At 36.1% G+C, this 144,179-nt stretch overlaps 2 protein-coding genes, 4 long non-coding RNA genes and 4 pseudogenes across 11 annotated transcripts in view; all 10 read right to left on the minus strand.

Moving 5' to 3' along the window:
- LOC132182325 (disease resistance protein RGA2-like) overlaps positions 1-380 on the minus strand; it is a 21,460-nt gene extending 21,080 nt beyond the window's left edge. For both annotated transcript variants that reach the window (XM_088516187.1, XM_088516186.1), the window contains exon 1: positions 8-380. In XM_088516187.1, the coding sequence (XP_088372313.1) occupies positions 8-313 (306 nt within the window). In that variant the 5' untranslated portion in view covers positions 314-380. The remainder of the gene's footprint in view (positions 1-7) is intronic.
- Positions 381-9,511: 9,131 nt separating this feature from the next.
- Positions 9,512-20,646, minus strand: LOC148585229 (putative disease resistance protein RGA1; annotated as a pseudogene).
- Positions 20,647-26,759: 6,113 nt separating this feature from the next.
- On the minus strand, positions 26,760-28,236 carry LOC132181639 (uncharacterized). Its single transcript, XR_015912135.1, has 3 exons — positions 28,186-28,236; positions 27,574-27,670; positions 26,760-27,039 (listed from the first exon to the last, which is right to left on the minus strand). It is a non-coding gene; the product is annotated as an uncharacterized LOC132181639 (long non-coding RNA).
- A 3,537-nt stretch (positions 28,237-31,773) lies between these two features.
- Positions 31,774-33,140, minus strand: LOC148585230 (uncharacterized). Its single transcript, XR_015912064.1, has 3 exons — positions 32,998-33,140; positions 32,106-32,161; positions 31,774-31,912 (listed from the first exon to the last, which is right to left on the minus strand). It is a non-coding gene; the product is annotated as an uncharacterized LOC148585230 (long non-coding RNA).
- A 5,090-nt stretch (positions 33,141-38,230) lies between these two features.
- Positions 38,231-45,998, minus strand: LOC132181630 (putative disease resistance protein RGA3; annotated as a pseudogene).
- An 8,097-nt stretch (positions 45,999-54,095) lies between these two features.
- Positions 54,096-55,494, minus strand: LOC132182994 (uncharacterized). 2 transcript variants are annotated; one of them, XR_015912209.1, is made up of 2 exons: positions 55,406-55,494; positions 54,096-54,284 (listed from the first exon to the last, which is right to left on the minus strand). It is a non-coding gene; the product is annotated as an uncharacterized LOC132182994 (long non-coding RNA). The 2 variants fall into 2 exon arrangements; XR_015912210.1 differs by having other exon boundaries at positions 54,096-54,287; positions 55,406-55,488.
- Positions 55,495-61,979: 6,485 nt separating this feature from the next.
- Positions 61,980-74,556, minus strand: LOC132181614 (disease resistance protein RGA2-like; annotated as a pseudogene).
- A 5,903-nt stretch (positions 74,557-80,459) lies between these two features.
- LOC132181610 (putative disease resistance protein RGA3) lies at positions 80,460-93,301 on the minus strand. The gene is made up of 3 exons (XM_088516669.1): positions 92,999-93,301; positions 80,601-83,642; positions 80,460-80,495 (listed from the first exon to the last, which is right to left on the minus strand). Exons 1-3 carry the CDS (start codon positions 93,299-93,301, stop codon positions 80,460-80,462), a joined length of 3,381 nt encoding a protein of 1,126 aa, XP_088372795.1.
- Positions 93,302-100,638: 7,337 nt separating this feature from the next.
- On the minus strand, positions 100,639-115,977 carry LOC132182452 (uncharacterized). Of its 4 annotated transcripts, none has more exons than XR_015912043.1 (7): positions 104,734-104,975; positions 104,040-104,175; positions 103,642-103,786; positions 103,393-103,466; positions 102,414-102,720; positions 101,598-101,693; positions 100,639-101,197 (listed from the first exon to the last, which is right to left on the minus strand). It is a non-coding gene; the product is annotated as an uncharacterized LOC132182452 (long non-coding RNA). The 4 variants fall into 4 exon arrangements; XR_015912044.1 differs by lacking the exons at positions 104,040-104,175; positions 104,734-104,975 and adding an exon at positions 115,898-115,977 and having other exon boundaries at positions 100,640-101,197; positions 102,414-102,523; positions 102,596-102,720; XR_015912045.1 differs by lacking the exon at positions 104,734-104,975 and having other exon boundaries at positions 103,956-104,044.
- A 924-nt stretch (positions 115,978-116,901) lies between these two features.
- LOC132181604 (putative disease resistance protein RGA1) lies at positions 116,902-126,847 on the minus strand (annotated as a pseudogene).
- Between the last annotated feature and the right edge of the window lie 17,332 nt (positions 126,848-144,179).

Raw genomic sequence — 144,179 nt, forward strand, 5'->3', positions numbered from 1 at the left:
AATTTACCTGTTTTGCCATCTTCTTATCCCGTGTCATCAGTTGTCGGCGTAGAAGTTGAGTGGAGTAGTCATCCAGCAAGTCGTCGGCGTCGTACATGGCATCCTTGAGCTTCCGAAGCCAATCTTTGATCGCATGGTTAAGGGCCTGCTTCTCCTCCGAGTCCAAAAGCACAGCTTGGATGGTGGAAACGGTGTCCCCGAGCTTTCGAAGCTCATTTTTGAAACCCCATAACACTCCAATCTCTTGGAGAGAAAGAGAGCTCAAACTCCTAATGATGCTCCCAGCAGTGTCGTAGAGAACTATTTCAGCCATTTGTGGGTTGTGGGTGGTGAGTCAAGTAAACCGATCTTGAGGGAATTATTGATGATGCAGAGGTGTATGGGATATATTATTGATGATTCAGAGGTGCATTATGGACTTGACGTTTAAACTTTAAAGGGAGTCCACTAGATATGATGTGGCCATGCATGTGTGGCTCATATTTCACTTCTTAAATCTTCTTATCGTCTCGCCGAATCAATTTCCAAAGGTCATGATCAGTAATGGGTGGCTCATAGCCGTGTGGTCTTATATGCATGAATAAGAAAGTATTTCATTAAAAAAAAAAAAAAAAACAAAGTATTTCATTAACAAAGAAATTTTGATATATTATAATTAAGTTATTACGGAATTAACAATGTCTCTTTTAAACTTTTAATTCAAATAATATCTTCTCTAAAATACCAAAAAAAAAAAAAAAAAAACTCTAGAAATTTTTTAATAAGATAAAAATATTCTTATAAATTCAAAATTAAAAAAAAAAAATTAAAAAAAAAAACAAATTCTTTTTATTGTTTTTTCTTTCATATTTTAAAATTTGGCTACCCCTTTTTTTTTTTCTTAAAAAAAAAATGGTTTTATTTTATTAAGGGCAATTTCATCACCGGGAAACATTATCGATGGGTTTCTATTTATAAGGACGGTGAACTTAGGTATCTTTATGTTTTTTCATTATCCAAATTAAATTTTTTGTAAAATTTATTCACCGACACCTATGCTATGCGTGTCAAATGTAATTCTTCCTTTTTTTTTTTTTTTTTCTTGGCAAGAAAGAAATTATTGTTCTTTCAATTGAGTGCATTTTATTATTATAATTTCTCACTTTCTTGGAAAATAAGAAGCTGTACGTGAGATCAACACGGTTAAAGCCTGTGGCCGTGTCGGATCCAAAGGTGTTTAATATGGACTGTGAACTGGGTATCTTATAAATCTTCTAACAAAAAAAAGTAAACACTTTCTAAAATTGGTTCGTTCTTTGTGAAGTGGAATTTCGTATTATTTGAAGACTGAATTCAATCAGACATGCATTTTCAGAAATTCCAGTTGGGTCTTCCAAGTAAATCCCATTTCTACTTTGCTTGACGTTTAAGCCACGCCACTGAAATTGGTGTGAATGGTTCAAGGAGTGCCGTGTTAAAGATAATGTAGAGATATTTAGTTGGAAAATGGAACTTGCGCGAGTGGGCCGGGACATCACTATTAGTTGAATGGGAAATGTTGAAAAAAATGCGGGAGTGGGCCAGAAGGGTTGAGTGGAAATAAAAAGAAAACCAAGTCTCATCAAAGACAATATTTTTCAAAATTATCAAAATATTGTTAATATTCCCCTCAAGGACAATGATGAAACAATCCTTAATTAGTAAAATAAAAACAAAAAATACTAAAACTTCTAAAAAAAACTTTTTTTTTTTTAAATAAAAAATTTTTGTTTAAAAAAATTTGTTTTTTTTTTCAATTAAAATTTTTTATTTAAAAAAAAAATTAAAAATTCATTTTTTATTTTTTTTCTTGAATTTATAGGGGTATTTTTGTCTTATTGAGAAATTTATAAGCACATTTTTATCTTTTTGCTAGCTTTGGGGTGACATTGACAATGTTTTAGTAGTTTGGAGGCACATTATCAAAATTTGAGAAGATATTGTTAATTGAGTAGTAGTTTGAGGGGATACGTGAACTTTACCCTTTTATTTTTTATTTTTTCCAATGGCTTACTAGTTTCCCTGTAATTACTTAATTCCTCTATTTGCTTACTCTCCTCAATTTTCTCTAATTCATTATTTTTTGAAATCGGTGAACATAATTCATGAGTAGGTGAAATAATTGTGGGGGTAGAAAACAACAACCAATTTTTTAAAAATTTGCTTCTTTTTATTGATAATTCTTAAAAGATGGAAATGAATAAAAAGGAGTGTGTATAATTAAATTTTTCTTTCACAATTTCTTGCAAATTTGATTCTACTTTAATTGCTTTTTGTTCTACCAATTTTTTTTTTTTTTGACAATGTCAGGGTCTTAGCCTAGTCCTAATCGGGTCTTGGTGATATTCCAGCGAAGTCTTGGCAATGGCTCAATCGGGTCTTGTGGTTACAATCAAATCATTACAATTGCGTATCAACTCTTTGTGATTTGATTACCTTATTTGTAGTGTATTCACCTATCCTATTTTTCGTGTAAGTAGGGATATTGATTGATCTTTGTAAAAAATCAATCAAGTGAAATAAGAGCAAAATGTACCCTATGTGGTTTTATCATGTAGACGTAGGTCATAAACCGAACTATTTAAAATCTTGTTTATTTATTTTTATTCCGTCTTGTCTTTATTTTTCTATTTGATTATCATTTCTTTTAGCTAATTTCAGAATGAGAAGCTCAAACTCAAATAATAGTTTACAGTTTTAAAAAGAAAAATTATTTTGCGAAAATTAAATAAGTTTTTTTATCAAACTAAAAATATTTTCTAAAAATTATTTTACGCCAAAACAAACGCAGCTTACCTAAAATGATATATATATATATATATTGTAAGTAAAATGATATATATTTGTTGTGGCTTGTTTTGTGATAAATATTTGTATAGAGATCTGGGGATGCTTTAGTCACAGACAACATCATCATATATATATGCAAATTTATATATGAATTTACCTCTTTTGCCATCTTCTTATCCCGTATCATCACTTGTCACCGTAGAAGTTGAGTGGAGAAGTCATCCAGCAAGTCGTCGGCGTCGTACATGGCATCCTTCAGCTTTCCAAGCCAATCTTTGATAGCATGATTCTTGGCCTGCTGCTCCTAAGCTTGGATAGTGGAAACCGTGTCCCTAAGCTTTTGAAGCTCAAATTTTTTAATTTTAATTAAATATTTAATATAGTAGATAAGTGCTTATTCAAATAAAAATATCACCAGAGTGTGTGACCAAGTTTCTAATTCAAGGCCAATTAATGCCACAATGTTGGTTCAATATGATAAATTGCAAAGCCTTTGTAATCAAGCATGTTCTGTTTCTGCTCTATAAGCCAATATGATAACAAAAGCCTAAGCTTTTGGTTCATCTGCTTTGATATCACAATTAATATATATATATATATTATCTCTTTAATTATCTCATTATTACAATAATCTATATATATAAAGCATGTTTCGATCCCCTTTAAATGAACATCCTAGTTTCGTCGCTACACCCACACCATATATATAGTTACAAACATAAAGGTTTCCATTAAAAAACTTACATTAAAAATAAATGGAATACAAAATGCAAAATCTCATTAATTTTGGTAGAAAACTTTGGACAAGGAAACAAAGGGGAACTAAGATATATATGAACTTGAAGAACCTAACCTTTTTCATAGATCCTAAATATAATTTTGACTCTACACAGTTGGGACCCCTTCCTTGTGAGATTTGTACAAGCTCCACAATACATCAACAACGTGGCCTAGTGTAATTTGCACGATTTAGAGAAGATAGAGTCATTTACAGGTCATGAACATAGAATCAATCACATTGAGAGCTCAGCACCAATAATTGTAGACAAGCTACGTTGATGGCTCCGTATGTTATAGACTTGATCAAAGACGAGCCACCCATATGCACTGCAATAATCGAGTCTGTTGGGTTATGCCATTATGACATTGGTCACGTTTGTCATTTAAGCAAGTTTTTGAGGTGGTCGTTACTGATATCACAGGCTAATTGCTGCAAAAGAGAGAGCAGTACTCCTTTGCTCAAAAGGAGAGGAACCATTGACAAGATTCCCCATAGATGAACCTCAAAGGAGCAAAAAGGAGCAGAGACATTTGTTAGTAAGAGTTTCCAATTAGTACCTGTCAAAAATTCATTTTAAAAGGTTTACTTGACAAACAAGCTTGATCCAGTTCTGCTTTTCTACTAAAGATTACCTTAGAAAAAGAAGCTAGATATATCTCATCATTGCAACATGTAGATATAAAAGTTTCAATGTTTCTGAAATGAGGGAATAAGTATTTACTAAAATTTGGTTTATGAACTGTGTGAAATGAATTTGCTTTAACCACACCATCTGGGTTTTTTTTTTTTTTTTTTTTTCATCTCGGCTTCTCTATTTTTTTTCTTCGAGCTCTTTCTTGCATTATGAAACTCCACTAATATTTTAGCGCTTTTGACAATTTGAAACGGATGGCCGAAACCACTCCAAAATCAATGTTTGGATATAGATTCAAACACTTTTCAGTTTGGTGGTGGCCGAACCACCCCCGCCTCCATTTGGCCAAAGGAGTGGCTTGACCCCACTCACAATTTTATTTTTTTTAATACTTATAATTTTTGTTATTATAGATAATACATTTCATAATTTGATTGGTGCTGACTTTTGATTACCGATTTTTGTAATAATAATAAAAAAAAATTAGACAAAAGTTGAATACAAAAAAGTAAATACTTAAAAATATGTATAGCATTTCTCAAAAATACATGCATACATGGAAACAGTCATAAGTTTGGATACTTGAATCCATCCGCATTAACTAATAATATGGTAATAACCATTTCCTAAGAAATAATCGACCAAAAATACAAGAAAACTAGTTGAACTTGAGGTAGCAAACGGACGCAATATTATTAAAATCCCTGAGAAGACCTGTCATTTGCCATATCTTCATTATACTTAAACCAAACTCCAAGGACCAAACAATAAAAACATTTCAAGTACTGAGCATTCACTTGAAAGAAAAGCACATGTAAGGTTTCCAATTACCAATGTTCAATGTTGTTTTCACCTGCTTATTTGTCTATTTGTTTATTTGGAACAATTATAATATTTTTCTTTCCTATTTATTATTTAGTCTCTTCGTGAATTCACTTTTCGTCAAAACAATCTTAGTTCAATCTAGAGTAAGTAAGAGGGCCCAAACTCTTGATCATAGTCGGAGCAATGTTGGAGAGAACTGCCTGGCCATTTGTAGGTGAAGTAGTGATCAATTGAGAGGTCTTGGAGCATTGAAGGAAGATGCGTTCATTTCTTAAAACTTCAATAATTCAAGGACTGGTTTAGCCCAAAAAGAAAAAGTGGGATCACAACATAGCTTTTCCACCATTTGGGTTTGTCTCATATTTTTGTTGTTAAAACTTTTAACTTTAGGGAAACTTCACTTTTGCCCCTGAACTACTAGCTTTTTTGACTTACTCCCCTCGAACTTCAAACTCTTTCACTTTGTCCACCTGAACTTTCAAAAACTCTCACTAAGTCACTTTGCCCCCCTCCGTTAGTTTTAAATGTTAAACTCAAACGGTTTGTATTTTTATGCCCATTATACTCTGACCCAAAAACTACACCGTTTTGAGCTCTAAAACTACAACACCCACCCAGCCCAAAACAACGTCGTTTTGGGCATTAAAATTATAATTTAAAAAAAAAACAAAAGAAAAGAAAAAGCAAAATATTTTTAAAAAATAATAAAAAAAAAACTAAAAAAAAAATCGGGGTGACTGGAGCCACCCCCATGGCCGGTATGGGGGTGGACCAACAACCCCATGGCCAAGGGGGTGGTCCGGCCACCCCCAAAAGGCGGGGCCAAAAAAAAAAAAAAAGGAATGGATTTGGGATGGCTTTCAGGCTTTTGGGGGTGGCCGAACCACCCCCTACCACTCCCATACCTGCTGTAGGGGGTGGTTCGGCCACCACATACCTGCTATAAGGGGTGGTTCAACTAGAAAAAAAAATCATGAGACCATTATGCAATTGGACTTGTTCAGATATAACAGTTTTATGAGAAAGGAATACCGTAGAATAATTGAATAAGACTGCTAATTAGTTTGCATGCAAGAAAAATCTTTCAATGGAAAGCCTGCTGTGCAAATGAGCACACCATTATGCAATTGGAATTCCTTTCAGGTTGTAATTAAAAAAAAAATTAAAAAAAAATTGTAATTGGGTTTAATTGTGTTACATTAACCATTCATACTTGTCTGATCTTTTTAATATGAAACTTAAATTCTTTTCCACCCATAAACACATGTTGCATTTAGTGCCCTCAAAGAATCCAGTTGTGGTATAATTGAACTATTAAACATGCATATTAATGTGAAATCAATATTTACTTTCAATTCTTAAAAAGCAAGATGAAGAGGAACACAGGACAATATAAGATCTATTTCCCGACTTGTCAACTTATTGCAGAGTGTTTCAAATCTTAAATCCATGTATGTCAGTGCTTTAACTGTTTCAGCATATGATTGAAAATCAGAACTTCTCCAAAATATCAAAACCCTTAAGAGTGAAAATCAGAAATTCTCCAAAATATCATTGGCATTTTAACACTGGTATAGGTGTTTCTATATTCTATGCCTAAAGAAGTCAAAGATGCAGCATATTTTGAAATAAATTCCACTATCAGAAAAAAGAGAGAAAGAAAACAATACTGGAAATCCCAATGAAGTGAAAGATTGGAAACAATACTGGAAATGTTAGAGCTTCGCACAAATCTGATTGTCAGAAAGGTCTGAAGAAGTATATATACTTCAAATCTAATATTGTTCCTGCATATGAAATCAAATATAATATATATAAAAAGCTTGATAAAGTAAAATGAAAGATTAACAACAAGAAGAAGAAAATGATTGTCTAATTGGTGACTTAAAAACCTGAGAAATTTGGAGATACTTCAAATCCCACTTTCAATTCTTTAATCTTCATTTTCAAATCCTCATTTGATTCATTTAGCTTCTGGGCTTCACTTTGTAACTGGGTCACCACTCACATAGCATCACACAAAATGGCAGCCTTGTCTGTTTTGGCCGGCGTTCCAGGCTCCAGGATAGAACCCAATTCTTAAACCTTGAAATTATGCCAAAGTTGATGTTAGAATTAGGATATAGAGAATAATGAATGAGAGAAGACAACTACCCAAGCTGGAAAGTTGAATCCTCCTTCTCTTACTATGGTATGAATGATAACCTTGCATCTTCATTTTCTGAAGTTAAAATCTTCATTAAAAACACAATACAAGAGAAAGCAATATACCAATCGTAAAATATAACGGTGCATATACCAATCGTTGCAAGAAGGAAAGAGATTAAACTAAACATACTTGCATTTAACATTCTGGAATACCAAAAGGGAGGCCCATCTTTCTGCCATCTTCTTCTTGTTGTTGTTCCTACTTCAAATAAGTCAGTAACAAGGCAACAGGCACAGGAGAGCAGAGAACCAATATCATATGGATCACATGGGTAAAGTCCAGGTCACCTACCACAAAATGGACTCAAGTAGACAGTTGCACAACTTAAAAAAAAAAAGTAAAAGATGGTTTTGGACTCAAATATTTCAGTTGGCTTATAGATCTGATAATTTGCACTCTATTAAACTCTGAAAACGTAAAAAATAAAGTCATCAACAAATTATTAGGGAGGAAAAATTAATTAAACAAAAAAAAAGTATGTGCCTTTTATCATATAAAATTTGAAAAATACTGCAATAGTACTCTGCTATCGATAGTCCACCACAGGAAGGAATTGAGCAAACTGGTCCAACAGGCTTTATTTTCAAGCACTGCATACACAATATTTCAGCCGTAGCATTCCAGCAAATAAATATTGATACTAAAAACATTATCTATGGAAGTCCACTGTTAATCAAGCAAACAATATAAGGGCAAACTTACATATGCATTAATTTCACTGACTTTATCAGGGAAGAATCTGCATGTAAAAAACTTGCCACAGCAATCAGCAGAGTTTGCAATTTCTTTCGTAATTCCTACACCCAAATACTTGTTTCATTGAACCATAATTTGAAATTTCACCAGTTGTTGCTCCAACATTCAAGTATATCATTCCATCCAACCTTGAAAGTGAGATCATTATGATCCAGACTTTCATAGGCATCAGTGTCTAATATTTTAAATTTGTAACACATAAAAAATTAATACTAACAATTTGAATCTTCAACATACTAAATTTTATAAAAGTCTATTTAGATATAACAGAACCATGAATATAAATTGCAAAGAATATATACAAAGGTAGCACTAACAAAAGACAAATAAACAGAGTGGTTGGCAAACATGATCTTCGATTCCAGTCAGTACCCTTGGAGCACAACAGCCAATTTCACTTGAGGACAACCAAGCAAGTGGAAGGACCTGCAAATGCAAAAGACTAGTTAGATGGCTTTTAAGGACAGCTAGGGCTCTTGATAATGTCTTTCAAGTTCTAAATGCTGATAAAAAGTGTTCAACAAATTGTAGGCAGAATACTAATTAAAAATGAAAAATATGGTTAACTAAATGTCCCCTTTCCACGGACCTGGATCCTCTCCATTTCATTTGAAATGGAGGGGATCTATTTAGTTACGTCTAGGGGGGTTACGTTTAGGGGGCATCAAATGAAATGTAAAATGACAAAATTGCTCCCCTAAAAATAACTAAATGGATCCCCTCCATTTCATTTGAAATGGAGAGGATCCTGCTCCCCTTTCCACAGGCTCATCTCATTCTCATTCTTGCAACATTTACTCAGCCGATCTTCCTCAGCATGGCATATTGTCTACAACTGAGGCTGACATATCTGAGCAAATTGCATAAACCCCCCCAAAAGAATCTCACACCCATTTCATGAATTGATGCTTTTTTAATGCTTGTTTCTGCTGACCATCAAAAAACCAAATAATAAACTCAACAAAAACTCAAAAATTTCCAATGAAAATAGTAAAAAGGTAAAATCAATCCATGAACAGAGTGAGTTGCAGTTAGACTCCAGTAACAATAATAATGAAAATAATCTGTCTAAATTTGTGTTTGATTATGAGAAAACCCAAAGTTACGCAATTTTTTATTGTGTTTTTGTGAAATCTTGGGATGGAAAAGACTTTCCTGGTCTATCATAATTCTTTTACCCAATATTTGATGCTACCATTTGTAAAATATAAATTTCAAATGGAAATGCAAGAAGCATTTAAAAAACAAAAAACAGAAACGAGATATTAGGCACGTAGGAATGGCATTGAAGTGAAAGACAGGAAACAATACAGAAAATTTGAGACCTTTGTTCAAATCTGATTGTCGGCAAGGTCTGAAAATGTGTGTATTCTTAAATCTTTTTTTTGTTCCATGCTACAGTTGGTTCCACAAATGAAAATGAAATCAAATAATATATATCAAAACCATAACAGAGTAAAACGAAGATGAACAAGAAGAAGAAGAAGAAAATTACCGTCTAATAGGTTACCCAAAACGTATTATTCGAAAAGTCTATGACGTGAGCAATCTTTGGCCAATCCTCTCCTGTTTCTCGTTCACATCTTTTCTCCAAGTGAGGACACTCCACAATTCTCAAAACACTTAAAGAGGTGAGGCGGCGAATACCTTCAGGCAGTGATATTAAATTGGGACAATTGCTGATCCGAAGTCTCTTAAGTGAATTGAGGTCACCTATCCACTCCGGTAAAGACACCAAAAAAGGGCAGCCCGTAATGGAAAGAGATTGCAAAGTGGTAACATGTCTAAGCTCCATTGGGAGAGACACCAAGATTCTAACTCCTGCTATATATAGTACACGAAGTGCTGTGGGTCCAAGGCACTGTGCACCCTCATCATCCTCATTGCCGATAAGTTCCATGACGTCATAAATCCACAGATATTGAAGCGCAGTGAGATGTTGAAAGAGTGGAGACAGTTTTACTCGCAGTTTACAGCAGCGCCAAATAGTCAGATCTTCAAGAGAAGTGAGGTTTTGCAGCCACCTCTGGAAGATATTCAAGTTCATCGAAATCCAATAGACGAAGAACCTTCAATTTGGAGAGATCGGAAAAGACATAGGAAGTGGAGGGTGTTGTTTGGCTCCCTGGTGGTAGTAAAGACATTAATATAGGGCATTCACTAATATGTAAATAAGAAAGGAAAGGAAATGATGGGAATAATGGAAGACCATGATGTCGTCCATCCTCTGCTATTACTGTTTCCCTCCTCCTCCACCATCCCTTCAACTTAGGCAAATTCTCACGAGTGAGATTTGTGAGGGGAAGAGAGGACACGTCACTACCATCATCGATTATGTACTCCAGCGCAATCAAGTTTTGTAGACAAAGTGTCTTGAGAGGGAATCGGTCCAATGGTGGGATGTGTTGGCACCATTTACAATTGCTTATGGTAATAGAAACCAATTTCGAGAGGGAGGACACCCAACTAGATAACCTCACACCTGCATACCCATTTATTTCAAACCGTTTCAAATATTGGGTTGGCCGAAGGTTTTCGAACTACACGGAAAAAAAGGAGAACATTTGATCAATAAACAGAGGACTAATCAATGGAGCCAAACTTGAAACATCCTCTGAAGAAGATGGGAAAAAATGATCAAACAGTTGCTGCTCAAGCCTCAAGATGACAGACCTGCAATTTTTGTAAGTTTTTATCAAAACTATGTAACTATCACATACTCCAATCAAAACCACAAAGCCGTTCCCCCTTTTCTTGTTCATCAAACAACAGAGGAAGGCATAAAAATATAAATGGATTTCCAATACATATAACATATTATCTCATCAAGGGACATAAGGTACCATTCAGAGTATAAGAATAAATCTAAAATCACCCCATAATTATAAGATACCCAAATATTCTACATTAATTTTACATAATCATAATATTCTGCAATAATCGAATTTCTACACCAAACCCGGTGTAAAAACCTTGTCGTCGACAATTGTGGATGAGAATATTTCAAATTTTGTAATTTGTCACAAGTACTTTTTCGCCACTGATATTAAATCCTTGTGTGCCATTAGCAACGACAACAATTTGTCGTTGCTAATAAGTGATTATCAGAGATGACTTTTGTGCTGTTGCTGATAATATGGTCACTAAAGACCATTTTTCTTGTAGTAATAATGTAACCGTTACCATACATTCAAGCTTTGATGTATGTAACCGTTACTGTTGCCGCTTGACATTTTTCTGAACAGTGAGAAAGAAAAGCACAATAAGGTTTTCAATTACCAATTATGTTCAACGTAGTTTTCACTTGCAAAAATGTAACTCAAGTAAGCATTCATTGTAAAATATTTTCAAGACTTTTTTATTATAAAATATTTTATTTTCCCCCTTCTGACTTTTCTCACTTACCATATCGATAACAAATCCAAGTATTCAATCACTAATTGTGCATGTCTAAATTTAAATATCAAGATCGTGGTTCTAATCCAAACAAACCTATCAAACACATTTTAAAAAACGTATAGAAATTCGGATAAATACCCAAACAACTCTTAAGGAGGTTCCACTTTCCAGCTCTACCTCTTTCCCAGGGTTTCCTTCAAAAGGGCAAAAAAGAAAAGCTCCATTTTAGAGCTCCCTTCTTGGACTCTGTTTTGAAATGAGACTTTTTCCATCGAGCAAAAAGACACAATTCCAAGGCAAGAGGAAGTGGAACATGGGACCAAGGGCAAAGAGAAATAAAAGTCACAAGCCATCACTTGAAAGCAAGATGAAGATGAATTGAGTCTTTTTCAGCAAGAGACATGGAGCACCCTTTTCACTAAAGTCTCGCATCTACTGCTTCAACTTTCAGCACCTTGTGATACTTGAGAAGATAATTGAAAGACTAATCCTTCATATGATATTCAATGGATCATATAGATTTTGCGTATTTTTTCCATCTCAAATTCCTGACTTGTCAACTTAATGCATAGTTGCGGAGTGAAGAACTTTGAAATTGGCTCCAAATCTTAAATCCATGTATGTCAGTGCTTCAATTGTTTCTGCATATGAAATCGTATAAATCAGAAATTCTTCAATTGCTTCAGTTGTTTCTGCATGTGAAATAAGGAAGAAGGAATAGCATTGACAATTTAACATTAATGGATATACATATCACTAATTCAACTCTCTTGTTTCTCTGCCTTCTTAGAAATAAGTGGGTATAACCAGTCAAATCCAGTCGCTTTGAATAAGTGAGTTTGTCATATCCAAACATATTGCAGAAATATCCACAAGATTCCTACAACCCATTTCATGAATTTCTGCCCCCGATCAAAAAACCAAATAATAAATTCAGCAATCACTCAAAAATTTCCAATGAAAATAATAAAAATGTAAATTTCATCCATGAACGGAGCTACTTCCAGTAGGGCTGGCAATTTTGACACGACCCGACAACCCGAGACGAAATTAGCGGGTTTGGGTCATAAACGGGTCGACCCGTTTATGACCCATTTATGAGTGCTTGGTGGGTCGTGTCGCGGGTGACCCGCCAGACCCGTTTGTAATTTTTTTTTTTTTTTTTTACCTAAAGGCTAAAAGAAATTAAAGAATTAAAGAAAATTAGAAAAGACTCCAGAAGACTAGAAGAGTCCAGGCGCGCCATTCCTCCATTCCAGAAAACGGAAACCCATTCGGCCATTTCGGCCCATTCCTCCCACGAGCTCACCGGACCTCATGCCGCACCACCGCCCATGGCCACGCCACTGCCGGTCTCTCTCTCGCCGCTCCTCCACTTGTCAGCATCAGACTCCTCACGCAGCTTGCAGCCACGTCCCACTGAAACGGAAACCCATTCAACCCATTCGGCCCATTCCTCCCTCGAGCTCACCGGACCTCACGCCGCGCCACCGCCCACGGCCACGCCACTGCCGGTCTCTCTCTCGCCGCTCCTCCACTTGTCAGCATCAGACTCCTCACGCAGCCTGCAGCCACGTCCCAACTCCCACGGACCCACGGACCCACGCCACACCACCGCCACTCCTCGCCTCCTCTACCGCCGCTCTCTCTCTTCCGCTGATGTCGCATCCGGTATGTATCTCTCTCTTCAGTCTCTTGCTCTCTCAAATCTGAATATTGATGCTCTGATTTTGTGGATTGTTGGGTTTTGCTTCATTTTAGGCTTTTGTGTTTGTTGTGGAAATTTTGAAGTGATTTTGTGTTTGTTTGTGAAAATTTTGAAGTGATTTTGTGTTTGATGTGGAAATTTTGAAGTGAGCTGCTTTTGACCAAAGCTCATGAACTGAATTGAACCAATTTCGGAATTTCCCATAAATATTATTCAAACTTCAAAGTAACATGAGCAGATGAGCTTCACCCTTCTAGCCTTCTTCTTCGTTCAAGCTTGTTTGCCCATTCATTGAAAAAAAAAAAAATACTTTTGATAATGGATTAATCAATCAGGACTTAGGAGCCAAACTTGTGTATGTATTGAAAGATGGATGTGGCTTAACTGATCAATTTGGTTGGGGTAGAAAAATATATTTTTGGTCTCATATAGGCTTAACTGATCAATTTGGATGTGGCTTTTGTGTTTGTTGTGGAAATATTTAACAATATGTTATACCTAGAGTTGAGCACTTAAAGTTGTTACTCTTTTGAGACTCAATATCTTATCCTAGAATACTTATAAAAAAAAAAAAAAATCTCATCCTAGAACATGCTAGGAGGCCTCCAATTTATATATATATATATATATATATATATATATATATATATATATATATATATAAAATTGCTAAACACAATTTGACAACAAACAATGTGTTTGATGAATGACAAAGAATTAATGCCTACTTAATTCTAGTTTTGTGATAGCATTACTAAATTTGGTTTGATTCTTACTTTTGAACTTATCTTTAACTAACTTACTAACGATTATGTGTGTAGGTGATTAACGAAGATTCGGTTATATTTGATGATAATGTGGTTGAAATAAATACAATAGGAGATGAAGATCCTTCTATTCATACGAATCCGATGACGAACAAAAGGGTCCAGAAGAAGCTTAAGAAGACCTCAGTAGTTTGGACCCATTTTGATGAAATTCGTTCTAAAGATCCAAATGACTCAAGGATATGGGCAAAATGCAAGTTTTGTGATCATAAATATATAGCTAACAGTTCACATGGAACTGGAAATCTGCAGAAGCATATGAAGGTTTGTGGGGGGGAAAAATGATCATGATATTCAGCAATTGCTCCTACCTAGAGATCAAGGAACTCTGTCAGTAAGTACCTCAAAATTTGATCCAAAAAGATATAGAGAATTGTTGGTTGCTACGATTATTAAGCATGACTTGCCATTTTCATATGTTGAATATGATGGTGTAAGAGAGTTGCATAGATACTTGCGTAGTGATGTACCATTAATCTCTAGAAATACTGCTAAGGCAGAATTGGTTAAGATGCATATGTTGGAGAAACAAAAGGTTAAGTCTTTGTTAACTGTTTGCCCTGGAAGGATTAGTTTTACATCTGATTTGTGGACTTCTTTGAAAACTGATGGATATATTTGTCTCACTGCTCATTTTATTGACAAAAATTGGGTATTATCTAAAAGGGTGATAAGTTTTTCATTTATGCCCCCACCACATAATGGTGATTCTTAGGCTGACAAGATAGATAGTTTGCTAGAAGAGTGGGGGATTGATAAAAAGGTTTTCTCTATAACATTAGATAATGCTTCTGCAAATGATGGTTGTGTTGAGAAACTGAAACAAAAATCAAACATGAGGAAAGCCCTTCTTTGTGAAGGTGAGTTGTTTCATATGCGTTGTTGTGCCCATATTCTTAATTTGATTGTGCAAGATGGATTGAAAGAGATTGCTGATGCTATCCAAAATATTCGAGATAGTGTTAAGTATTTTAGAGGATCACAAGTAAGAAAACAAAGTTTTCTTCATGCTGTCAATCAAATGTCATTGGACAGTAACAAGGGGTTAAGACAAGATGTGCCAACCAGATGGAATTCGACATATCTTATGCTTGAGAGTGCTATTCACTATAGGCGTGCTTTTGCTTATTTGGAGATGACTGATAAAAATTATAAATTTTGTCCTAGTTCACTTGAGTGGGAAAGGGTGACTGATATCAGTACTTTTTTGGGCTGCTTCTATCGTGCTACATGTGCTTTTTCTGGTACCAAATATCCCACAGCCAATTTATACTTTCCTGTAGTTGCATTGATTTATGTGAACTTGAGGCAAGAAGTGGGCGAAGATGGGTATAAGAAATTAATGGCAAATCAAATGCTCGCCAAATTTGAGAAATATTGGTCAGAATTTAATGTAGCGTTAGCCATTGCGGTTGTCTTGGATCCTCGTTACAAGCTTCGCCTTGTAAAGTACTACTATACGAAGATTTATGGAGCTGATTCTGAAGAGTATAATAATGTTTTTAACAAGTTAATCAAACTTTTTATGGAGTATAGTACTCCTACAACTTCAAGCTCCACAGTCGTTCGGCCACAAGAAGACCCAGATTGGGAAAAGGTGAATAATATCATAAGTTTCTTAGCTCGTTAGTAACTTACTTAGTATATTATATATATACTCATAACTATTTACTAATTTTATGTTTATATTCTCTCTGTTCATGTAGGAATTTCTAGCATTTGATGGAGTCGATTCTGATGCAAACAAGACTCAATTAGAACTTTATTTGGATGAGCCCAAGTATGTGGAAAAGAATGCGACATTTGATATCCTTTCATTTTGGAAAGGAAATGAATTTCGTTATCCTGAAGTAGCTGCCATGGCTCGTGATATTTTGAGTATTCCTATTTCGACTGTTGCTTCAGAATCCACTTTTAGTGTTGGTGAACGTGTGATTGATCAGTATAGGAGTTCACTTAAACCTGATATTGTTGAGGCATTAATTTGTACTAGAAATTGGTTATATGGAGAGCAAGGTAATATTAGTTATTTGCATATTTAATTTTTTTCATTTACTTGTAATTTTTTTATCTTACTTTAATGACATTAATTTCTCCTCTTATTTTTTGATATAGAACAAGCTTTAATGACGGTGGATTACGAAGAAGAGGATGTTCTGACATTGGATAGTATCAGTTCCTGTGAGATTCCAAGTTCATTTGGAGCATGTTAAAATGAGCATATTTGTTGATCATTCAACTATTCAAGAGTGGACAACAAGTGGCAAAAATGAGAACTCATTTTGTATTTGTAAATTTGTAATGATGTAGTTTTTTTTTTTTTTTTTTTTTTGGGTTATTTGATTGGACAATTAAGCATATTAACTTATAACTATTAAGTGATTTGGTGTGGCTAGCCTGCTAGGAGTTTAATTTTAAGAGATAATTGCTAAAAATATTATTATTTTATTTAAAAACAAAAAAAAAAAAATCATTTTTTAAGTTAAACGGGTAAACGGGTCTCACGGGTCGTGTCGTGCGACCCGTGAAAAACCCGGGTTCGAGTCGTGTCGGGGGGTCCGACCCGTTTAATAAACGGGTCGTGTTTGGGTCTTTGTTAAACGGGTCGCGGGTCCCCGCAGGTCGTAACGGGTCGACCCACGGACCCATTTTGATAGCCCTAACTTCCAGTTAGGCTTCAAACCAATAATATTGAAAAGAGTGACCAAATAGTTCAACAGAAACATTGGATATTGAGAAAATCCTAACACAGTAATGCAAAATTTGTATTAAATTTTTGGGAAAATTTGGGATGGGATCGACTTCCCTAATCTATTATAAGTCTTTTTACCTAATACATAATGCTAACATTTGTAGAATATAAATTTCAAATGGAAACACTAGAAATATCTAAAACACAAAAGAGAAAACAATACTGGAAATGCCATTGAAGTGAAAGATAGGAAACAATACTGTAAATGTTAGAGCTTTGCACAAATCTGATTGTTGGCAAGGTTTGAAGAAGTGTCCATATGTAAAACCTTACTTTGTTCCTGCATATGAAATCAAATAAGACATATATCAAAGCCTGACAGAGTAAAATAAAGAGGAACAACAAGAAGAAAAAAATTATTGTCTAATTGGTGACTTAAAAACCTGATGAAATTGGCGACTTTGGTTTGCTATCCATTCTTTATGATGACCATCTCCACCAATTCGAAAGTTTAGGACGTGAGCAATCTTTGGCCAATCCACTCCCCTTCCTTGTTCACATCTTTCCTCCAACCAAGGACACTCCGCAATTGTCAAACGACTTAAAGAGGTGAGGCGGCACATACCTTCGGCAGTGATATTAAATTGGGACAATTTACGACTCCAAGCTCCTGAAGTGAAGTGAGATCACCTATCCACTCCGGAAAAGATACCAAACTAGGGCAATCCATAATTTGAAGCCCTTGCAGAGTGGTAACATCTCTAAGCTCTCTAGGGAGAGAAACCAAATTTGGAACGCCTACAATAGATAGAAGACCAAATCTTGTAGATCCAAGGCAATGTGCACTATCTTCATTCTCATTGCTGATAAGTTCTTTGCAGCGAAAAATACACAGATTTTTAAGTGAGGTGAGATGTTGAAATAGTGGAGACATGGATAGTCGCATTTTACAACCATTCCAAATCTTCAAGGTCTTAAGAGAAGTGAGGTTTTGCAGCCACTCTAGTGGCAGATATTCAACTTCCTCTAATCCCAAAAGATAAAGATGCTTCAATTTGGAGAGATTGGAAAGGGGAAAGGAAGAGGAGGGTGTTGTTAGGGACATCATAGGGCAATTCCTGATAAATAAATAAGAAAGGGAAGGAAATGAAGGGAATAATGGAAGATGATGCTCTATTGTTACTGTTTCCATCGTCTTTCGCCATCCCCTCAACTTTGGCAAATTATTAACTCTCAGCATTTTGAGGGGAGAAGAGGACACGTCGCTACCGTCATTACTTATGTACTCCAGCTCACTCAAGTTTTCAAGAATAAGACGCTTCAGAAATGGAATCGGTCCAATGGTGGGATATGTTAATCCATTTACAGTATGATATTTTAATAGATGAAAAAATTTGAGAGCGATGACACCCAACTAGATAACGTCACACCTGCATACCCTATAATATATAATGATTTCAAATTTAGGTGTGGCCGAAGGTTTTGCAACTGTTGTTCATCATTTGCAATTACCTTATCACTTCCATCACCAGATTCTGGGTTCCACTCTAATATCAGATGTTGAAGCTGTTGCTTCCTGTCCAAGTTTGCATCCTTTGCTTCTGATGGAGAAGATCTCGAGTGCTCTAAACCTTTGATCCATAAGTATCCTCTCAACTCATCTAAACCATCCAGGTCCCCTAGCCTACCCTTTGGCTTAGAGAGACAACTTTTTTTCTTCCCTAAAATGTATAGTGACAATGTTTGGAGAGCGATCAATTTTCCCAGTCCATGAGGCATATGAGTCAAGCTATTACACATATCTAGCCCAAGATGCCTAAGATTGATTAAGTTTCTAGAGTCTTCTAGTAATTCTTTAAGTTTAAGACAACAGTCAAGTCTTAGTATTTGCAAATTCTGCAATTTAGTTATAGAAGTGAGGAGTAGTTTGATATCTTCATTCCTAGACAGATCTAAAAATCTTAAATGCTCTAACTTGCCAATGGAATTTGGCACTTTTTGAATACTCAACCGACTCAAATTCAAAGCACACAAGCATTTAAAACTTGAAATAAGTGTATTAGAGACTGGCTTATTCGACTCAAGCACCGCAATGTTCACGTTAAACAGATCAACAAATCCTGGAAGTCTTGGAATTCGTAGAAGAAGAAGTGTTCTCATTTTTTTAGCCTTGGGTAAAAGAGTGGGAATATCCGGTAAAAAATCTGGAGAATGAAATGTCACATGACGAGTTCTTCCAACTACATTTTCTCCATCTAGATATAAAATTGTGCACTCCTCACCTTTTATTGACCGTGCAAGATCGTGAATAAGGTCATGCATTTTGCACGTTACTATTTTACCAAATCCATCTCTTTGTATGTCTTGGAAAATGACCTCAAAAGCAAATCCATAAAATACTCGCGACCAATATCTTCAAGATGTATGTTTCCAAATGATGAATGAAGAAAGCCTTGAGCCGCCCATAGATGAATCAACACCTCCACGTGAATGCCATAATTTTTTGGAAACAACGAACAAAAGGAAAAACATTGCTCCAAGTGTGACGGGAGATGATCATAACTCAACTTAAGTATTGGAAAAATATCATTTTCTTGTTGAGTTATTTTGTAAAGTTCATGGTTTTTAAAGTACAACCAATCATCTTCTGAATTTTTGAAATATAATAGATTCCCAATGCTCCTTATAGCAAGAGGAACTTCTGCACACTTTTGTACGATATCCCTTCCAATTTCTACCAGCTTTGGATTTTTTGGCTCTTCCCCGTCTTTAAATGCCATTTTCTTAAATAAATTCAAAGAATTGCTTTCAGATAGACCTCCCAAAAGATACGGTGACACTGTGCCTGTAACCTCTGCAACTCTTTTGCTATGTGTAGTAATCAAAACTTTGCTTCCCTTCAGGCCACCCGATAAAAGTGTTTCCAAGTTCAACGATGTACCGCGATTCTCGCTCCATACATCATCTAAAACAAGTAAATATAGCTTCCCATCAATTTCTGCTCGAAGCTGACTTTGTAACAAATCCATCTCGAGGCTTTCAGGGCTCCTTTTAGTTGCAAATTCTATGAGCTGTGCAACAATAGTTTTCACATCAAAAGGATGAGAGACGCACACCCAGAGTCTTAGCTCAAAATGTCTTTTGACTTCATCGTCATTGAACACATACTGAGCAAGTGTGGTCTTACCTAGTCCACCAATCCCAACTATGGGAATGACGGAAACGTTTTCACCTACATTGGAATCCCATAACAACTCTTTAACTGCCTTCTTTTCACCCTCTCTCCCAATGACTAGTTCCTCGGGAACAAAAGAGTGTCTTCTCTTTTCCTATGCTCAAACTCATGTATCACTATAAGGCGCTCAGTGAAGGCAAATTTGATCTTATCATCTGCAATTTCATTCAGTCTCGCCCTAACTGCCTTGATCCTATGACCCATTTTAAGGCCATATACAAGTTGGTTCGATTTGGAAAAGAAGATGTGCACCTGTAAATTGTGATATTTTTAGAATTTATGTACCGTTGAATAGTTGGGTTTAACATTATAATGAACAAATTGTTGTTGATGAATTTTAAACTACGTAAAATGATATATATTTTCTCTGGCTTCTGTTGTGATAAATATTTTTATCCAGGTCTGGGAATGCTTTAGTCAAGGACAACATCATATATATATATATATATGCACATTTATATACGAATTTACCTCTTTTGCCATCTTCTTGTCTCCTGTCATCACTTGCCTTTGAGTGGAGAAGTCATCCAACAAGTCGTCGGTGTCGTATATGGCATCCTTCAGCTTCCCAAGCCAATCTTTGACCCCATGGTTGTGGGTCTGCTTCTCCTCCACATCCAAAAGCACAGCTTGCATGGATAGTGGAAACTATGTTCTCGAGCTTTTGAAGGTCATCTTTGAAACCCCATAGAAGTCCAATCTATTGGAGAGCAAGAGATTTCAAACTCCTAATGATACTCGCAGCAATGTGGAACAGAGCTGGTTCGGCCATTTGTTGTTGGTAAATCGAGTGAATGCCCATAAAAAATCCAAAAAGAAAAAATCATAACAAAAAATATTATTATATATGGAGAGAGCCATCGAGTTTGAATACAAGATTATTAATGTATTATAAAGTTTGAAATATTGCGCGAATGCAAATTAAATATATATGGTGTACATGTCCTGATCAATTTCTAAGATTAAAGACAAGATGTAGGCGTCGATCGTGAGGCATAAGTAAGAATCCACAGCAAAAGTTGGTGTAATGTCAAGTGTCGGGGAGTTGCTTCCTTCACCCACCCAATTTACCTTCTTTTTTATTTCCCTCGCCGGCCTTCACCCACCCATCCACTTACAATATTCATACTACGTCGTTAACTTCAAATTAAATTTGAAAAGAGTCTATCACATCTAACGTGGCCATGTGCGTTAATTTCTCTCATATTTTACTTCTTAAATCTTATAATCTTCTTACCATTGATTTTGTACCGTTTAGGGTATGATTCAGTGGGTCCAAAGAAATTTTCAAAGTGTCCTAATACACATTAGAGGGTTCGAATTCTGTAATGAGAATTTCTATGCCTGATTAGTGTAAACCATTATAAATTTAACCAATGTCTTGATGGGGTTCTGCTAAAAACAAAACAATTTGCCAATATATCGCTTTCAAATATCAACCGAATTGACCAAAGAAATTCATCAACCCAAAATTTTTTTCATAATTTTATAAACTACCAAACTTATTCTAAATCAATAATTAGTTTTGTTTACTATGTATATGAAATAATTACTTTCTAAAAAATATTTTGACAAAGCCCTTACTAATAAAACAATCTTACGTACATATTCATCAACTTTTGCTTATATATCATCTCTAACAAATAATATGATGATGCATTTAATTATTTGTGTGATATAAAAAAACTTAAACTAATAATCATTTAATTAATACTTTTAAGAGTATAAAGAAAATGTAATAGACTGGTAGTAGAGCAAAGAGTGAGATGAGAGATCAATAGATTATAAAGAGCAGGAGTTGTTAAGGAAAAGAGGAGAAGGAGGAATTATGAAAAGAATAAAGTTAGTTTTACTATGATTACTTTTAGAAATAAAGGTTTTTTTTGGAAATTAATTTATATAATTTATTCACATCAAATAAGTTAAATAATCTTTATAGAGAAAGTAAGAGGTTGACCATGATCCTGATTTTTTGGGCTTTCTTGACACAGTGTCTAAGCAAAAACAGGTACCCTTTTCACCTTTTGATTTGAGTAACTCTGTTTGGTCATGGGCAGCAGCAGGGGCCTTGGTAACATCCAAAGGTATATATTCAAATATTTTTTGTTTCTTCACGTTCAAGTTAAGAGAACAGCCAAAGAAGAAGCAATTAATTTCTATCAAACTAAAATCCGGTAGAGTTAAACTGAGCTATAATCTCATCCAACTCCATCAATGCATTAACAAAAATCAAGGTGATTTACACTAAAACAAGCGCATCCTAAAAAGGGGTTGTTGAATTTAGAGGGGTGTTTGAGCAATTTCAAAAATTTCTGGGTGTTCACATCTGTTATTTTACATGTTTGTATGGCTTAATTAAAATGATTCATGTCTTGACTTTTGCTTGTATTGTGGCCAGTTTCACTATTAATGTGTGCATCTCCACATTTAAATATCAAGATCGTGCTTCTAAACCAAACAAACCTATCAAACACATTTTAAAAAACATATAGAAATTCCAATACCCAAACGACTCTTGAGGGGGGCACCACTTTCAGCTTATGATCTACCCCTTCCCCAAGGTTTCCTTTAAGAGGAAAAAAAAACTTCACTTAATTTAGAGTGACTGGAGGCATGGAAAATAACAGAAAATAACATGATGATCATGAGCACCCTCTTCACAAGAACCACAAGATCCTCCTCCTGTCAAGCATCTTACCACTTCAACTTTCAGATCCTTATGATCTTCGAGAAGATCATTACAAGTCAATGCTTAAGATTCTATTCCGGCCAAGAGTACCATAGTTGCCAAATTTGGTACAGAAATCCCCACATGATTCCCATAACCCATGTCATGAATTAATTGCTGCTTCCTAAGCATGCGTCCATAAAAAAATCCGACAATAAACTCAACAATAACTCGAAAGTACCAATGAAATTAAATACTAAAAGTGTAAGTTCCATCCTTGAACGAACGAGCTAGCAATTAGGCCCCAATAGCAATAATAATGAAAGTAGTTCGTCCAAATCGTTTAACATGATCTGCATTTGACACTAGAAAATCCTAACAGACTAATGCAAAATTGTATTGATTTTTTTTTTCTTTTTTTTTTTTTTTTTTTTTATTTATGAAAATTAAGGATTGGATTGACTTCCTGGTCTATCATAAGTCTATTACCTAATAATACCAATTGTGGAATATAGATTTCTAATGGAAACACAGGGAATTATTTTTTATTTTTTAGTTTTTTAAAAAAACAATTTATTTGAGGAGTGTAGATACTATATGAAGTGAAAGGTAGGAAACACACTTGAGATATGGGAGCTTTGTGCAAGGTTTATTGTCGTCACGGTATGAAGAAGTGTCTATTACTTGCGGTAACATGAAGCTCTGTTAAAAAATTAGATGATATTTGGACGAAAGTACCAAATGGATATTTCGGGTTATTAGAGGTACTACGTACTTAATTATGACACTTTCTTAAACCTAAGTAGCCAATTGATTTTAGCCTAAGCCATAAATACCAAAAAGGTATTTAACCCTTTCAAATATCCATTGAATTGACCAGATGCGATCACATAGTGGCTGCTTTCAAGGGCCAACATTTAATTTTGGCCCTTATCATCCAATATACACAAAAGATTTTCATTTAATTTCTTACACCTCTATTATAATATTTCAACTGAAAATTAGTAGGAATCAGAAAACCAAATAACTTCTTCAACTCAAACCACTCCCTTTCCCAACTTTTTCCACCCTCAGAACATGTTTATTAGTCTTCTCACCGTGAAACTCTAGTGTAAAATATATCCAATTCAAACGTTTGGGGGTGCTGAGCCACCCCCAACTCCCAAGGGAGCACCACCACTGGTCCACTGCTGAGGTGGCCAAGGAAGGAATGCCCCTTTTGTGAATTTTTTTTTTTTTTTAAAAAAAAAAGATTTTATCTAGAAAATTTGATTTTAAAATTTTAATTTCTAAAAAATATTAATTAAAGGTGATGTGGCACTAACCGTCTACAGAAAATTTGGACAACAAACTCAAAGAGGAATCTTTCTCGAATTAACAAAAAGTGAAGCAATGAAAGTTAGAATTATAAACTACATCGATCTATAGTTCATTTTGTTTTAAACTACATCGATCTATGGGAACAAATATTTAACAAGTTCCAATTATAAAGATTAAACTTTATGAATTTCTAAATTTATTTGATATGTGGGTTCATGCTATTGAGTAAAGTAATATGGTTCAAAATGATTTTACGAACATTTTTCATTTTTGACACTTAATTAGTAAATTAAGTGAGGGGAAGGAAATTGGTTATGTGAACAACTGCCAATTTGAGCCTTATACGAGTTGTTCACGAGCCTAACCGAGTTAAGCCGAGCTTGCTTCGTTTAATATTCGAGCCAGTATTTGTGTTCACAAAACACCTAATTTAATAATCGAGTTGAGCACGAACCGAACTTATACAAGCCGAGTCCGAGCTCACTTGCGAGGGCTTCGCTTACTTAACACCCCTAAATTTATTAATAATACGAGAGTGGAGAGAGCCACCGGTTTTGAATACAAGATGATTAATGTATGGGAAAAATTCACTTCACCTCGCCTGAAATTTCAGGAGTTTTTTCAATTTGAACCCCAAAGTTTAAAAATTGACAATGCACCCCCCTAATGTTTCAAAAATTTTCAATTTAAACCTTCTGTTACTAATTTATGTCAAATTTGACGAAAATTTGTAAAATTACCTAATTACCCTCAGACTTTTTTTTAAAAAATTTCCATCCAATTTAACGGAAATTAGTAACCGAAGGTTTAAATTGAAAATTTTTAAAACATTAAGGGGGGTTATATTGCCAATTTTTAAATTTTGGGGTTCAAATTAAAAAACTTCTGAAACTTCAGAGGAGTAAAATGAATTTTCCCCTTAATATATTATAAAGTTTGAATTATTGTGCGAATGCAAATTAAATATGGTGTCCTCATCAATTTCTAAGAATACAGACAAGATGTAGGCGTCGTGATGCATAAGAATCCAAATTAAAGTTGGTGTAACGTCAAGTGTCGAGGAGATGCTTCCTTCACCCACCCAATTTACTTTCTTTTTATTTCACTTGCCGGCCTTCACCCACCCACTTACAATATTCATTTGGTTTCTATCAATCTATGGTTGTCTAGGGTGTGCTTTATTTTCTCTAAAGAAATTCTCAAAGTGTCCTAGTGGTACACGCTAGAGCATATGTGTTTGACTTTCATAATAAGAATTTCTATATCTAATTAGTGTAAACCATCATACATTTCACCATATCTTGAGATGAGGCAGTTTCATGTATTTTTTGCCTTTTTTGCTCAAAAAAACTCTAACCAATAGTCCTCAAATATCTACCGGATTGACGAGACATGGTCACCTAGTTGAAATAAGATAGTATTTCATCAACTAAACAAATTTTCATAATATTATAAACTACAAACTTATTCTAAATCATGATTTAGTGTTTTTTTTTTTTTAATTTGTATATGAAATAAGTATTTTTTATAAGATTTTGACAAAACCCTTACTAATTAAACAATTTTACGTATTCAACTTTTGCTTATATATCATCTCTAACAAATAATATGATGATGCATTTAATTTTTTGTGTGATATAAAAAACTTAAACTAATAATCATTTAATTATGTAATAGAGTGGCAGTAGAACAAAGAGTGAGATGAGACATCAACAGATTATAAAGAGTACGTAGGAGTTGTTAATGAAAAGAGGAGAAGGAGGAATTATGAAAAGAATAAAGTTAGTTTTACTATGATCACTTGTAGAAATAAAGGTATATCTTTTTTTTGAAAATTAATTTATATAATTTATTCACATCAAATAAGTTAAATAATCTTTATAGAGAAAGTAAGAGGTTGACTATGATCCCAAATTTTTGGGCTTTCTTGACACAGTTTCTAAGCAAAAACAGGTACCCTTTTCACCTTTTGATTTGAGTGACTCTGTTTGGTCATGGGTAGCAGCAGAGGCCTTGGTAACATCCAAAGGTATTCAAATATTTTTTGTTTATTCACGTCCAAGTTCCGAGAACAGCCAAAGAAGAAGCAATTAATTTCTATCAAACTAAAATCTGGTAGAGTTAAATTGAGTTCTATCCGGATTCAACTCCATCAAGACATCAATAAAAATCATGGTGATTTACACTAAAACAAGCTCATCCTAAAAAAGGGTAGTTGAATTTTGGAGGTGTGTCTGAGCAATTGTATGGATGAAAGTAACGATATCTAGTTCCTAGCTTCTCAATTTATTGAATTGTGGCAGAGTGAAGAAGTTTAGAATTGGCTCCAAATCTTAAATAGTGCTTCAATTGGTTCTGCACATGAAATCAGAAGCTCTTCCAGATATCAAAACCCTCCGAAGTGAATGAGGAAGAAGGAATAGTTTAAACGGCATCATTTGTAATTGTGTATTGTCTTCTTTGTGACTGACTTAATTTTTGAAACAATCTGAAACAGTAAAATTGAAATTTTGAAAGTTTGAGAATCATTTGCCACTTACAGATGCAAATAATGTCGATGCCCTCATGCTACTGATGAGTAGTTGAGGGTGGGCATTTAGGATATTCAAAAAAAACAAATTACTGAAAGTTAGGGAAAATAACCTGATGCTCAAAAAGCTCAACCACAGCGAAGGTTGCCACTAATTCTGTTAAAGACATGTACCCACTTCCTTTCAACAACTTAAATTTCAAAGCACTTGCTTATTTAATTGTACACAAGATGAGCAGAAATCCCCAATAAGTTCTAGTCACTATACATAGATGTTGCACCTATTTACATCTCTGACCCTAAGATACCAACATAGAAATATTTGAAAACAATCACATAAAAAACATAACAAAAGAAACACCCTTGCCTTACAAGTAACATGAACCAAAACCCTGGGTGTGTTCAATTTTAAGCAACTGGAGGGCGTAATACATGATCCTGTGATGTGTCAACTACAGCAGGTGCCATGAATTGCCATGTTGGGACAACCAATGAAAGGCATCAGCTTGAGCTGAAAATGTACCCAACATTGCAGAGGGATGAGGCAGGGAGCCTGGTTGAGCACTCATTGCTTTCACTTGCTCCTCCAACTTCTCTTTGCCAGCCTTGAGCCTCTGCTTCTCATCACGAAGCTCATTCTTCTCGGCCTGCACAAGAAAAGGGAAAGCTAATATTATACCTTGGCATCCTTTTAAATGTTGAGTAAGCAATATTGTGCAAATTTTTAAGGATAGACTATCAAGCGGTTCAATTTGCTTTTGCTCATCTCCACTATTAAGCCTATTGATGATGCAAGGCCATGTGTCAAGTCTCACCTATTAAGGAAAAATTTAAGTCTACACGTAAAAGGGAAGTGTTACATCAATCAGGAAATGCAACAACTAGGGCCATGTGTCAACAGAACAATTGAAGGGGTACAAAGTAATGCTGAAAGTTCAAATGTACAACCGTTGTCTTTTGACTCTTTGGTCAAGTGTTAATTAATATCATGGAAAATTTTAGAAAAAAAGAAGTTGCCATACTGTCATAAATCATAATGTTCAAGATATATACCAATTATATATTTAGAAAGATAAAAAGTAATTGCATGCAATTTTATAGGTTTCTTTTTGCTGAATTGAAAAGTTCAGAATTCACATATATGGAGAAGATGATATAATGAGGAAAACAAGACAACTTACAGAAAAATGAAATTAGTGGGTGATATGCATATCTGAAAGTATCTCTATGTTAGTATTCAAAGCTCTGTTTTAATATATTCAAAGCTCTTGTTGCTTCCTGCATAATCAGATAAAATAAAATGAACATCGTGCTTCTACTCCAAACAAAGCTATCAAACACATTTTTAAATAAAATATAGAAATCTGGATAAATGCCCAAATGTTATTGTGGTTTTCCAACCACAATATCAAGATGCCTTTTAAGAGATCAACAAAGCAGAAGAGGCGTCACATTGATCCTCAACGTAGTTTGGAGTGAAAAATCCAGTTCTAGTAGATTTTGCTTATTGTTTTTCATCTCTATGTAAATTTCATCCGTTCATTCAACAGAATCTACGTTTGACACTGAGAAAATCCTAACACAGTAATGCAAAATTTGTATTAAAGTTTTATCAAAATTTGGGATGGGATTGACTTCCCTGATCTATTATAAGTCTTTTACCGAAAACATGATGCTACTTGAAACACAAATGGAAACGCAATAAATATTTTAAAAAGGAAAAGAAAACAATACTAGAAATGCCATTGAAGTGACAGTTAGGAAACAATACTGTAAAAGTTAGAGCTTCGTACAAATCTGATTGTCGGCAAGGTTTGAAGAAGTGTCTAATCGTAAAACCTTCAATTGTTCCTGCATATGAAATCAAATATGATATATATCAAAAGCCTCATAGAGTAAAATGAAGAAGAAAATTACTGTCTAATTGATGACTTAAAAACCTGATAAATTTGGCAAGTTTGGCTTGCGTTCCACTCTATACGATTACCATCTCCGCCATTTCGAAAGTTAATTTGGGACGTGAGCAATCTTTGGCCAATCCATTCTCTGTTCACATCTTTCCTCCAAGCGAGGACACTCATCAATTGTCAAACGACGTAAAGAGGCACACCTCTTACGTCATAGGGCAATTATCGATGCATAAATGAGAAAGGCAAGGAAATGATGGGAATAATGGAAGAGGATGCTCTACTGTTACTGTTTTCCTCGTCCTCCACCATCCCTTCAACTTTGGCAAATTAACAAGTGTGAGAATTTTGAGGGGAGAAGAGGACACATCACTACCATCATTACTTATGTACTCCAGCTCACTCAAGTTTTTAAGAGAAAGACGCTTCAGAAAAGGAAATCGGCCCAATGGTGGGATATGTTGAAACCATTTACAAACCAATAAGAAAATAGATTTCAAATTCGAGAGCGAGGACACCCAATTAGATAACCTGACACCTGCATACCCAAATATAGATAATAATTTCAAATTTAGGTCTGGCTGAAGGTTTTGCAGCAATTGTTCATCATTTGCAATAGCCTTATCACTTTCATTACCACATTCTGGGTCCCAAAATTTTGGTCGAAGTTTCACTAGGGGGTTGAAAAATGAAACAGAACCAAAAAAAAAAAACTCAATCTTGGGATGGGAAGCAGCACCATTTGTTGTTGGATCCATAGGATCGGCTTTTGTTGATTCCTCAGCTTTGTCAACCTTTTTACCTGCAACACACAAATAATCCCAACAAATAAGAATTCCATTACATAACTGAGGATAATATAGTTCTAGTTTACCAATTATCATGTTTCAGCTTACCTTTCTTCTTTTTCATGGTGCCCAACAACTAAGCAAAACCACCAGCTTCTTCAGTGACACCGCTGGCTCTGGTTCCTACTCCAACTCCTGAAAGTACTTTTGCTTCCTACCAACACAAGCGCCAGAATCCACTCCCACAGATACAATGCTCCCTCCATCGTCATCCGACTCTCCTTTGGATGGTCCTGCATCATCCTCAATTATTCCTTTAACCAAATAAGTGACTGGATCTTCAACTGAACCACCATCCTCATTGACTCACAAACGTAGTTCTCTTGTCAGCATCCTTTTAAAACACAATTTCTCTCAAAAGCTTAAGTTGATAGGAATAAGTAAATTTAATCATTTAATTATATTTTAACACTCTTTCTCATATGTGGGCTCAAACTTCTTTTTAATAGATGAGAATCTACACATGAAATTTTTAATTGAAATGTAAGGTAAATGACAGAGTCAAATTTCGAACTCAGGACCTTTGACTCTAATACCATGTTAAATTATTGATTATCTGATGTAGATCGCAAGTCCTCTGGAATTACGATCGATCGCACATGTACCTGTGATCAAGCGCAAATCCAAACACTTGTGCATTAGGTCCCTGGAACTGAGATCGATCGCACTTGTACCAGCGATCAATTGCACATGGAGCATTATGTTAATTTTCTACGTTTTTTTATTATCTTAAACCGACTTTATGTTATTACTTTATTAGGGTTAGGGTTTGGGGAGTCTTTATTTCGTTATTTTATTAGGTTTAAGGTTTGGGGGGTATTTATGTCATATTTTATTATGTTTAGGGTTTCGGGCTATAAATATATGCTTATAGCCTCCAGAGAAAACAATTGTTGATTATTATTGATTTTAATTAATGAGAATACTCATAGTTGAGTTTATTCCTCTTTTCCTTAAAACTTTAGAGAGTATCTATTGTTTTTAGAAGAATTCTTAGATCATTGATAGACTCAAGATCTGGAATTAGTTATTCGCTGCTTTATTGTTGTTTTTCGCTGCAGCCTACTAAATCACGCTACATCATTATCTCAAAGTTTAAGTTGATAAGAACAGATAAATTTAATCATTTAATCATGTTCTAACACATCCTAATATGGGTTTCAGCTTCATAATGATGATGCTTTAGGCATAACATAACAATAATTAGATAAATTCTTTGTGAGGAATGTTGTTGAGTGATTTCTGTTACAAAGTTTTTATTTTACCTGATGTATTTGGGAGACAAGTTCATAACAAAAGTGTTCAATATTAAATTATTGATTAAATTTCAAATTCAAAATAGAACCAACGACCTTCGAAAAAATGACAAACAAATCATAAAAAATCAACCATGCATGCATATTTATTTGGGCGCTGCTTGAGATTAGATTCGAAAGAAGTCCAACACATCTAACGTGTCCATTTTCATTTCCCCGTGGCATCCAATTCTAGCCCTATTTAACTCCAATGACTAAAATTATTCTTTTGGCATGTCCCAGAAATTTATGATGAGTTCACTTTCATTTCGGCAAAAAACTTTAGACAAGATAACAAAGCGAAACTAAGATATGAACCCGAAGAACCTCGCCTTTTTTCACATATCCTAAATGATTACGGTTGGGACCCTTCCCTATGAGATTTGTACAAGCTCCACAATACATCAACAACATGGCTCAATGTAATTTGCACGATTTTGAGAAGACAGTCATTTACCGGTGATGAGCATGAAATTTGTATTGTATTTATTCCTATTGTGTAGACTAACATAGTCATTTGTTTAGTCATGGGAATATTGGAGGTATGTCATTGTTAGATTTTATTTATGCATGCTATGGAGAAAGAATAAATCTATTATTGAAATATTCTAACAATTTGATCACATGCATCAGAAGATGGATACTTGAAATCTCAACACCAATCATTGCAGGCAAGCTGTGTTGATGGTTGAGTATATTATAGACTTGATCAAAGATGGGCCACAGATGCACTACAATCATCGGGTCTATTGGGATTATGGCATTAGCCATGACTGTTATCCAAACAAGTTGTTAAGGTGGGTTGTTACTGATATCACACGCTAATTACTCCTTAGCTCAGAGAGATAGAAACCAGTGACAGGATCTTCCCGTACATTAACTTGAATAAAACAAAAAGGAGCACGGACATTTGTTAACAGTTTCATAGTACCTATCAAGAATTCATTTAAGAAGTTGGGCAGCATATCATATATGAAAACAAGATATGCACAAGGAAACTACATTATACTGAAAATGCACAACCATATGCTCTTATGTGTTGCCAAGATTACCATGTCACAAAACAGCAATGGGAAATATATGCTCATTTTAAAAATTTAAAAATACATTGCATAGGAGAAGGTTTACTTAACAAACAAGCTTGATCTAGTTTTGCTTTTTTACTAAACATTATTGATAACTAGTCGTTTTCAAGGTAGCTAGAAGGGATCGAGTCACTAGCATCTGTTCCAAAAGCCTCACAAAATGCAACTACGAACCATAAATCAAATCTTGAAGCACACAATTTAAATAGGGGATTTTTATAGCTCAAGGATGATTTGGTACAATTTAAACACAGAGAGAGAGAGAGAGAGAGAGCATACTTCTGCGTTAATCTCTGTTGATTCCACATCAACGTTGATATCAGCAATAATTTTGATGATTTCTACCAGTAATCCAGGCCTATCTGCTGTCTCTATACAAAGTAAGCTGCAAATTGGAGAGAACAATACGTAATAAGATGATAGATCAATGCAACAATTCTTTGCAAACAAGTATCAAACTTCATTCAGAATATGACAACCCAACAGGTTGGATCCTGCGAAGGTAGAACCACAAGAGAAACATAAAAATGAACAACAAATTACAATGCTAAAAGACAACTTAATCACAAGTAGCGAACCTCCTCTTATGTCCATCTTCCTTCACTTGTATCTGAGTTTCAATATCAACATCAAGCTGCACGACAAAATCACAAACTTCAGTTCAAACCTGTATAGTTACAGAAAACACATGAAATTGAAGTTGGTTGAGCTAACCAGATCATAGCCATGAAAACTCTGATTCCCAATGTATTACAAATTATACTTTCTACTGAATAAGCCTCAGCCATGGCACAACAAGGAAAATGAGAAAGACATACAGTAGAATAATTGAGTAAGACTGCCAATTAGTTTGCATGCAAGAAAAATCTTTCAATGCAAAGCCTGCTGTGCAGATGAGCACACCATTATGCAATTGGAATTCCTTTCAAGTTGCAATTAAAAACAAAAAAAAACAAATTTATTGTAATTGGGTTTAATTGTGTTACATTAACCATTCAAACTTGTCTAATCTTTTTAATATGAAACTTAAATTCTTTTCCACCCATGTGTTTAAACTCAACAAAATCCAATAAACACATGTTGCATTTAGTGCCCTCAAAGAATCCAGTTGTGGTAGAATTGAACTTGCATATTAATGTGAAATCAATATTTACTTTCAATTCTTAAAAAGCAAGATGAAGAGGAACACAGGACAATATAAGATCTATTTCCCGACTTGTCAACTTATTGCAGAGTGCTTCAAATCTTAAATCCATGTATGTCAGTGCTTTAACTGTTTCAGCATATGATTGAAAATCAGAAATTCTCCAAAATATCAAAACCCTTAGAGTGAAAATCAGAAATTCCCCAAAATATCATTGACATTTTAACACTGGTATAGGTAATTCTATATTCTATGCCTGAAGAACTCAAAGATGCAGCATATTCTGAAATAAATTCCACTATTAGAAAAAAGAGAGAAAGTTATACCAAGTCTCTTGTTTGTCTCTTCCTTCTTAGAAATAAGTGGGTATAACCAGTCAAAATTAGTCACTTGGAAGAAGTGAGATTGTCATATCCAAACAGATTGTAGAAATCTCCACCTGATTCCCATAACCAATTTCATGAATTGCTGCTTTCAATCAAAAAGACCAAATAATAAATTCAACAATAACTCAAAATTTCCAATGAAAATAATAAAAGTGTAAATTCCATCCATTGATGGAACTACTTGCAGTTAGGCTCCAACAGCAATTATAATGAAAAGAGCATTCCCAAATTGTGCAATATGATGTACATTTGACATTGACAAAATCGTAACAGAGTAGTGCAAAATTTATATTGAAGTTTTGTAAAAATTTTGGATGGGATTGACTTCCCTGATCTATTATAAGTCTTTTACATAATGCTACCGTTTACAGAATTTATATTTCAAACAGAAATGCAAGAAAAAATTTAAAAAAGAAAACAATACCGGAAATCCCAATAAAGTGAAAGATTGGAAACAATACTGAAAATGTTAGAGCTTTGCACATATTTGATTGTCGTAAGGGTCTGAAGAAGCATCTATACTTCAAATCAAACTTCTCTGTGTCTGCCTTGAGCCTCTGCTTCTCATCACAAAGCTTATTCTTCTTAGCCTGCACAAGAAAGGGAAATGCAGATGAAGCAGCAATTTCTAAATGAACTACATCCTCCAAACATATAAAAGAAAGTTGTTACTCTGAAAAAAATCCCACCTTCAATTATTTAATCTTCATTTTGAAATCCTCATTTGATTCATTTAGCTTCTGGGCTTCACTTTGTAACTGGGTCACCACTCACATAGCATCACTCAAAATGGCAGCCTTCTCAATTTTGGCCGGCCTTCTAGGCTCCAAGATAGAATCCTCCTTCTCTTACTATGGTATGCATGATAACCCTGCATCTTCATTTTCTGAAGTTAAAATCTTCATTAAAAACACAATACAAGAGAAAGCAATACAGTCCAAACACCCACTAGTAAAATATAATTGTGCATATACCAATCGTTGCAAGAAGGAAAGTGTTGTTATCGTGCACAACAATGATGAATAATATGGAATTAAAATGAGAGATCAAGAGAGAGTCAAGACACAGATTTACGTGGTTCAGCAATGTGCTTACGTCCACAGGAGAGAGTGCGGCTATATTTTACTATTTAATGATTTAAGATTACAACCTAACATATTTATAGGAAAACCCTAATTGTAAGGATTTTGGAAAACCCTAAAATACCCCCCACAACTTATTTTTCTCCAGGCCCACATAAACTAATTACATCCAATGGGCCAGTAGTAGAATATGAGCCACTTGTTCCAACAATCTCCACCTTGGCGAGTATTCACCTCTTTGAAAATAATTAAGTATTGGGCCTCCACCTGGAACTGATAAGTTTGGGGATGTAGCCTCCTCTCCTCTTCTTTCTAGCACTTGGAGACATTTGTCAACCATCAGCGTTCGCCTTCGTTTGGATGCTGATGGTTGCTTTATTTTCTTAATTTTTGGGATTATTAGCGTCCACTTAATAGTGCAACCATCATCATCCACTTTCGTTTGGACGCTAATGGTTGCTTTTTTTTTTTAGTTTTTGGGACCATTAACGTCTACTAAAACCATCAGCATCCACTTTCATATGGGTGCTGCTGGTTGCTTTATTTTTTATTTTTTTAAGACTATCAGCCTCCACTTCACCATTAGCGTCCACTTTAGTTTCGACGCTGATGGTGCACCATTTGCATATCAGCGTCCACTTTAATTTCGACGCTAATAGTGCAACTATTAGCACCATCAGTGTCCACTTTAATTTGAACGCTAATAGTGCAACTATTAGCATCCACTTTGAGTGGACACTGATAGTGGAGAACTAGCGTCCAGTCCAGCTTCCGTCCTAGCTTGATATGGCGGACAAAATACAAGACTTTTAGCGTCGACATAGTGGAGTCGACACTAATGACCAATAGTTGATCATCAGTGCCGGACCATCAATGTCTAACCCTTTAGTGTCCAACAATCGATGCTATTGATCAACATCATCCACTTTGGGACTTTTAGTGTCCAAATGAGGTCACCCCTAAGAGCATCTCCAACAGCTTAGCTAAAAGACTAATATTAGCTATATTTAGCTATTATTGCTTCTTCTGTTTTTAGCTCCAACAGAGTAGCTTGCCATTAGCTAGAATAGCTACATTGATACAGTGAATAGCAATTTGGAGCTATTCACTGTAGCACACTAGATGAATAAAATATTATTTATTTTTATTTTGTTTATTGTTTCTTTATTTTTTTTTTTTTTCACCCAACATCTTTTATTTCTTCTGAACACCTCTTCACATTTGTTACGTCTCTCTTTCAAACACAAAATTTATCTCTCTCGGTCATAAAATTTCATCACACAGTTAGATGAAAAAATTGAATGCGGAAAAAATTTATTTCATGGAAACACATAGATGAAAACAAATCAATTGCAGTTGGATGAAAAAATTTATTTATGTTATTAATTTTAAGAATTAGTACCTGCATGTGAGATGAATGTTCCTCATATGTATTTATTTTTGTTTTTATGAATGATTTCTATATACATGTTTGTTTTTCTCTTTAATTAAGTATTAGCAATAATATAATAAAAAAAAGAATGAGAAATAATATTTTAAAGCAAGTAGAGAATGAAATAGATAATCAATCGGAGTGTGTAGTGAAAAAACAATAGCTAAAGTAAAGAATTGTATTTTTTTCACTAGGTAAAATACTTAATGCTGCTGGAGATGCTCTAAAGATCTGATTTCTTGTAGTGACCATCTAAAATATATCAATTTAGGTCATCTAATGTTTCTTTTAAACTTTAGACAATGTCTTTTTCAAACTACTAAAAAATTATCAATGTCTTCTCAAGACTAGGAAAAATATAAAAATTAACCTACAAATTTTTCAACAAGACAAAAATATTCTTATAAATTCAAAAAAAATAATTAATTAAAAAAAATAATTTTTTAGTTGTTATTTTCTTTTATATTTTTAAATTTAGCCACCTTGTTTTTTTTTTTTTTTTTTTTTTTTTTTAAATATAATTTTTAGTTTTAATTTTTTCTAAAATTTTTTGTTTTTATTTTACTAAAGATATTTTTACCGTTGAGAAAATAAATTTTAATAATTTAAGAGGTAGCTTGATACTTTGGGAGAATATTGAAGAGAACTCGTTGGTAGCACATCTCAATCAAAGGTGTAGGAGCGCTGAAGCCCGTAGGAAGACGTGTTTGCTTTAATTATTGATAGGTGTGGCATGTGCGTTTGTCTCCGTTTTTTAATTTTTTAAACTTTTAAGTTTTTTAAGTAAAAGTTAAATAATTAAAACCTATATATTGGTGCCTATTATCATATCTCTTTTTAGAAAGGAAGTATCTTTATACCATCTCAAATATAACAATTTAGATTGATATACGAAAGTCAACTCAATTTTCTCAAATAATTAAAGCATCCATAATCAAAATTAAAACTTCAATATTCAAATTTCCTGGTTAAATATTTGTCAAAATTTCATACAAAATATTTAGTTATAATTCATGTGCGAGAAATACTACGGTTCCATTGGTTCTTTTAATCTTACGTGAATATTATTATTTTTAAATATATATATATATATATATATATGAGGGACTGATGGAGTTAATTTTTTTCCTTACTTTTTTAAAAAACAATATCCACGTATGATTAGGAGAACATCAAAAGAATACCCAAAAAAACTGTATCATTTCTCATTAAAGTGCTAACAACGTCTTCTTTATGTGTGGCCAATCTCAAATCCTTCTAAAATATAATGTGATCTTCAATTTTTTCCAATTGCTAACTAGTTTCCCTGTCTCCGAATTACTTAATTCCCTGTAGCTACTAGTTGCTTACTCTCTTCAATTTTCTCTAAATCCTCATTCTCCTCAATTTTCTCTAAATTAATTTCTGAAATCGGTGAACATAATTCATGAGTAGGTGAAATAATTGTGGGGGTAGAAACAACACCCAAATTTTTTAAATTTGCTTCTTTTTATTGATAATTCTTAAAGATGGGAATGAATAAAAAGGAGTGTGTATAATTAAATTTTTCTTTGACAATTTCTTGCAAATTTGATTCTACTTTAATTGCTTTTTGTTCTACCAATTATTTTTTTCTTATCAGACTTCAATTTGTCTAATTTTATTCTATTAGCAATTTTAACTTTCGCCAACCATTCAAAAAAAATTAACATTCTCATTAATTTCATTCATATATTTTATAATAATCATTTCTAATTTTATTTCTTTTTAATTTCGAAAATTTCCTAAAAAACCATTCCCTTTGTTCATCAATTTCTTTTGATATAAATTCATTTTCTATAACATAATCTCCTGTAAAACCAACAACCCATTGTTGCAAAATTAGCAAAACTAACATCAACTGTGTGCATGTGTGTGAATCTGACCAGGGTTCTGCTTTTAACCCAGATACAAGTTTCCTACCGGCCGGCTTCTCATGAAGAACACATTCACCAAAAGACAATGTTTTAAAAAATGCAGTGAAGGCACAACACACCTAGCTGTTAATGGAATGGGAGGAAATTACTGATTTGCAGCAACCTTCTGAATTGCATCACTTACATCTTTGTTCTGCCAAAGAACCAAGGTTGAGGGAGAAAATTGATAAAAGGAGAAGAAGGTAGGAATTCACTTTTCCTAGTAAAACCACAGTAAAAATAATCACTAAATTTAGATTATAGAAATTAGAGAGAAAAGACAAGAAGAATGGCAACCATCTATAGCACTCTGTTTCCATCAGTTATTATGGACCTTAAAACTCCTGTGTACACACATTGAGTACTATATCTAACCAATCATACATCGATTGAACACAAAATGTGCACCTAACTCTGTTACAAAAAATAAAAGTGTAACTATCCATCCAAGTGCTTATAAAAGCATCGAAGTTTAACAAGCCTGTAAGTTAGAGATGTATGAATGTACAGGCAATAAACAAGTCAGTAACAAGAATCAATAGCTTAGCCAGTTCTAAGCAACAGGCAAAGGAGAGAACCAATATCATATTGATCACATGGGGTAAACTTGCTTATTGTCCAGGTCACCTACCACAAAATGGACTCACAGTAAAAAAAAAAAAAAAAAAAAAAAAAAAAAAAAAAAAAAGGAGACACATAAACAGAGTGGTTGGCTAACATGATCTTCAATTCCAGTCAGCACAACAACCGATTTCACTTGAAGACAAGCATGCATTCTCACTGCCTTTTGGGATTAAACTGCTTTCAAGCAAGTGAAAGAAACCTGAAAATGCAAAATTCTTGTTAGGTGGCATTTAATGACAGCTAGGATTTTTGATCATGTCTTTTAAGTTCTGAATGCTGATAAAAGTTGCTCAACAAATTGTAGGCAGAATAGTATTTAAAAATTCAAAATAATATGGTTAATTGAATGTCCCATTTCACAGGCTTAGCATGCTTGCACAATTTACTCACCCAATCTTCCTCATCATGAAAGTGCTCTGTATAGTTTCTATTGTTTTGAGTACAAGTGAGGCTGACATATCCCAGAATATTGTAGAAATCCCCCAATGATTCTCACATCCACTTCATCAATTGATGATTTTTTATGCAAGTCCCTGCTGACCATTAAAAAACCAAATAATAAACTCAACAATAACTCAAAATTTTCCAATGAAAACAGTAAAAAGGTAAAATCAATTGATCAACAATGACTCCAGTAACAATAATAATAAAAAGAATCTCTCTAAATATACATTTGATTATGAGAATACTAAGAGTTATGTAAAAATTTATTTGAGTTTCTATGAAAATTTGGGTTGGGTTTGACTTCCTTGGTCTATCATAAGTCTTTTATCCAATACCGATCACTGGCATTTAAACGGAGGATTTTTAAACATAGAGAGAGAGAGAGAGAGAGAGCATACTTGAAACATCCTCTGACGAAGATGGGAAAACATGATCAAACAGTTGTTGCTCAAGCTGACAGACCTGCAATTTATGTCAGTTTTTATCAAAATTATGTAACTATCACATACTCCATTCAAAATCACAAAGCTGTTCCCATTTTTCTTGTTCATCAAATAACAGAGGAAGGCATAAAAATATAAATGGATTTCAAATACATATTATCTCATCAAGGGACATAAGGTATCATGCATTCAGAGTACAAAAATAAATCTTAAATCTACCCCATAATCATGAGATACCCAAATATTCTACATTAACAAAATGGATAATAACTCCTAATATTCAAACACTAGTTGTGCATGTCCAGATTTAAATATCAAGATCGTGCTTCTAATCCAAACAAAGCCATCAAACACATTTTAAAAATCATATAGAAGTCCGGGAAATTACCCAAACAACTCTTGAGCCCAACTCCCAGCTCCCCACCTCTTTCCCAGGGTTTCCTTCAAAAGGGAAAAAAAGAAGAGCTTCATTTTAAAGCTCCCTTCTTGGCCTCTGTTGTGAAATGATAGTTTTTCGATCAAGGAAGGAGTGAGTTAAGTGAAAAGGACACAATTCCAAGGCAGGAGGAAATGGAACAAGGGACCAGGGGCAAAGACAAATAAAAGTTACAAGCCAGCACGTATAAAAGGAATTGTCTCTTTTTTGGCAATTGACATGTAGCACCCTTTTCACAAACGCCTCCTGATCCACTCCAAGTCTAATATCTACTGCTTCAGCTTTCAGCACCTTATGATCTTTGAGAAGATAATTAAAAGACCAATCCTTAAGATGATATTCCAGGAATAATATAGATTTTTCTTAATTTTTCCATCTCAAATTCCCAACTTCTCAACTTAATTCTTTGCTGCAGATTGAAAAAGTTTTGAGTTGGCTCCAAATCTTAAATCCATGTATGTCTGTACTTCACTCGTTTCTGCATATGAAATCCGATAAATTAGAAATTCTCTAAAATCATAAGTAAAAAATGCTTCAATTGCTTCAATTGCTTCTGCAAGTGAAATAAGGAAGAAGGAATAGCATTTGACATTTTAACATTGGTATACGTATCACTAATACAATTCCATCATCAGATAAAAGAGAGAAACTCAATTATACCAAGTCTCTTTGAAGAAATGAATTTGTCTTATCCAAACAGATTGTAGAAATATCCACATGATTCCCACAACCCATTTCATGAATTGCTGCTTTCGATCAAAAAACAAAATAATAAATTCAACAATAACCCAAAAATTTTCAATGAAAATAATAAAAATGTAAATTTTATTCATTCGTTAAACAGAATCTAAATTTTACACTGAGAAAATCCTAACACAGTAATGCAAATTTATAATAAATTTTTGTGAAAATTTAGGATGGGATTGAATTCCCTCATCTATTACGTGATGCTATCGTTTGTAGAATTTAAATTTCAAATGGAAACGAAAGAAGTAATTAAAAAATAAAAGAGAAAACAATACTAGAAATGCCATTGAAGTGAAGGATAGGAAAAAATACTTTAAATTGTCGGCGAGGTTTGAAGAAGCGTCTTTATAACCTTACTTTGTTCCTGCATATGAAATCAAATAAGATATATTTCAAAAGCTTGATAGAGTAAAATAAAGAGGAACAATAAGAAGAAAAAAATTATTGTCTAATTGGTGACTTAAAAACCTCAAGAGCTTGGCGAATTATGCTTGCTAACCATTCTTTACGATTACCATCGCCGCCATTTTGAAAGTTTGGGACATGAGCAATCTTTGGCCAATCCTCTCCAGTTCCTTGTTCACATCTTTCCTCCAAGCAAGGACACTCCGCAATTGTCAAACGACGTAAAGAGGTGAGGCGCCGCATACCTTCGGGCAATGACATTAAATTCGGACAATTTACAACTCCAAGCTCCTGAAGTGAAGTGAGATTGCCTATCCACTCTGGTAAAGACACCAAAGTAGGGCAATCCATAATTTGAATCCCTTGCAGAGTGGTAACATCTCTAAGCTCGCTTGGGAGAGAAACCAAATTTGGAATGTCTACGATAGATATATTACCAAATCTTGTAGGTCCAAGGCCATGTGCGCCATCTTCATTCTCATTGCTGATAAGTTCTTTGCAGCTATGAATACACAAATTTTCAACTGAGGTGAGATGTTGAAAGAGTGGAGAAATTGATATTCTCATTTTATGACAATCAAAAATCCCCAGGGTCTCAAGAGAAGTGAGGTTTTGAAGCCACTCTAGTGGCAGATATTCAAGTTCCTCTAATCCCATAAGATAAAGATACTTCAATTTAGAAAGAACGAAAAGGGGAGAGGAAGAGGAGGGTGTTGTTAGGGACCTCATAGGGCAATTCTTGATAGATAAATGAAAAAGGGAAGGAAATGAAGGGAATGATGGAAGATGATCTGTTTCCCTCGTCTTTCGCCATCCCCTGAACTTTGGCAAATCAATAAGTGTGAGACTTTTGAGGGGATAAGAGGACACGTCACTACCATCATTGCTTATGTACTCTAGCTCACTCAAGTTTTTAAGATAAAGACGTTGCATAAAAGGGAATCGGTCCAGTGGTGGGATATGTTGAAGCCACTTACAATTCATTATTTCAATATTAGTCAAATTTGAGAGCGAGGACACCCAACTAGATAACGTCACACCTGCATACCGAAATATAGATAATGATTTCAAATTTAGGTGCGGCCGAAGGTTTTGCAACAGTTGTTCATCTTTTGCAATTGCCTTATCACATTCATCACTAGATTCTGGGTCCCACTCTAATATCAGCCATTGAAGATGTCGCTTCCTCTTCATGTTTGCATCCTTTGCTTCTAATGGAGAAGATCTCGAGTGCTCTAAACCCTTGATCCATAAGTCTCCTCTCAACTCATCTAAACCATCCAGGTCTCCTAGCCCACCCATTGGCTTGGAGAGAGAACTTTTTTTCTTCCCTAAAATGTATAGGGACAGTGTTTGGAGAGCGGTCAACTTTCCAAGTCCATGAGGCATATGCATCAAGCTATTACACCCATCTAGCCCAAGATGCCTAAGGCTGATTAAGTTTCTAGTCTCTTCTGGCAATTCTTTAAGTTTAAGACAATAGTCAAGTCTTAGTGTTTGCAAATTCTGCAATTTAGTTATAGAAGCAGGGAGCAGTTTGATATCTTTATTCCTAGACAAATCTAGAAATCTTAAATGCTTTAACTTGCCAATGGAATTTGGCACTTTTTGAATACTTGACTGACTCAAATTCAAAGCACGCAAGCATTTAAAACTTGAAATAAGTGTATTAGAGACTGGCTTATTCAACTCAAGTACTGCATTGGTCAAGTTAAGCACATCATCAAGTCTTGGAAGTGTTGGAATGCGTAGAAGAAGTGTTCTCATTTTGTTAGGCTTAGGCAAAAGAGCAGGAATATCTAGTAATGAATCTGAAGAATGAAATGCCACATGAAGAGTTCTTCCAACTACTTTTTCTCTATCTGGATATAAAATTGTGCACTCCTCACCTGCTACTGACTGTGCAAGATCGTGAATAAGGTCATGCATTTTGTACTTTTCTATTTCACCAACTATATCTCTTTGTACGTCTTGGAAAAACGACCTCCAAAGCAAATCCATAAAATATTCGCGACCAATATCTTGAAGATGTCTATTTCCTTATGATGAATGAAGAAAGCCTTGAGCTATCCATAACTGAATCAACACCTCCATTTCAATTTCATAATCTTTTGGAAACAACGAACAAAAGGCAAAACATTGCTTCAAGTGTGATGGGAGATGATCATAACTCAACTTAAGTATTGGAAAAATATCATTTTCTTCTTGAGTTATTTTGTAAAGTTCATGGTTTTTAAAGTACAACCAATCATCTTCTGAATTTTTGAAATATAATAGACTCCCAATGCTTTTTATAGCAAGAGGAACTTGTGCACACTTTTGAATGATCTCCCTTCCAATCTCTACTAGCTTTGGATTATTTGGCTCTTCCCCATCTTTAAATGCCATTGTCTTAAATAAATTCCAAGAATTATTTTCAGATAAACCTCTCAAAGGATATGGTGAAACTGTACCTGTAATCTCTGCAACCTTTTCGCTACGTGTAGTAATCAAAACTTTGCTTCCTCTTAGGCCACCCACTAACAGCTTTTCCAAGTTGGACCATGTACCACGATTCTCATTTCACACATCGTCTAAAACAAGTAAATATCGCTTCCCATCAATTTTTGCTCGAAGCTCACTTTGCAATGAATCCATCTCAAGGCTTTTAGGTCTCTCCTTAGTCGCAGATTCTATGAGCTTTACAATGATAGTTTTCACGTCAAAAGGATCAGAGATACATGCCCACATCCTCAGGTCAAAATGTGTTTGAACCTCCTCGTCGTTGTACACATACTGCGCAAGCGTGGTCTTTCCTTGTCCACCAATCCCAACTATGGGAATTATGGAAACATTATTCTCAACCATATTGGGATCGAATAACAGCTTTTTAACAGACTCCTTATCATCCTCTCTCCCAATGACATCTTCCCCACGTACAAATGAGTGTGTATCTTGTCTTTTCATATGCTCAAACTGTGTCGCTGTGGTGTGCTCATTGAAGCCAAATTTGATCCTATCAGTTGCGATTTCATCCAGTCTCGTCCTAACTGCCTTGATCCTATGACCCATTTTAAAGCCATAGACAAGTTGGTTCGATTTGGAAAAGAAGATGCGTACCTGTAATACTCCCAAATATTTAGTATGGTCCATTTCAAAAAGTTAAACATTTTTTGGGCTATATGTGTAACTAAGGAAAATATGAAGGTCATGTTTGTAATTGTTGTAAGTTTAAGTCATAGCTTTTTTTTTTTTTTTTTTTTTTTTTGGTTTTTGGTTGCTTTATTTACAACCACCCATTTCAATCCATTCACTGTGATAGTTTTAGGATTTCCCTACCATTGAATAGTTGGGTTTATAATGGGGGCCGATAATTTATGTGACTTCTTCCAGACGCCATTTGCTCCTTGGAAAGATGTCGCAACTTAATTAACCGTACATTTTTTGCATATGGTTAGTACTCTTACAAATGAGACTGTTTTAGGTAAGACTCTATTTATAGCAGCTGTAAGGATAAAGAAAACAGACAAAAGAATGGAATATAAAAGCATCTATATATGTCAAAATGATACATGAAAACGTTGTTACTGTAACACCCCATATTTGATATAAGTTGGTACGAGTTTTGGCCCAATGTCTTGGGCTTTAGACAATATATAAACCAATGTTATTGACCCTAGTGAACTTAATAAAAATTGGATCAAAAACCCTAAAAGAGATTATAAGAGATAATTAATTTCTTAGCCTAATGGACTAATCCATAGCATAGTCTTATCCCTAATGATGGGCATAATTTAATATTTCATTCATAATTTTGTAAGATGATAGTTTATAACCAGAAAGCTATTTAAGTCTATGTGTACAAGATGTGTTGATCTTTTTGGAAGAAAATATTGTCCTTTAAAAATGACGTTTATAATTCATGAAATAGACATAGGCTCGATCTAATACCTAAAGCCTAAAACCAGAAACTTTTATAGCAAAAAACCTCTTTTCAATGAATCATTTGAGTGTTAAAAAACTCTAAACATACGTAACCCTCAAGCGGTGTTAAGACTATATCAAGAAAATAAGTAATTTCTCATATATGGCATCAAGAAGAGCCATATATATGTGTTGTTGCTTTGGGTTAAATCTGGAAATTAAACTTTCAGTCCATGGCATGTTTAGGTGGTATTTCATCCAAATTTCGTCAAGTTAAAAACCTTAGATATATGTGTTGTGGGCCAATGGGCCAAGTGACCAAAGCGTAGTGTTCTAATTTAGGTCCATTTAGTGAGTTGTGGGCCTTATCTGGTTTACCTAGTTAGGAGGAGGTTCAAATGAGCCATTTCTTTCCCAAGCCCCAATAAAAACAATTTTGAGATTTTTGGAAGAAAACTAAACCACTTTTTTAGTGAAATTTCAAGATTAACCCTACTTTCGTTTATTTATTCAAAAGTTATGAAAATATTAATAGAATGAGCTCCTAGAATATGATACATTTTAAGGAAAAAGAATACTTTATGTTCGGACCAAGGTACAAAAAAGAAATAAACATTAAAAATATTTTTTTATAAAGAGAAGAGAAAAGAAACTTTCGGGTTAAGCTTTTAACTTATTTCCAAGAATAAAACATCTCTAATAATAGAGGGAAGGTTGGAAAGGTCAAGTAACTTAGGAACGAATTTTAATCATGATTTACGTGCCTAGTATAGGGATAATTTAACTAACCCTTACTGTTTAGGTTTTAATAGTTGTCGCCTAACTTTTAGTTCAATATTGACTACCGAGATAACTTGTACTCTTTGCCACTTCAAAATGCATGTCAATTTAAGTGAATATATATATATATATATATATATATATATGCACTTTATGATGAAATTATATTGAGATTAGAATTTCCGTACTGTTGAATAGTTGGGTTTTACATTATAATGAACAAATTGTTGTTGTTGTTGATTTGTTCTTTGGAAATGTTGTTGAGAACTTTAAACTACGTAAAATAATATATATTTGCTTTGGCTTGTGTTGTGATAAATTTTTGTATGCAGGTCTGGGAATGCTTTAGTCACAGACAATATCATATGCACATTAATGAAGAATTTACCTGTTTTGCCATCTTATCCTGTGTCATCACTTGTCGGCGTAAAAGTTGAGTGGAGTAGTCATCCAGCAAGTCGTCGGCGTCGTACATGGCATCCTTCAGCTTTCGAAGCCAATCTTTGATCGCATGGTTATGGGCCTGCTTCTCCTCCGAGTCCAAAAGCACAGCTTGGATGGTGGAAACAGTGTCCCCGAGCTTTCGAAGCTCATCTTTGAAACCCCATAACACTCCAATCTCTTGGAGGGCAAGAGAGCCCAAACTCCTAATGATGCTCCCAGCAGTGTCGTAGAGAACTATTTCAGCCATTTGTGGGTTGTGGGTGGTGAGTCAAGTAAACCGACCTTGAGGGAATTATTGATGATGCAAAGGTGTATGAGATATATTATTGATGATTCAGAGGTGCATGGTTCACTTGACGTTCAAACTTTATAGGGAGTCCATTAGATATGATGTGGCCATGCATTTATGTGATGAGACTATAAGCCAGTCAAATAAATATCCAATATTTGCCATTTGACAAATTGGACTTGGTACAATAAATGTATGGGAAATTTGTGCCTTGGTGGATAAGATTTGGCAAAGCATAGAGAAGGATAATAGTAAAGCTAGGGTTGAGTAGGGTCGCCATGTTCGTTTGTCTCTTAAAACGTTTTGCTTCGTCTCTTAATTTCTTCTTCACCTCCTAAACAAGGAATTATATATTACATATTATGCACTTTCGGTTATTGACCACCAATATTATAAAAAGTTTTACTGCATACCAAAAGAAGCCACTAATCTTCAAGTTATATATCTAATTAATTACCTTCCTATGCGAAGAATAATAGGGATCCCTCATCCAAGGGACATTATGATTAAGTAATTTATAGGACCAAATGTCCAAGTGACACTTTAATTGACATGACTCGCGAATTTGATACGTATTTAACACAAAATTAAGAGGTTAATGTTAGGATTGAGGAATTTAATCCGTTTAATTAAATGAATCGGGTTAAAATTAACTTACGTAATCTTATATACATATTTCGTCACGATTTGAACTTGACGCGCAAATATGAATTGTCACCCCTACTCTAAACTCATCAATTCTTACATGAAATGGAAATTCTCCAAAATTTTGTCCGAATTTCTTGAAATTTAAGCACAATAGTTAAGAAATTCCAATCTATGCTATATTGGGTAGGTCATTGCTCATCAAATCAGCCAGGCCGTATTGGTATTGACGTATAAGTATTCCAACGATTATCGATGGGTTTATATTTATAAGGACGGTGAACTTAGGTATCTTTATGTTTTTTCATTATCCAAATTAAAGTTTTTGCAAAATTTATTCACCGACACCTATGCTATGCGTGTCAAATGTAATTCTTCCTTTTTTTTTTTCTTGGCAAGAAAGAAATTATTTTTCTTTCAATTGAGTGCATTTTATTATTATAATTTCTCACTTCCTTGGAAAATAAGAAGCAGTACGTGACATCAACCCGGTTAAAGCCGAGTGGCCGTGTCGGATCCAAAGGTGTTTAATATGGACGGTGAGCTGGTATCTTATAAATCTGCTAACAAAAAAGAGTCAACACTTTTTAAAATTGGTTCGATCTTTGTGAAGTGGAATTTCGTATTATTTGAAGATTGAATTCAATCAGACAAGTGTTTCCAGAAATTCCATTTGGATCTTCCAAGTAAATCCCATTTCTACTTTGCTTGACGTTTAAGCCACGCCACTGAAATTGGTGTGAATGGTTCAAGGAGTGCGTTCATTTCTTAAAACTTCAATAATTCAAGGACAGGTTAAGCCTAAAATGAAAAAATGGGATCACAGCATAGCTTTTCCACCATTTGCGTTTGTCTCAAATTTTTGTTCTTAAAACTTTTAACTTTAGGGAAACTTCACTTTTGCTCCTGAACTACCAGCCTTTTTGACTTACTCCCCTCAAACTTCAAATTCTCTCACTTTGCTCCTCTGAACTTTCAAAAACTTTCACTTTGCCCCCCTCCATTAGTTTTAAATGTTAAACTCAAACGGTTTGTATTTTTATGCCCATTATACCCTCATCCTAAAACTACACCGTTTTAGACTCTAAAAAGACATCACCCATGCAGCCCAAAACAACGTCGTTTTAGGCATTAAAATTATAATTTTTTTTTTTAAAAAAAAAAACAAAAGAAAGAAAAAGCAAAATATTTAAAAAAATAAAAAAATAAAAACTAAAAAAAAATTGGGTAACTGGAGCCACCCCTATGGCCGGTATGGGGGTGACGAACAACCCCATGGCCAAGGGGGTGGTCCGGCCAGGCCCAAAAGGCCAAAAAAAAAAAAAGAAAAAAAAAATAAGAAATGGGTTTTGGATGGCTTTCAGGCATTTGGGGGTGGCCGAACCACCCCTACCACTCCCATACCTGCCATAGGGGGTGGTTCAGCCACCCCATACCTGCTGTAGGGGGTGGTTCAACTAAAAAAAAAAAAAAAAAAAAATCATGAGACCATTATGTAATGGGACTTGTTCTGATATAACAGTTTTATGAGAAAGGAATACTGTAGAATAATTGAATAAGACTGCTAATTAGTTTGCATGCAAGAAAAATCTTTCAATGGAAAGCCTGCTGTGCAAATGAGCACACCATTATGCAATTGGAATTCCTTTCAAGTTGTAATTAAAAAAAAATTAAAAAAAAAATAAATTGTAATTGTGTTTAATTGTGTTACATTAACCATTCATACTTGTCTAATCTTTTTAATATGAAACTTAAATTCTTTTCCACCCATAAACACATGTTGCATTTAGTGCCCTCATAGAATCCAGTTGTGGTATAATTGAACTATTAAACTTGCATATTAATGTGAAATCAATATTTACTTTCAATTCTTAAAAAGCAAGATGAAGAGGAACACATGACAATATAAGATCTATTTCCCGACTTGTCAACTTATTGCAGAGTGTTTCAAATCTCAAATCCATGTATGTCAGTGCTTTAACTGTTTCGGCATATGATTGAAAATTAGAATTTATATTGAAGTTTTGTAAAAATTTGGGATGGGATTGACTTCCATGATCTATTATAAGTCTTTTACCAAATATGTAATGCTACCATTTGCAGAATTTATATTTCAAATGGAAAAGCAAGAAAAATTTAAAAAGAAAACAATAGTGGAAATCCCTATGAAGTGAAAGATTGGAAACAATACTGGAAATGTTAGAGCTTTGCACAAATCTGATTGCCAGAAAGGTCAGAAGAAGTATATATACTTCAAATCTAATATTGTTCTTGCATGTGAAATCAAATATAATATATATAAAAAGCCACCTAGTAATGCCACCTCGTAATGTCAGGTCATGTGGTACTGGAGCACTACATGACGTGGCTCTGACGAGGACGTCAGGAATTTAAGAGGGGGAGTTTGTAAAACCCTAGTCCCATATTGGGAAGATGAGAAGAAGCCCCACATAGAGTGGGTGGTTTATAAAGATAGTCATGGGTGCTAAGTCTCACATTGCCTAGATTTTAGGTGAAACTGAGCTTTATAATGAATTCTAGGGATGCTTCAAATTGACTAGTCATTTTCGGGTAATAGCACAGATGTGGCTAGCGTTTTTTCCTGAGTTGTTACAAACTGAATGTCCCTTTTTTTTTCGTCTTATTGAGAAATTTATAAGCACATTTTTATCTTTTTGCTAGCTTTGGGGAGACATTAACAATGTTTTAGTAGTTTAGAGCGACATTATCAAAATTTGAGGAGATATTGTCAATTGAGTAGTAATTTGAGGTGGTAGGTGAACTTTACCTTTTTATTTTTTATTTTCTCCAATTGCTTACTAGTTTCCCTGTAATTACTTAATTCCTCTATTTGCTTACTCTCCTCAATTTTCTGTAATTCATTATTTTTTGAAATCGGTGAACATAATTCATGAGTAAGTGAAATAATTGTGGGGTAGAAACAACAACCAATTTTTTTAAAAAAAATTTGCTTCTTTTTATTGATAATTCTTAAAAGATGGGAATGAATAAAAAGGAGTGTGTATAATTAAATTTTTCTTTCACAATTTCTTGCAAATTTGATTCTACTTTAATTGCTTTTTGTTCTACCAATTATGTTTTCTTTGACAATCTCGGGGTCTTAGCCGAGTCCTAAACGGGTCTTGGCGATATTCCGGCGACGTCTTAGCATTGGCTCAATCGGGTCTTGTGATTACAGTCAAATCATTGCAACTGCATATCAACTCTTTGTGATTTGATTACCTTATTTGTAGTGTATTCACTATCCTATTTTTCCTGTAAGTAGGGATATTGATTGATCTTTGTAAACAATCAATCAAGTGAAATAAGAGCAAAATGTAGCCTATGTGGCTTTATCATGTAGACGTAAGTCATAAACCGAACTACATAAAGTCTTGTTTATTTATTTTTATTCCGTCTTGTCTTTATTTTTTTATTTGACTATCATTTCTTTTAGCTAATTTCAGAATGAGAAGCTCAAACTCAAATAATAGTTTACAGTTTTAAAAAGAAAAATTATTTTATGCCGAAACAAATACAATTTACCTAAAATGATATATATATATATATATATATATACTGTAAGTAAAATGATATATATTTGTTGTGGCTTGTTTTGTGATAAATATTTGTATGCAGATCTGGGGATACTTTAGTCACACATAGCATCATCATATATATGAATTTACCTCTTTTGCCATCTTCTTATCCCGTGTCATGACTTGTCGCCATAGAAGTTGGGTGGAGAAGTCATCCAACAAGTTGTCGGCGTCGTACATAGCATCCTTCAGCTTTCAAAGCCAATCTTTGATAGCATGAGTCTTGGCCTGCTGCTCCTAAGTTTGGATAGTGGAAACCATGTCCCTAAGCTTTTGAAGCTCAAAATTTCCAATTTTAATTAAATATTTAATATAGTAGATAAGTGCTTATTCAAATAAAAATATCATAAGGGTGTGTGACCAAGTTTCTAATTCAAGGCGAATTAATGCCACAATGTTGGTTCAATATGATAAATTGCAAAGCCTTTGTAATCAAGCATGTTCTGTTTCTGCTCTACAAGCCAATATGATAACAAAAGCCTAAGCTTTTGGTTCATCTGCTTTGATATCACAGTTAATATATATATATATATATATATATATATATATATATATATATATATATATATATATATATTATATCTCTTTAATTATCTCATTATTACAATAATAATCTATATATATAAAGCATGTTTCGATCCCCTTTAAATAAACATCCTAGTTTCGTCGCTACACCCACACCATATATAGTTACAAACATAAAGGTTTCCATTAAAAAATAAATGGAGTACAAAATGCAAAATCTCATTAATTTTGGTAGAAAACTTTGGACAAGGAAACAAGGGGGAACTAAGATATATATGAACTTGAAGAACCTAACATCTTTCATAGATCCTAAATATAATTTTGACTCTACATAGTTGAGACCCCTTCGCTGTGAGATTTGTACAAGCTCCACAATATATCAACAATGTGGCCTAGTGTAATTTGCACGATTTAGAGAAGATAAGAGTCATTTACAGGTCATGAACATGGAATTGATCACATTGAGAGCTCAGCACCAATAATTGTAGACAAGCTACGTTTATGGCTGTGTATGTTATAGACTTGATCAAAGACGAGCCACCCATATGCACTGCAATAATCGAGTCTGTTGGGTTATGCCATTTTGACATTGGTCACGTTTTTCATTTAAGCAAGTTTTTGAGGTGGGTCGTTACATATATCACAGGCTAATTGCTACAAAAGAGAGAGCAGTACTCCTTTGCTCAAAAGGAGAGGAGCCATTGACAGGATTCCCCATAGATCAACCTCAAAGGAACAAAAAGGAGCAAAGACATTTGTTAGTAATAGTTTCCAATTAGTACCTGTCAAGAATTCATTTTAAAAGGTTTACTTGACAAACAAACTTGATCCAGTTCTGCTTTTCTACTAAAGATTACCTTCGAAAAAGAAGCTAGATATATCTGATCATTGCAACATGTAGATATAAAAGTTTCAATTTTTCTGAAATGAGGGAATAAGTATTTACTAAAATTTGGTTTATGAACTGTGTGAGATGAATTTGCTTTAACTACTCCATCTAGGGTTTTTTTTTTTTGTTTCATCTTGGCTTCTCTATTTTTTTTTTCTTTGAGCTTTTTATTGCATTATGAAACTCTACTAATTTTCTAGTGCTTTTCACAATTTGAAAGGGATGGCCGAAACCACTCCAAAATCAATGTTTGGATATAGATTCAAACACTCTTCAGCCTGGTGGTGGCCAAACCATCCCCGCCTCCATTTGGCCAAAGGGGTGGCTTGACCCCACTCACAATTTTATTTTTTTTAATACTTATAATTTTTATTTTTTTTTATAGATAATACATGTCATAATTTGATTGGTGCTGACTTTTGATTACATATTTTTGTAATAATAATAAAAAAAAAAATTAGACCAAAGTTGAATACAAAAAAATAAATACTTAAAAATATGTATAGCATTTCTCAATAAAACATACGTGCATACATGGAAACAGTCATAAGTTTGGATACTTGAATCCATCCGCAATAACTAATAAAATGGTAACAACCATTTCCTAAGAAATAATCGACCAAAAATACAAGAAAACTAGTTGAACTTGAGGTAGCAAACGGACGCAATATTATTAAAATCCCTGAGAAGACCTGTCATTTGCCATATCTTCATTATACTTGAACCAAACTCCAAGGACCAAACCATAAAAACATTTCAAGTACTGAGCATTCACTTGAAAGAAAAGCACATGCAAGGTTTCCAATTACCAATGTTCAATGTTGTTTTCACGTGCTTATTTGTCTATTTGTTTATTTGGAACAATTATAATATTTTTCTTTCCTATTTATTATTTACTCTCTTCGTGAATTCACTTTTCGTCAAAACAATCTTAGTTCAATCTAGCGTAAGCAAGAGAGCCCAAACTCTTGATCATACTCGGAGCAATGTCGGAGAGAACTGCCTGGCCGTTTGTAGGTGGAGTAGTGATCAATTGAGAGGTCTTGGAGCGTTGAAGGAAGATGCGTTCATTTCTTAAAACTTCAATAATTCAAGGACAGGTTAAGCCTAAAATGAAAAAGTGGGATCACAACATTGCTTTTCCACCATTTGCCTTTGTCTCAAATTTTTGTTCTTAAAACTTTTAACTTTAGGGAAATTTCACTTTTGCCCCTGAACTACTAGCATTTTTGACTTACTCCCCTCAAACTTCAAATTCTCTCACTTTGCTCCCCTGAACTTTCAAAAGCTTTCACTTTGCCTCCCTCCATTAGTTTTAAATGTTAAACTCAAACAGTTTGTATTTTTATGCCCATTATACCCTCACCCTAAAACTACACCGTTTTAGACTCTAAAACTACATTACCCACGCAGCCCAAAACAACGTCGTTTTGGGCATTAAGATTATAATTTTTTTTTAAAAAAAATACAAAAGAAAGAAAAAGCAAAATATTTTAAAATTTTTTTAAAAAAAACTAAAAAAAAAAAATCGGGGTGACTGGAGCCACCCCAATGGCCGGTAAGGGGGTGACGAACAACCCCATGGCCAAGGGGGTGGTCCGGCCACGCCCAAAAGGCCAAAAAAAGAAGAAAAAAAGAAAAAGAAATGGGTTTTGGATGGCTTTCAGGCATTTGGGGGTGGCCGAACCACCCCTACCACTCCCATACCTGACGTAGGGGGTGGTTCTGCCACCCCATACCTGCTGTAGGGGGTGGTTCAACTATTAAAAAAAAAAAACAATCATGAGACGATTATGCAATTGGACTTGTTCAGATATAACAGTTTTATGAGAAAGGAATACTGTAGAATAATTGAATAAGATTGCTAATTAGTTTGCATGCAAGAAAAATCTTTCAATGGAAAGCCTGCTGTGCAAATGAGCACACCATTATGCAATTGGAATTCCTTTCAAGTTGTAATTAAAAAAAAAAATTGTAATTGGGTTTAATTGTGTTACATTAACCATTCATACTTGTCTAATCTTTTTAATATGAAACTTAAATTCTTTTCCACCCATAAACACATGTTGCATTTAGTGCCCTCATAGAATCCAGTTGTGGTATAATTGAACTATTAAACTTGCATATTAATGTGAAATCAATATTTACTTTCAATTCTTAAAAAGCAAGATAAAGAGGAACACATGACAATATAAGATCTATTTCCCGACTTGTCAACTTATTGCAGAGTGTTTCAAATCTTAAATCCAAGTATGTCAGTGCTTTAACTGTTTCGGCATATGATTGAAAATCAGAAGTTCTCCAAAATATCAAAACCTTTAGAGTGAAAATCAGAAATTCTCCAAAATATCATTGACATTTTAACACTGGTATAGGTGTTTCTATATTCTATGCCTAAAGAAGTCAAAGATGCAGCATATTCTGAAATAAATTCCACTATCAAAAAAAAGAGAGAAAGTTATTACAAGTCTCTTGTTTGTCTATTCCTTCTTAGAGATAAGTGGGTATAACCAGTCAAAATTAGTCACTTGGAAGAAGTGAGATTGTCATATCCAAACAGATTGTAGAAATCTCCACCTGATTCCCATAACCAATTTCATGAATTGCTGCTTTCAATCAAAAGACCAAATAATAAATTCAACAATAACTCAAAAATTTCCAATGAAAATAATAAAAGTTTAAATTTCATCCATTGATGGAACTACTTGCAGTTAGGCTCCAACAGCAATAATAATGAAAAGAGCGTTCCCAAAGTGTGCAATATGATCTACATTTAATATTGAGAAAATCGTAACAGAGTAGTGCAACATTTATATTGAAGTTTTGTAAAAATTTGGGATGGGATTGACTTCCATGATCTATTATAAGTCTTTTACCAAATATGTAATGCTACCATTTGCAGAATTTATATTTCAAATGGAAACGCAAGAAAAATTTAAAAGAAAACAATAGTGGAAATCCCTATGAAGTGAAAGATTGGAAACAATACTAGAAATGTTAGAGCTTTGCACAAATCTGATTGCCAGAAAGGTCAGAAGAAGTATATATACTTCAAATCTAATATTGTTCTTGCATGTGAAATCAAATATAATATATATAAAAAGCCACCTAGTAATGCCACCTCGTAATGTCAGGTCATGTGGTACTGGAGCACTACATGACGTGGCTTTGACGAGGACGTCAGGAATTTAAGAGGGGGAGTTTGTAAAACCCTAGTCCCATATTGGGAAGATGAGAAGAAGCCCCACATAGAGTGAGTGGTTTATAAAGATAGTCATGGGTGCTAAGTCTCACATTGCCTAGATTTTAGGTGAAACTGAGCTTTATAATGAATTCTAGGGATGCTTCAAATTGACTAGTCATTTTCGGGTAATAGCACAGATGTGGCTAGCGTTTTTTCCTGAGTTGTTACAAACTGAATGTCCCTTTTCCACGGACCTCGATCCTCTCCATTTCAAATGAAAATAATCTGTCTAAATTTGTGTTTGATTATGAGAAAAACCAGAGTTACGCAATTTTTTATTGTGTTTTTGTGAAATCTTGGGATGGAAAAGACTTTCTTGGTCTATCATAATTCTTTTACCCAATACGTGATGCTACCATTTGTAAAATATAAATTTCAAATTGAAATGCAAGAAACATTTAAAAAACAAAAAAGAAACGGATATTAGGCACGTAGGAATGGCATTGAAGTGAAAGATAGGAAACAATACAGAAAATTTGAGACCTTTGTTCAAATCTGATTGTCGGCAAGGTCTGAAAATGTGTGTATTCTTAAATCCTTTTTTTGTTCCATGCTACAGTTGGTTCCGCAAATGAAAATGAAATCAAATAATATATATGAAAACCATAACAGAGTAAACGAAGATGAACAAGAAGAAGAAGAAAATTACCGTCTAATAGGTTACCCAAAATGTATTATTTGAAAAGTCTGGGACGTGAGCAATCTTTGGCCAATCCTCTCCTGTTCCTTGTTCACATCTTTTCTCCAACAAGTGACGACACTCCACAATTCTCAAAACACTTAAAGAGGTGAGGCGGCGAATACCTTCAAGCAGTGATACTAAATTGGGTCTTCCAAGTAAATCCCATTTCTACTTTGCTTGACCTTTAAGCCACGCCACTAAAATTGGTGTGAATGCATGTGGTTGAAGGAGTGCCGTGTTAAAGATAATGTAGAGATATTTAGTTGGAAAATGGAACCAGCGTGAGTTGGTGGGACATCACTATTAGTTGAATGGGAAATGTGGAAAAAAATGCAGGAGTGGGCCGGAAGAGTTGAATGGAAATAAAAAGAAAACCACGTCTCATCAAAGACAATATTTTAAAAAATTATCAAAATATTGTTAATATTTCCCTCAATGACAATGATAAAACAAGACTTAGTAAAATAAAAACAAAAAATACTAAAACTTAAAAAAAAAACTTAATTTTTTTTAAATCTTTTTTTTTTTAAATAAAAAATTTCTGTTTTTAAAAAAAATAAAATTTTCTTTTTAAAAAATTTGTTTTTGTTTTTGTTTTTTTTGTTTTTTTTTTTAAATTAAAAATTTTCATTTAAAAAAAAATTAAAAATTCATTTTTTTTTCTCGAATTTTTAGGGGTATTTTCGTCTTATTGAGAAATTTATAAGCACATTTTTATCTTTTTGCTAGCTTTGGGGAGACATTAACAATGTTTTAGTAGTTTAGAGCGACATTATCAAAATTTGAGGAGATATTGTCAATTGAGTGGTAATTTGAAGGGGTACGTGAACTTTACACTTTCATTTTTTATTTTCTCCAATTGCTTACTAGTTTTCCTGTAATTACTTAATTCCTCTATTTGCTTACTCTCCTCAATTTTCTGTAATTCATTATTTTTTTTAAATCGGTGAACTTAATTCATGAGTAAGTGAAATAATTGTGGGGTAGAAACAACAACCAATTTTTTTTAAAAAAATTTGCTTCTATTTATTGATAATTCTTGAAAGATGGGAATGAATAAAAAGTAGTGTGTATAATTAAATTTTTCTTTCAAAATTTCTTGCAAATTTGATTCTACTTTAATTGCTTTTTGTTCTACCAATTATGTTTTCTTTGACAATGTCAGGATATTCCGGCGACGTCTTGGCAATGGCTCAATCGGGTCTTGTGATTACAATCAAATCATTGCAACTGCGTATCAACTCTCTGTGATTTGATTACCTTATTTGTAGTGTATTCACTATCCTATTTTTCCTGTAAGTAGGGATATTGATTGATCTTTGTAAAAAATCAATCAAGTGAAATAAGAGCAAAATGTAGCTTATGTAGCTTTATCATGTAGACGTAAGTCATAAACCGAACTACATAAAATCTTATTTATTTATTTTTATTCCGTCTTGTCTTTATTTTTCTATTTGACTATCATTTCTTTTAGCTAATTTCAGAATGAGAAGCTCAAACTCAAAATAGTTTACTGTTTTAAAAAGAAAAATTATTTTACGGAAATTAAATAAGCTTTTTTATCAAACTAAAAATATTTTCTAAAAATTATTTTCTGCCGAAAGAAACGCAGTTTACCTAAAATGATATATATATATATATATATATATATATATATATATATTATATCTCTTTAATTATCTCATTATTACAATAATAATCTATATATATAAAGCATGTTTCGATCCCCTTTAAATAAACATCCTAGTTTTGTCGCTACACCCACACCATATACAGTTACAAACATAAAGGTTTCCATTAAAAAATAAATGGAGTACAAAATGCAAAATCTCATTAATTTTGGTAGAAAACTTTGGACAAGGAAACAAGGGGGAACTAAGATATATATGAACTTGAAGAACCTAACATTTTTCGTAGATCCTAAATATAATTTTGACTCTACATAGTTGAGACCCCTTCGCTGTGAGATTTGTACAAGCTCCACAATATATCAACAACGTGGCCTAGTGTAATTTGCACGATTTGGAGAAGATAAGAGTCATTTACAGGTCATGAACATGGAATTGATCACATTGAGAGCTCTGTACCAATAATTGTAGACAAGCTACGTTGATGGCTGTGTATGTTATAGACTTGATCAAAGACGAGCCACCCATATGCACTGCAATAATCGAGTCTGTTGGTGGGTTATGCCATTATGACATTGGTCACGTTTTTCATTTAAGCAAGTTTTTGAGGTGGGTCGTTACTGATATCACAGGCTAATTGCTACAAAAGAGAGAGCAGTACTCCTTTGCTCAAAAGGAGAGGAACCATTGACAACATTCCCCATAGATCAACCTCAAAGGAACAAAAAGGAGTAAAGATATTGGTTAGTAACAGTTTCCAATTAGTACCTGTCAAGATTCATTTTAAAAGGTTTACTTGACAAACAAACTTGATCCAGTTCTGCTTTTCTACTAAAGATTACCTTAGAAAAAGAAGCTAGATATATCTGATCATTGCAACATGTAGATATAAAAGTTTCAATTTTTCTGAAATGAGGGATTAAGTATTTACTAAAATTTGGTTTATTAACTGTGTGAGATGAATTTGCTTTAACTACTCCATCTAGGGTTTTTTTTTTTTTTCATCTCGGCTTCTCTATTTTTTTTTTCTTTGAGCTCTTTATTGCATTATGAAACTCTACTAATGTTTTAGCGCCTTTGACAATTTGAAAGGGATGGCCGAAACCACTCCAAAATCAATGTTTGGATATAGATTCAAACACTCTTCAGCCTGGTGGCCATGGTGGCCGAACCACCCTCGCCTCCATTTGGCCAAAGGGGTGGCTTGACCCCACTCACAATTTTATTTTTTTTAATACTTATAATTTTTTTTACTATAGATAATACATGTCATAATTTGATTAGTGCTGACTTTTGATTACATATTTTTGTAATAATAATAAAAAAAAAATTAGACCAAAGTTGAATACAAAAAAGTAATTAAATACTTAAAAATATGTATAGCATTTCTAATTAAAACATACATGCATACATGGAAACAGTCATAAGTTTGGATACTTGAATCCATCCGCAATAACTAATAATATGGTAATAACCATTTCCTAAGAAATAATCGACGAAAAATACAAGAAAACTAGTTGAACTTGAGGTAGCAAACGGACGCAATATTATTAAAATCCCTGAGAAGACCTGTCATTCGCCATATCTTCATTATACTTGAACCAAACTCCATGGACCAAACAATAAAAACATTTCAAGTACTGAGCATTCACTTGAAAGAAAAGCACATGCAAGGTTTCCAATTACCAATGTTCAATGTTGTTTTCACGTGCTTATTTGTCTATTTGTTTATTTGGATCAATTATAATATTCTTCTCTCGTATTTATTATTTACTCTCTTCGTGAATTCACTTTTCGTCAAAACAATTTTAGTTCAATCTAGCGTAAGCAAGAGAGCCCAAACTCTTGATCATACTCGGAGCAATGTCGGAGAGAACTGCCTGGCCATTTGCAGGTGGAGTAGTGATCAATTGAGAGGTCTTGGAGCGTTGAAGGAAGATGCGTTCATTTCTTAAAATTTCAATAATTCAAGGACAGGTTAAGCCTAAAATGAAAAAGTGGGATCACAACATAGCTTTTCCACCATTTGCGTTTGTCTCAAATTTTTGTTCTTTAAACTTTTAACTTTAGGGAAACTTCACTTTTGCCCCTGAACTACTAGCCTTTTTGACATACTCCCCTCAAACTTCAAATTCTCTCACTTTGCTCACCTGAACTTTAAAAAACTTTCACTTTGCCCCCCTCCATTAGTTTTAAATGTTAAACTCAAACGGTTTCTATTTTTATGCCCATTATACCCTCACCCTAAAACTACACCGTTTTAGACTCTAAAAATACATCACCCACGCAGCCCAAAACAACGTCGTTTTGGGCATTAAAATTATAATTTTTTTTAAAAAAAAAAACAAAAGAAAGAAAAAGCAAAATATTCAAAAAATTAAAAAAAAAATAAAAAAAAAAAAAATTGGGGTGACTGGAGCCACCCCTATGGCCGGTATGGGGGTGACGAACAACCCCATGGCCAAGGGGGTGGTCCGGCCACACCCAAAAAGCCAAAAAAAAAAAAAGAAATGGGTTTTGGATGGCTTTCAGGCATTTGGGGGTGGCCGAACCACCCCTACCACTCCCATACTTGCCGTAGGGGGTGGTTCGGCCACCCCATACCTACTGTAGGGGGTGGTTCAACTATTAAAAAAAAAAAAGAAAAAAAAAATCATGAGACCATTTTGCAATTGGACTTGTTTAGATATAACAGTTTTATGAGAAAGGAATACTGTAGAATAATTGAATAAGACTTCTAATTAGTTTGCATGCAAGAAAAATCTTTCAATGGAAAGCCTGCTGTGCAAATGAGCACACCATTATGCAATTGGAATTCCTTTCAAGTTGTAATTAAAAAAAAAATTAAAAAAAAAATTGTAATTGGGTTTAATTGTGTTACATTAACCATTCATACTTGTCTAATCTTTTTAATATGAAACTTAAATTCTTTTCCACCCATAAACACATGTTGCATTTAGTGCCCTCATAGAATCCAGTTGTGGTATAATTGAACTATTAAACTTGCATATTAATGTGAAATCAATATTTACTTTCAATTCTTAAAAAGCAAGATGAAGAGGAACACATGACAATATAAGATCTATTTCCCGACTTGTCAACTTATTGCCGAGTGTTTCAAATCTTAAATCCATGTATGTCAGTGCTTTAACTGTTTCGGCATATGATTGAAAATCAGAAGTTCTCCAAAATATCAAAACCTTTAGACTGAAAATCAGAAATTCTCCAAAATATCATTGACATTTTAACACTAGTATAGGTGTTTCTATATTCTATGCCTAAAGAAGTCAAAGATGCAGCATATTCTGATATAAATTCCACTATCAGAAAAAAGAGAGAGTTATTACAAGTCTCTTGTTTGTCTATTCCTTCTTAGAGATAAGTGGGTATAACCAGTCAAAATTAGTCACTTGGAAGAAATGAGATTGTCATATCCAAACAGATTGTAGAAATTTCCACCTGATTCCCATAACCAATTTCATGAATTGCTGCTTTCAATCAAAAAACCAAATAATAAATTCAACAATAACTCAAAAATTTCCAATGAAAATAATAAAAGTTTAAATTTCATCCATTGATGGAACTACTTGCAGTTAGGCTCCAACAGCAATAATAATGAAAAGAGCGTTCCCAAAGTGTGCAATATGATCTACATTTAATATTGAGAAAATCGTAACAGAGTAGTGCAACATTTATATTGAAGTTTTGTAAAAATTTGGGATGGGATTGACTTCCATGATCTATTATAAGTCTTTTACCAAATATGTAATGCTACCATTTGCAGAATTTATATTTCAAATGGAAACGCAAGAAAAATTTAAAAAGAAAACAATAGTGGAAATGCCTATGAAGTGAAAGATTGGAAACAATACTGGAAATGTTAGAGCTTTGCACAAATCTGATTGCCAGAAAGGTCAGAAGAAGTACATATACTTCAAATCTAATATTGTTCCTGCATATGAAATCAAATATAATATATATAAAAAGCCACCTATTAATGCCACCTAGTAATGCCAGGTCATGTGGTACTGGAGCACTACATGACGTGGCTTTGACGAGGACGTCAGAAATTTAAAAGGGGGAGTTTGTAAAACCCTAGTCCCGTATTGGGAAGATGAGAAGAAGCCCCACATAGAGTGGGTGGTTTATAAAGATAGTTATGGGTGCTAAGTCTCACATTGCCTAGATACTAGGTGAAACTGAGCTTTATAATGAATTCTAAGGATGCTTCAAATTGACTTGTCCTTTTCGGGTAATAGCGCAGATGTGGCTAGCGCTTTTCCCTGAGTTGTTACAAACTGAATGTCCCCTTTCCACGGACCTGGATCCTCTCTATTTCAAATGAAAATGATCTGTTTAAATTTGTGTCTGATTATGAGAAAACCCAGAATTACGCAATTTTTTTTTGTGTTTTTGTGAAATCTTGGGATGGTAGACCTTCCAGGTCTACCATTTGTAAAATATAAATTTCAAATTGAAATGCAAGAAACATTTAAAAAACGAAAAAGAAACGAGATATTAGGTACGTAGGAATGGCATTGAAGTGAAAGATAGGAAACAATACAGAAAATTTGAGACCTTTGTTCAAATCTGATTGTCGGCAAGGTCTGAAAATGTGTGTATTCTTAAATCCTTTTTTTTTTCCATGCTATAGTTGGTTCCGCAAACGAAAATGAAATCAAATAATATATATCAAAACCATAACTGAGTAAACGAAGATGAACAAGAAAAAGAAGAAAATTACCGTCTAATAGGTTACCCAAAACGTATTATTTGAAAAGTCTGGGACGTGAGCAATCTTTGGCCAATCCTCTCCTGTTCCTTGTTCACATCTTTTCTCCGGGTGACGACACTCCACAATTCTCAAAACACTTAAAGAGGTGAGGCGGCGAATACCTTCAGGCAGTGATATTAAATTGGGACAATTGCTAATCCGAAGTCTCTTAAGTGAATTGAGGTCACCTATCTACTCCGGTAAAGACACCAAAAAAGGGCAGCCCGTAATGGAAAGAGATTGCAAAGTGGTAAGCAACGACAACAATTTGTCTTTGCTAATAAGTGATTATCAGAGATGACTTTTGTGCTGTTGCTGATAATATGGTCACTAAAGACCATTTTTCTTGTAGTAATAATGTAACCGTTAACATACATTCAAGCTTTGATGTATGTAACTGTTCCTGTTGCCGCTTGACATTTTTCTGAACAGTGAGAAAGAAAAGCACAATAAGGTTTTCAATTACCAATTATGTTCAATGTAGTTTTCACTTGCAAAAATTTACGTCAAGTAAGCATTCATTGTAAAATATTTTCAAGACTTTTTTATTATAAAATATTTTATTTTCCCCCTTCTGACTTTTCTCACTAACCAAATCGATAACAAATCCAAGTATTCAATCACTAATTGTGCATGTCTAAATTTAAATATCAAGATCGTGGGTCTAATCCAAACAAACCAATCAAACACATTTTAAAAAACGTATAGAAAGTCGGATAAATACCCAAACAACTATTAAGGGGGTTCCACTTTCCAGCTCTACCTCTTTCCCAGGATTTCCTTCAAAAGGGCAAAATAGAAAAGCTCCATTTTAGAGCTCCTTTCTTGGGCTCTGTTTTGAAATGAGACTTTTTCCATCGAGCAAAAAGACACAATTCCAAGGCAAGAGGAAGTGAAACATGGGACCAAGGGCAAAGAGCAATAAAAGTCACAAGCCATCACTTGAAAGCAAGATGAAGATGAATTGAGTCTTTTTCAGCAAGAGACATGGAGCACCCTTTTCACAAAAGTCTCGCATCTACTGCTTCAACTTTTAGCACCTTGTGATACTTGAGAAGATCATTAAAAGACCAATCCTTCATATGATATTCCTTGGTTCATATAGATTTTGCGTATTTTTTCCATCTCAAATTCTTGACTTGTCAACTTAATGCATAGTTGCAGAGTGAAGAACTTTGAAATTGGCTCCAAATCTTAAATCCATGTATGTCAGTGCTTCAATTGTTTCTGCATATGAAATCGTATAAATCAGAAATTCTCCAAAATCAGAAATCAGAAATTCTTCAATCAGTTGTTTCTGCATGTGAAATAAGGAAGAAGGAATAGCATTGACAATTTAACATTAATGGGTATGCATATCAATAATTCAACTCTCTTGTTTTTCACTGCCTTCCTAGAAATAAGTGGGTATAACCAGTCAAATCAAGCCGCTTTGAATTAGTGAGTTTGTCATATCCAAACATATTGCAGAAATATCCACAAGATTCCTACAACCCATTTCATGAATCGTTGCTCCCAATCAAAAAACCAAATAATAAATTCAGCAATCACTAAAAAATTTCCAATGAAAATAATAAAAATGTAAATTTCATCCATGAACGGAGCTACTTCCAGTTAGGCTTCAATACCAATAATAATGAAAAGTGACCAAATAGTTCAACAGAAACAACATTGGATATTGAGAAAATCCTAACACAGCAATGCAAAATTTGTATTAAATTTTTGTGAAACTTTGGGATGGGATTGACTTCCCTGATCTATTATAAGTCTTTTTACTTAATACATGATGCTACCGTCTGTAGACTTTAAATTTCAAATGCATACGCTAGAAATATTTAAAACACAAAAGAGAAAACAAAACTAGAAATGCCATTGAAGTGAAAGATAGGAAACAATACTGTAAATGTTAGAGCTTTGCACAAATCTGATTGTTGGCAAGGTTTGAAGAAGCGTCCATACGTAAAATCTTACTTTGTTCCTGCATATGAAATCAAATAAGACATATATCAAAAGCTTGACAGAGTAAAATAAAGAGGAACAACAAGAAGAAAAAAATTATTGTCTAATTGGTGACTTAAAAACCTCTAGAAATTGGCGACTTTGGTTTGCTGTCCATTCTTTACCGTACAAAAAGACAACAGAAAGATAATTGTAGAGAAGAAATTTGTATTTCTGATGTGTGTTCAATTGTACAATGGAATGGCCTATTTAAAGTTGAATGAGGCCATAAAAGAAAGGAAATACAATAATTACAAAATAATATAAAATCAGCATATTTACAATAATGAATACGATATCAAATATTTCCGTAATATATTGAGAATATTACGGGAATATAATATTGCGAAAATATAATATTCTAACATCTCCCCTCAAACTCTAGGGGGCGAAGCCAACTTGAGTTTGGAGATAAGATCATTGAGTCGTCCCGGTGGATGAGATTTTGTAAAGATGTCAGCCAATTGATTTGCAGAGGTGATAGAATGAAGATGTAAAACACCTTGCTGAAGATGTAAAACACCTTGCTGAAGATGATGGCGGATGAAATGACAATCAATCTTGATATGTTTTGTGCGCTCATGGAAAACATCATTATGAGCAATCTGTATGGCACTCCGATTGTCACAATAAATAGGAGAACTAGTAGATTGAGAAACACCCATGTTGGACAAAAGCCATCGTAACCAGAGAAGTTCAGATGTAGTATCAGCAAGAGCACGATACTCAGCTTCAGTACTAGATCGAGCAACAACAGATTGTTTCTTACTGCGCCATGAAATTAGAAAAGTTCCAAGTAGGAAACAATATCCAGTGGTAGAGCGACGATCAATAGGATCACCAGCCCAATCAGAGTAGGCTTGGAGCTCAAGAGATGAATGAGAAGAGAAATGAATACCATGAAACATAGTGTCCTTGACATAGCGCAAAATGCAAAGAACAGCAGCATAATGAGTAGATCGAGGTGCACTCATAAATTGACTCACCAAATGAACAGCATAGGCAATATCAGGCCGTGTAACAGTAAGATAAATAAGACTACCTACTAGCTGCCTGTAGAGAGTAGCATCTGATAAAGGCTCACCATCTGTGGCTAGAAGTTTGACATTGGTCTCAAGGGGGCTGCTCGTTGTTTTGCTATCTGTCAGACTTGCTCGGGAAAGTAGATCAGATGCATATTTGGCTTGAGAGAGAAAATAACCATCATTACTCGAGGTAACCTCAAAACCAAGGAAGTAACTGAGTGTCCCCAAGTCCTTCATTTCAAAATTTTGGCTAAGGAAGGATTGAAGAGCACGGATGCCTGAAATGTTATCACCAATAATACTCATATCATCTACATAAAGAAGGATAAGGATAGTACCATTATCAGTAGTCCAAAGAAAGAGAGCTGAGTCATAAGAACTAGAAACAAAGCCTTGTTGAGCAACCATAGAACTGAACTTGGCAAACCAAGCACGAGGAGCCTGCTTGAGACCATAAGGTGCCCGACGGAGTTTACAAATTTTGTGTGGCGGATGGTGATAGCCAGGTGGAGGGTGCATATAGACTTTTTCTGTAAGATAATCATTGAGGAATACATTTTCAACATCCATCTGAAATAATTGCCAATGACGAACAACAGCAACTGCAAGTAAGGATCTAACAGAGGTCAGTATAGCAACAGGAGCAAAAGTGTCCTCATAGTCAATACCATACTCCTGAGCAAATCCTTTCGCAACAAGACGAGCCTTATAGCATTCCACAGATCCATCTGTACGAGTTTTAATTTTATAAACCCACTTACATCCCACTGCAAACTTTCCAAGAGGCAAATCCACCAAGTCTCATGTATGGGTTTTAGAAAGGGCATCTAGTTCATTAGACATAGCTTTCTGCCAAAGAGGATCAGTACTAGCCTCAAGATAAGAGTGAGGTTCGTGAAGAGTAGCAAGAACAGAAAAACAATGATAATCATAGAGATGGGCAGGCGGTGCTCTTACCTTATCGGAGTGACGAAGTTCATGAGAAGGCTCGGGAGTGTGTAATGTAGCAAGAGGATCCATAGTTCAATCAGGCAAATTAGAAGCAACCGTAAAAGGTTCGTCCAATGAGCTTGAGTTATCTGCAGATGATCCAAGAAATAAGACAATAGAGGGGTCAGTGAAGACAGGAGAATATGTGGAGGAGGAATGCAGAAAAGGCATTTGACTAGTGAACATTTTATGTTCCTAGAACTCCACATGGCGAGAGATCCTAAGTCGTCAGGCAATGGGGTCATAGCAGCGATAACCGTTTTGAGTGATGCCATAACCAAGGAAGCAACACAAGCGAGAGCAGGGTTCAAGTTTAGTACGCTCATATGGAGGAAGAGTGGCAAAACAGATACAACCAAAGATGCGAAGCAAAGAAAAGTTAGGTGTGTTACCATACAAGCGCTCATAAAGAGTTTGGTTGTGAATAGTCGGGGAAGGCACACGATTAATCGTGTAAATAGCAGTGAGAGCAGCCTCACCCCAAAAGCGTTCAGGAAATAAGGCAGAGATGAGAAGAGCTCTTACAGTGTCTAAGATGTGACGATGTTTGCGTTCTGCACGCCTATTTTGCTGAGAAGTGTAAGGACAAGAACAATGAGAGAGGGTCCCATTTTGTTTTAAAAAATTTTGAAAAGATTTCTCATTATACTCCATAGTATTATCTGAACGAAAAATTTTGATGGTATGAGAAAATTGGGTTTGTACCATCTGATGAAAATTTTGATAAACTTGAGTGAGTTCAGAGCGATGTCGTAATAAATATATCCAAGTATAACGAGAATAATCATCAAGAAAAATAACAAAATAGTGAGATCCCCCCTCAGTGGGAACAGGGGCAGGTCCCCAAATATCAGAATGAACCAAATCAAATGGTGCAGAAGATGAAGACTCACTTTTATTAAAAGATAAATGTGTTTGTTTTCCAAGATGACAAGAAACACAATCAAAAGATTTTACATCTATGGATCCTATATGACCTTGAGATGCAAGAAGTTGGACACGTGGTAGAGAGGCATGACTCAAACGTGAATGCCATAAGTTGGAAGAGGCAGTGAGTGTTGTGACAGCAACTGCTAAGTGAGTAGGAGTTTGCAAGAATGAAAGCTCAAAAAGACGTCCAATCTTATGGCCGGTCCCAATTAGTTGACCCGTCTGTGGATCCTGCACATCAACACCCCTGTTAGAAAATGTCAACTCCAAACCTAATTCACAAAGTTGGCCAACTGAAAGAAGATTTAATGACAATTGAGAAACAAGATATGTGTTATCAATAGACAAATTAGGTGAAGAAATAGATCCACTATGACTAACAGGTAATCTAGAACCATCAGCAGTATAAATGACAGGATTGGGAGAAAGGTCAGACTTTTGGGAAAATAAAGTGGGGTCAGGGGTCAGATGATTACAACAAGCAGAGTCCATGAACCATGAATTTTTACCTAATGTGACGGACAAGGCAGTAAAGGAACGAGATAGAACCAGATGGATTAATGCCACAACGTCAGATGCAGTGAGAGCAGAGGATTGAGATGGGTTCTCAGTGTAAGATGCAGGTGCAGAGGAACCAGATGAAACAACTGCGGCAGTTTGTTGGAAAGGAGCTCGTGATTGACGTTTGTTTTGGAGCTTGTAGCAATTAGCAATAGAGTGACCAGGTTACTTGCAATAGTTGCAAATTATCTTCATGGAGGAAGACTGTGGTGTGGATCGTTTAGGAGGAAATTTAGCAACACTCTGAGGTGTAGCAGCAACAGCCATATCTAGAGATTGCAAGTGCATAGTGGACCGTCGAGTCTCTTCAGAAATAAGTTCTGTTACAGCAACTTCCAATGTGGGAAGAGGATTGTGGTGTAAGAGAAAAGCCCAACTGGGTTCAAAATCCGCACGAAGAGCCATCATGAAATGCATAAACTTCTGACAATCCCGATACTTTTCAAATATTTTCACATCTTCTGGATGCTTCAGTTGAGGATCTGCAACGGATAATTGCTCCCAAATACTATTAGTTTGAGAATAAAAATTTGCAATAGACTGACCTGGCTCCTGACGTGTCTAATAGAGTTTAGTTTCAATCTGAAACTCTAGGGAGGCATCGTAAGTACAATTGTATCGTTTTGCCAAAAACTCCCAGGTAGCCTTTGCATTCCCAAGCTTGGGGAGCAAACTGTGGATGGAAGGAACTGAAGTATTGATAAACCAAAAAATAATCCTATAATTTGCACTGTCCCAATCTTCAAATTGACTGGCAAATTTGTCGGCTGACTCACCGTCTTTTTGTGTGGGTGCAACAGTTTTTCCACAAACATAACGCCATAATCTCCTCACTCTAAAAAAAACTTCCATATTTTGGGCCCACAACATATAATTGGAACCATTTAAAATATTGTCAATGGGACAGATGATATTATCAAGACTGGTAGACATTTTTTTTTTTCGGGAAAATAAAAAAAAATTAAATAAATAAACCTAGGGACAGTAATCCAGTGTGGTGGAGGTGCTGGTACAGCCTCAGGGAGCGATCTGGTGTGGCGCGCGCATAGCAGCTATGGTGCACCCGCAATCAATGATCCAGTGCGACGCGGTACACAGCAACAACTATAGACCTGCGGGCAAGGATCTAGTGTGACGCGGGAATATGGGGCAGAGTGGATTTGGCTCATGAAGGAGCGTGGAGAGAGTGGGGAGCGTGTGGCGTGTGAATCTCACATGTAGAGAGAATATCCGGCGCGTGGCGGTGCGTGCAAGGCGGTGGAGGCGCGTGACGGCTTCGTTTCTTCACAGACTTTCTAATTTTGCACAATACAACCTCTAAAATTTCCTTCACGTACAAAAACAACCGCAACAAGTGTTTGGTGTATTGTTGAAACAAAAAGAAACGCCAAAAAGAATGCTCAAACGGAAAAAGAAAATTGTACGGATGGGGAAGAGAGGCTTACAAGAGGCACCAAGAAAAAGGTGGCTCTGATACCATGTAGAAAAAGACAACAGAAAGATAATTGTAGAGAAGAAATTTGTATTTCTGATGTGTATTCAATTGTACCATGGAATGGCCTATTTATAATTGAATGAGGCCCTAAAAGAAAGGAAATACAATAATTACAAAATAATATAAAATTAGCATATTTACAATAATGAATACAATATCAAATATTTCTGTAATATATTAAGAATATTACGGGAATATAATATTGCGGAAATATAATATTCTAACATTTACGATGACCATCTCCACCAATTCGAAAGTTTAGGATGTGAGCAATCTTTGGCCAATCCGCTCCCCTTCCTTGTTCACATCTTTCCTCTCCACAATTGTCAAACAACGTAAAGAGGTGAGGTGGCACATACCTTCGGGCAGTGATATTAAATTGAGACAATTTACGACTCCAAGCTTCTGAAGTGAAGTGAGATAGCCTATCCACCCCGGAAAAGACACCAAACTAGGGCAATCCATAATTTGAAGCCCTTGCAGAGTGGTAACATCTCTAAGCTCTCTTGGGAGAGAAACCAAATTTGGAACGCCTACAATAGATAGATGACCAAATCTTGTAGGTCTAAGGCAATGTGTGCCATCTTCATTCTCATTGCTGATAAGTTCTTTGCAGCAAAAAATACACAGATTTTTAAGTGAGGTGAGATGATGAAATAGTGGAGACATGGATATTCGCATTTTACAACAATTCTAAATCTTCAAGGTCTCAAGAGAAGTGAGGTTTTGCAGCCACTCTAGTGGCAGATATTCAAGTTGCTCTAATTCCATAAGATAAAGATACTTCAATTTGGAGAGATCAGAAATGGGAGAGGAAGAGGAGGGTGCTGTTGGGGACATCATCGGGCAATTCCTGATAAATAAATAAGAAAGGGAAGGAAATGAAGGGAATAATGGAAGATGATGCTCTACTGTTACTGTTTCCACCGTCTTTCGCCATTCCCTCAACTTTGGCAAATTATTAAGTCTCAAAATTTTGAGGGGAGAAGAGGACACGTCGCTATTATCATTGCTTATGTACTCCGGCTCACTCAAGTTTTCAAGAATAAGACGCTTCAGAAAAGGGAATCAGCCCAATGGTGGGATATGTTGTAGCCATTTACAATCCGATATTTTAATAGAAGTCAAATTTGAGAGCGATGACACCCAACTAGATAATGTCACACCTGCATACCCTATAATATATAATGATTTCAAATTTAGGTGTGGCCGAAGGTTTTGCAACAGTTGTTCATCATTTGCAATTGCTTTATCACTTCCATCCCCAGATTCTGGGTTCCACTCTAATATTAGATGTTGAAGCTGTCGCTTCCTCTCTAAGTTTGCATCCTTTGCTTCTAATGGAGAAGATCTCGAGTGCTTTAAACCCTTGATCCATAAGTATCCTCTCAACTCATCTAAACCATCTAGGTCCCTTAGCCCACCCTTTGGCTTGGAGAGACAACTTTTTTTCTTCCCTAAAATGTATAGCGACAATGTTTGGAGAGCGATCAATTTTCCCAATCCACGAGGCATATGAGTGAAGTTATTACACATATCTAGCCTAAGATGCCTAAGGTTGATTAAGTTTCTAGTGTCTTCTGGCAATTCTTTTAGTTTAAGACAACAGTCAAGTCTTAGTGTTTGCAAATTCTGCAATTTAGTTATAGAAGCGGGGAGTAGTTTGATATCTTCATTCCTAGACAGATCTAAAAATCTTAAATGCTCTAATTTGCCAATGAAATTTGGCACTTTTTGAATACTCAACCGAATCAAATTCAAAGCACGCAAGCATTTAAAACTTGAAATAAGTGTATTAGAGACGAGCTTATTTGACTCAAGTACCGCAATGTTCACGTTAAGCAGATCAACAAATCCTGGAAGTATTGGAATTCGTAGAAGAAGTGTTCTCATTTTTTTAGCCTTGGGCAAAAGAGTGGGAATATCCGGTAATGAATCTGAAGAATGAAATGTCACATGACGAGTTCTCCGAACTATGTTTTCTCCATCTGGATATAAAATTGTGCACTCCTTACCTGTTATTGACTGTGCAAGATCGTGAATAAGGTCATGCATTTTGCACGTTACTATTTTACCAAATCCATCTCTTTGTACGTCTTGGAAAAATGACCTCAAAAGCAAATCCATAAAATACTCGTAACCAATATCTTCAAGATGTCTGTTTCCATATGATGAATGAAGAAAGCCTTGAGCCGCCCATAGATGAATCAACACCTCCACGTGAATTCCATAATTTTTTGGAAACAACGAACAAAAGGAAAAACATTACTTCAAGTGTGACGGGAGATGATCATAACTTAACTTAAGTATTAAAAAAATATCATTTTCTCATTGAGTTATTTTGTAAAGTTCATGGTTTTTAAAGTACAACCAATCATCTTTTGAATTTTTGAAACATAATAGATTCCCAATGCTCCTTATAGCAAGAGGAACTTCTACACACTTTTGTACGATATCCTTTCCAATTTCTACTAGCTTTGGATTTTTTGGCTCTTCCCCGTCTTTAAATGCCATTTTCATAAATAAATTCCAAGAATTGCTTTCAGATAGACCTCCCAAAAGATACGGCGGCATTGCGCCTGTAACATCCCACCCCAATGACACACAATATTGTCCGCTTTTGGCTCCCCTCGAACCAGACTTCCCAGGAGGTGACCCATCTTAGTACTACTCCAGCAGAAGCACGCTTAACTGCAGAGTTTTGATGGAATCATGACCATCATACCTTTAAAACGCGTTGTTATCATTAAGGGTGTAGTATATATTTAAGCACATCCCCATCTCCATACCCAGGCTATGTGGGACGTCACAATCACCCCCTCTTAGGACCCAGCGTCCCCGCTAGCGACCCTCATGGGATTAGCCCATTCGTGGTATCCGCCCCAGCAAGTGCCCACTAGCGACCTTCATGGGCTTGTGCATGCTCCCTCCATTTCAGGCTGGGCTATGGCTTTGATACCATATGTAACATACCTGCTCTAAATGGTATGATATTATCCGCTTTGGGTCAAGCCCGCACGATTTTATTATTGGGTTGACCTCTAAAATGCCTCATACCATTTAAAGAAGTATATTCCACATAAACACATCATCTTTTTCATGCCCAAGCAATGTGAGACGTCACAATCACCCCCTCTTAGAACCCAACGTCCTCGCTGGCAACCCTCATGGGCTTATGCACACTCCCCCCATCTTAGGTTGGGTTATGGCTCTGATACCATATGTAACACCCCACCTTAATGACACACAATATTGTCTGCTTTTGGCTCCCCAAAACTAGACTTCCCAGGAGGTCACCCACCCTGGTACTACTCCAGCAGAAGCACGCTTAACTGCAGAGTTGGGATGAGATCATGACCATCACGGCTTTAAAATGCGTTGTTGTCATTAAGGGTGTAGATACATTTAAGCACATCCTCATCTCCATACCCAGGCGATGTGGGACGTCACAATGATGTTACATATGGTATCGAAGCCATTGCCTAGCCTGAGATGTGGAGAGCGTGCACAAGCCCATGAAGATCGCTAGCGGGCACTTGCTAGGACGGATGCAAAGAATGGGCTAATCCCATGAGGGTCGCCAGCGGGGATGCTGGGTCTTAAGAGGGGGTGATTGTGACGTCCCACATCGCCTGGGTATGGAGATAAGGATGTGTTTAAATGTATACTACACCCTTAATGACAACAACGCGTTTTAAAGCTGTGATGGTCATGATCCTATCAGAACTCCGTAGTTAAGCGTGCTTCTGTTAGAGTAGTACCAGGATGGGTGACCTTCTGGGAAGTTTTATTTGGGGAAGCCAAAAGCGGACAATATTGTATGTCATTGAGGTGGGGTGTTACAATGCGTGTAATCTCTGCAACTCTTTTGCTACGTGTAGTAATCAAAACTTTGCTTCCCTTCAGGCCACCCGATAAAAGTGTTTCCAAGTTCAACCATGTACTGCGATTCTCGCTCCATACATCATCTAAAACAAGTAAATATAGCTTCTCATCAATTTCTACTCGAAGCTGACTTTGTAACAAATCCATCTCGAGGCTTTCAGGGCTCCTTTTAGTTGCAGATCTATGAGCTGTGCAACAATAGTTTTCACATCAAAAGGATCAGAGACGCACACCCAGAGTCTTAGCTCAAAATGTCTTTTGACTTCATCATCATTGAACACATACTGAGTAAGTGTGGTCTTACCTAGTCCACCAATCCCAACTATGGGAATGATGGAAACATTCTCTTCTACATTGGAATCCAATAACAACTCTTTAACTGCCTTCTTTTCACCCTCTCTCTCCCAATGACTTGTTCCTCAGGAACAAAAGAGTGTGTATCTTCTCTCTTCCTATGCTCAAACTCATGTGTCATTATAAGGCACTCAGTGAAGCCAAATTGATCTTATCATCTGCAATTTCATTTAGTCTTGCCCTAACTACCTTGATCCTATGACCCATTTTAAGGCCATATACAAGTTGGTTCGATTTGGAAAAGAATATGCGCACCTGCAAAATGTGATATTTTTAGAATTTATGTACCGTTGAATAGTTGGGTTTAACATTATAATGAACAAATTGTTGTTGTGAATTTATTCCTCGAAATGTTGTTGAGGACTTTTAAACTACGTAAAATGATATATATTTTCTTTGGCTTGTGTTGTGATAAATATTTTTATCCAGGTCTGGGAATGCTTTAGTCATGGACAACATCATATATATATATATATATATATATATATATATATATATATATATATATATACCAATAACAACTCTTTAACTGCCTTCTATTCACCCTCTCTCTCCCAATGACTTGTTCCTTAGGAACAAAAGAGTGTGTATCTTCTCTCTTCCTATGCTCAAACTCATGTGTCATTATAAGGCACTCAGTGAAGCCAAATTGATCTTATCATCTGCAATTTCATTCAGTCTTGCCCTAACTACCTTGATCCTATGACCCATTTTCAGGCCATATACAAGTTGGTTCGATTTGGAAAAGAATATGCGCACCTGCAAAATGTGATATTTTTAGAATTTATGTACCGTTGAATAGTTGGGTTTAACATTATAATGAACAAATTGTTGTTGTGAATTTATTCCTCGAAATGTTGTTGAGGACTTTTAAACTACGTAAAATGATATATATTTTCTTTGGCTTGTGTTGTGATAAATATTTTTATCCAGGTTTGGGAATGCTTTAGTCATGGACAACATCATATATATATATATATATATGCACATTTATATATGAATTTACCTCTTTTGCCACCTTCTTGTCCCGTGTCATCACTTGCCTTCGTAGAAGTTGAGTGGAGAAGTCATCCAGCAAGTCGTCAGCATCGTACATGGCATCCTTCAACTTCCTAAGCCAATCTTTGACCCCATGGTTGTGGGTCTGCTTCTCCTTCGCATCCAAAAGCACAACTTGGATAGTGGAAACCATGTTCTCGTGCTTTTGAAGCTCATCTTTGAAACCCCATAGAAGTCCAATCTCTTGGAGAGCAAGAGATCCCAAACTCCTAATGATACTCGCAGCAATGTGGAACAGAGTTGGTTCGGCCATTTGTTGTTGGTAAATTGAGTGAAAGCTAAAAGCTGCTGTGGATTCAGCGAGAGAAGTGTTGGAGCGTAGAATTAAGGAAGATGTGTTTGCTGTGAAGCAGATGGACGTACATGGTCAATTGCCATAAAAAATCCAAAAAGAAAAAATCATAACAAAAAAATATTATTATATATGGAGAGAGCCATCAAGTTTGAATACAAGATGATTAATGTATTATAAAGTTTGAATTATTGTGCGAATGCAAATTGAATATGTTGTCCTCATCAATTTCTAAGAATACAGACAAGATGTAGGCGTCGTGATGCATAAGAATCCAAATTAAAGTTAGTGTAACATCAAGTGTCAGGGAGATGCTTCCTTCACCAACCCAATTTACTTTCTTTTTATTTCACTTGCCGGCCTTCACCCACCCACTTACAATATTCATTTGGTTTCTATCAATCTATGGCTGTCTAGGGTGTGCTTTATTTTCTCTAAAGAAATTATCATAGTGTCCTACTAGTACACACTAGAGCATATGTGTTTGACTTTTACAATAAGAATTTCTGTATCCAATTAGTGTAAACCATCATACATTTCACCATATCTTGAGATGATCGCAGTTTCCGGCCTTCTTTGCCTTTTTTGCTCAAAAAAACTCTAACCAATAGTTTTCAATTATCCACCGGATTCACGAGAGGTCACTTAGTTGAAATAAGATAGTATTTCATCAACCAAACAAATTTTCATAATATTATAAACTACCAAACTTATTCTAAATCAAGATTTACTTTTGTTTAATGTGTATATGAATTAATTATTTTTTATAAGATTTTGACAAAACCCTTACTAATTAAACAATTTTACGTACTCAACTTTTGCTTATATATATATATCATCTCTAACATATAATATGATGGTGCATTTAATTTTTTGCGTGATATAAAAAACTTAAACTAATAATCATTTAATTAATACTTTAAGAGTAGGTACATATAGAAAGAAAATGTAATAGAGTGGTAGTAGAGCAAAGAGTGAGATGAGAGATCAATAGATTATAAAGAGTAGGAGTTGTGAAGGAAAAAAGGAGAAGGAGGAATTATGAAAAGAATAAAATTAGTTTTACTATGTTTACTTGTAGAAATAAAGGTACATATTTTTTTTGAAAATTAATTTATATAATTTATTCACATCAATTAAGTTAAATACTCTTCATAAAGAAAGTAAGAGGTTGACCATGATCCTGAATTTTTGGGCTTTCTTGACACAGTTTCTAAGCAAAAACAGTTACCCTTTTCACCTTTTGATTTGAGTAACTCTGTTTGGTCATGGGTAGCAGCAGAGGCCTTGGTAACATCCAAAGGTATTCAAATATTTTTTGTTTATTCACGTCCAAGTTCAGAGAACAGCCACAGAAGAAGCAATTAATTTCTATCAAACTAAAATCTGGTAGAGTTAAATTGAGTTCTATCTGGATTCAGCTCCATCAAGACATCAATAAAAATCATGGTGATTTACACTAAAACAAGCTCATCCTAAAAAAGGGTAGTTGAATTTTGGAGGTGTGTCTGAGCAATTGTACTGATGAAAGTAACGATATCTAATTCCCAGCTTCTCAACTTATTGCATTGTTGCAGAGTGAAGAAGTTAATTTAGAATTAGCTCCAAATCTTAAATAGTGCTTCAATTGGTTCTGCACAAGAAATCAGAAGTTCTTCCCAATATCAAAACCCTCCGAAGTGAATGAGGAAGAAGGAATAGCATTGGCATATACTATTGGCCATACTCGGTCTCCTCGAAGAATTAAGGCTGTCTTATCCAAACAGATTGCAGAAATCCCCACATGATTCCCACAACCCATTTCATGAATTGCTGCTTCGATCCTAAGCATGCATCCATCAAGAAAATCAAATAATAAACTGAACAATAACTCAAAATTACCAATGAAATTAAATACTACAAGTGTAAGTTCCATCCTTTGACGAACCTGCTAGCACTTAGGCCCCTAATAGCAATAATAATGAAAATAGTTCATCCAAAACGTTTAACACGATCTACATTTGACACTAGAAAATTCATACAAAGTAATGCAAATTTCGTATTGATTTTTTTTTAATGAAAATTAATGATTGGATTGACTTCCTAGTTTATCATAAGTCTGTCATTTGCCATACCTTCATTATACCAAAACCAACTCCAAAGACCAAACAATAAAACATTTCAAGTGAGCATTCACTTGAAAGAAAAGCACTTGTAAGGTTTCCAATTACCAATGTTCAATGTCGTTTTCACTTACGAAATCCCACTCACCAACACAAGCGCAGGAATCTCCTACAAATACAATATAATGCTCCCTCCATCACCATCTGACTCGCCTTTGGATGGTCCTACATCATCCTCTATTATTCCTTCAATCAAATCCACTCAAATCTCTTCGACTCAATCTTCAATAGAAATGTAACGAGTACTAATGAATAAGCTATATATCAGTTTAGTAACTCTCTGTTAATAAAAGACTTAGTATCTCTAGTATTTCTCTAATATTTAATTAACATAAAATGTGGAATAGAGAATTTATTGGATTGAGTATAGAAAAAGCAATGGTTAAAAAGAAAATTTGTAATTTTTCACAAGTCATTTTAGCTATTCGTGCTGGAAATGATTTGACGCAACTCAACTGTTAGGTACGGATTACGAAGCATTTTGTCATTAAAAAATAAAACGCAACTCATGGGGTTTAATTGAAACAGAGTGTTTTTTATATATAATTAAAGACTTGTTTAAACGGCATCGTTTGTAATTGTGTATTGTCTTCTTCGTGATTGACCTAATTTTTGAAATAATTTGAAATAGTAAAACTGAAATTTTAAAAGTTCGAAAATCATTTGCCATTTACAGATGCAGGTAATTTCAATGCCCTCATGCTTCTGGTGAGTAGTTGAGGCCTGAGGGTGGGCATTTAGGATATTCAAAAAAACAAATTACTGGAAGTTAGGGAAAATAACCTGACGCTCAAAAAGCTTAACCACAGCAAAGGTTGCCACTAATTCTGTTAAAGACATGTACCCACTTCCGTTCAACAACTTAAATTTCAAAGCATTTGATTATATAATTGTACACGAGATGAGAAGAAATCCACAAGAAGTTCCAGTCACTATACTGTCTAGACATAGATGTTGCACCTATTTACATCTCTGACCCTAAGGTACCAACAAAGAAATAGTTGAAAACAATCAAATAAAAAACATAACAAAAGAAACACCCTTGCCTTACAAGTAACATGAACCAAAACCCTGGGTGTGTTCAATTTTAAGCAACTGGAGGGCGTCATACATGATCCTGTGAAGTGTCAACTACAGCAGATGTCATGAATTGCCATGTTGGGACAACCAATTAAAGGCATCAGCTTGAGCAGAAAATGTACCCAACATTGCAGAGGGATGAGGCAGGGAGCCTGGTTGAGCACTCATTGCTTTCACTTGCTCCTCCAACTTCTCTTTGCCCGCCTTGAGCCTCTGCTTCTCATCACGAAGCTCATTCCTCTCAGCCTGCACAAGAAAAGGGAAAGCTAATATTATATCTTCTCATCCTTTTAAATGTTGAATAAGCAATATTGTGCAAATTTTTGAGGATAGACTATCAAGCGGTTCAATTTGCTTTTGCTCATCTCCACTATTAAGCCTATTGATGATGCAAGGCCATGTGTGAAGTCTCACCTATTATGGAAAAATTTAAGTCTACACGTGAAGAGAAGTGTTACATCAATTAGGAAATGCAACAACTAAGGCCATGTGTTTACAGAACAATTGAAGGGGTAAAAAGTAATGCTGAAAGTAAAACTGTACAAGCGTTGTCTTTTGACTCTTTGGTCAAGTGTTAATTAATATCATGGAAAATTTTAGAAAAAAAGAAGTTGACATACTGTCATAAATCATAATGTTCAAGATATATACCTATTATTTATTTATAAAGATAAAAAGCAATTGCATGCAATTGTATAGGTTTCTTTTTACTGAATTGAAAAGTTCAGAATTCACATATATGGAGAAGATGATATAATGAGGAAAACAAGACAACTTACAGAAAAATGAAATTAATGGGTGATATGCATATCTGAAAGTATCTCTGATGCAGGAGGAATTTTAGAAAATTGTTATTTTTAATTATGCATGTGTGTTTTAGTTTTCATTTGTCAATAAGGATTGGGTTTTTCCTTTTCTATTAGGATTTGTTTTCCTTTTCCTATTAGGATTTGTTTTCCTTTTCCAATTAGGTTTGCTTTTCCTTTTCCTTGTTAGTTTAGGAGGTGCCTAGCCTATATAAAGGCATCTAGTCTTTGTTGTTTTTCAATCCAGTTTATACTATCAATTAAATTTAAGTCTTTCAGAGTTATTTCTCTGTTTGCTTATTTGGGGCACTTAGGGATTTTCTCTTCCCTACTTGTTATTTTCTCTCTTCCTGAATTCCCTTTTCTATCTTCAAATCTTAGTTTCTGCTGCTTTTATACGCTGTCAGAACAATCCTAGTTCTGCCCGGCGTCAGTTGAGCAACTCCGAGAATATTCCCCAATGAATTGATGATTTTTTATACACGTCTTTGCTGACCATCAAAAAACCAAATAATAAACTCAACAATAACTCAAAATTTTCCAATGAGAACAGTAAAAAGATAAAATCAATCCACCAACAATGACTCCAGTAACAATAATAATAAAAAGAATCTCTCTGAATATGCATTTTTTATGCACAATAAGGTTTCCAATTACCAATTACCAATTATGTTCACTTGCAAAAATTTAACTCATCATTTCAAGTTGGCATACACTATAGTTGTAGGTTCCAAATTTTAAAAATTTCAAGTACTTTTTGTTATAAAATATTTTCTTTTTCGGTCCTAACTTTTCTCACTAACCAAATGGATAATAACTCTTAATATTCAAACAGTACTAATTGTGCATGTCTAGATTTAAATATCAAGATTGTGCGTCTAATCCAAACAAAGCTATCGAACACATTTTAAAAATCATATAGAAATCCAGAAAAATACCCAAACGACTCTCGAGGGGGCACCACTTCCAGCTCTACCTCTTTCTGGGGTTTCCTTCAAAGGAGAAAGAACTGAAGAGCTTCATTTTAAAGCTCCCTTTTTGGCCTTTGATGTGAAAAGAGACTTTTTCGATTGAGGAAGGAGCGAGTTAATTAAGTGAAAAGGACACAATTCCAAGGCAAGAGGAAATCCAAAAAATCAGAAATTCTCCAAAATCATAAATCAGAAATGCTTCAATTGCTTTAATTGTTTATGCATTTGAAATAAGGAAGAACAAGTAGCATTTGAAATCTTAACATTGATATACGTATCACTAATACAATTCCACCATCAGATAAAAGAGAGAAACTCAATTATACCAAGTCTCTTGTTTGTCTTTGTTTTCTTAGAAATAAGTGGGTATAACCAGTCAAATCAAGTCGCTTTGAAGAATGAGTTTGTCTTATCCAAACAGATTGTAGAAATATCCACATGATTCCCACAACCCACTTCGTGAAATGCTGCTTTCAATCAAGAAACCAAATAATAAATTCAACAATAACTCAAAAATTTCCAATGAAAATAATGAAAATGTAAATTTGATCCGTTCGTTCAACAGAATCTACATTTGACACTAAGAAAATCCTAACACAGTAATGCAAGTTTGTATTAATTTTTTCCAAAATTTGGGATGGGATTGAATTCCCTCATCTATTATAAGTCTTTTACCTAAAACATGATGCTACCGTTTGTAGAATTTGAATTTCAAATGGAAACAAAAGAAATATTTAAAAAATAAATAAAAGAGAAAACAATACTAGAAATGCCATTGAAGTGAAAGATAGGAAAAAATACTGTAAATGTTAGAGGTTTGCACAAATCTGATTGTCGACAAGGTCTCAAGAAGCGTCTATTCGAAAAACCTTATATTCTTCCTGCATATGAAATCAAATAAGACATATATCAAAATCCTAACAGAGTAACATAAAGAGGAACAAGAAGAAGAAGAAAAATTATTATCTAATTGGTGACTTAAAAACCTGTAATAATTGGCGAGTTTCACTTGCAATCCATTCTTCATGATAACCATCACCGCCATTACGAAAGTTTGGGACGTGAGCAATCTTTGGCCAATCCTCTCCCGTTCCTTGCTCACATCTTTCCTCCAAGCAAGGACACGCCGCAATTGTCAAACGACGTAAAGAGGTGAGGCAGCGCATACCTTCGGGCAGTGATATTAAATTCGGACAATTTACGACTCCAAGCTCTTGAAGTGATGTGAGATCGCCTATCCACTCCGGAAAAGACACCAAACTAGGGCAATCCATAATTTGAAGCCCTTGTAGAGTGGTAACCTCTCTAAGCTCTCTTGGGAGAGAAACCAAATTTGGAATGCCTACGATAGATAGATGACCAAATCTTGTAGACCCAAAGCCATGTACACCATCTTCGTTCTCATTGCTGATAAGTTCTTTGCAACAATGAATAGACAGATTTTCAAGTGAGCTGAGATGTTGAAAGAGTGGAGACATGGATACTCGAATTTTACAACAATCCCAAATCCCTAGGGTCTCAAGAGAAGTGAGGTTTTGCAGCGACTCTAGTGGCAGATATTCAAGTTGCTCTAATTCCATAAGATAAAGATACTTTAATTTGGAGAGAGCAGAAAGGGGAGAAGAAGAGGAGGGTGTTGTTTTACTCCCTGGTGCTAGGGACATCATAGGGCAATTATCAATACGTAAATAAGAAAGGGAAGGAAATGAAGGGAGTACTGTCACTGTTTCCCTTGTCTTTCGCCATCCCCTCAACTTTGGCAAATGAAGAAGTCTGAGAATTTTGAGGGGAGAAGAGGACACGTCACTACCATCATTGCTTATGTACTCCAAATCACTCAAGTTTTCAAGAAAAAGACTCTTTAGAAAAAGGAATCTGTCCAATGGTGGGATATGTTGAAGCCATTTACAATCCGTTATTCGAATAGAAGTCAAATTTGAGAGCGAGGACACACAACTAGATAATCTCACACCTCCATATCCAGTAATAGTTAATAATTTCAAATTTAGGTGTGGCTGAAGGTTTTGCAGCAGTTGTTCATCGTTTGCAACTGCCTTATCACTTTCTTCACTAGATTTTGGGTCCCACTCTAACATGAGATGTCGAAGTTGTTTCCTCTCCAAGTTTGCAGTCTTTGCTTCCGATGGAGAAGATCTCGAGTGCTCTAAACCCTTGATCCATAATAATCCCCTCAACTCATCTAAACCATCCAGATCCTTTAGCTCACCCTTTGGCTTGGAGAGACGACTTTTTTTCTTCCCTAAAATGTATAGCGCCAATGTTTGGAGAGCAATCAATTTTCCCAGTCCATAAGGCATATGAGTCAAGCTATTACACCCATTTAACCCAAGATGCCTAAGGCTGATTAAGTTTCTAGTGTCTTCTGGCAATTCTTTAAGCCCACGACAAAAGTCAAGTCTTAGTGTTTGCAAATTCTGCAATTTAGTTATAGAAGCGGGAAGTAGTTTGATATCTGCATTCCTAGACAAATCTAGAAATCTTAAATGCTCTAACTTGCCAATGCAACTCGGCACTTTTTGAATACTCGACCGACTCAAATTCAAAGCACGCAAGCATTTAAAACTTGAAATTAGTGTATTAGAGACTGGCTTATTCGACTCATGTATTGCAATGTTCTCATTGATATAATCATCAATTCCTGGAAGTATTGGAATTCCTAGAAGAAGTGTTCTCATTTTGTTAGCCTTGGGCAAAAGAGCAGGAATATTCGATAATGAATCTGAAGAATGAAATGCCACATGATGAGTTCTTCCAACTACTTTTTCTCCGTCTGGATATAAAATTATACACTCCTCACCTGCTACTGACTGTGCAAGATCGTGAATAAGGTCATGTATTTTGCACTTTATTATTTCACCAAGTCCATCTCTTTGTACGTCTTGGAAAAATGACCTCCAAAGCAAATCCATAAAATACTCGCGACCAATATCTTCAAGATGCCTGTTTCCATATGATGAATGAAGAAAGCCTTGAGCCGCCCATAGATGAATCAACACCTCCACTTCAATTCCATAATCTTTTGGAAACAACGAACAAAAGGCAAAACATTGCTTCAAGTGTGACGGGAGATGATCATAACTCAACTTAAGTATTGAAAAAATATCATTCTCTTGTTGAGTTATTTTGTAAAGTTCATGGTTTTTAAAGTACAACCAATCAGTTTCTAAATTTTTGAAGTATAATAGACTCCCAATGCTCCTTATAGCAAGAGGAACTTGTGCACACTTTTGTACGATAACCCTTCCGATTTCTACTAGCTTTGGATTCTTTGGCTCTTCCCCATCTTTAAATGCCATTTTCTTAAATAAATTCCAAGAATTGCTTTCAGATAGACCACCCAAAAGGTACGGTGACATTGTGCCTGTAATCTCTGCAACTCTTTTGCTACGTGTAGTAATCAAAACTTTGCTTCCCTTCCGGCCACCCGATAAAAGTATTTCCAACTTCAACCATGTACCGCGATTCTCACTCCATACATCATCTAAAACAAGTAAATATAGCTTCCCATCAATTTCTGCTCGAAGCTGACTTTGTAACAAATCCATCTCAAGGCTTTCAGGTCTCTTTTTAGTTGCAGATTCTATGAGCTTTGCAACAATAGTTTTCACATCAAAAGGATCAGAGACGCACACCCAGAGTCTTAGCTCAAAATGTCTTTTGACTTCATCATCATTGAACACATACTGAGCAAGTGTGGTCTTACCTATTCCACCAATCCCAACTATGGGAATGACGGAAATGATCTCTTCTACATTATAATCAAATAACAACTCTTTAACTGCCTTCTTTTCACCCTCTCTCCCAATGACTTGTCCCTCACGAACAAAAGAGTGTGTGTCTTCTCTTTTCCTATGCTCAAACTCATGTTTCACTATAAGGCGCTCAGTGAAGCCAAATTTGATCTGATCATTTCCAATTTCATCCAATCTTGCCCTAACTGCCTTGATCCTGTGACCCATTTTAAGGCCATATACAAGCTGGTTCGATTTGGAAAAGAAGATGCGTACCTGTAATACCCTCAAATATTTAGTACGGTCCAATCCAAAAAGTTAAAACATTTTTTGGACTTATGTGTATAATTAAGGAAAATATGAACGTCACGTTTGTAATTGTTGTAAGTTTAAGTTAGGTTTTGTTTTTTTTTTTTTTTTTGTTGTTTCATTTACAACTACCCATTTGAATCCATTCATTGTGCTAGTTTTAGAATTCTCCCACCATTGAATAGTTAGGTTTAACATTATAATTGGGGCGGGTAATTTATGTGACCTTTTCATACTCCATTTGCTCCTAGGAAAGATGTCACAACTTAATTAAACGTACATTTTAGCATATGATTTTTTTTTTTTTTTTTTTGGTAGCAACATATGGTTAGTGCTCTTACAAATGAGATTGTTTTAGGTAAGACTCCATTTATAGCAGCGGTAAGGATAAAGAAAACAGACAAAGGAAGAGAATATAAAAGCATCTATATATATCAAAATGATACATGAAAACATGGTTGCTGTAACATCCCCATATCTGATATAAGTTAGTATGAGTTTTGGCCCAATGTCTTGAGCTTAGATATGTGAACCAATGTCATTGGCCCTAGTGAACTTAATATAAATTGGATCAAAGCCCCTAAAAGAGATTATAATTGATAATTAATTTCTTAACCTAATGGTCTAATCCATGGCATAGTCTTATCCCTAATGATGAGCATAATTTAATGTTTCATTCATAATTTTGTAAGATGATAGTTTTTAACCAAAAACTTATTTAAGTCTATTGTACAAGATGTGTTGATCTTTTGGGAACAAAATATTGTCCAATGACGTTTATCATGATGTGCATTCATGAAAAAGACAAAGGACCTAAATGCCTGAATGAACAAGACATAGGACTTAATACCTAAAGCCCGTGGTGATTATTGGTGTGAATAGTGTCTTTTAAAATGAGTCATGAACATAGATTTTTAGGCTAAATCAGAAACTTTTATAGCCAAAAATCTCTTTTAAATGGCTCCTTTGAGTGGTAAAACACTTATAAACAATAACCGTTAAAGTGGTGTTAAAACTATATCAAGAAAATAAGTAATTTCTCATATGGCATCAAGAAGGGCTTTGGGTTAAATCTGGAAACTTTCAGTCCATGGCATGTTTTGGTGGGTATTTGATCCAAATTTCATTAAGTGAAATACCTTATATGTGTTTTGGGCCAATGGGCCAAGTGTAGTGCTATAGTTTAGGTCCATTTAGTGAGGTATGGGCCTTATTTGGTTAGCCTAGTCAGGAAGAGGTTCAAATGAGTATTTTTGAGTTAAGCCCACATAAAGACAATTTTTAGCTTTTGGGAAAAAAACTAAACCACCTTTTTAGGGAAATTCCAAGATTAACCCTACTTTGATTTATTTATTCAAAAGTTATGAAAATATTAATAGAATGAGCTAGACTAGAATATGATACATTTAAAGGAAAAATAAAGCTTGATGCTCGGACCATGGTTAAAAAAAAAAGAAAAAAAAAAAGAAAGTAGTTCTAGGGTTAACCTCTAAACTTATTTCTAGAAAGAAAACATCTTTAATAATATAGGAAAGGCCAGAAGAGTCAAGTAAGTTAGGAACAACTTCTAGTCAGGATTTATGTGCTTAGTAAGGGCCAGCTTTGAGCCTTAGGCAGATTGTTCGGCCGCCTAAAGCCCTCAATTTAATAAGGCCCTCAATTAATAAATATTAATGAAGATTTTCTTCATAAAAAAATATTTAAAAACTTAATTACCATCAATATTCTTTAATTAAGGCCCCAAATTATGGTAAATAAGTAATTGAGAAAGACATTAATATCGTTTGTTTCTCTGAAAATCTCCAACATTCAATTCCATTCTTGAAACAAGTATTACAATAATTGATAGCACAAAGGGTTAAATATTTTTTTGCCTCTAAAAACTTGACACATGTTCATATACCTAATTAAAAATAATAAAAAATTAAAATTAAAATAATTAAAAATCCTTTAATTTTTTTTTAAAAAAAAAAAAAAGAAAAAGAAAATGGTGGGCGGCCACCTCGGCTAGTTTAGGGTTGGCCGAACCACCCCTAAGCTGCAAAATGGGGGTGGCCAAAACAAAGCCCAAGTCTATTGGGGGTAGCTCAACCACCCCCGTTTGGCCTGGGGTGGTTTCGGCCACCCCAGACCGGCCGATCTAGGGTGGCTCCATTTGTCCAAAAGGGGTAGCTCGAGCCACCTTTTCTCTCTTTGTTTTTTTTCTTTTTTTTTTTTTTTTTTAAAAAAAAGGTTCTTTAATCATTTTAATTTTTTTAATTTTTAATTACACATATGGACACTTGTTGCGTTTTTAGGAGCGCTAATGTGGATTTCCGTCAAATTTTGGACGGAAGTTAAACGGAGGTACCATCTCCGTCTTTATTCATAACCGAGGTACTAGCTATAATAAAAACGAAAACCGAAGGGGCAAAAAATAAAGTTGTTAAAACACAGGGGGACAAAAAAGTATTTAACCTTAATATTAAAATCATTCTTAAATAAAATTCTCATGTTGAACGTAGAGATATTTTGGGCCTTGTGATGAACTGCCAAAGATTCTCATCATAATTTACAATGACACTTAATCAGCAATAAATTATGATCACAAGTCCCAACTAAAAATTGAATAGTCATTGCATGGGATATGAGTTTGTTTTTTCTTTTTATTCTTTTCTTTCTCTTTCTAACGTGGGACATAGGTTGCTTTTGTCCACAAAATATAAATTTATTATTGGATTCCAACCTTTAAAAAACTTAAATGTTAAGAAGATGGAAAGTATTTAAATATTTTATTCAATTACAAACTCATATTTATAAGTTTCTATTTTTTTTTTCTCTCTATTTTCTATTCAAGTCTTATTCAAATTGAAATTCTTCTTTTTTGCTCAAATTTTATTATTTTCCAACAACTAATTGTTCAAGTCCTTAAAATCATTTCATATCTGGTAAGTGATTAAAAAAAGAAAAGAGATGTTAGAAAAACTTTAATATAAAACCTTAATAAATAATTTTGCATTCCAAAAAGTGAGAAGAATAATTTTTAAATAAAAATATAATATTAAATTAAATATTATTTAATTAATATTTAAATTTAAAGAAAATACCCCGCTTAAATTTTTCACCTTGGGTCCCAAAATGCATCGAGCCAGCTCTGCTTAATATAGGTCTAACTTAGCTAAACCTTATTGTTTAGGTTTTAATAGTTGTTACTGAGGTAACTTGTACTCTTTGCCACTTCTAAATGCATTTCAATTAAAAAACACTTGTTAAAAAAATAGAAAATCTGGTCAAATGTTTTCTCTCTAGCAAAGCACTAGAGGAACAGGAACCGTTTTTCATGATTTTCTAAAATCGTGGAAGGATACACTATACTTTTTCTTTCGTATCTACAATGGCGGATGAGCTTTCAAAACTTTGGGACTCTTTCTCTTTGTCGGAGGGAGAAGGAACGGAGGTTGATATTCAGGCAAATGACATCAAAGGAGCGTTGGTAAGAGGAAACTCTTGTATAGTGGGAAAACTGGTGACAGATCGGCTAGTGAGCAAGGAAACAATCAAAACGACACTTATGCGTTGGTGGCGATTGTCCGGATCCTTATCTTTCAAAGTTCTTGGCGATAATCTTTTTCTGATCGAATTCGAATTGATTAGTGATAAAGTCAGAGAAAATCTTCTAAAATAGGTGATGGAGGGAAATCCGGCAAATATGACGAGAATAATGGGAAGGATTTCCATGCAGAGAACTGGACCAATAAGGAAAAGAAAGCTGGAAATATTAATAGTGAGCAACGGGCAAAAACTTTTGAAGATTCGTGGACTAGTTCTAAAGAAACACTAGCGCTGCGTGGAATTGAGAAATTAATACAAGATCTATTCCCAAAGGGGCAGAATCATTTATCACCCTCCAGTGTGTGGTCTGGTAGGACCATTGATGACAAGGAAAGCCCAAGCCCAAGGTCTACGGGCCTTGGAGGAGTCTCTGCTAGTTCGGGGGGATCATACTCAGGCCCGGTTTTGGCTGATGTTGAAAAAACGATGAAAGAGAACACAATGGGTGCCAAGCTGGGAAACGGTAAGGAGGTTGCTGTTTCGGAAAAGAAGGTTGTTTCATGGAAGAGAAAATTTAATGAAGAGGAACCGGATGGGATATCTTCACTGCAAGGCAACCGAAAAAAGAGGGGATTAGGAGACGAAGCAAAAGGGACTGAGAATGTCAACCAAAATTGTCAACGTAACTATGGGATGAATTCCTCAAATGGATCGGGATTGGTGGAGGCTGGTTTCCAGCCCCGCCGACCGCAATGATCGTTCTTAGTTGGAACTGTCGAGGGCTTAGGAACCCTCGTACAATTCATGACGTTCGATGGATGGTGAAGGTTAAGCGGCCCAATTTGGTCTTCCTCATGGAGACCAAGCTACGACAAAATAAAGTGGAAGGTATACGAATGAAACTGGGTTTTGGAAATATGTTTGTGGTGGATTGTGTTGGATGGAGTGGAGGATTGGTACTTTTTTGGGAGGATGGAAGTGGGGTTGAAATTCAAAATTTTAGCCACCGACATATCAATGCAATTGTAAGTAACCAAAACCATAGTATGGAATGGAAGTTCACTGGCTTCTATGGCCACCCGGAGGCGTCGAAGCGTAATGAGGTGTGGGATTTATTGAAATACTTGGCTCAAATTAGCCCGAAACCTTGGATGTGCATTGGAGATTTTAATGAGGTGGTGATGATGTCGGAAAAACGGGGTGCAAATGTGCGTCCAAGGGGCTTAATGCAAGCATTCCAACATACCTTAGAGGAGTGTGAGATGGCAGATTTGGGCTACTGTGGCCCAAAATTCACTTGGAGCAATTGCCAAGAAGGAGTGGGGTTGATAAAGGAGAGGCTTGACAGGGTTCTGGCCAACCATGAATGGAGGAGTTTATTTCCGGATGCAGTGAATCATGTAAGTGTAACTACCAACTCTGACCATGCTCCACTTTTTCTCCATCTACTACATTCACAATCCACAGGGAGGAAAAAGGCCAAATTTCGCTATGAATCTTGCTGGGCTGCAGTGGCGGGCTGTAAGGATGCTATTGATAGTGCATGGTCGAAGCAATATACACAAGGAGGAAAGTGGGCAAAGTTGGAAGCAAAACTGACTAGGTGCGTGTAGGAGTTGGTCAAAGGGAAGGAGAAAACCTATGATGGCACAAAAGCAGAAATCACCAAGATGCAGAAAACACTTGTAGAGTTGCAGGCCAGGGAAGAGCAGTGGGCTGAACCAGAAATTAAACAGACTAAGTTGAAGTTACAGGGCCTGCTGGATATGGAGGAGATGTGGTGGAAACAAAGAGCAAAGGAGGAATGGCTTAAGTTGGGGGATCGCAATACCAAGTATTATCATGCTTGTGTAAATGCAAAACGTCGGAGAAACCATGTGGAGTTTATAACGGATGAAAATGGCATGGAGTGGAGCACATCTGATGCTGTAGGAGAAGCCTTTGTGCAATACTTCACCAAGTTATTTTCAAGTGGTCCGCAAGGTGATCTTAACCCATGTCTCTAGCCGCTGGGTAGATGTGTTTCAGCCGAGATGAACCTTGAACTTACAAAGCCATTCACAGAAGATGAAATTTCGATTGCTCTTTCCCAAATGGTGCCCCTCAAAACACCGGGTCCGGATGGATTTAATGCATGCTTTTTTCAGAAAAATTGGCCTGTCATGAGAGATGAGGTATGTAGTGCAATTCTGGAAATTATTAACTCTGGGGAAATGCCTCCTAATTTGAATTTGACTCATATCGCCTTGATTCCAAAAACTAAAAATCCGGGGAGTGTAATGGAATTCAGACCCATCAGTTTATGTAATGTTTTATATAAGCTTATTTCCAAGGTCTTAGCTAATAGACTTAAACGGGTTTTACCCCTTATCATTGATCATTTCCAAAGTGCTTTTATCTCGGGATAGCATATCACGGATAACGTCTTAGCGGCTAATGAAACATTACATACGATGCATTCCGGTATGTGGGGAAAGAAGGGATACATGGCCATAAAGCTCGATATGAGCAAGGCCTATGACCGGGTAGAGTGGAGATTTTTGGAGGCGGTTATGAGAAGGTTGGGGTTTGACGAATGGTGGATTTCTTTAATAATGATGTGTATTAAATCGGTTCGGTATTCCATTATTGTAAATGGTTCTCCTTATGGGCTGATTACCCCTTCTAGGGGTCTTCGCCAAGGAGACACCATTTCACCTTACCTCCTCCTTATATGTGCAGAGGCTTTAAGCTCTATGTTGTATCAGGCACGCAAGCAAGGGTTACTAAATGGAGTGCCAACTTCGAAGAAGGGACCGGAGTTAAGTCATCTTTTCTTCGCTGATGATAGCCTTCTCTTTTGCAGAGCCACGTTGTCCCAATGGAACCAATTGTACTATATTTTGCATCAATATGAAATGGCATCCGGGCAAAAGATGAATACCAATAAAACGGGCATTTTCTTTAGTAGAAACACCTCCACTGAGGTTAAAGAATTAATTCAGGGAGTTGCGGGGCTGTCCTCCACACAAAGCTATGATACTTACTTGGGTTTGCCATCTCTTGTGGGGCGCTCAAGAACAACGGCTTTTAAGGGTATCCGGGACAGAGTTTGGAAACGCCTCCAAAATTGGAAGCTGAAGTTTTTGTCACAAGCGGGGAAGGAAATCTTGTTGAAGGCAGTAATCCAAGCTATGCCTACATATTGCATGAGCATTTTCCAGCTCTCAAAATCCTTATGCAATGATATAAATTCTTTGATGAAGAAGTTTTTTGGGGCCATAAGGAGAAGGAGCATCGGGTACATTGGATCAATTGGGATAAGTTGGGCCTCTCAAAAGCGTGTGGGGGGCTGGGCTTCCGTGAACTTTCTTGTTTCAATAAAGCCCTTCTGTCAAAGCAAATTTGGAGACTATGGAAAATGCTCGATAGCTTGCTTGCAACGATAATAAAAGCAAAGTACCATCCAGAGTGTTTGGTGCTTGAGGCTCAACTAGGAAGAAAACCTTCTTTTGATTGGAGGAGTATCCAAGGTGCTAGTGATCTAATTCGTGAGGGTTTGATTTGGAGAATTGGGAATGGGAGTTCAGTGCGCATCTGGGAAGCTCGATGGATCCCAATCCCCTCTACTTTCAAACTGCAATCCCCTCCGAAGATGCTTGACCCTGCTGCCACAGTAAACCAACTCATCGATGCAGAGACGAGTTGGTGGAATAAGCCACTAATGCAACAGATTTTTTCAAAAGAGGAGGTTGCTGCTATTATGAAACTTCCCATTAGCCACTCGAATCAGGACGATAAGCTCATTTGGAGAGGAACGGCTAGAGGGGTCTTTTCTGTGAAGAGTGCGTATCACCTCCAAAAAGAACGTGAAATGGTTGCTAAGGCGGAAGGATCCTCTCGTTCTAGAACAAGTGATTTCTGGCGCAATTTGTGGTCACTCAATTTATCGAACGTGGCGAAGCATTTTTTATGGCGTGCTTGTCACGATATACTACCAACACGAGACAACCTCTGTCGTCGAAAAATTCTCTCTGACCCGGGGTGCCCAATCTGTGAACTTGAGGCTGAAACTACCTTTCACATTTTGTGGCAATGCCCCTTGGCAAGGGATGTTTGGAGTGGGGGGAATGTTTTATTTCAGAAGAGCTGTTATTCTGGTTCATCTTTCTGTCAGGTTGTGGAAGACATGTATCAGAAGTGCTCCACGTTGGTCTTCCAACAATTTGTGAGCATAGCCAAAAGGATTTGGCATAGACAGAATGAGGTAATTCACGAAGGTTTTTTTCTACATCCTAATTCTGTTTTACAGCAAGCCTTAAGGGGGGTAGAGGAATTTCTCAGTCTTGAGCCAGCACGTCATACTGAGAGTCTCCCATTTGGCATTGGTGCGAACCAAATATGTAAGGCACCTCCTCCTGGTTGGTATAAGGTGAATTGGGAGGCCGGAGTTGATCGTAAAAATGGAAGGTTGGGACTAGGGGCTATTATACGAGACCATCAGGGGAATATGTGTGCGGCAAAATGTTTGACACAGCCAGGTTATGTGGATCCTACATCTGCGGAAGCCTGGGCAGCGTTGATGGCAATTACTCTGTGCAAGGAGGCGGGCATCCAGAAACTGGTACTCGAGAGCGACGCTACGGTGCTGGTGGACTCTATAAATTCTACGGAACCTGATGATAGCTGCCGTGGACATCTAGTGGCTGATATTCAGCAAGCATTAACTGGGTTTTCAAGCTGGGAGATAGGCTTTGTTCCACGACAAGTCAATAGGGTTGCGCATGTTTTATCAGGCCAGGCAGTAAAGGAGCAGCTGGATATGTTTTGGTGTATTGATCCCCCAACATGTATTCAGAATATTTTAGCGGCGGAACGTAACGTTCTGGGTTCTCTGCTAGTGAATTAATAAAACTGCTCCAAGTTTTACCAAAATAAATAAATAAATGCATTTCAATTTATGTGATTAATGCTCTTATGAACGTGTTTAGCTTTCTTCTTCTTCTATGTCACTCTGTGATTCGACACTTCTATCAAAATTGTTTTGCTTTGATTCATTCAATCAGCAAATATTGTTGACTCATTTGTTATGATAATTGTTTTATGCTTCTGGTAACAAATTTGATTTGTAATATTGAAGAAAAAGAAAAAAAGAAAACAATGGAAGGGTCTAATTGTTTTGGGCCTCAAGGCTCCAAGAAATCTAAAATTTTGGTATGAAGATATCATTTTTTCCAGGGAAGATATATACTAGAGGAGATGGGGAGATTGTTCATTAATTTTGGCGAAAAGAAGGGTATTCATGGTGTTCAACTGAGTCATAACTTGACCTAGTCTTACTAGGGTATCAATGGAAATCCAAGGCAGCAAATACTTATTAGGCATATCTGAGGATTCTCCATTGTGAAAATTCGAACACACGCCCTACTACATGTATTAACCACTTGAAAAAAAATTTGGGCCATTGAATCACAACCTATGATGGTTTCTTAAGTTCTAAGACCCTATGCTTATGCAAATTATTATTTTTCTCAGGACATGCATTATAGTGGTTAACAAATGTTATAGGTTCTTATTAGGTAACCTTTGCGTCTCCAAGGCTTTGGAGTTAAAAACTGGGTCATCTCAGGCCGGGGCGTTACAGTAACAAATTCGTAATGCATCAACAATGTATGTAAATATTTGTTGTGGATTTATAATCATCTATGTCAAAATGATTATATGTGAATATGGTCGTAGCTATATAAATATTTATATGCTCCTATATGTACACATGTTATGGTGCGGTGCACATTTAGGAATTGGGTTGTTACCTGTTTTGCCTTCTTATCCCGTGTCATCACTTGTTGCCGTAAACGTTGAGTGGAGGAGTCATCCAGCAAATCGCCAGCGTCGTACATGGCATCCTTCAGCTTTTCAAGCCAATCTCTGACCTCATGGCTGTGGGCCTGCTTCTCCTCCGCATCCAAAAGCACATTTTTTATAGTGGAAACCGAGTTTGTGAGCTTTTGAAGCTCATCTTTGAAACCACATAGCAGTCCAATCTCTTGGAGAGCAGGAGAGCCCAAACTCTTAATCATACCCTCAGCAATGTTGAAGAGAACTCCTTCGGCCATTTCTTGTTGGTTCGTGGAGCGATGCTAAAATGCCGCGTTTGATTCAGCGAGAGGTGTTGGAGCTTAGAATTAAGGAAGATGCATGTGTTTGGTGTATTATATATAGGGGTGGCCATGTGCATTTTCTCTCATATTTTAGGACCTTCAAGAGTTCTTCAAGTAGAGGTTAAGCACAAAAAGAAAAAGTAAAAAGGAAGGTTAACGTATCAAGAAGTATGGGATCACAACATTTATATATATATAGCTTCTCCATCAGATTTGCGTTTGTCTCATATTTAAGTTACTAAATCTTAACTTTTTAAGCAAACGACATATTAAAAGCTTTGCTTTCACTTGCATTTTTTGTTTTCTTTTGGTGTCTGGCATGCAATACCTCTCCTGGTTCTTACTTGTCCCTGTGGCATCCAATACCTTTTATTTCCCTGGCATCCAATGCAAAACTTTAAAATTTGTTAATTTAAAGTCACCATCTTTCAAGTCAATGCTCACGTCAAAATTCATTGTTAAATCAAAGATATGAAGCTAAAATAACTAAAATGCCCTTCAAACAAAAACATATCTGACTTTATCAAGTTTGACCCACGGCCTCGGTCATTTGTGGCCCTCCGGATATATCTGAGCCTCCATGGGTCACCTAGTGACCGACAGTGTAACAGGTGACCAATGCTGGGTCAGAAGTGACCCTGGGTCTCAATATTTTTGTTTTTTAAAATTTTCATTCTTTAATTAAAATATTTTGGTAATTTTACAAATTTACAGTGGTACAACTTTAGGGACATTTTCTTGATAAACCGTTTGATTTAATACTGAATTTTAATGGGATGATTGACATTGTACACTTTAGAAAAATGGTAACCATAAATTGACACATTTTAAGGTTTAAGAGTATGATTGCAAAAGTGATAAAAAATTAGAGGTGGTAAGTGAAGTTTTTTCCAGCACATCACTTAACTTGGCCAATCGGCTTTCGCACATCCGTTTTTTGCTGTAGTAGTTTTATGGCCTTCTCTCTTTGTTCTTCCTATGGGGTTATATCAAGAAAACCATAATTCATAAGGGCAGCAAGCTTAAGTCATCAGTTATATGACTTTTTTTTTTGCAAGTACATCAACGAAGAAACTACAACATTGTAGTTATGGTGTCTTATTATCTTTATGTTTCTTTTCTGTTGTTTTTCTGTAATCGTTGTTGTGTTTTATTGTCTTTGTTGTTCTCTCTAGGTTACTGTCTCCCTGTTTTGACTTGATTTGATTTTGTGGAGGAGACTTTTGTGGCTAGTGTTTGGCCTTCAACGGCACCCATCCGGTTTACTGTAGTTCCTCTCCTACAACAATCACTTCATTGTGGTTATTGCCTTTACCGCAACGGACTCTTCACCGAGTTCTTTTGCATTTATCACTACCTTGTACAGCCCTGAAAAAGGCCCGGCTTGTATGTCACTGCCTGTTGTTTGGTCCTTTTAGGACCATATCAAAAATTTGTTATTCTGAATTTGAACTACTTTTACCTTTTAGGCTTGGTTGTCGGGGTGCCCACCCCTTATGTGGTCAACTAGTCTTGTAACCCGCTTTCTCTTATTTGATTAAAAAAAAAAAAAAAAAAAAAGGGGGCTATGCAACCCAACAAAAGCCCACAAAACAACCACACCAGTGTAGGTAAACAAAAATTAGAAGGAAATCCATCAAATGAATGACACGACCCTATAAATTCTTGGAACGAACACCAAGAAACTTGCCCACTAATTAAGGTAGTTAAACAATGCGCACTGGGGATGGCACAATCAAGAGGCACAAGAAGGGCCACACACCTCAAGAGGTCCATCAGCCCATTCTGAAGCCCAACAAAGAAACAATTGTAGTAGTACACTCGAAAGAGAATCACAACAACAGAGAAGACACTAATGAAGGTCGAATCAAAGCTAACTAATGAAAGGAGACTATAACAACCCAGAAAAAAGTACTGGCCATATCTGCGTTATTACCCTAAAAAGACTAGTCAATTTAGAATTTCCTTAGAATTCATTATAAAACACAGTTTCACCTAATAACTAGGAAATGTGGAACTTAGCACCCATTAATATCTTTATAAATTACTCACTCTATATGGCTACTTCTTATTTTCCCAATCTGAGATTGGAGTGTTACAAACTTTCCCTCTTAAATTTCCGGTTTCCTTGTCATGGCCATGTCATACAGTGATCCAATACCACATGGCCTAGCATTACGAGGTGGCTCTAATACCATATATAATACTTCGTTCCAAGTCGTATGATATTATACGCTTTGGGCCTCAACTTGCTTGATTTTGTCATTGGGTTTACCCAAAATGGCTTATACTATTTAGAGAGAGCATGTTCTATATAAGCACATCCCATTTCGCACATCTAGGCAATGTGAAATACCACAATTACCCCCTCTTAAGACCCAGTGTCCTCGTTGGCGACCTTCATGGGTGTGTCCACATTCTGCCATCTAAAGCTGGGCTTCGGCTTAGATAGCATTTGTAACGACCTAGGGAAAAACGCTAACCACATATGCGCTATCACCCCAAAATAATTAGTTAATTTAGAGCTTACCTAAAATTTCTTATAAAGCCGAGTTCCACCTAGTAATATTAAGTCATGTGGTACTAAAGTACTGCATGATGTGGCCCTAACGAGGACGTCAGGAGTTTAAGAGAGGAAATTTGTAACACCTCGATCCTATATTGAGAAGATGAGGAATAGCCCACATAGAATATATTATTTATAAAAATAGCCATGAGTGCTAAGTCTAGAAACTCCAAATTAGGAAACTATAAGGAATTATAGGGGAACTCCAAAATGATTAATCCTTATGGGTGATAGCGTAAAGGTGACTAGCGTTTTTTCTTGAATCGTTATAGAGACACTAGCAAGGAATCTAGAGAACACCCTAGAAGATCAGCAACCAGATCAGAGAGCACCATAGATGGTGGTAAGGGCATCAAAAGCCCTAAAATTACAAGTGTTAAATATATTGGATAATATATTAGAAGCGGAAGAAAGAGAGAGAAGAGAGAGAGAGCGAAAGCACACAATGGACTACATTGTATTGACTCTAATCTTATAATAATAATGAATACAGAAACCTCTATTTATAGAGAGGCAAGTAACCTAATAGATTAAGGAAATGTAAACCTAGTAGAATAAGGAAAGGTAAACCTAGTAGAATAAGAAAACCTAAAGAAGTAAATAACAAGTAATATTCTTAACATCCCCCCTCAAACTCAATGTGTAAACTTGAGTTTGGATAAACGAAAAGGGAAAGAAAAAGGAATTCGCCGAAAAAGCTGCTTGTGCCGAAACAATTGCCGAAGTAACGCCATAAAAGTTGTTAAGGACCCGTGGATTCTGCCTGAATTTGAGCAATGCATTTAAGCTGGAGCTTGGTTCACTTAGTGGATTCTGCCTGAATTTGAAAACCATATACTAGCAATGAAGAAGCTTGCCTAGTCGGCTTAGAAAAGCAAGGCCGGTTAAAAGGGGCTTGTTTGGCCCGTAACCCTTGGACTGTCTCGCCTGATCGGCTGAGCTAAAGTCTGACCCAAAAATTCTAGCTAGTAGATTGTCTCGCCTGGTCGGCTGAGATAAGCAGGGCCGGTTGAAGAGGCTAATCATGTCTGAAACCCTTGGACCGTCTCGCCTAGTCGGCTGAGATAAGTAGGCCCGATTGAAGAGGCTAATCATGTCTGAAACCCTTGGACCGTCTCGCCTTGTCGGCTGAACTAAAGTCTGACTAGTAGACCGTCTCGCCTGATCGGCTGAGATAAGCAGGGCCGGTTGAAGAGGCTAATCATGCCTGAAACCCTTGGACCGTCTCGCCTTGTCGGCTGAACTAAAGTCTGGCCCATCTAACTAGTAGACCGTCTCGCCTATTCGGCTGAGCTAAGTAAGGAGAAAAATGGCCGGTTGAAGAGGCTATTCAGTGACCGGTGATGGCGGCATTTGACAAGGCATAAGTGGGCCAGTTGAAAGGGGCTTCTTTGGCCCGAAAACCCATGGACCTAAGGAAAGATTGGTCTGACCCGAGAGTGCCATCCGCAAGAAGAATGAACCGGATTGAATTGCGCCAAAGAATAGGCTATAAAACCGAATTGAACAAGCATAAACCAACTTGAACCGCATAAAACAAACGCCTAAATTTGAAGAAGAGTCTTGTTTTCTGCCATATAGAGATGCCAAAAGCAAAAATAGACCACAAATTTGAAATCAGGACGAAAAATTGAGTAGGAAACACCTGGTCAACTTTTTCAGTGGTCAAAGTCAACGGTCAACAGTCAAGTCAACACTACAAAAGTCAACCATGTCAAGGTGCTGACGTGGCAGATAGGGCTGACGTGGTGCATAGAGCTGACGTGGCTCTGATGACGTGGCTATGATGACGTGGCAATTAGGGCTGACGTGGCAATGATGATGTGGCAATCAGGGCTGACGCATGGCACGTGGGTGCGATGGCGCGTGTGGCACACGCGTGAACGGAGGAGGCTTGTCCTGGCGCGTGGATCTAACGCGCGGAACTTCTGGGGGCGCGTGGAGGTGCGTGCAGCGTCGTATGGAGGATATGGGACTTGTTCTGGAATCACCGAGATGAAAGCTATCGATCGGTGGCCTTGGAGAAGTGATCGAACCACCGTGGCGGCTGGTGGCGGAAGGGCAGTGGCGGAATTGCCAAAAATTTGGGCGGCGCGTGAGGGCGCGTGGAAGCTCCAATGGGGCTGTGTGCGGCGGATCTAGGACGGTTGTCTTCCGGGTTTTCAAGCGGTATAGTGATACACTGAAAACCTCGAGGAGAAGATAAAGAACCGTGAGGAGCAGAGAGAATGATTCGCCGTATAACACTGGCGGCGCCGGAAAACGTCAAAGACGTTTATTGGAGGCCACAGAAAGGTGGCTCTGATACCATATTAAATATATTGGATAATATATTAGAAGCGGAAGAAAGAGAGAGAAGAGAGAGAGAGCGAAAGCACACAATGGACTACATTGTATTGACTCTAATCTTATAATAATAATGAATACAGAAGCCTCTATTTATAGAGAGGCAAGTAACCTAATAGATTAAGGAAATGTAAACCTAGTAGAATAAGGAAAGGTAAACCTAGTAGAATAAAAAAACCTAAAGAAGTAAATAACAAGTAATATTCTTAACAACAAGAAAACCACATAAAAAGGAAAAAAAAATACAAAAAAAAAATAAAAGTAGCAGCATTGGTGGAAGGGCAGGGCGAGAGAAGGTAGAATGGACGCGGTTGAATGCCGGCGTGTGTAAGCCATTCACTAGTGAGTAAGCATTGCTGGTAAGGCTTTTTACCACCTAGGCTTAGACTCTTAGTGGCCTCGTCCTTTTTAGTTTTTACCATAGATTAGATATATCCATTCACCTAATTATTTTCTCCTTAAAAAAAAAAAAAAAAAGAGTAAATAAGATTCATCAAAATTTTTCATTTACATCATAATTAATTGTTCGCTTAGATGAGAAGGCACTTCTCTTAACATTTGTCCAACTGTACCCACAATCTTAAATTCCAAGTACTTGGAGGAGATATGATCCAGAAATAGTGTATATCAAGTATTTTCTTTTTTGCTGCATGGAATCTCTCCGAGACTTCTAACCAACCAACTTCAATGTCATATCCAATTATTTGACGGGATTTTACTTCTATTATGGTCCAACCTTACTGTTTGGCCGTGGACCTAATGCTTGGTCTATCAACCAACTAACCCAAAACTTTTAAACAGTACTTTCATACTAAATCCCTTCTCAAGTCACGACACTAACCGTCGCTATAATTTCTAACACGAGACTTTACACATAAAGGAGCCGGGTGGAAGAAATAATATTAGCGGGAAAACCTCCAATTACACTTTCTTGTTAGTTTTTGCATCATGTTTTCTTAACCTACATCAAACTATGCACAACAAACCAATTGGAAACTTGTAAAGGAAACTATTATATGAGATATTGTTTTTGTTGTTTCCACCTTTTTGCAGTAATCTCATATGAGGAATCTTAAGTGTCTCATCTGCTCAATGAGGAGGTCGCATCACAAAGTTTTAGTTTAAATTGAATTCTATCAAATTATTATAGTTTAGTCAATTAAATTGATGAGAAATGTGAGACACTAATTCTATCTAACTTTCATCTAATAAGATTAATGTAGCAATTTCAACTAACCATTGATTTTTTATTTGTTATTTTTTATTTTTAAGAGTAATTGTTTCATTGGGTTCTTTTATTCCAAACTGGACCATATTCAAGGCAAGTAAGAAAATAAAATGCAGCGAGCAATAATAACTGAAGTCCCTAACAATAAAAAGGTAAAAAAATTGTAGAGCATTGCTGATATAACCGTAAAAAGAATAAAAATTAAACAAAATTATGTAATGCAAAACAATGCCATAACAAATATATATCTATAACCCTTGCAAAATGCAGCTAACCATGCACAGGTCCAGGTGTCACCATCACCGGACTCGGCTGATTAATTGGCGCTGCCGGCGGAGGAGGTGAGCTTGGGCTTGGGTTTGGGTTAGGTGGACTGGGCTGGTTGAAGATGTTAGGTCAGGGAATGGATATGGGTTAGGTGAGCTTGGTGGGGTAAAGCTGGGGTTGGGGAAGGCCACGGGAGGAGAAGATGAAGAAGAGTGGCAAGAGTCACCAAAGCATTTGTGGGTATTCTGGAGGGTGTGGGGGAGAAGCCCAAATCCCAGAACAAGGCCGAGAACCACCAACACCGTGACAATGAAGATGAAGAAGATCTTTGTAGCTTTACCCACATAACACATTTCTTTTTTCTTTTTTCCCAAAGATTTGGGCTTGGGAAACTCTGAATCTGAGATGGGTATTGAGGTTGGGTTGCTTTCGGTAAATGGTAGCAGACGAAGGAGAGAGAGTGAGGATTAGTTGGTCTGTCATTGCCATATCTTCATGATATTTGAACCAACTCCAAAGACCAAACACAACTTAACAGCTTATCCAAGCTCAAACTGATAACCCATCAAATCATTTCTCTGTGGTTAACTTTCTTCCTCTTGTATTCAATCGTTCCTTAATTTCCATTTTATTATTTTTTAGCCCAAAATGACAATATTAATGATAAAAACATTGATGAGCTTGGCTGTTTCAGCCACGCAAATCAAATTAGCCATGGCGGCAAATTACAAATATATAGTTGGAGGCCAAAACGGTGGGTGGGATACAACAGCCAGACTCACTTTTATATGCCAACAATCACTTTATTTCTATGTAAACACGATTCTGCTCGTTATGATTTGAATTAAATTCACAGTTTTCCAGTATGCACCAAACCATGATGTGCTTGAAAGAAGATTGTGGAGAAACTCTGTTTTGGTTGCATTAACCAAAACAATTAGTTGTTATTATATTTATAACCAAAGAAGCTAAGAGCTCGTTACAATAAGTGCAGAAAACTAAATAAAATACAAGAGGAAAGTTTACAAGTAGGCTATTAAGTGGAAGACACAATTAAGCAAAACCACCAGCTTCTTCGGTGACACCCTCTGGTTCCTACAATCCTACTCCTACTCCAGAAAGTACTTCGGCTTCCTCCCCAACACAAGCGCCAGAATCCACTCCTACAAATACAATGCTCCCTCATCGCCATCTGAGTCGCCTTTGGGTAGTTCTGCATCATCATCTATTATTCCTTCAACCCAATCCACTTGAACCTCTTCGACTGGATCTTCCCAACTGAACCACCATCCTCATCAGCTCACAAAGGTCAAAGGGAGTTTTCTTGTCAACATCCTAATGGGATTCAGCATCATAATGGTGATGCTTCAGGCATAACAATCATCAGATAAATTCTTCGTGAGCAATGCTGTTGAGTGATTTCTGTGGCCAAGTTTTATTTTACCTGATGCATTTGGGAGACAAGTTCATGACAAAAGTGTTCAATATTCAATTATGAATAAATTTCAAATTCAAAACAGAACGAAGGACCTCCAAAAAAGCATATGATAAATGAACCCCAGTCTACCCATTTTAAAGTTGGACTTTCCTTTTCGTTTATCAGAAAGAAAAGGAAAAAAAAAATTCTAACAAATCTACTTTCTTTGAGGTCCTCTGCAAATATTCATAAGCAACTGCTCAAAAACAAGATGGCCTAAAAGCTGAAGGGGCCTACACAAAAAAAATGCTTACAAAGAGGCAAATTAACATGGGCTAAATAGACTAAAAAATTATATCAGAAGAATCCTAAGAACCAGCTGGAGAACTATCAACTGGAGAATTATATGATTTCTGAATCAATGTACCTGGAATATATTCCTATTTCTTGAAGTAACAGCGCACCAACTTCTCTATGTCCGCCTTGAGCCTCTGCTTCTCATCACGAAGCTCATTCTTCTCGCCTGCACAAGAAAAGGGAAAGCTAATATTACACCTTCACATCCAGTTACCAATACAAATATGGTGGTTCTTCAGCCAGGGATGATAAGATGAAATGCAGATGAAACCGCAGTTTCTAAATGAAGGAATGCTATTTTACTTAATTGTTGCTCAATTGAATTAGTTTACATGTATCATCAAGAAACTTTAGGATACTATTTGAATTTCTTCTATCATAGGATCCATGCTATCTTTTCTTAAGAAATAGTTATTTACTATGTAGGAACAGGAATCAATCTTAAGTACACTGCAATCATAAGATCCGCATAACCCACACTCATGACAACTTCAATCATTTCACAGTATATTCTGGAATACCAAAATTACTTTAATATTAAACAAACGAATATAGCTTGATAAGATTACCAAAGAATTTGAAGATAAGAAGTCTGGATGTTTTACCTAACAACCATCCCTGTATTCTTCTGGAAATTCTTCAGAAGCGGATAGATCATCAAGAATGATGAAGTAAACCTCAAGAGTAGAGCAAAAATTTAAACACAGGCATGGGCAACACAAACACACACATGTAAATTGGATGGATATAAACCAAAATATCCATTTGCAAAATGATATAGTCTTTTCGACTCGCTGTACACACTCACATTGAACACAGAAAGATGGGCATAGAATTGAACTAATATTCATGGACAAGTAGGGAAAGCAAGGAAGGTATATAGTACCAAACAAGAGTGAGAACTCCATCAGCACATAATATAGTTCTTGTCCAACCAGCCAATTGTCAATGGATCTTCATAATAGTGTAACAAATTGGGCGACTGCAAGTGTATGCCTGAGATTAATGAATGAGGAAGTGGGAATATGAATGATTAGGGAGGAAAAATAAATAAATAAAAGTATGTACCTTTTATCATCGAAATTTTTTACCACTCTGCTATCGATAATGCACCATAGGAAGGAATTGAGCAAACTAGCCCAAAAGGCTGATTTTTCAAGCACTGCGTACACAATATTTCAGCTGTAGCTTTCCTGCAAATAACTATTGACATTAAAAATATTATATAGACAATCAAGCATACAATATTTACAAAATCTGCATGTAAATAACTTGCCACAGCAAGCAGAACGGAATTTGAATTTGTTTCTTAATGCTTACTCCCAAATACTTGTTTCTCCGAACCATAAAATAACTTGAACTTTCGCATTACTTCTGTTGAGACGCTAATCACTGACTAAAATTACCCATTTATATATCACAATATTTACAAAATCAGATTAATCTAAATAGTCGGAATAAGATTAATGAAAGTGTCACAGTCACACTATAAACTGAACTACTCATAAGGTTTTGAATAAGATATGCTTTTCTTCTTCGATCAAGAGTTGAATACGGAAAAAATATGTTTATTTTAGATTCAAGCTTCTTTTCTCGTCCATCCTAAGTATATCATTCCATCCAGCTTGAAAGTGATATCACTATGATCCAGGCTTTCAAAGGCATCAGTATCTAATATTTTAAATATTTAGCACATTAAAGAAAATTAACAATCTGAATCTTCAACACACTGAATTTATAAAAGCCTGTTTAGATATAACAAATCCTTGAATATAAATTCCAAAGAATAAATGGAAAGGCAGCACTAACAAAAGCACTGCACTAACAATAGATTCATAAACAGAGTAGTTGAAGCAACTAATTACACTTGAAGACAAGTAAGCATTCCTTGCAGACCCGGTCAGAAAAAGAGTGTGACAAGTGTAATCGGAATCAGGAGCTGCATCAGAGAGCTGCATCAGGATTCTTGATCATGTCTTCCAATGTTCTAAATGCTGATAAAAGGTGCTCAACAAATTGTAGGCAGAATTTTATTTAAAAATGCAAACCATGGTTAATTAAATGTCCCCTTTTCACAGGCAGAGCTGGTTGTCATTCTTACAACATTTACTCACCCGATCTTCCTCATCCTGGAAGTGCTTTGTATATTGTCCATTGTTTTGTCTACAAATGAGGCTGACATATATGAGCAAATTGCATAAATCCCCAAAATGAATCTACACCAATTTCATGAATTGATGTTTTTCTACGCATATCTCCCTGACCATAAAAAAAAAACAAAAAGTAAACTCAACAATAACTCAAAATTTTCCAATGAGAACAGCAAAAAGGTAAAAAATCAATCCATGAACAGAATGAGTTGCAGTCAGACTCCAGTAACAATAATAATAAAAAGAACATATCTGAGCAAATTGCAACATTTACTCACCCGATCTTCCTTAGCATGGAAGTCCTCTGTATATTGTCTACTGGTGTGGCTGACATATCTGAGCAAATTGCAACATTTACTCACCCGATCTTCCTTAGCATGGAAGTCCTCTGTATATTGTCTACAAGTGCGGCTGACATATCTGAGCAAATTGCATAAATCCCCCCAAAGAATCTCACACTCATTTCATGAATTGATGCTTTTTTAGTGCTTGTCTCTCCTGACCATCAAAAAACCAAATAATAAACTCAACAAAAACTCAAAACTTTCCAACGAAAACAGTAAAAAGGTAAAATCAATCCATGAACAAAGAGAGTTGCATTTAGACTCCAGTTACAATCATAATAAAAAGCATCTGTCTAAATATGCATTTGATTATGAGAAAACCCAGAGTTGCACAAAATTTTCAATGAGTTTTTATGAACATTTGAGACGGGAAAGACTTTCCTGGTCTATCATAAGTGGTTTATCCAATATGTGATGCTACTATTTGTAGAATATAAATTTCAAATGGAAATGCAAGAAACATTTAAAAAACAAAAAAAAAAAAAAAGAAACAATGTATTAGGTACGTAGGAATGCCATTGAGGTGACAGATAGGAAACAATACTGAAAATTTGAGAGCTTTGCGCAAATCTGATTGTCTATTCTTAAATCCTTTTTTTTTTGTTCCATGCTACAGTTGGTTCTACATACGAAATCAAATAATATATATCAAAATCCTAACAGAGTAAAACGAGATGAACAAGAAGAAGAAGAAGAAGAAGAAGAAAATTACCGTCTAATTGGTGACTCAAAACCTCTGATTCGAAAAGTGTGGGACGTGAGCAATTTTTGGCCAATCCTCTCCTATTCATCGTTCACATCTTTTCTCCAAGTGAGGACACTCCACAATACTCAATTCACGTAAAGAGGTGAGGCGGCGAATACCTTCAGGCAATGATATCAGTCCAGGGCAGTTCTCAATGTAAAGCCTCCGAAGGGAATTGAGGTCACCTATCCACTCCGGTAAAGACACCAAACTAGGGCAGTCATTAATGAAAAGAGATTGCAAAGTGGTAACATGTCTAATCTCTGTTGGGAGAGACACCAAGCTTATAACTTTTGATATCCGTAGTTGACGAAGTGCTGTGGGTCCAAGGCAATGTGCACCCTCGTCATCCTCATTGCTGATAAGTTCCATGTAGTCTTCAATCCACAGTTCTTCATGTTGGCTGCCAACAAGGTTTTTTCCTACTTAAGATAAGATTTTGATTAAACAAAATGGAGCAAGTCCTACAAAGATTTATCTAGATGGTTCTCCATCCATCTAGAAGGTTCTTTACAAAAATTATTCTAGATGGTTCTCCATCCATCTAAAAGGTTCTTTACAAAAATTATTTTAAATGGTTCTCCATCCATCTAGAAGGTTCCCTTCAAGATTTATCTAGATGGTTCTTTATCCATCTAGAAGGTTCTCTTCAAGATTTATCTAGATGAATCTCTATCCATCTAGAAGGTTTTCAATTTGTCTTCATCATCTAGAGGGTTCTACCTTGGAGGCCAAGTTCATTCATCTAGAAGATTCTAACTTGGGGGCTAAGATCATCATCTAGATGGTTCTAACTTTGGCTATAAATAGCCAAGGGGTCTTGAGAAGTTTCACGGAAAAAACTGCATGTGCACTGCACATGATTAAATTTCCGTCAGAGAAGACGGTGGTGATTAACAAATGGGCTACATTGATAAAATTTGAAATTTTGTTAAGGTAAATTGTAAATTTTAAAACATTAAAAGTCAAATTAAAAAATGGGTGAAACTTAGGGAGGACAGAGTACCATATCGATACAACCAGAAAACGGTCAAACAAGGAAAGAATCGAGTAACCAACGGAAATTGGTCAATAAGTTGACCCCCATTAAGAGAACCAAAGCCGTCGTTATATGAACTGAAGTTTGCATTAAACAGTTTTCGTCAAATGGTTGGATAACAAGGACCATTTTGAATGAATAGTCATCTCATAAATCTTCATGATACTTTCTGTATCCAAGAGATCAGTGAGGGGTGACTTTTTTTTGTTTTTATTATTTTTTATTTTTTATTTGAGGGATAAAACTACAATTTCATAAGGGCAGCAAACCTAAGTCATTAGTTATACCACATGTCAATTGCCGATTGGATATGAAGTCAATTCGGGTTTGTATCTGACTTGTTAAATTAACTAGCTTAGAACCCGCGCTACACGACGGGTTTTTTTTATTTTGCAATTTACTCAAAAAAAAATTAGCTACAAAAAATGACAAATGTTCATAAGATCCTTTTAAACCATAGTTTTACTCAATACATAGATTAATCAATGACACCACTTCTCCTCCACTACACAATCCATTATGGTAAACTTTTGTCTTTCAGGAGTTGAACTTTCTCCTCATAAACAATTTTTTTGAGAAATTTTTCTATTACACTGACAGAAATAAAGAAGTATTCTAAAATATATGAGCATATTGATATTTGATTACAGTTATGTTTACTATGTAGTAGAATTTTTCATTAAGAAACAACGATTGGAAAATTGAAAGAACTATTCTAGAAAAAAAATATATATATATAAAAGAACTGTAGTATAATTTTTCATTGAGAAACAACAATGCAAATCTTTCTCTCTCTCTCTCTCTCTCTCTCTTGTCTTTTCTGAATTGATTGTGAAATTTACAAAGGAACATTAAGATATAAATAGAAAGTAAGAGAAGAAAAAAAAAATTAGAAAAAAATATAAGGGACAAAAACAAAAATGGAAGAACATAAGCACCGAAAATAAAGATAAAAAAACCGAATAAAATGAAAATACTAATATAATTGAAAATAACTATTCTACTCTTCATTGAGAATAGTATAATTTTTCATTGAGAAACAACGATTGAAAAATTGAAAAGAACTATTCTTGGAAAAAAATAAAATAAAGAAAAGAAATCACTAAGAAACAACGATAAGAAACTCTCTCTACCTCTCTCTTGTAGTCCTGTCTTTTTCCTGATTTGAGTGTGAAATTGACAGATGAACATTGAGATATAAATAGAAAGCAAGAGAAGAGAAAAATAAAAATAAACAGAGAGAGAAAAAGAGAATTTCGGAACCTTTTGTTTTCTTCATTAAGATAATTAAATATATTACAAATAAAACTCATACATTTTAATTGTCTCATATTGAGATATAAACATAAAGTAAGAGAAGATAAAAAGAAAATTAAATAAAGAGAGAGAAATAGAGAATTTGAAAACCTTATATTTTCTTCATTAAGACAATTCAATGCATTACAAATAAAAAATCAAAAAATCGGTTCAAACATAAATTATGGGAGAGAGAAAGATTTAAGACATTTAAGTGGAGATAGAGGAAGAGAGAGAGACCTACGGATTTATGGGAGAGAGAGTTAAGACAAAAAAAAAAAAAAAAAATTAGGACCCGTGTCACAATTCTACGCTCTCTCTTTGAGCCAAAACTCGGCTTTTATATATGATGATGATGAATATATATAATAATATATCTCACATTGAGATATAAAGATAAAGCAAGAGAAGATAAAAAGAAAATTAAATAAAGAGAGAGAAACAGAGAATTTGAAAACCTTTTGTTTTTTTCATTAAGACAATTCAATGCATTACAAATAAAAAATCAAAAAATCTGTTCAAACAGAAATTATGGGAGAAAGAGAGAGAGAGAGATTTAAGACATTTAAGTGGAGATAGAGGGAGAGAGAGAGAGAGAGACCTACGGATTTATGGGAGAGAAAGTTGAGACAAAAAAAAAAACATGGAGTTAGGAGGACACGTGTCGCAATTCTAAGCACTCCCTACGTCAAAACTCAGCTTTTATGGGAGAGTGAGAGTTAGCACAATTAATTAAAAAAAAAAAATGAATTCAGATATAAAATTATGGGATAAAGATTTAAGACATTTAAGTAGAGATAGAGGGAAAGAGAGAGAGAGACAAAATTATGGGAGAGAGAAATAGTTAAGACACTTAAACTATATAATTAGTTTAGAGAGAGAAAAGAAAAGGTTCAAACATAAAATTATATTAAAAAAAACAGTTGAAACAAAAATTATGGGAGAGAGAGATTATGGGAGAGTGAGAGTTAGCGCAATTAATTAAAAAAAAAAAAAACGAATTCAGATATAAAATTTTGGGAGAGAGATTTAAGACAATTAAGTAGAGATAGAGGGAGAGAGAGAGAGAGAGACAAAAAACGGTTGAAATACAAATTATGGGAGAGAGTTAGCACAATTAATTAAAAAAAAAAAAGATGATTGAAACACAAATTATGGGAGTGTGAGAGTTAATACAATTAATTGTCTTAAACCATAGAATTAGTTTAAGACATTTAAGTGGAGAGAGAGAGAAAGAGAGAGAGAGAGAGAGAGAGAGAGAGAGAGACAAAAAAAACGTTAGCACAATCAATTAAAAAAAAAATGAATTCAGATATAAAATTATGTGAGAAAGATTTAAGACATTTAAGTGGAGATAGAGGGAGAGAGAAATAGTTAAGACACTTAAACCATATAATTAGTTTAGAGAGAGAAAAGAAAAGGTTCAAACATAAAATTATATTAAAAAAAACGGTTGAAACAAAAATTATGGGAGAGAGAGAGATTATGGGAGAGTGAGAGTTAGCGCAATTAATTTTTTTTTTTAAAAAAAAAAACGAATTCAGATATAAAATTATGGGAGAGAGATTTAAGACAATTAAGTGGAGATAGAGGGAGAGGGAGAGAGAGAGAGAAAAAAAAAAAACGGTTGAAACACAAATTATGGGAGAGAGTTAGCACAATTAATTAAAAAAAAAAAAAAAACGATTGAAACACAAATTATGGGAGAGTGAGAGTTAGCACAATTAATTGTCTTAAACCATAGAATTAGTTTAAGACATTTAAGTGGAGGATAGAGGGAGAGAGAGAGAGAGAGAGAGACAAAAAGCGTTAGCACAATTAATTAAAAAAAAAAAAAGAATTCAGATATAAAATTATGTGCGAAAGATTTAAGACATTTAAGTGGAGATAGAGGGAGAGAGAAATAGTTAAGACACTTAAACCATATAATTAGTTTAGAGAGAGAAAAGAAAAGGTTCAAACATAAAATTATATTAAAAAAAACGGTTGAAACAAAAATTATGGGAGAGAGAGAGATTATGAGAGAGTGAGAGTTAGCGCAATTAATTAAAAAAAAAAAAAAAAACGAATTCAGATATAAAATTATGGGAGAGAGATTTAAAACAATTAAGTGGAGATAGAGGGAGAGAGAGAGAGAGAGAGACAAAAACCGGTTGAAACACAAATTATGGGAGAGAGTTAGCACAATTAATTAAAAAAAAAAAAACGATTGAAACACAAATTATGGGAGAGTGAGAGTTAGCTCAATTAATTGTCTTAAACCATAGAATTAGTTTAAGACATTTAAGTGGAGATAGAGGGAGAGAGAGAGAGAGAGAGACAAAAAACGGTTGAAACACAAATTATGGGAGAGTGAAAGTTAACACAATTAATTAAATGTCTTAAACTATATAATTAGTTTAAGACATTTAAGTTGAGATAGAGGGAGAGAGAGAGAGAGAGAGACGTGGGAGATGGAGTTAAGAGGACATGTGTCGCAATTCTAAGCATTCCCTACGTCAAAACTCGGCTTTTATATATATATATATGATGATAAAGATAATTTTAAACAGATATAGCTCATCCCATAAATCTTGATGATATCTAAGGATTTATTTGTTTACTACGACTACACTCGTAAAGGCTTCAAGATAAATAAGTAATTTTTCTTTTTCTTTTCTTTTCTAATTAAATAAAATATGATAAGGTCTTTTATTGTAGTCTTTACCGATCAAGATCCCCTACAATGGAGAACTTTCTCCATTTATCTTTTCCTTGGGCAAAGGGCTTTCTCTATTTTTCTCCGATTCCCACTATCCAAGTATAGAGACAAGAAAATTACAGATGATTTGAAAAGGAGAAAGCAACATGACATCCCCTCCCAGGATAACTTTGATCGTCTGAAAGTAGGCATAAACTGTCTTGGATTCTCAACCTTTCCGACCTTGTAGGCAGGGCCGGCTCAATGGCTAGGCCATTGAGACGGTCGCCTAGGGCCCCCAATTAGTAAGGCCTAAAATCTTTTTTAATATGGCCCAAATAAATTTTTAATAAGGCCTAAAAAAATTTTTAATTTTATTTTAACTTAAGGCCTAATTTTTTTTTAAATAAGGCCCAAAATTTTTTCCCATAAAAATTTAAGGCCTCTAAAATAAGGCCCCAATATAATAAGCTCATTGTAAAATAAGACCAATTAACCCAAAAAAATAAATATGTCGCATCAATTTTTTTGGGCAACTAGTTAAAAGTTAAACTTAAAAGTCATGAAACAATAATGAGAATGAAAATAATAATAATATTATAAAAATATAATAATATTATTAAAATAAATATTATTTAATTAATATTTAAAATTTAAAAAAATAAGATCCAACTTCAAAATTTCGCCTAAGGCCCCCAAATACATTGAGCTGGCCTTGCTTGTTGGGCAACCACTCAACTCAAATTGTGAAATTGTAAAATTATAAAATTAGCCGTCACTTTAGCTATCACTATTAGATGCTGCATGTACTTTAATTTATTATTTTATCTAATGGTAATTTTCATTGTGGTTAGAGACTCAATGCTTACGAGAATGTGTATAGCACATTTCTTATCCCCATTCCAGTCGTTTGCATTTGCCCAATTCTAGTAGGAAGTATCATTGCTGGTAAGGCTTTTTACCACCTAGTCCTTTTTAGTTTTTACCATATATTAGATATATCCATTCACCTAATTATTTTCTCCTTAAATTAAAAAAAAAAAAAAATAGTAAATAAGATTCATCAAAAAATTTCACTTACATCATAACTAATTGTTCGCTTAGATGAGAAGGCACGTCTCTTAACATTTGCTACATGGAATCTCTCTAAGACTTTTAACCAACCAACTACAATGTTATATTGAAGTATTTGATGGGATTATATTTCTATTATGGTCCAACCTTATTGTTGGGCCGTGGACCTAATGCTTAGTTCATCGATCAACCAACCAACCCAAAAACTTTTAAACAATTTTGCATTGAATTCCATCGTAAGTCACGCTACTAACTGTCTCCATAATTCCAAACATGAGACTTTACACATAATGTAGTCGGGTGCAAAAAATAATATTAGCGGGAAAACCTCCAAATACACTTCCTTGTTAGTTGTTGAATCATGTCTTCTTAACCTTAGATCAAACTATGCACAACAAACCAATCACAAACTTGTAAAGGAAACTATTATATGAGATAATTGTTTCGTTGTTTCCACCTTTTCACAGTAATCTCATATGAGGAATTTTAAGAGTCCCAACTACTGAATGAGGAGGGCCACATCACAAAATTTTGATTTAAATTGAATTCAATGAAATTATTACAATGTAGTCTGTTAAATTGATTAGAAATGTGAGACACTAATTCTATCAAACTTTCATCTAATAAGATTAATGTAGCAATTTCAACTAATAAGAGTAATTGTTTCAATGGGCTCTTTTATTCCAAACTGGACCATAATTAAGGCAAGTAAGAAAATAAAATGCAGCAAGCAATGATAACTGAAGTCCCTAACAATAAAAAGGTAAAAAAATTATAGAAAATTGCAGGGATAACCGTAAAAAGAATAAAAATTAAACAAAATTATGTAATGCAAAACAATGCCATAACAAATATACATCTACAACCCTTGCAAGATGCAGCTAACCATGCACAGGTCCAGGTGTCGCCATCACCGGAATCGGCTGATTAATTGGCGCTGCCGGTGTAGGAGGTGAGCTTGGGCTTGGGTTTGGGTTAGGTGGACTGGGCTGGTTGGAGATGTTGGGGTCAGGGCATGGATATGGGTTAGGTGGGCTTGGTGGGGTAAAGCTTGGGTTGGGGACGGCCACCGGAAGAGAAGATGAAGAAGAGTGGCAAGAGTCGCCGGAGCATTTGTGGGCCTTTTGGAGGCTGTGGCGGAGAAGCCCAAATCCTATAACAAGGCCGAGAACCACCAACACCGTGACAATGAAGATGAAGAAGATCTTTGTACCTTTACCCACATAACACATTTCTTCTTTCTTTTTTTCCCAAAGATTTGAGCTTGGGAAACTCTGAATCTGAGATGGGTATTGAGGTTGGGTTCCTTCTGGTAAATGGTAGCAGACGAAGAAGGGAGAGAGAATGAGGGTTAGTTGATCTGTCATTGCCATATCTTCATGATACTTGAACCAACTCCAAAGACCAAACACAACTAAACAGCTTATCTTCATTCTCAAAGGGTTCTCTCCTTTTCCCTCTACTCTACCTGTATATATACATGATTCCTGTGATTAGCTCAAACTGAAAACCCATCAAATCATTTCTCTGTGATTAACCTTCTTCTTTTTGTATTCAATTTTATTACTTTTTAGCCCAAATTGACATTAATGCTAAAAACAATGATGAGCTTGGCTACTCCAGCCACGCTAATCAAATTAGCCATGGCGGCAAATTACAAATATATAGTTGGAGGCCCAAACGGTGGGTGGGATACAAGTACAACCACCAGACTCACTTTTATATGCCAACAATCACTATATTTCTATTTAAACATGATTCTGCTTGTTATGATTTGAATTAAATTCACAGTTTTCCAGTATGCACCAACAATAATAAGTTGGTGCATACTGGAAACTCTGTTTTGGTTTCATTAACCACAACAATAAGTTGTTCTTATATTTATAACCAAAGGAGGTTAGAGCTCTTTAAGTAGGCTAATAAGTGGAAGACACAAGTACGCAAAAAATGGAAAACAGAGGACATATATACGGCTGTGTCACTGTGTGGGTCTGCAGGCGCTCCTTGAATGCTGGAGCGAAGTGAGGCACAAATCATGGAAGTAGATTGAATCATGGGAGTTCGGCTGCTGTTGGCTGCTGTGTGTGCTGCCTCTAACAGTGCTTAAGGTTTCCAAGGCGAGTAACGCAATTCAGTCCTACAATGGTGGCACCACAGCCATCCCCTTCATCTGTGGAACAAAAGCGCCAAGGAATGAAGGTCGAGATAGACACTCTTGCATCATCAGCAGCTCCAGAAAGTACTTCTGATTCCTCACCAACATAAGCGCCAGAATCCACTCCTACAAATACAATGCTCCCTCCGTTGCCATCTGACTCGCCTTTGGATGGTCCTGCATCATCCTTTATTATTCCTTCAACCGAATCCACTCGAACCTCTTCAACTGAATCTTCAACTGAACCACCATCCTCATCAGCTCACAAAGGCAGTTCTCTTGTCAGCATCCTAATGGGTTTCAGCTTCGTAATGATGATGCTGCAGGCATAACAATCATCAGATAAATTCTTCGTGAGGACTGCTGTTGAGTGATTTCTGTGACCAAGTTTTTATTTTACCTGATGCATTTGGTAGACAAGTTCATGACAAAAGTGTTCAATATTAAATTACAAGTAAATTTCAAATTCAAAATAGAACGAACGACCTCCAAAAAAGCATATTATAAATGAATCCCAGTCTACCCATTTTTAAGTTAGACTTTCCTTTTTCGTTTGTCAGAAAGAAAAGGGAAAAAAAAAAAAATCCAACAAATTTTCTTTCCATGGAGGTCTTCTGCAAATATTCATAAGCAATTGGTCAAAAGCAAGACGGCCTAAAAGCTATAAGGTCCTACACAAAAAAAATGTTTACAAAGAGGCAAACATGGGATAAAAAAACTAAAAAAATTACATGAGAAAAATCCTAAGAATCAGCTGGAGAACTATTAACGGAAGAATTAGGAACCCTTAAAGGATTTGACTTTATATCTAACCCAAAATATGATTTCTGAATCAATGTACCTGGAATTCCTATTTCTTGAAACAATGTAGCCTTTTTTGAAGTCATAAAGCATATAATATACAAGCCATCATAATTCTAATCACAATGGAGAGAAGATTTGCCTCTATCTCTTGCTCTACCTCCTAGATTTGGAAACCAACCCTACACCAAGCATATTTTATTGTACACAACATCAGTAGAAATCCACAAGAAGTTCTAGTCACTATACTGTCTATACATAGATGTTGCACCTATTTACCTCTCGGACCCTAAGATACAAACACAGAAGCAATTGAAAACAATTACATAAAAAAACATAATAAAAGAAACACACTTGCCTTACAAAGTTACAAGTAACATGAAGCAAACCCTGGGTGTGTTCAATTCTAAGCAACTGGGCTCCAACTTCTCTTTGTCCGCGTTGAGCCATCACGAAGCTCATTCTTCTGGGCCTGCACAAGAAAAGGGAAAGCTAATATTATACCATCGCATCCAGTTACCAATACAAATATGGTGGTTCTTCAGCCAGGGATGATAAGATGAAATGCAGATGAAGCTGCAGTTTCTAAATGAAGTAATGCTATTTAACTTAATTGTTGCTGAATTGAATTAGTTTTACTTGTATCATCAAGAAACTTTAGGAGAATATTTGGGTTTCTTCTGCCTGCTATAGGATCCATGCTATCTTTTCTTAAGAAATGGTTATTTAGTATGTAGGAACAGGAATCAACCTTAAGTCGACTGCTAGCATAGGATCCGCATAACCCACACTTATGATAGCTTCACTCATTTCACAGTACATTCTGGAATACCAAAAGGGAGGCCCATCTTTCTGCCATCTTCTTCTTCTTGTTTTTCGTATTTCAAACAAGTCAGTAACAAGGCAACAGGCAAAGGAGAGCAGAGAACCAATATCATATCGATCACATGGGTAAAGTCCAGGTCAGTTACCACAAAATGGACTCACAGTAGACATCTGCACAACTTACAAAAAAAAAAAAAAAAAAAAAAAAAAGATGATTTTGGACTCAATTCTTTCAGTCGGCTCCAACAAATTTGCACTCCATAAAATTCTGAAAACATAAAAACTAATGTCATCAATTAATGATTAGGGAGGAAAAATTAATAAAAAAAAAGTATATACATTTTATCATATTAAAATTTGCAAATAATGCAATAGTACTCTGCTATCAATAGTCCACCACAGGAAGGAATTGTGAAAACTGGTCTCAAGCACGGCATGCATAATATTTCAGCCGTAGCTTTCCTGCAAATAAACATTGATACTAAAAACATTATCTATGGAAGTCCACTGTTAATCAAGCAAACAATATAAGGGCAAACTTACAATCCATTAATTTCACTGACTTTATCAGGGCAGAATCTGCATGTATAAAACTTGCCACAGCACTCAGCAGAGTTTGCAATTTCTTTCGTAGTTCTTACTCCCAAATACTTGCTTCATTGATCCATAAAACAACAAAGAACATTCAAGTAAATCTTCATAATTTGAAATTTCACCAGTTGTTGCTCCAGCATTCAAGTATATCATTCCATCCAGCATTGAAAGTGAGATCACTATGATCCATACTTTCATAGGCATCACTGTCTAATATTTTAAATTTGTAACACAAAAAATTAATAATAACAATTTGAATCTTCAACACACTAAATTTTATAAAGTATATTTAGATATAACAGAACCATGAATATAAATTGCAAAGAATATATGCAAAGGCAGCACTAACAATAGCACTGCACTAACAAAAGACACATAAACAGAGCAGTTGGCAAACATAATCTTCAATTCCAGTCGGTACCCTTGGAGCACAACAACCAATTTCACTTGAAGACAAGCAAGCAAGTTGAAGAACCTGCAAATGCAAAATACTAGTTAGATGGCTTTTAAGGACAGCTAGGACTCTTGATCATATCTTTCAAGTTCTAAATGCTGATAAAAAGTGTTCAACAAATTGAAGGCATAATACTAATTAAAAATGCAAAATTAACTGAATGTCCCCTTTTCACAGGCTCATTTCATTCTCATTCCTGCAACATTTACTCACCCGATCTTCCTCAGCATGGAAGTCCTCTATATATTGTCTACAAGTGAGGCTGACATATCTGAGCAAATTGCATAAACCCCCCCAAAAATTTTTTTGTTTTTGATAAGTAATGTTGTATAAATCAAAAGTGCAAAGGGGCACAACCCTATTACACGGGAAGTATAAAAAGAGAGCGCCTCGGAGTACCCATGAAAAAGAACCCTATGCTCATGATGAGCAACCGTGAAAGAAACCCAAACAAACCCAGCTACAAACCACAACAACCCTATGCTCACTATGAGCTCCCACAAAAAACCCCATAGTACAAAGGTAAACCCATCCAACAAAGAGCTACAAAGCCAATCCCCCCAAAAGAATCTCACACGCATTTCATGAATTGATGCTTTTTTAATGCTTGTCTCTGCTCACCATCCAAAAACCAAATAATAAACTCAACAAAAACTCTAAAATTTCCAATGAAAACAGTAAAAATGTAAAATCAATCTATGAACAGAGAGAGTTGCAGTTAGACTCCAGTAACAATAATAATAAAAAGCATCTGTCTAAATCTACATTTGATTATAAGAAAACCCAGAGTTAAGCAAAAATGTTATTGGATTTTTATGAAAATTTGGGACGGGAAAGACTTTCCTGGTCTATCATAAGTCTTTTACCCAATATGTGATGCTACCATGTGTAGAATATAAATTTCAAATGGAAAGGCAAGAGACAATTTTAAAAAAAAAGAAAAAAGAAAAAAGAAACAAGATATTAGGCACGTAGGAATGCCATTGAAGTGAAAAATACAAACAATACTAAAAATTTGAGAGCTTTGAGCAAATCTGATTGTCGGCAAGGTGTCTATTCTTAAATCCATTTTTTTTTTTTTTTTTAATTTTTTTTATGTTCCATGCTACAGTTGGTTCCACAAATGAAAATGAAATCAAATAATATATATCAAAACCCTGACAGAGTAAAACGAAGATGAACAACAAGAAGAAGAAAATTATCGTCTAATTGGTGGCTCAAAACCACTTATTCGAAAAGTCTGGGACATGAGCAATCTTTGGCCAATCCTCTCCTGCTCCTTGTTCACATCTTTTCTCCAGGTGAGGACACTCCACAATTCTCAAAAGACGTAAAGAGGTGAGGCGACGCATGCCTTCAGGCAGTGATATTAAATTGGGACAATTGCTGAGCCGAAGGTCTGAAGTGAATTGAGGTCACCTATCCACTCCGGTAAAGACATCAAACTAGGCCAGTCCTTAATGGAAAGAGATTGCAAAGTGGTAACATGTCTAAGCTCCATTGGGAGAGACACCAAGCTCCTAACTTTTAATATACGTAGTTCACGAAGTCCTGTGGGTCCAAGGCATTGTGCTCCCTTGTCATCCTCATTGCTGATAAGTTCCATGACGTCATCAATAAACAGATATTCAAGTTTCAGTGAGATGTTGGAAGAGTGGAGATAGTTTTACTCGCAGTTTACCACAGCGCCCAATATTCAGTGTCCGAAGAGAAGTGAGGTTTTGCAGCCACTCCTTTGGAAGATATTCAAGTTCCTCTAAACCCTCTAGTTGAAGAAACTTCAATTTGGAGAGATCGGAAAAGAGAGCGGAAGTGGAGGGTGTTGTTTGGCTCCCTGGTGTTGCGACTGGTATTAGAGACATCATAGGGCAATTCCTGATAACTAAATTAGAAAGGCAAGGAAATGATGGGAATAATGGAAGACGATGATGTCGTTCATGCTCTCCTGTTACTGTTTCCCTCATCCTCCACCAGCCCTTCAACTTGGGCAAATTCTCAAGACTGAGATTTGTGAGGGGAAAAGAAGACACGTCACTACCATCATTGATTATGTACTCCAGCGCAATCAAGTTTTCAAGATCAAGCCTCATGAGAGAAGGGAATCGGTCCAGTGGTGGGATGTGTTGACACCATTTACAATTTCGTATGGAAATATAAACCAATTTCGAGAGGGAAGACACCCAGCTAGATAACCTCACACCTGCATACCCATTTACTTCAAGCCGTTTCAAATTTTGGTTTGGCCGAAGGTTTTCCAATAGTTGTTCGTCGTTTGCAATTGCCTTACCACTATCATCACCGGCTTCTGGGTCCCACTCTAAATCCAATTTGTGAAGGTTTTTATTCGTCTCCAAGTTTGCAGCCTGAGCTTCTAATGGAGCAGATCTCAAAGTACTCTAAACCCTTGATACATAATTTTCCACCCAACGTATTAAAACCACCTAGCTCGCATGGCCCACCCTTTTGCTTTGGAACAGAACTTTCCATCTTCCTTAAACTGTACATTTTCAATGTTTGAAGAGCAGTCAACTTTCCCAGTCCATGCGGCATATGAGTCAAGCTATCACACCCATCAAGTGTAAGATACATAAGACTAATCAAGTTTCTAGTGTCTACAGGCAATTCTTTAAGCCCACGACAATTGTGAAGTCTTAGTATTTGCAAATTCTGTAATTTAGTCATAGAAGTGGGAAGTAGTTTTATATCTTTATTCTCGGAAAGATCAAGAAATTTTAGATGCTTTAACTTTCCAATGAAATTTGATACTTCCTAAATATTCGAGTTACTCAAATTCAAGGCACGCAAGCATTTAAAACTTGAAATAAGTGTATCATAGACTCGCTTATTCCCCTCAAGTACTGATTGACCATATCCATAAAATATTGGAAAGCGCGGCAAAAGCAATCTCATTTTGTCTGCCTTGAACAAGGGAGCTGGAATATCCCTTAATGAATTTAAAGAATCAAAGGCCACATGGCGAGTTTTTTCAACTACATTTTTTGCATCTGAAGTTGAAATTATGGACTTGGCTCCCGCTACTGACTGTGCAAGATCATGAATAAGGTCATGCATTTTGCATTGGTAAATATCCCCATACGCATTGATATTTATGTCTTGGAAAAACGACCGCCAAAGCAAATCCTTAAAATACTCGAGACCAACATCTTCAAGCCGGCTCTTTTCATCTAATAAATGAATAAAGCCTTGAGCTATCCATAACTGAATCAACTCATCCACTTTAATTCCATAATCTTTTGGAAACAACGAACAAAATGCAAAACATTGCTTCAAGTGTGGTGGGAGATGATCATAACTCAACTTAAGTATTGGGAAAATACCTTTCTCTTGTTGAGTTATTTTGTAAAGTTCATTGTTTTTAAAAGACAACCAATAAACTTCTGAGTTGTTGAAGTATAATAGACTTACTATGCTCCTTATAGCAAGAGGAACTTGTGCACACTTTTGTACGATCTCCCATCCGATTTCTACTAGCTTTGGATTCCTTGGCTCTTCCTCGTCTTTAAATGCCATTTTCTTAAATAAATTTCATGAATCACTTTCAGATAGACCTCTCAAAAGATACGGTAACATTGTGCATGTAATATTTGCAACTTTTACACTGCGTGTAGTAATCAAAATTTTGCTTCCTCTCAAGCCACCCAATAACAATGTCTCAAATCTCAACCATGTATCACGATCTTCATTCCATACATCGTCTAAAACAAGTAAATATCGCTTCCCATCAATTTTTTCTCGAAGGTGACGTTGCAACAAATTCATCTCAAGGCTTTCAGGTTTCCTTCCAGTTGCGCATTCTATGATCTTTTGAACAATAGTTCTAATATCAAAAGGATCAGAGACACACACCAACAACATAAGATCAAAATGACTTTGGACCTCGTCATCATTAAACACATGTTGAGCAAGTGTGGTTTTGCCTAGTCCACCAATCCCAACTATGGGAATGATGGAAACGTTCCTTTTCACATCAGAATCCAAAAACAATTGATCTTTAATAGCCTTTTTTTCACCCTCCCTCCCAATAACTTCTTGGTCAGGTACAAAAGAGTACGTGTGTATCTTCTCTCCTCTTACGCTCAAGCTGGCGTTTAGTGAAGCTAAATTTGATCCTATCAGCTGCGATGTCATCCAATCTTGTCCTAACTGCCTTGATCCTATGACCCATTTTATGGCCATATACAAGCTGGTTCAAATTGGAAAAGAAGATGCATACCTGTAATACCCCCAAATATTTAGTATGGTCCATTCTGAAAAGTTAAAACATTTTTTGGACTATGTGTATAATTAAGGAAAATATGAACATCATATTTGTAATTATTGTAAGTTTAAGTTAGGCTTTGTTTTGATTGTTTCATTTACTACTACCAATTCAAATCCGTTCATTGTGATAGTTTTAGAATTCCTCTACCATTGAATAGTTGGGTTTAACATTATAATGGAGGGGGGTAATTTATGTGACTTTTTCAGACTCCATTTGCTCCTTGAAAAGATGTCGCAACTTAATTAAACATACATTTTAGCATATGTTTTTTTTTTTTTTGGTAGCAGCATATGGTTAGTATTCTTACAAATGAGACTATTTTAGGTAAGACTCCATTTATAGCAAATGTAAGGATAAAGAAAACAGACAAAAGAGGGAATATAAATGCATCTATATATATCAAAATGATACATGAAAACATGCTTTCTGTAACACCACAATTTTTTATTTTTTATTTATCTATTTATTTTTTATTTTTTATTCAAATGAGGAAAGGGATAACACCCCATATTTGATATAAGTTGGAATGAGTTTTGGCCAATGTCTTGGGCTTTTAGATATGTGAACCAATGTCATTGGCGGTAGTGAACTTAGTATAAATTGGATCAAAGCCCCTAAAAGAGATTATAAGAGATAATTAATTTCTTAACCTAATGGTCTAATCCATGGCATAGTCTTATCCCTAATAATGGGCATAATTTAATGTTTCGGTCATAATTTTGTAAGATGATAGTTTTTAACCAAAAACTTATTTAAGCCTATCTGTACAAGATGTGTGGATATTTTTGGAACAAAATATTGTCCTTTAAAAATGACGTTTATAATGATGTTCATTCATGAAAAAAACAGACGATCTAATACCTAAAGCCCATAGTGATTATTGGTGTGAATAGTGTCTTTTAAAATAAGTCATGAGCATGGATTTTTGGGCTAAATCAGAAACTTTTATAGCCAAAAATCACTTTTAAATGGCTCCTTTGAGTGGTAAAACATTTCTAAACACTAACCCTCTCAAAACTATATTAAGAAAATAAGTAGTGTTAGAATATATGAAAAATATATTATATTTTCCATATATTCTATAATTATGCTGATATTGAAATATTATCTATTTATGGGTTGATTGTAATCATATATTGTGATTGTAATCAAATTAAGGGGATTTGATTACCAAACTTGTATTTAGACATTACCCTATAAATAGGGACCTTAGTATTGTAGACAAATTAAGTTAATGAGCACAATGTAGCCTTTAGGGGTATTCCGAGTGGTGGACGTAGGTGTCTAACACCAAACCACCCGTAAAGTTCTTTGTGTTCATTCTCTCTCTTGCTTCCGATTTTATTCCCACATCATCGTTATTTTAACATGGTATCAGAGATATTTCAACATGGTATCAGAGCTATTAGCTTACGCCAGTTTTCGATCAAAATGGTCTTGTGGACTACTTTTGTTTTTTTCCTTGTTGAAAAAAAAAAAAAAATGCAAATAGTGTCACTATTTTCTATTTGCAATTTCGGTTTACTCAGGGGCAACTCCACCGCACAAACACGCCGTCCAGATCCGTCCTCCGGAGTGGTGGTCTCTCATGCACAAGCCGCCAGATTTGGCGCATCTCCTGCTGTTCCAGACAACAGAACCGGCATTGCATCCGGCGTCATCCCACCGTCCAGAGAGAGTCGCGCCACCTTCTGGCCTTCTCCGGCGTCAGGCCACCGTCCACCAGGCCACGACCCACAAACACCCTCACCCTCTTCATCCTCTTCAAGCACAGGAGCCAAGCCCGCAAGGCCCTGCGGCAGCCCTAGAAGCAGATCAGAAGTCGCACCACCTCCTCCTTGCTCCCCTACATAGCTGTTCTGCGCCACACCGGATTTGAACTCGCCATTGCACCTCTGTACGCACGCCACATTGGATCGCAACCTTGCGGTTCCACCAGCTTAGTTCGCACCAGATTGCAACCCGCAATCCCACTTGCATGCGCGCTACACCAGATCATAGCTCGAGGGTGTACCTGTGTACACCACACTGGATCGCAGCCTTGAAGTCCTACATGCCTCCCATACACTCGCCCACAACTGATAAAAAAAAAAAAAAAAAGAAATTGTTGTGTGTGGCGTGGAGTGAGGAGAGAGAAGGTGTCGACCAGGTGAAAAAAAAAAAAAAAAAAAAAAAAAAAAAAAAAAAAGAAGGTGTTGGCCAAGTAAAAAAAAAAAAAAAAAAGGAAGAAGAAGCGGTCCAAGTGGACCAAATCACGCACGCCACGCGCTGGTCAGGTTTGGTGCGCCGATCTGATTACCGCCCAAGTGGGCTCATTTTCTTTTCATTTTTGGCCCAAGTCAGCGCCCTTTTTATTTTTGGCTCATTGTCAGCCCTGGCCTGTTGTCGGCCTCTTTTTAGATTTTGGCTTGTTGTCGGCCTTTTTATTTTTGGCTCATTGTCAGCCTTAGCCCGTTGTTGGCCCCTTTTGAAGTTTGGCTCTTTGTCAGCCCTGGCCCGTTGTCGGCCCCTTTTGAAGTATGACTCCTTATCAGCCTTGGCCCGTTGTCGGCCCCTTTTGAAGTTTGGCTCTTTGTCAGCCCTAGCTCGTTGTCGGCCCCTTTTGAAGCTTGACTCCTTGTCAGCCTTGGCCCGTTGTCGGCCCCTTTTGAAGTTTGGCTCGTTGTCAGCCCTGGCCCGTTGTCGGCCCTTTTTGGAGTTTTGCCCGTTGTCGGCCCTTTTGAATATGCATTCACTAGCCACCTGCCACCGTCGCTGGTCGCCCGCGAGCCTCTATCTCTTCCGGCAGTCGTCATCATTTACGGCATGTTCCCCGCCTCCACCACTGCTGTCATCATTGTTTCTAATTTCAAACTCAAGGTTCCAGAATATTCCACCTTGAGTTTGAGGGGGGATGTTAGAATATATGAAAAATATATTATATTGTCCATATATTCTATAATTATGCTGATATTGAAATATTATCTATTTATGGGTTGATTGTAATCATATATTGTGATTGTAATCAAATCAAGGGGATTTGATTACCAAACTTGTATTTAGACATTACCCTATAAATAGGGACCTTAGTATTGTAGACAAATTAAGTTAATGAGCACAATGTAGCCTTTAGGGGTATTCCGAGTGGTGGACGTAGGTGTCTAACACCAAACCACCCGTAAAGTTCTTTGTGTTCATTCTCTCCCTTGCTTACGCTATTATTTCTACATCATCAATATTTTAACATGGTATTAGAGCCTAGCCCAATTGGCTGTGGCCCACCGTCACCTATTGTCGTACGTAAGAGGGCGTGTTGGAAGTCTCACATTGCCTGGGTATTAAGGAGATTGACATTTATAAGGGTGAGGGGAAACCTCAACTCTTGAGCTAGTTTTTGGGTTGAATTAGGCCCAAGACCCATTTCTAACATGGTATCAGAGTCACGTTTCTGTTACTGTGGCTTTCAATAAAAGTCTTATGACGTTTCTATGGTGTTTTCTAGCATTCTCTTCCGATGATCTCTTAATTTTGTTGTGATCCACGGCTTTATTCATTGGCGAATCTTGGCACAATGCGGTTTTGGCCCTTCACGGGAATTTTAGCGGCTAGTTTTCGTTCTCCGGCCTCATTGTCAGTTGCGGCTTGGCCCTTCACCGGATTCTTTTAGTGGCTTGTCTCCGTTCTCCGGTATTTCTCCAGCCGTCACTTTCAGCCTTTCTCGTCTTTGTTATTGGCGAACCCTGGCACAATGTAGTTTGGCCCTTCAAGGGATTTAATGACTAGTTTTCGTTCTTCAACCGTCATTGTCAGTTGCGGCATAGCCCTTAACTGGATTCTTTTAGCAGCTTGTCTCTGGTCTCCGGTATTTCTTTGGCCGTCACTTTCAGCCTTTCTCGCCGGCATTGTATTGATCCAACCATCGACTTCAGATGCCTTTAATTTATTCTCTTTTCCAAACTCAAGCACCTTGAGTTTGAGGGGGGATGTTAGAATATATTATTTCCTTTGTTAGAATATTTTATATTTCCGTTATTTAATTTGTAATGTAGGGTTTATTTCTTTCCTTATATATTTTAGTGTTTAATTTGGGTTTTTTGGTCACTACTCATTGTCTCTCTATAAATAGAGAGTTATGTAATATTGATTGATATGGTGAATATACAAGATGTAGCCCATACGTCTCTCTCCACTTCCGCTCTCTTTTCTTATTTTTCATATATTCTAACAAGTAGGAAAAAGTCAACATACTCCTCTCAAACTACAATTCAATTGATAATATCTCTAACTACAATTCAATTGATAATATCTCTCAAAACTTTCAATTCTGACAATGTCTTCTCTAAAGTACCAAAACATTGTCAATGACCCCCAAGGCTGGTAAAGAAGATAAAATTGTCCCTATAGATTTCTCAATAAGACAAAAATACCCCTATAAATTCGAGAAAAAAAAAGTTAAAAAAAAAATTTAATTAAAAAACGTTTTTAATTTTCTTTTTTCATACGGAAATGTTTAATTTTATTTTGAAACATAAATTTTCATTTCAAAAACCAAAAAAAAAAAAAAAAAAGATTTTTTTTTTTAAATTACGTTTTAAAAAACAAAAATGTTTATATTTTTAAATGGAAATTTCTATTTAAAAAAATTATAAAACAAAACTAGAAAAAACGAAAATTTTCAATTTTAATTAAAAAAATAGATTTTTTTTTTTAAAAAAAAAAAAACAAAAAATCCTTATTATAAGAATATTTTTTTAAAAAAAAAAAAAAATTAATTTGGCCTCCTCTTTGATTTTATATTTTCATTTTTTGTTTTATATTTTTTCTAGAAGTTTTAGTATTTTTTTATTTTATTTTACAAACGATAGTTTCTTCATTGGGAGAACATTGACAATGTTTTGATAGTTTGGGAAGGATATTGTCACAATTGAAAGTCTGAAGAGGACATTATCAATTGTGTGATAATTTGAGAGCGGTATCTGGACTTTACCCAAATAAGTAATTTCTTATATATGGCATCAAGAAGAGCATCAGGTTAAATTTGGAAACTTTAAGTCCATGGCAAGTTTAGTTGGGGGAATTGCTAAACATCCCAAATTTCCTTTCAAAAATTGGTTCCCAAATGATGTGTCACCATCCCATGAGTTGGTAACACACTTTTCAAAATAATAAATCTCATGAGATTGTAACACATAATTTGAGAATCAACTTTTGAGAAGAAAATTTAGAATGCGTAGCACTCTTTTAGTTGGTTATTTGATCAAATTAAATTTCATTAAGTGAAAATCCTTAGTTGTGTTTTGGGCCAATGGGCCAAGTGACCAAGTGTAGTGCTATAGTTTAAGTCAATTTAGTGAGTTGTGGGCCTTATTTGGTTAACCTAGTTAGCAGGAAGTTCAAATGCACTTTATGATGAAATTACCTTGAGAGTTTAATTATTCTGCAAAGTGTAGTTTCATAATTGAATGACTAAGTAATATGTATCTCTTACAAATGTGTTTAATTTTTAATGATTATGATATTAAGTTTCATCTTAAAATGTTTTAATGGTATGTACTTGTATTGCATTAATTAAATGATGTCAATACTTCACGTTTTAAATGTTGCCACATGATTTAAAAGCTCAAGGTATCAAAATGTTTTATAAGCTACATGAGTAGAAATGTTCAATTTTTATTTATTTATTTATTTTTAAACCAGTACAAATGTTCATTTATGAATGAAAGTTTCTGAAAATTAGGAAAGTTTTTATTTTAGGAAATTTTCCAAATTAAGATAAGTTTCTAAATAAGGAAAGTTCCCATTTAAGGAAACGTTTCCAATAGAGAAAGTTTCATGAAAGGAAATGGTACCCCTTCACACATTTTAAGTTATATGATTATTGAAAGTTTAAGAAAGTGGTCTACATACTGTGGATGGTTTAAATTTCTCGCCTTAAACTCTAAAATATATCGAGCTGGCCTTGTAGTACCCAATTAGATTTCACTACATGCCAAGATCATTTGACGTGGCCTTGGTGAGGACCTAATGAGTTTAAGAGCAGGAGTTTGTAACGTACACTCTGGTCTCATATTGGAAGATGAGGTAGAACGTGAGTAGTTTATAAAGCTCAGTGTCACCTAATAAGTAGGGAATGTGAGACTTACTATTCATAACTATCTTTATAAACCACCCACTCTATGTGAGCTACTTCTCATCTTCTTAATATGTGACCGAAGTGTTACACCATATTTTATTTTCATTTTCATTTGTTTTAATGTTATTATAATTTTTAGGTATTTAGTTTTTAAATTTTTTAATGAAAGCATATGGCCATGTGTCAATTTTTGAATGACAATGACCTAGACTAGCTTCCGTTTTTTTTTTTTTTTTTTTTTTTTTTTTGTATACGGAAGTTAGATACAAGTAACATCTCCATTTTTTTTTTTTTTAATATTTTTGGCAATCCAAAATATTTTTCAGAAATTATTTCATGGCAAAACAATCCAAGCTTACTTAAAATGATATATATTTGCTCTGGCTTGTGTTGTGAAAAATATTCGTATGCAGGTCTGGGAATGCTTTACTTACAGACGACGTCATATGCAGATTTATTAATTTACCTGTTTTGCCTTCTTATCCCATGTCATCACTTGCCGGCGCAGAAGTTCAGTGGAGTAGTCATCTAGCAAGTCGTCCGCGTCGTACATGGCATCCTTTAGTTTTTCAAGCCAATCTTTGACGGCATGGTTCTTGGCCTGCTGCTCCTCCGCATCCAAAAGCATAGCTTGGATGGTGGAAACCGTGTTTCGGAGCTTTTGATGCTCTTCTTTGAAACTCCAGAGCAGTCCAATCTCTTGGACAACAAGAGAGCCCAAACTCTGAATGATACCCTCAGCAGTGCTGAAGAGAACTCCTTCGGCCATTTCTTGTTGGTAAATTGAGTGAATGCTAAAAGCTGCTGTTGATTCAGGGAGAGGAGTTGGAGCATAGAATTAAGAAAGATGTGTTTGCTGTGAAGCGCATGGACATGGTCAATTGCCATAAAAAGAACTAAAATGCCCATAAAAAATCCCAAGAGAAAAAAATTGTAACAAAAAATAATATTATATATGGAGAGAGCCATCGAGTTTGAATACAAAATTATTAATGTATTATCAAGTTAGAATTATGGGAAAATTACAGTTTACCCCCCCAAAGTTGACAGCGTTTTTCAATTCGAACACTAAAGTTTCAATTTTTGCAATCCACCCCCACGAAGTTTCAATTTTTTTTTTCAATTCGACCAATATTATCCCAAAATTCCCATATTGCCCCTAATTTTTATTTTTTATGAAAAAAAAAAAATTTTGGAGTGCAAAAATGGCCAGATGGCTGTAGCCACCCCAAATTTTTTAATTTTTTTTTATAAAAAATAAAAAAATAAAAATTAGGGGCAATATGAGAAGTTTTGGATACAATTTGTCAAATTGCAAAAATTTGAAACTTTGGGGGGGTAGATTACCAAAAATTGAAACTTTGGTGTTCGAATTGAAAAATGCTGTTAACTTTGGGAGGATAAACTGTAATTTTTCCTAGAATTATTGTGCGAATGCAAATAAAATATATATGGCATCCTGATCAATTTCCAAGAATACAGACAAGATGCAGGCGTCTATCACAATGCATAAGTAAGAATCCAAAGCAAAAGTTGGTGTAAGTCAAGTGTCGGGGAGTTGCTTTCTTCACCCACCCAATTTACTTTCTTTTTATTTCCCTCGCCGGCCTTCACCCACCCACTTGCTTTTATTTGGTTTCTATGGTTGTCTATAGTGAATGTTCTTCATAGAAAACCATGTGCGTTGTTAATTTGAAAAGAGTCCATCACATCTAACGGCCATGTGCGTTTCTCTCATATTTTACTTCTTAAATCTTCTAATAATCTAATTAACCATTTGTGTACCATATTCTAGGGTGTGCTTTATTGGCTTTCATAATAAAATTTTTTATGTCTAATTAGTGTAAACTACCATGAATTCTCAATTTTTGATGAGGCTATATAAAAAAATTCCAACCAATAGTTTTCAAATATCCACTAAATTCACCAGACATGATCACTTGGTTGAAATAAGATCATGCAATTATATATAACGTGTATACTATTCATTAATATTTGCTACTTCACCATTTATTGACGTGGTAGTTAATGACACGTTACTAAAATATTCAGTAACATGGAAAACTCCACACGTAACCATTTGGTGATGTGTCATAAATAACACGTTACCAATTGGTAACGTGCCATTATGACACGTTACCAATTGGTAACGTGTCATAATGGCACGTTACCAAATTGGTAATGTATCATAATTAACCACACGTTACAATAGGGCATTGGGAACCTGCGACCAGCTGGTTTCCAATATTTTTTTCCCCCTTTTCTCTCTTTCTTCCCTCATATTTTTTTTCTACCTCCCCCACACAGGCCTTCTCTTCTATCTTTTTTCTCTCTATCTTTTCCTTTCTCTTCTTCAAAGAAGAGGGAATTTCCTCTCCAGCACTAGCCTCTCACAATACTCTCTCTCTCTCTCTCTCTCTCTCCGGCAGGTCCAGCCTCTCTCCATCCATCTCCTCAAGTATATATATTCCTCATTATATATATAACTTGTGTTTTGCATTAATATATTGGGGTTTAATATATATAACTTGTCTTTCTATTGTTAGAAAAAATGGCTAGGTGAAAACAAGCCAAAGAAGAGGCTGAAAAGGAGATAGCTAAATATCGGGCCTAAATGGAGCTCAAGTTCCAGAGGAAAGTTGCAAATGTTGGTATATGTTGTTGAAACTGATTCAAGGCATTTTGAGTTCTATGATATTATTTGATGGTTTATTAAATCTGATTCCATGACATTATTTGAAAAAAAAAAATTAGATTCCATGATATCAACTGTGCTGCGTTTGGATTTTTGAAAATCAGATTTCATAATATTATTTGAAAAAAAAAATTCCGGAAAAAAAAAATTTGAAAAAAAAAAATTTCAAATTTTTGTCCGGAATTTTTTTTTTTTAATAATTTTTTAAACTTTAGTAACATATCAAGTTTGACACGTCACCATTTGGTGACGTGTCAAACTTGACACGTTACTAGGGATTTAGTAACGTGTCAGAAATTGACACGTTACTAAATCTCTAGTAGTTATGACCAATTTGGAAACGCCCCAGACATATTACCAATGACACATTACTAATCTTTAGTAACGTGTCAACAGCCTTGACACGTCACTAACGGTCCGTTACCAAAAAATTGAATTTTCGTAGATAGCATTTCATCAACCAAATAAATTTTCATAATATTATAAACTACCCAACTTATTCTAAATCAATAATTAGTTTTGTTTACTATGTATATGAAATAATTACTTTTTAAAAAATATTTTGACAAAGCCCGTACTAATAAAACAATCTTACGTACGTATTCATCAACTTTTGCTTATATATCATCTCTAGTTAACAAAGAATATGATGATACATTTAATTTTTTTGTGTGATATAAAAAAACTTAAACTAATAATTATTTAATTAATACTTTAAGAGTAGGTATATCAACAAAATGTAATATAGCGGTAGTAGAGCAAAGAGTGAGACGAGAGATCAACAGATTATAAAGAGTAGGAGTTGTAAAGGAAAAGAGAAGGAGGAATTATGAAAAGAATAAAGTTAGTTTTACTATGATTACTTTTAGAAATAAAGGTTTTTTTTGTTTGTTTTTTTAAAAAAAATTAATTTATATAATTTATTCACATCAAATAAGTTAAATAACCTTTATAGAGAAAGTAAGAGGTTGACCATGATCCTGAATTTTTGGGCTTTCTTGACACAATTTCTAAGCAAAAACAGGTACCCTTTTCACCTTTTGATTGGAGTAACTCTGTTTGGTCATGGGTAGCAGCAGGGGCCTTGGTAACATCCAAAGGTATATATTCAAATATTTTTTGTTGCTTCACGTCCAAGTTAAGAGAACGGCCAAAGAAGAAGCAATTAATTTCTATCAAACTAATATCCGGTAGAGTTAAACTGAGCTATAACCTCATCTAACTCCATCAATGCATTAATAAAAATCAAGGTGATTTACACTAAAATAAGCTCATCATAAAAAGGGGTTGTTGAATTTAGAAGTGTGTTTGAGCAATTTCAAAAATTTCAGGGTGTTCACATCTGTTATTTTACATGTTTGTATGGCTTAATTAAAATGATTCATGTCTTGACTTTTGCTTAATTGTATTGTGGCCAGTTTCACTATTAATTTGTGCATCTCCAGATTTAAATATCAAGATCGTGCTTCTAATCCAAACAAATTAAGCTATCAAACACATTTTAAAAAACATATAGAAATTCCAATACCCAAACGACTCTTGAGGGGGCACCACTTTCAACTTATAATCTACCTCTTCCCCAAGGTTTCCTTTAAGAGGAAAAAAAAACTTCACTTAATTTAGAGTGACTGGAGGCATGGAAAATAACAGAAAATAACATGATGATCATGAGCACTCTCTTCACAAAAACCTCAAGATCCTCCTCCTGTCAAGCATCCTACCACTTCAACTTTCAGATCCTTATGATCTTTGAGAAGATCATTACAAGCTCGATGCTTAAGATTCTATTCCGGCCAAGAGTACCATAGTTGCCAAATTTGGTACAGAAATCCCCACATGATTCCCATAACCCATTTCATGAATTACTTGCTGCTTCCTAAGCATGCGTCCATCAAAAAATTACCAATGAAATTAAATTTTTGCAAGTGAACATAATTGGTAATTGGAATATATATATATATATATATATTTCATCCGTGAAAATTGGCAATTTATTTTGGTTTACATTTAACCACATTATATATAAAAGGACATAATTTTGAACCCATTGAATTGAACAAAAAGCGATAATGAAATCTATTTAATTTGTTGTTTTTCAATGGACCTTAATTTTGTCGACACCCTTAGAGGAAAACAAAAGCCATTGAGAATAATGTTGAGATAATGAAGAGAGAAACACCATGTAAAAATTGCAGAAAAATCCCAATTGAGTATTCTAACAAAATTAGTATTCTAGCAAAATGTTGTATGTTGATGCACAGTTTTCTAGATGATGATGTGGCACGCCTGCCGAGCTTGAGTTGACCAACACACGAACTATTTGACTGCACAACAAAGAAGAAAGAAGGATCGAAGTGACCGGGGGTGAGCCGGCGGGAACACTCCGATGCCTAACTCAGAATGGGAAAGGATATTGACAACAACTACAGAGCTCAGATAATGAGAGTTGTGATTACCTTTGCTTTGATAACATGACTTGTATTTATAGGCAAGGAGAGGATTTGATTTCCCATACATTCAGGAATCTTATCCCTTGATATCGGCTAAACAAACATTTGAATGAAAGATCATGTTTGTTAGTTGTTCCACGATTTCAGTGGTTTGAGATCAGAGGATCAGCCTTGTAATCTTCTAGGCCATGCTAAATTAGAGCGTCCGAGTAGGACTTAATTGCTTTTGTGATCTTAGATATCAACTGACATATCTTCTTGGATATATGCAGGATCTAGATTGTAAAAGATATGATAACAAGATTACTTATTTATTAGAAATAACCTCTTTCAGGATATCGGAGTTATTCCCTTTACCGAGACTTGCATGTCCTGAGTTAACCTCAGACTTTGTGGTCTCGATTAGAGGAAGTCTTGGATTTCAAGGTCTCGAATAAGCAAGTCTCGGATTCATGGTCTCGGATAAGCAGGTCTCGGATTCATGGTCTCGGATAAGCAGGTCTCGGATTTATGGTCTCGGGCTTGGGCCTCTTCAGGCTGGGCCCGACGACTACTGGATAAATAGTGGGCTAATCCATGTCCCAACAGTTACCCCCCAATTTCGATGTTTATAGAACTACGGAAATCTTATCTTTTGATGGAATGGGCCCACCTACCGAGACCAGCTTTATTAGGAGAAGTTCTGAGATAGTCAATGATTTTCCCACCTTGTCTCGAACAACTAAGGCGGCAAAATTTGAATTTCCAATTTCGGAGGGAAAATTCAAATTTCAAATTCAAATTTCTGGGCGGCGTCGGTTGGTATCCCGAGGCCTTATCGCATCATTAACTCTGGTGTTTGAGTACCCTGAACGCCTCATCTGTATGCGGCGTCGGTTGGCATCCCGAGACCCTGTTGCATCTGTCGCATTTAATACCCCTGCTACCGAGGTGAGCTTCTTTTTAAATACGGTCCCATCTCCTTTGCATCTATCCATTTTCTGTTCTGTTGATAAGATTCTAGTTTCTCTTCTTTATTCTCCAAACGCCTGCTCCTCCTCTCTCTCTCATTCCTTAACATTGTGTCTGACGATGAAGGATCTGGCTCTGATGGTCTCGGCGGTAATACTTATCCGGCTTGCTAGCGGTCGGAACTAACTAAAGCAGACGAGGCTAGAATCCGAGAGGAATGCTTCATTCCCAGATCAGTGAAGCTTTGGTTCGATGAGGGGCAAGTAGGTGCCATTGTGCGAGCTGACGCACACGAGGTCTGTTTATACGAAACTATGTTTCGTTCTGGTTTCCGACTGCCTTTCCCAAGGGTAGTGCGAGAGCTGCTGAGTCTCATAAATCTAGCCCCGCACCAAATTGTGCCTAACGGATGGAGGGTCTTCTATGCTTGTACTTTACTTTGGCCAATGGCCCTTGGACCAGGCCATTATCTCTCCGCTCGGGAGTTTTTGTGGTTCTATCGGCTTCAGAAGAACCCTAAGTGCGAGGGCTTGTACAACTTCCAATCTCAACGAGGGATGTTTATACACATAGATGGCAAGTATTCCAGCAATCACAGGTGGAAAGCTAAGTATTTTTTCGCCACTGGTCAGTGGGAGTTTCACCCCACTGAAATTGCTAAAGGTCCAAGGGTGCCGCGGGAGACGAGTGTTCCTGCCAGAAATGCTTCCAAGGAACCGACTTTCAATGAAGACGAGCTGAAGTGTGTGGATGACATTGCAGCATGGGCTCAGAGACACAAAAATCTGATGTTCTATACCGAACTGATGGAGACATTTTCTGAAGGAAAGGGTATTGAAAATCTTGATGGAGGCGCTGGCGGAAAAAGGAAGAGACTTGCCTCTGTGGTCGTCCGAGACCCAAGTCTTGCCGCCTCGGGTCCTCCGGCCGCAAACACCCGAGAAGCTACCCCCCGAAAATCTCGTCTTGATAAAGGCAAGGGCAAAATGGTTGAACAGCCCAAGCAGAAAAATATCCCTCTTCAAACCGGCGGGGCTTTAAAAATACGTGGAGATCCAGCCCCACTTGTGGTCCCTCAGTTTCGGACTACTGGCCCCCTAAAGATGGATGCCAAGGCCAAAAAGCCTAGCACTCCTCCTCGGGCAGCCAGAGTTTTGAAATTGGTTGACGAGCCTGAGGACCTTGAGGTCCCTCAACCGGAAAAAAAGAAATCGAAGAAGGTGGCTGAAATAAAAGCGCAAGACCAACTTGCTAACTTTCTGGCTACTAGGAGAAAGGCGGGTCCTGAACCCATGGTGAGATCTGCTACGGAAGTCGAGGCCTTCCTTGCAAACGAGCCCATCTCGGCTCGGCCGCTGAACGCTACACCTCTCGGCTCAGCGTGAGTTGCTGCAGATAATGCTATCCCCATTGGGTCCCTGTCGTTCCAACCTCTTGGTTCGAACATCCAACATATTTTGGATGAAATAGAGCTAGTGGAGAATTCCGAGGCCTCAGTGGGGATGGTACAGGAGGGAACCAAGAAGCATACCGCCGCGGTCGTAGAGGAAGGAGTAAGGCCGTTATCACCCATTGCTGAAGGTGAGCGTATGGTTCAGGCTTCAAAGCCTGTCGAGGCTTGTCAGCTGACACCTTCAAATGTCGAAAAGGCCTCTGCTGCTGAGATGGCTCCTAGTGCTGAGAAGGTCTCTGCTTCAAATGCCGAGACCTCCTCTTCGTCCGAGGCTCTTGTGAGACTAGAGGGGATGGATTGGACAGTCGGCGAACCCCTTGCTACATTTGGCGGCGACCTGAAGGGCAATCCTTTCCAGGCATTAGTGGATTTGATTCCTCATGAGGGTCTCATCATGGAACGTGACACCTCTGCTCAGGGCATGACTGAGCAAATGCTCTTCAACCAACTTGTCGTAAGTTTTTTGATTTTTGCCTTGGTTTGTTTTCCCTTCTCTGCATATGCTAACTGAATTTTTGTTGCAGAGTTTCATGAGGTCGTTGATATTGTACGGTTATTTTTGGAAGACAACACAGGGCTCGGCTACTGAGACATGTTGCCTTAAAGACAAGGTCACTGAACTGGAAGCCAAGAATGCGGAACTGACGAAAGTTATTGTGACGCAAGACGAGGAGCTGCTAATCTCGGGCCGAGAGCAGTCTAAATTGCTGGCTGAGACCTCCGAGGCCGCCGCGGCTCGGGCGAAGGCTGAATCAAAGGTTAATGATCTGGTGACTGTGAAGGCCTCCGAGTTAAAGTGAACCGCTTGCAAGAGGATAACTCTATTATTAAGGAGGACTTCAACCAGTTAGAAGAAACACATACAGGGGTCTCGGACCAGCTGAAATTGGCTCAAGACGAGGTCTCGGATTTGAAGGCTTTGGTGACCAAGACAAATGAAGCCAAAGTGGTAGCCGAGGAGAAGCTCAAATTCTTTAAGGTAAAGTATGCCCAAGAAAGGGCTCAGCTGAAGGAGGTTAAGACCCAAGCTGCCGATTATTTACATCAGCTGTCCTTTGCCTCATGGGTTCGGAATTCTGCCTGTGCCGACAGACTCATCCTTAGCTTCGAAACTTTTCAAACATGGGCTAAGGACCCGACTCAGAGGATAGATCTTGACAAGGTGAAAGTCAAGGACATCCCTTGTTCGGATGCAGCTATGGCACAACTGGTAAACCTAGGCCAAGAACAAATGCCTAATGCAGCAGGAATAAAAGAATGTCTCTACGATCATTTTTTGGATCAACAACACCAAGGCACCGAGTCTGTTCCTGATAATGCCCGCTCTACCGAGGCCGACACTGCCGAGTCCGCATCTACCGAAGCCCCTGATGTTACTCCTGTTTTTGCTCCAAAGGCAGAATGATGTATCATTTTTAATGGTTCCTTGTATATATTTCAAGTTTCTTTCTAATGAAATGAGTTTTCATGTTTATACGAATCTTAAGATAATAACTTTTTTATTGCTTAAGGTAGTAAGAAAATTTACAATTATATTTCTCCGAGTCAGGTCTCGGAGATTTTCGACTTATCCTTTAGCTGTACTACCCCGAGTTTGGTCTCGCAGATTTTAACTGCTACCCCGAGTTAGGCCTCAGGGAATTTAATTGCTACCTCGAGTTAAGTCTCGAGGAGTTTGGTTGCTACCTCGAGTTAGGCCTCGAGGAGTCTAATTGCTACCTCGAGTTAAGGCTCGGGGAGTTTGATTAGGTTTTTTGATCTATCCTCAGACTTGCCCATAGTTATGCTATTCCGAGTTAGGTCTCGGGTAGTTCTATTAGGTTTTTTGAGTCTGGGTTATGTTATGTTAAGAGAATGCTCCTTACGGTTGCATCATTTTTGGGCTCGGAAGAGCCTTTTCAGCCGTCTTCTCCGAGACTAATAATTTAATTTGTACATACGAACTTTATGCTGCATAACTCCGAGATACTTTTATTCATTAAAATGAAAATAATAATGAAATGACAAAGAATTCACATCATTTAGACATAGTACTTTTTGAGGTGTTCAGCATTCCAAGGCCTCGGAAGAGCCTTACCTTCGAAGTCTTTTAGGTGGTATGCTCCTGCTCTTTTGCACTCAATCACCCTATAAGGTCCTTCCCAATTAGGAGCCAGCTTTCCCTCATCTGGGTCCTTGGTCGCCAAAGTAGCTTTACGTAGGACCATATCTCCAACTTTAAAACTCCAAGGCTTGACCTTCCTGTTGAAATACCAGGTTACTCTTGCCTGGTATGCTACCATAGTCACCTGGGCTTGATCCCGCTTTTCTTGTAGTAAGTCCAAGTGTAACTGTAAACCCTCGTTATTGGTCTCAGATTGGAAGGCTTCTACATGATAGCTGCCCGAGCCTACCTCGGCTGGAATAACTACCTCAGTTCCAAATGCTAAGGTATATGGTGTCTTTGCAGTTGGAATTCTCTTGGTTGTTCGGTATGCCCATAATACTTCTGGAAGGTCTTCTGCCCAATTTCCTTTCCGATCATCCAGCTTCTTCTTCAAGATCTTAAAAATTGTTTTGTTGGTAGCCTCTACCTGCCCATTTGCCTGGGGGATGCCCTGGAGACGAGTAATAGTTCCTTATTCGTAGTTGGGCACACCAGGCTCAGAATGAGTCGCAGTCAAACTGCTTGCTATTATCTGTGACAAAAGTATGGGGAATGCCATACCGGCGTATGATGTTCTTCCATAAAAATCGGTTTATTGCCTTAGCTGTGATATTCACTAAGGCTTTAACCTCTGCCCACTTGGTGAAATAATCCACGGCAACAATGGTAAACCGTAGACCTCCCCTGCTCCGAGGCAATGGTCCCACTATATTTACCCCCCATTGAGAGAAGGGCCAAGGTGAAAAGATTGCACTCAGGTCTTCAAGAGGTTGATGAGTTATATTAGCGAAACGCTGGCACTTGTCACAATTTTTGACTAATCCTGCCGAGTCCCTGTTTATGTTAGGCCAATAGAAACCCGCTCAGATTGCTTTATGTGCCAGCATTCTAGCTCCAGCATGGCTTCCGCAAATCCCTTCATGGATTTCTCTAAGGATATAGTTCCCCTCTTCTTTTGAAACGCACTTTAAGAGTGGCAACATGAAACCCCTCTTGTAAAGGATTCTATTTACTATTGTAAACCTTTCTGCTCTTATCTTCAACCAGGTAGCAAGCTTTTTATCGGAGGGAAGTACTCCTCTTTCCAGGTATTCCACGATTTCTAGTTGCCAATCAGGTATGGTCTCGGCTGTCGAGACCGACACCGTCTCGGTAATTGATGACTGTGGAAGAATTTGGATAGGAGTCTCGGCTTCAATCTCTCCACTGGCTGTTGAGGTTATTCGGGCCAATTGGTCTGCTCTCTCATTTTCTGGCCTCGGAATTTTCGTAATGCTAAATTTATTGAATAATGTTTGCAAATCTTGCACTTTAGATAAGTATAACTTCATCTTGTCTCCCTTGGCTTCAAATTCACCTCGGATGTGCCCTACGATGACCTGGGAGTCACTCCGTATTTCCACTAATTTGGCTCCCATTTCAAGAGCTAAACCGAGTCCTGCCAAGACTGCCTCATACTCGGCCTCGTTATTTGTGGTCTTGAACATCAACTTCAATGAACTACACAATTCTTCCCCATCGGGAGTAATCATTACTATCCCAACTCCACCATGCTTCTTCGTAGATGATCCATCTACATAAACTACCCAGGTTTCATCACTTCGCCAGCTGGTGACGTCTGGCAAATTAGTGAATTCTACCAGAAAATCAGCCAGTGCCTGGCCCTTGAGAGAATTCCGAGGGAGAAACTCAATGTCGAATTCTCCCAGCTCAATAGCCCAGTTAGCTAATATTCCCGACAGATCTAGCCTTCGTAGTACTTTCTTCAAAGGGTATTCAGTCAAAACTCTGATAGTATGAGCTTGGAAGTAAGGTCAGAGTTTCCTGGATGCTATGACCAACACAAAAGCCAGTTTCTCCACCTGAGGGTATCTTTCTTCTACTCCTCTCAGAGCTCTACTAATAAAATATACAGGTTTCTGAACTCCTTCCTCTTCTCGGATCAATGCCGCACTCACAGCCATGGGAGACACAGCTAGATACAAATACAATATTTCTCCAGGTATCGTTTGACTTAGCAAAGGCGAGCTTGCTAGATACCTCTTTAGCTGTCCAAAGGCTTCTTCGCATTCGTCCGTCCATTCAAAGGCCTTTCGCAAGACTTTGAAAAACATAAGACACTTATCGGTCGATCGTGAAATGAACCGATTTAGTGCCGCTATCCTTCCTGTAAACTGCTGGAGCTGCTTCAAGTTTCTCGGAGACTGCATATCCAAGAAAACTTGTATTTTTTCAGGATTAGCTTCTATTCCTCGGTTCGACACCATTTAATCGAGGAACTTTCCTGATGCAACTCCGAATGCACACTTTGAGGGATCCAACTTCATCCCGTATTTCTTCAAGGTTGCAAACGTCTCTTGCAGGTCGGTTATATGGTCCTGTGGCAACACACTCTTGACTAGCATGTCATCGACGTATACTTCCATATTGCGTCCGATCTGGTCTCGGAACATCTTGTTTTCCGGCCTTTGGTATGTTGCCCCTGCATTCTTCAAACCAAAGGGCATCACTTTGTAACAGTACAGGCCTCGGTAAGTTATGATCGCAATTTTCACACGATCTTCTGGATGCATGTATATTTGGTTGTAACCAGAGAAGGCGTCCATGAAACTGAGTAAGCCATACCCAGCTATTGAGTCCACCAATGCATCGATGCGAGGTAACGGAAAGCTGTCTTTTGGGCAAGCTTTATTTAACCTCCTCAATGAATTGGGCCTTGAGAAGCTTCTCTACTTCCTCAGCTATTGCCATATTCCGCTCGGGAGCGAACTTCCTTCTCTTTTTCTTCACCGGCTTCATGCTTGGGTCCACGTTGAGTTGGTGGAGAATGTCTTCAGGGCTGATTCCTAGCATATCTTCATGAGTCCATGCGAAAACTTCTAAGTTTCGCTGCAGGAAGGCAACGAGACCGTCTCGGACTGTGGGACTTATCTGTATCCCAATCTTCAAAACTTTGCCTTGACTAACCTCCACTTCTTCCAATGGCTCGGCTGGTGCTCCTTTTGGTTCATTTCGGCCATTACCTCCTACTATACCAATTATAATAGGAGTCGGATCCGAAGCTTTCTTGAGAGATGTATTGTAACATCTTCTCGCCTGAGTTTGATCTCCCTTTACTTCTCCGACTCCTTCTTTCGTTGGGAACTTCATCATCAAGTGGTACGTTGAAGTTACGGCCTTCAACTTATTCAAAGCGGGCCGACTGATGATGGTATAGGCATCGGGTCAGTCAATGACCAGGAAGTCTACCATTACAGTCCTTTGTTTTGGTGTTGTCCCTACTGTTACAAGGAGTGAAATGAGGCCAATTGGCTGGACTTGCTCCCCTGCAAATCTGACCAGAGGGAAACTAAATGGTGTGATCCTATCACGATCAATACTCATTTGTTTGAAGACTGGCCAATACAAAACATCAGCCGAACTTCCATTATCCACCAAAATTCTATAGATCATATGGTTGGCCTCTGTCACTGTTACTACTAATGGATCGTCATGTGGCTGCATCACCCCCTAGCATCCTCTTCCGAGAAAGAAAGAATCATTGAATCTTTCTTTGGAATCTTAGAAGGTCTTTGGACTGAAAGGACTTCTTCAGTCTGTGCCCTTCTCGCATAAGCCTTTCTGGCCGAATTGGACTGTCCTCCACTAGCTATTCCTTCGGCAATAGTGTGGATTTCTCCTACTACTCCTTGATCTCGAGGGGGTCTCGGATCTTCTCTGGGACCATCATCCCGATCACGCCTCGGCTCTCGTCCCCCTGCGTCTCGGTTTGCATCCAACAGAAGGGGCTGTTGGTGAACCGCGTCTCGGTTCCTCTCCCCTGCTAAAAATCTTACTAGCCTTCCATTTCTAATGAAAGTTTCGATTTCTTGTCGCAGGGTTATACAGTCTTCCGTCAAATGTCCGTGATCATTATGGTACTCACAGAATTTAGTCTGATCTCGCTTCCTCGGATCACCCCGTAACTTACTCGGCCACCTGAAAGCTGGGTCCCTTCTGATCTCCATAAATACTTCGTTGACCCTAGTATTCAAAGGTGTGAACCTTCGATCTTCACGTCGCCGGGGTTCTGTCTTTGGGAATGATGGTACAATCTTCTTCACTACTTTCTTCCACTTCTCTTCCTTCGGAGTAGATGCTACAGGTGGCTCCTTTTTGGCGTCCACCTTTTCTTGGTCTTCTTCCTCCTGACCTTTCGTGAGAGCTTTAATCATTTCCTCCTAGTTAATATACTCATCTGTCTTGGCAATAAACTCGGGAAGAGTTATCTCTGTCGAATTCTTTGATACTTCGGCCATTAGAGGTCCGTTTGGCCAGACTCAGTGCCATAATGCGGATAGTACCGTTTGATCCTTCGGGTTATCCACCAACAATTTTTCTTGATTGAACCTATGCATGAAATCTTTTGGGCTTTCGTCCTTCCCCTGACGCAATGACAGTAAACAAGTCGAGTGCTTCCTCCTCTTCTTGGTAGCTAGGAAGTGGCTTAAAAAGAGGCATCCAAGCTCTTTGAAACTGTCTACTAACTTGGCAGGTAATCTGGCGAACCAGTCTTGAGCGACTCCTTCCAAAGTGAGAGGAACGATTTTGCATGCTATTTCATCTGGAAACCTATGAAGGGAAAAGTGAACACGGACACTTTCCATATGTTCAGAAGGGTCGCCACTACCGTTGAACTACTTGACGCGAGGCATCTTGAAGTTGTCAGGCAAAGGGAAACCTAACACTCGATCGGTGAAAGGCAGGTCGGTGTTATCCATAAACCCCACAGCAGGGGTTTTTTCATCCTTTGCAGCCAACTTGCGAGTTAGCTCTTCGTACTTCTTCTTCAGATCTTCCATGTCAGCACTCATCTGGGCTTCATTCCGGCCATGAAGTTGTTCTCGTTGAGGCCTCGTATGCTGAGACCTTTCTGGGTTCTGCTGCTCACGATGCTCCTCATTCTGGACAATAGTATGATGGCTAGCTTGGACTGAAATTGCTTCCTCATCGCGATGCGAACCTGCACTTCGCTTCCCATCACGAATTTCCCTTCGTCTTTCCCTTTCACGGAGTTCTTCACGCCTTCTTGCTCGCTCTTGGTCCCTCTAGCTATTACGGCCCTCAGCGGCTATGAGCCTTACAGCCAGGTCTTCATTTTGCTTCCTCAGAGCCTTCATGGATTCAGACATCTGCTTCATGAATTCAGCTAGATCGGATGGTGGTGGTGTGTTGGAGGCTGCAGCAGTGGAACAGGTAGTCACCATTTTGGATTAGTAGAGAATTGAGGAAAATCGAAATTCCCACATACGGCGCCAAACTGTTGATGCACAATTTTCCAGATGATGACGCGGCACGCCTGCCGAGCTTGAGTTGACCAACACACGAACTATTTGACTGTACAACAAAGAAGAAAGAAGGATTGAAGTGACCGGGGGTGAGCCGGCGGGGAACACTCCGATGCCTAAGTCAGAATAGGAAAGGATATTGACAACAACTACAGAGCTCAAATAATGAGAGTTGAGATTATCTTTGCTTCGATAACATGACTTGTATTTGTAGGCAAGGAAAGGATTTGATTTCCCATACATTCAGGAATCTTATCCCTTGATATCGGCTAAACAAACATTTGAATAAAAGATCATGTTTGTTAGTTGTTCCACGATTTCAGTGGTTTGAGATCAGAGGATCAGCCTTGTAATCTTTTAGGCCATGCTAAATTAGAGCGTCCGAGTAGGACTTAATTGCTTTTGTGATCTTAGATATCAACTGACATATCTTCTTGGATATATGTAGGATCTAGATTGTAAAAGATATCATAACAAGATTACTTATTTATTAGAAATAACCTCTTTCACGATATCGGAGTTATTCCCTTTACCGAGACTTGCATGTCCTGTGTTAACCTCGGACTTTGTGGTCTTGATTAGAGGAAGTCTCGGATTTCAGGGTCTCGGATAAGCGGGTCTCGGATAAGCAGGTCTCGGATTCATGGTCTCGGACTTGGGCCTCTTCAGGCTGGGCCCGAGGACTACTGGATAAATAGTGGGCTAATCCATGTCCCAACATTGTAAAACATTTTGGGATTGAGACTTGAGTCATTTTTTAATTTGGGGTTTGTAGGGAAATTTTTGTACTAACCATTAAAACGTGTTTTCAAATAGACTCATCAAAAATAATAATAGCAAATCGAACAATGACAGTGAATCATAGTGTTAATTAACATAAACAATAACATTGAACAATGGCAATTTGTAAACATAATAAAAACAATTGAAATTGAAACAATCTGCCGTTGACTAAATATCATAATAAACTCAAATAAATACACACAGTAAATGGCAGTTTGTAAACATAATAAGCACAATTTAAAATAAATTTTTAAAAGGAACAGAATAAATTTACTGGGTGTAGAATGAAGGATGTTTCAGAGGGTATAATGAGATATTAGGCATAAAAGAATTGTAAGTGTTTGTTGTTGAATGGGGTAGAAACTGTTTTTGTGGTTTTAATTTGTTTTGTTTTTTAAAATGTTGACGGTGGTTGCGCATACAGTTTTCAGGAATTTATTTATTTACTTTTTCATTTGTAGCAACCAACCAACCAAAGTTAAACCAAACATAAGTACCCAATTCAATGCCATTAACGCCCATTTTTCCCAATTCCCCTAATATCAATTCACTACACCCATATATGGCCTAAAATAAACGTATTTGAAATTTTTTTTAAAAAAGAATCTAAAATAAACATATTTCAATGAAATTCAATAAACAGAAAGCAAGGAAGAAGATGGAGATCTAATTGGCAGTCTCAAAAAGTAATTAAATTTTGAAAAGAGATAAAATAAACTTACTCGATGTTGATAGAGTGAAATTTCAGAGGATTGTGAAACAATTGGAAAGAATAGCAGAATAGAGGAAGAGAGACAGAGCAATTTCATGGCTAAAAGAAATGTACAAAGTTATATATTTTGTATGCTTGATGGCGGTTGAGCGTGAGAGAGAGAGAGCAGTTTGAAGCGATGTGAAAAGGTGTTACGTGTGTTTTGATTTACAAACTTAAATTTAATTTAAAATAATCACTTGTCAAATTAATGGAATGTCACATGTCATGATATTAGCCTTTCCTGGCAGAGTTTAATTTAAACTAAACAATTGTCAATTAAATGTTAGTTTCATTTAAAATAATCACTTGTCAGATTAATGAAATGCCACATATCATGATATTAGCATTTCCTGGCAGAGTTTAAATTAAACTAAACAACTGTTAATTAAATGTAATGTCACGTGTCAGGTTATTAGACTCTCATGTAAAAAACTCCCAAATTATATATATGTGTGTGTGTGTGTGTGTGGGTGGAGTGTGAATGAGTTTGTGGATTTTGTTGGTTGACGAATAAGTAAGATTGTTAGATAAATAGTTAATATAATCACACTAATTCACCTACCACACATTTATTATTGACTTTTGTTGTTTCTGGTATAATATTTTCATGTATGCTGTAGTTGAATCAACGGTCAAGATTAAATTTTAAAGTTGACAAATTTTTAGAAGCATTTAATAGGAGAGAGAAAATGAAAAGAGATTTTAAAATATTCAATCTTGACTGTTGATTAAACTACAGCATACATGCTGTTATTTTAATAACAGCATGTAAGCCAAATCCTTAACTGTAATGCATAAATAAGTGGTTTTATAGATTAAGTGAAGAAAAAATCGTTTATTTAGAATAATTAAATAGTAGTTAATTGAATGATATGAGTAGGTGAAGACCTTGATGCGAGTAGATAGATTAGATAGGATTTTTTTTTTTTTTTTTTTTTTTTACATGTCCGCACAAGAGAGAGAGTTATGACTTTCGCTTCATGAAGCATGGTCCTCAGCCGATTGAACTACCCTTTGAGACGATTAGATAGAATTTTTAAATATATTAAAGTGGGGTTAGAATGTAGAATAAAAGTACCCCATCCCCATTAATCAACGCATGCTTCTTTTCTCCATTTATTGTTCCCATTCTCCCTTCTCTCTCATTGTTTTTATCCTTATTTCCCGTTCCTTATTCTTGTTCATCAAATAACAGAGGAAGGCATACAAATATAAATGGATTTCCATTACATATTATCTCATCAAGGGACATAAGGTATCATTCATAGTATAAGAATAAATCTAAAATCACCCCATAATGATAAGATACCCAAATATTCTACATTAATTTCACACAACCGTAATATCATGTAGAATATTTTAGACCAAACCCTGTAAGAACCTTGTCGTCGACACTTGTCGTTGAGAATATATATTCCAAATATTGTAATTTGTAACTAATACTTTTTCGCCACTTCCTGCGTGCGAAAAAAAAATCCCACCTTAATATTAGGATGACATATCAGCATTGACAACAATTTGTATAGGGGCCGAACTAGATTT

Source organism: Corylus avellana, chromosome 5 (genome assembly GCF_965113065.1).
Source record: "Corylus avellana chromosome 5, dhCorAvel1.hap1.2, whole genome shotgun sequence".
Lineage (NCBI taxonomy): Eukaryota > Viridiplantae > Streptophyta > Magnoliopsida > Fagales > Betulaceae > Corylus > Corylus avellana.

Bases quoted from the DNA above. Each gene is read 5' to 3' on its own strand.
- LOC132181610 (XM_088516669.1), bottom strand. From the start codon at position 93,301: ATGGCCGAAGGAGTTCTCTTCAACATTGCTGAGGGTATGATTAAGAGT. The intron at 83,643-92,998 runs GTAACAACCCAA...AGGGTATTACAG, and splicing joins GGGATAAGAAGGCAAAACAG to GTACGCATCTTCTTTTCCAA. The intron at 80,496-80,600 runs GTTTTTAAGTCA...TTTCATATGCAG, and splicing joins AAACTCGCCAATTATTACAG to GAAGAATATAAGGTTTTTCG.